This window comes from Engystomops pustulosus, chromosome 8 (assembly GCF_040894005.1).
Source record: "Engystomops pustulosus chromosome 8, aEngPut4.maternal, whole genome shotgun sequence".
NCBI classification, from domain to species: Eukaryota; Metazoa; Chordata; class Amphibia; order Anura; family Leptodactylidae; genus Engystomops; species Engystomops pustulosus.
The window spans coordinates 118889190-119033368 of NC_092418.1; the positions used below are offsets into that span (position 1 = coordinate 118889190).

The window sequence follows — 144179 nt, forward strand, 5'->3', positions numbered from 1 at the left end:
CAACTCTGTTAACTCTTTAATATCAAGAACATATCAAGAACATATAACCGGGGCACCTGAAATGCCAGCCTCGTTAGAGGGCATGTAGGTCCTCATCCCCTTCTAGAAAACCGCCAAGGAGGAGAACATGTACCCCTACATGTCTCTCCGACCCCCCACTAGAAGGGACATAGCCCTCTCAATCCCGTCCTGAAGACCGGATAGGAAGATGTCCAATCCTATATCCGTTAAGTGGACACCGTCAGGTAGCAACATACCACGATTGTCACCCTCCAACTCCCTGTGCCTGACCACAACACCCCCTCTCTCACGCACAAAGCGTGATACTTTAGTATTCAGCAATCTCCTGCTTCTTTCAATGCCTGCACCATCCCTGGCCCCTTCCCAGATTGCCCTGGGAATGATCTCCGACCACACTAGAACAAAACGTGAAAAGAAAGAAGAAAACCTTTCCAAATCAGATTGGATCAATGGGATCAATTCTCCCAAGCGTACGGTGCATAAATCATTACCCCCGAGATGCAAAACAAGTATTGATGGGGACTCTGAGTAGCGACTGATGTCCACCATTTCAGGCAAGGCTTGTAACCATCGCAGGCCCTTAATTCCACGCCATCGGACGTCCGCGTTGAAAAACCCGAGTGACCTTCCACCCGGCCGCACCATGGCCCGTTGCTCGGCCCAATAGATGAATGAGTGTCCCAGGATCCATATTGTTGGCCGAGAATCTAAAGAAAAGAGGGGAATGGGGTAGGGGATTTAGAAAGGAAAAACAAAATCAATTAATAAGCAAATCGGGGCGAATATAGCCAGCAAAGCATTCAGATTTCCACCGCCCAATCCTCTGAACTTCTGCGTCAGGAAGCCCCAATTCGCTTGCAGTAGTAGCTGCCCCTATTCTGAATGAGTGGGTGCCAAACTCACCCGGAGGGAGTCCGACGGCAGCCAGCGCTTTTTTGAAAATTATAGTAAATTGAAAGCGAGTGAGAGGAGAACCATCAGCATGCGCCAGAAATTGAAACCCACCCGCCCTTACAGTCAAATAACGTTCAACTGCGGCGACCGGGCATGCCAAACCTCCAACCGGACGCAGCGACACCCAACAGCCTCGCCCGAATACATCCGTTTTTGACCTACGTATCCTAAAGCGCAGACCCCCAGCTGATACAAAGACATCCTCAAACAGAAGCCCCCCCGATTTTGTCTTACTTGGAGGGACCAATTCGGATATTCGAAGGGCCCCAAAAAATGTTAGGACAAAGGCAGCATGGAATAAGGTGGCCTCAAAGGCATCCTGACACAAGGTTTCCAACTGAGGCAATAAGCGGATAAGAATAGAATAGGAAACCGGACGGCGGGACTCCCGCCGCACTGAATCCTTCTTCCAGCCTTTTATGACCTGCTTGATGAAGAAACTCTGAGTTACATCAGCCCACCTATAAAGCTTTAAGAAAAAGGCAACACCCGCTAACCGCCGTTGTGCGCACAAACCAGACAACCCTTGCTCCCTTAAACCTTCTAAATAACGCAATGTAACCTCCAAACGAGTTGCCCCTGTTGAAAAACCCGAGTCCCCAGCTACCTTGCACCACTCCCCCCATGCTTTACCGTGCGCTGCCCAGGTGGATGGGGCGACAGACGACCGGATCAAAGGGAAAAGTTGGCCTCCAGGGTGGACCACAGGGAGCCTGGGCATGGGGTCCCCTCCGCGTCCGCCAAAGGGCATAGCGCCCGAAATACCTGCCAATTAAAACGAGAAAGGGCATCAGCAACTCTGTTCTCAACCCCTGGTACATGCTTGGCTCTAAAAGAAATGTTAAACTGAAGACAACGTAGCACAAAACGATGCAATAAACATAGAACTGGGAGAGAGGATGACGAAAGCCCGTTCACCACCTGCACTACGCTCATATTGTCCGTCCAAAACACTACGGATTTGTTCGCTAGCCGGCCACCCCATAATTCCACAGCCACTACAATGGGAAAAAATTCTAAAAGCGTCAAGTTCGCACACCAACCCCGTTCCCGCCAATTCGGCGGCCAGCATTCAGCGCACCACGTGGAGCCTAGCAATACACCGAAACCCGAACCTCCCGCAGCGTCAGAGAACAACTGTAAGTCTGGGCTGGCTATTTCCGCCTCCCGCCAGCATGTCCGCCCATTATAATTTTCAAGAAAATTGTCCCATACTCGCAAATCTGCTCTGATTCCCTTAGTCAAGCGGATACGGTGATGTGGCGCGCGAACTCCGGCAGTAGCCAAGGAGAGCCTTCTTGAAAAAACCCGACCCATTGGCATAATGCGGCACGCAAAGACCAACGACCCCAACAATGATTGAATCTGCTGTAGAGAGGCTTTCTGCATTGTTAGGCAAGTTGCCAATGCCGAACGCAATTTAGCTAGCTTTTCGCAGGGTAGCCGAAACTCCATTGCCACTGAATCTATTTCAATTCCTAAGAAGGACAGAACAGTACATGGCCCTTCGGTCTTTTCAGCTGACAAAGGTACCCCAAAACGCTGCGCAATACGGCAAAAGGAAGTTAATAGGAATGAGCAATGACCTGATTCCCGGGGGCCTACAAATAAAAAGTCGTCCAAATAATGGGTTACCAGCGAGGAGGACGTATCCTGTCTGAGGACCCACTCCAAAAAAGTGCTAAAGACCTCAAAATAGTAACAGGAAATAGAACAGCCCATAGGCAAACACATGTCGTAGTAAAAATCGCCGTCCAGCTGGCAACCCAATAAATGAAAACAATCGGAATGTACTGGGAGGAGCCTGAAGGCAGACTCTAATATCAGATTTTGCCATCAGGGCCCCCTGGCCTGCTGTGCAAACAAGGCTGATAGCCTTATCAAAAGAGGCGTAAGACACGGACACTAAATCCTTACTAATACCATCATTCACCGAAGATCCTTTTGGATGGGACAGGTGATGTATGAGCCTGAACTTACCAGGCTCCTTCTTCGGCACAACCCCGAGGGGAGAAACCCGCAAATTAGGAAAAGGTAAATCCTGGAATGGTCCTGCCATTCTACCCAATACTACTTCCTTGGCTATCTTACCACGAGCGACATCTGGAAGCTCCAAAACTGATTTTAAATTCTTTGAAAAAACTGGAGAGTCACTTGGGAGAAATGGGATAAAGAAACCAAAGGAAAAACCTGTCCTAAGTAGGGCGGCTTCCGCCCTCTTGGGATACTGGGCGAGCCACGGCAGCATCTCTAATACGCGTACCGGAGTCCTCTGGCCTACCGACACTCTGAGGGCGGGGGGCCGTAATTGCCGGCCGGGAACAGCAGATGGAAGAATGTGCTCCCCCGCAATTGGAGCACTCATGTCTGAATTTACATGACCCGTAGAAACGACAGTGGCCCTCGTTATACATCCAGCATGTTCCCGACCTTCGGGCCGCCCCCGGCCCCAGGGAACCAAGCGGGGTTGAGAATGAGGAAGAGGAGGAGGCGGCTGCTGGAAAGGGTTTTGAACTCGACATAATTCTGAGCCATACATCCGTGGCTTTACTATCCCATCCAACCTCAGGCTTTTGAGCCAGCCGCCTCCTGAACTCCTCATCATACCTCCACCATGCAGTACCACCATGAGTCCGGAAAGCGTTAAAAATAACATCCAAATATACAAACAACTGAGGCGCCTTATCCGGCGACTTCTGTGTCAGGACGCAACCCAACACAGAAAAAGCCTGAATCCAATTGTGGAACGTTTTTGCCACTTTCGGCTTTTTCTCAACACCACGTTCAACACGCCTTTCCTTGTCAACTGTCACCGAATTCACAGACACCAAGGACCAGATATCCACATAATCATTGCGGTAAATCTTGTCCTTTGTGTCATCAGAAAGATGATAGCCCAGAGGAGAAACACCGCAAAAATAGTTATCTCTGAAAGCGGTTATTGACGGGGTAAACGTGGATGTGGATGCTTCAGCCGTGGGTTTTCCTTGAGTGGACAGCGACTGAGTGGCCGGAACCACCGCAGCCGGTGACCCCAGTAATGACCTGATAGATGATAACAAAGCAGCATCAGAACCCGACCCACCCCAAGCCTGCAAGCAGGCTGACTCACCAGTCGCCGGAGAAGGTACCACTGCTGACGTCTCTGCTGTGGAAGTTGTAGCCGAAGGTGCAGGCGCCATACCCCTGCGGGAGCGAACCGAACCAGTGGAACCGCGGCGGGACCTGCTCCCGCTATGTCGCCTCTTTGGAGATGGAGTCCTGGAGGAGTCTGAAGATGCGCGCCGGGAGGAGCGGGAAGACCCTGACCTGGACGATGACCGACCATCACGTGACCGGCGCCGCTTGCTTCTCCCAGAACGCGAGCGGGAAGCCGCCCGACGCCTGGAGGAGGCAGAGCGTCGGCTGGAACTGGAGCTGACCCTGGACAGCACAGAGGAAGCCCGGCGGGACCCTGGGGCTAGCACGTAACCAGGGCCAAGCTCCCCAGCCATCATGGGTGCCACTAGTGGGGCCGGAACTACTAGTGTCCGCGGATCAAGTGGCGCAAGATCAGATCCCAGGAGTTCTTCCTCTGAGACACCATCATCATGATCAGCCGTCCCTATAGCGGATGAAGGAGGGTGATTAAATACTAAAGCAGCTGGTCGCCTGGAAGGGGGGTTAACGGCCAAGGCCTGGGGCTGGGTGGGCAGTAGTGAACCAGCTGCCCTCAGGCCTGGCACATCAGCTAAGGCCGGGGGCGAGGAAGAAGCAGAGCCAGGGTGCACCCTATCACTAGCTGTGGTGCGAGAGGCTACACAGCTCATGCCGGCGCCGCGGGAACAGGAGGGGTTAACCCCTCGTTTCCCGGCGCCGGCGCTAGGTAAAGGCCGCCGGCCCCGGCCAGTCATATGAGCAGCCGGCACCGGAGTCGGGGGAACAAAGTCGGGAGACTCCCCTCTCCTAGTCGCGACCACCGGCCGCGGTGTTGCAGGGGGATCGCGCCTCCCGACCGGATCAGGAGGAGAGGCGCAGGACTGGGAGGTGGGCACTACAGGGGTACGCGCGGCTGCCTGCGCTGAGGGGGACAAGCGCTGCGGCGGCCGCGTTTGCCTACCAGAGCGGCGCACGTCCGGAGCGGGCGAAGTTGTCGCCGGGGGTGATCCAGCCTGGGCCTCCGCTAGTAAAGAGGCCAGCCAGGCAGAGCCCTCAGTGCGGAGTCGTTGCCGAACGGCGTCGTCAGAAGCCATGGTCCTCGCAGAAGAAGAAGATTTCCTGGAAGAGGGTGAGTGGGATCACCGGCCCTCTTTTAAAACCTAAACCCAACCCCCAGGTGTGGCTAATAATCGCCCAGCCCACAGTCACGTAGCCCACAGCCCGCCAAACAATTAACCCTTAAAGGGGATGCACTACCATTCACCTCTACTTGACCCCTGACTGCCTGCAGTCCCTAGCCCCACGGCTATACGCCTACGGGCTATCAACACTCTCCCTCACACGCCCTTCTTCACCACACTCCCCCTCACACGCCCTTCTTCACCACACTCCCCCTCACACGCCCTTCTTCACCACACTCCCCCTCACACGCCCTTCTTCACCACACGTCCCCTCACACGCCCTTCTTCACCACACTCCCCCTCACACGCCCTTCTTCACCACACTCCCCCTCACACGCCCTTCTTCACCACACTCCCCCTCACATGCCCTTCTTCACCACACTCCCCCTCACACGCCCTTCTTCACCACACTCCCCCTCACACGCCCTTCTTCACCACACTCCCCCCCCCACGCCCTTCTTCACCACACTCTCCCTCACATGCCCTTCTTCACCACACTCCCCCCCCACACGCCCTTCTTCACCACACTCCCCCTCACACGCCCTTCTTCACCACACTCCCCCTCACATGCCCTTCTTCACCACACCAGAATCCCCTAACTTGAATCATAACTCTTACTTTCTAATATTTTTTTTAGTTTACGTATATATATTGACGTATTCTTTGTTCTATTTTCTGTACATGACCTGAGGGCAGCCATCTTCCCTGAGCTGCTCTTACAGCATTAAGAGAATTGCTTTACAGCAGTCACATTGTGGCTCATTGTCCGAAGTTGGTCATTGACTTGTATGAAGAGAGGGCACAGCAGCAGATTGTGAGATCTCCAACACACTTTATTCATCAGGATATACAGTGCTAACAGACATTTCTATAGTAGATAGTTATGGGCATGCTCTGTGACCTGTGCAGGGACCGGGAATGGGACCATCACCTATAGATTCTTATGGGAGTGTTGTGGACAGGCGGGGGTGAAGCTGTGACCATCAGCCATAGACTTCAACAGACAAGTGTTGTGGGCATGCTCTGTGCAGGGAAAGGTAAGAGGGAAGCTGCGACCATCACCTATAGAATTCTATGAGGGAGTGTTGTGGGCATGCTCTGTGCAGGGAAGGAGATATGACCATCACCTATAGACTTCTATAAGAATGCGGGGAATGATTTAAGGAAAGCTGTGACTATCACCTATTTTTGATTCTCTATTTTCTGTCCTCAAGTTTGAGTTTCTTACAACTGAAGGTTTGTAACAGTTGAATCCTTTTTATAGTAGGACAAAATTCTAATCCTAGTTTGTTACAATGTATCAGTGCAGGTAAATGTATCAGTTTTGAGATCAGGGTGTTTATATTATGAGTACGGTCTACGCTGGATACAGATGCAACAAACCCTCAGCTGTGAATAGTAGGATTTTGTGAGTTGTGCACCAGGTATAGCATACAGGTAGCCCATAGTCTCCTGCTGTCATCTCCCAGAATGCACTTCTCCTACTATAAACAGATGTAAGGTTGGAGCTTCATCAGATCTGGTAGTGTTTGGAGGATATTAGCGGCAGTGACAGATTTGTTCATAGCTGTGAGTATTGGTGGTGCCATGGGGGACCTCCGCACAGTCACTCCTGGGTGTAGTGTTTGGCCTCGGAGACTTGTTTGCCATTGCTTGTTTCGATCGTCTTCACCAGGAGAACTTTCTTGGCGATCGGGGTGTTTCTTGGCGCAGAAGAAGTTTTCCCATCAAAGTTCAACATATTGGCTGCAGAAGTGACAGTATCACACATATAAATGGCTTAGATACAAAGGCTAAGAACACTGTATCACATGCATTGATATTAAGATCAAACAGAATAACATGGAAGGACAAGCACAGGAATATGAGGACACAATAGGATAAAATACTCACCCAACTTATCTATAGCGCTGACCTGAGAACTGGAGGGATGGTTCTGCAATCTGAAAGGAAACACCATCTTAGTGAGTGCAGCTCTGGAGTATAATACAGGATGTAACTCAGGATCAGTACAGGATAAGTAATGTCATGTATGTACACAGTGACTGCACCAGCAGCAGATAGTGAGTGCATCTCTGGAGCTCGTTACATCGTTAAGCTCTGTCTGTTGCTGTGAGAGGCTGTGTGCTGCTGCTGCTCTGAGCTCCAGGCAGGTTCCATCTCCACCTGGGGCCTGCTCTCTCCCTTCCCAGGGAGGGGGTGGGTTTCCAGGCATGAGCCAGAGCGGCAAGCCCCAGGCTCCTGCTTCCCGGTCTAGGCCGGCGGGGGGCAGGGGTAGCCAGCTACCGGCCAGCGCTATGGAGGACTCAGGGGTGAGACGTACCACCAGAAGTCGTAGTAATACGGCTCCTGCTCCCCCTGAGTCTAGTGTTAAGAAAAAGACCCAGAAGCTGGACGTCCATGATGGTGCGGGTGGGAGCGGTCCTTCCGGGGCTGGAGCCATGAAGCGGAGTGCTCACAGAGGTAAGGCTGACCATGCGGGGGGAGGCTGGGCGGTGCAGGGGCCCCGGGAGTCTTTGTCCACCTATGCCTCCCGGGTCCAGAGCCACCTCTGTGAGTACGAAGAGGCGACCAAGACCATCCGAAGGCTCCGGGAGGAGCTGCGTTGTGCCCGCGCCAGGGCGAACACAGCGCCAAAGAAACGCAAAATGGAAATAAATGGAGAGATTAATCGCCTGAAAGCTGAGATTGATAAATTGACAAAAAGAAAGACCTTTATTTGTGAGAACAGTGGGCCGTTTAAGGAAAAACTTATTAATGATGATAGATTTGCTCAAATGGCTGATAACAGAGAGCAAAGGCTGATGGGGTTGCAGCCTGTGAGCCAGGTGGAGGAGGAGGATGATGATGATGATAACGAGCAGCAGTTCCCACCTGGCGGCCTGCAGGAAGATCAGCAGGCCTCGTGCAGTGGGCCCCCTGCAGGACAGCCAGCAGTAACACCTCGCTCGGGGGAGGACAGTGACACCGGCAGCCAGGGAGGGGCGCTCATGGCGGAAATCCGGCTGCTCGAGTCCCCAGTGCGCATGGAGAACTTTTCTTTTGCTGATGAACTCCCAGAGGAAGCCGCTGGGGGGAGCAGCCGGAGGAAAAGTAAGAAGACCAGGCCAAAGCAGCAAGAAGAGGTACGTTTCATCTTTACCCCCCTCCCTGTACACCCCCCCGGGCAAAGCGCAGGGTCAGCTCACTGTGCAAGCCCTGCTACCCAAACCCCCCCGAGTTCTGCTGTGGACCCGGTGCAAAGGTGCAGGGAGATTACAGGTGTGACATCTGATGTGGCGATGGGCTCCGTCTCTGTTTGTGGTAACAGTGGGGGAGCAGGGGAGGCATCGGCCGCAAGGCCGGACAGTCAGGGCGGCTCGGATGTGGCGATACGATCAAAATCCAGTGCTGTGGTGCGTCCCCCGCTGGGAGGGGGGGATAGCCCGGCACTGGTGGCAGCTTCCGGTGCCTCGGCGCCTCTTCATGCTGTTGCCGCTGATCACTTAGTTGAGGGGCGGCGGCAGTGTGGAGGGGTTGCTGAGGCTGAGGGCTCCGGACCTCCCAGACAAAAAGTGTTATTCTGTGTTGGTGTTGGGGATAATGTGAATTCTACGGAAATTGGAGATCAGCGGCGCCTCACACCGGCTAAAGAACAGCGGCGAATGTTACCAAGTCCCAGGAGAAGTAAAATAACATCTGCTACCGATGATGCGGAGGGCACAAGTGTGACAAGAGTTGTGGTCCCCTCTGGGCGATGCTCTGCGGGGGGACCCCCGTCCCTTGTGCCCGAAGATGCGGAGGTGGTCATGTCCCCTGATGTTGTTGCTGGTCCAGCCAGTGTGAATGTTGTCAGTAATGTTGTGGTGGCTAGTGAGAATGGTGTCAGTAATGTTGTGGTGGCTGGTGTGAATGGTGTGAGTGGTGCAGAACCGTTACCAGTTATCGGGGTGAGTGATGGAGGGACTGATGGAGCGGCTGAAAGTAACATGGAGGTGGGTGGTGTTAATGTGGTGGGTACAGGGGTTGGTCCGGTTGCTCCCCCAGTGGCGGCCCCTATTAAGAGCTATGCCAGTGTCGCTGCTGGGGGAAGTAGGGGTCCATCATCCTCGTCTCTGGGCTCTGGGGACGGCTTTTTGCAACGGCACCTCCTGCGGGCCTTACAGAAAGGTGAAAGGACGATCAATGTAGCGGGGCAGGAGGTTGATTTGTCATTTTGGATAGAGAGGCACGGCCTGTCTGCCTTCCGAGAGCAAAGAGGCAGGGAGACACCATGGTCGCTCCCGACAACCGGGCCGGGTGCTAACCGTAGGAATGTGGTCCGTCTTCGGTGGCGTGGCAGTGATGTGTGTCCCCCACGGGCACGGGTAGTTGAGCTGCTGCTGAAGATGGACTTCAAGGCGGCTGACATCTTTGCCTTGATCCATCCCTATGGCACATCTGAGTTTGATGTCAGCTTTGTTCGGCCGGAGGGGCTTGAGCTCTTCTGGTCCAACTATGAGCTGAGATACAACGAGCCCGAGTGGCGGGACTTTGCTGTGCAAGCAGTGTCCCGCCAGAGCGAACTCAAGAAAGTGACCGTTCTTACCCGTAACGAATCACTATCTTGCTTTGACATCATGACCTGGATAAATCGTTATGGAGAGGTGCTAGGATTACCAGAAAAAAATCGTGACGAGTTTGGTATCTGGTCAGGGGCCTGGACCTTCATGGTGAAGTTGAGGCGTTCAGGTAACTCAGTCGCCCACATCCCTTCATCAGCCTTCCTGGGGAGGGATCGGATCCTGATCTTCTACCGGGGGCAGCCTAAGCTGTGTCACAGGTGCGGTGACCCCACACATTTCAGCGCAAACTGCACCGTGCAGAAGTGTGCGTTGTGTGGGGGTGTCGGCCATCTCGCTGCATCCTGTACAGGGCAGATTAGGTGTAACCTGTGTGGTGATCTCGGTCACCCATACAGTCGTTGTCCTCTTTCCTTCGCTAATGCGGGCTCAGCCTCAGCGGATGAAAGCCATGAGGCTGAATCTGCTGGGGAGGGGACTAGCAGAGGCGGAGGAATGGAGGGGCCAGGGAAGAAAGACAGGAAAAAGACGCCTGCCCAGCTAAGGCGTCTAGAGAAGCGTCAACAGGAGAGAGAGCGGGGGGAGTCTCGGGCTGCTGGGACAACCTCTGGCGCTCTCCTGGAGACCACACCTGTCGCTGAGGCCCCAGGGGATGATGTACTGGATGAGGAGGTCAGGAGGATTGAGAGAGAGGAAGGTGCCACGTCCTCAGATTCCTCCCATTATGAGAGTATGGACGAGGATAATAGGGCGTGGCTAGAGGAAAAGCGTAAGCGTGGCGCCAAAAAGAAGAAAAAGGGTAAAAAGAAGGGAGGTGTAAGATCTCCTCCCTCCCTGACTAAGGTACCCAAGGAAGGTGCAACCGACCCCCCGCTGCTCGAACTTTCAAATCGATTCCTGGCCCTGGATGGAGCCTCTCCTGCCGATGGAGGGGCTGAGGGTGAAGGGCCAGAGGTGGCGGAGGGGCCTGCAGGAGGTGCCGAGTCTCCCCCTGGGGAGTCAGGGTCCTCAGGAGGGGAGACTGGCCCAGAATCTGGAGACGAGGATGAGGGGGCAGGTCCTGGTTCTGCCCCTGAAGAATCAGAGGTGAGGGAGATGGACACCACAATATGTCTAAAAAGGGGGTGTTCATTTCCCGAGGGTGGTGGTAAGATGGGTAAAAAGAAAGCCGTCTAACTCAATCACTTATGATGGCGGCACCCACTCCGTTGACGCTGGCGTCCATTAATGTCGCCAGCATTAAGTCTGATGCGGCTAGATTTGCGGCCTTTGATTTTCTCGGCCGCGTTGAAGCCGACATTTTATTTTTGCAGGAGACCAGGCTGCCAGATTTGGCGGCCGTGTTTAAAGCTAAGAGGGAATGGAGACACGGGCCTTCCCATTGGTCTCTTGCGGCCGAGCCGTATAGCGGAGTGGCGGTCCTTTTTACCGCACCGGTAGAATGCCGACGAGTTATTGAGTTAGAAATGGGGAGGTGCCTGATCCTGGATGTCCTCATGAAGGGACAAGAACTTCGCCTAATTAACATCTATGGTCCCCAGTCCAAGTGGGACAGGAAGTGTCTCTTTATGAGGATCAAGCCCTACCTTTTTACAAGTCGGCAGGTGGTCTTTGGAGGGGACTTCAATGCTGTCACGAGGTCCCAGGATAGGGGAGGTTCCAGAGACAAGCTGACTTATGATAGCGTCGCTCTTAATAACATAGCTAGTGAGGCTCGCCTGGTGGATGTCCACATCCGGCACACCCCAGGCCACGCGGGGTTCACCTATTATAGGGGTAGCTGTAGGTCTAGAATAGACAGGTTTTATTTAAAGGAGGAAGCCATTTCTTCAGCAGTGTCCGTTGTTGAGGTGGAGTTCTCCGACCACTGTTTAATTTTGTTTTCTCTGAATGTTACAGAGACCCCCCGGATGGGAAGAGGCTACTGGAAGCTCAATTCGTCTCTCCTGGAAGAAGCGGAGATCAGACAATCCTTTGAGGACTTTCTTCAGAGCCAGGTACCATTGCTGGGCCTTTGTAGCAGTAAGTCAGAGTGGTGGGAGATGCTCAAGAAAAGGGTGGCGAGATTCTTCCGCCAGCTCTCGAGCCTCAGGAGCCTGGACAGGTACCGCCTGTATCAGGGCCTGAGGAGGAAACTCGAGCATCTCGTCTCGACTGGAGGTAGTCGTGATGACATCTCCAGAGTGAAATCCTTGCTGAAGAGGTGTCAGTACGATAGACACGCATCTTTGGTTTTTGAGAGGGATTACGGGAAATACCGCTCGCCCGACCCTTACAGAAACTGCAAGATGTCAGTGAATGGTAAAGTTGTCACGGGACTGGTTGACAGTACGGGATCCCTGAAAAGGTCCAGATCAGGGATTCTGGAGGTCGTCAGATCCTTCTACTCGCACCTCTTGGGCAGGAAGGATCTAGATCGGGATGTGATGTCGGCTTTCCTGGCTGAAACTGTCCCTGAGCCAGGAGTAGACCCCTCTCTTGATATTTTGACAGAGATGATCAGGGAAGAGGAAGTCAGCCTGGCGATTGAAGGGCTCGCCCTCAAGAAATCGCCAGGTCCAGATGGCTTAACATCTGAGTTTTATAAGACCTTTAAGGACGCCTTGGTTCCCCTCTTGACCGAGGTATATAATGAGTGTCTTTCCTCGGGCGCTCTGCCGAAGTCAATGAGGAGGTCTGCCCTGATCATTTTGTCAAAGGGTAAGGACCGATCTCGTGTTGAGAACTGGCGTCCCATAGCGCTTCTCAATACGGACAGAAAGGTTTTGGCAAAGGTGCTGTTTAATCGGCTGGTGCAGTTTGCACCCCGGCTCCTTTCGGGGACCCAGCACTGCTCTGTTCCAGGCCGCAGTACATTTAGTGCTGTGCTTTGTGTTCGGGAGGCAGTGGAGCAGGGCAGGGCTGGTAACTGGAAGGGGTACTTGCTGTCCTTGGATCAGGCAAAAGCATTTGATCGGGTTGACCACGAGTACCTCTGGTCTGTCCTTCTGAGGTATGGCCTGCCGGGGGAGTTTGTCAATTGGCTAAAGGTTTTGTACGCAGGGGCAGAGAGTTTCCCACTTGTGAACGGTTGGATTGGCCGCTCTTTTGAGGTTGGGTCTGGTGTTCGCCAGGGTTGTCCTCTGAGCCCACTTTTATACGTGTTCGCGATTGACCCATTCCTTAGGAGGGTTGATCGTGGGCCGTTGGTGGGAGTCGGGATGGATCGGGCAGCACCGGAAGCCACTCTTAGAGTGGTAGCGTATGCTGATGATGTCACCCTTTTCGTGTCCTCGGGAGGGGAGGCGCAATGGGTGATGTCAGAGGTTGACCGCTACTCAGAGGCTTCTGGGTCCAAGATCAACCGGGATAAGTGTGAGAGTCTCTGGCTGGGAGAGGGGGATCCAGGCTTTGATCTCCCGGACACTCTTCCAGGGCCCCAAGACTCTGCCAAAGTTCTCGGCATCGAATTCGGCCAGGGGGATTACCCCATGCAAAACTGGGACGGCAGGCTTAAGATCGCCGCTCAGAAGGTGGACCAGTGGAAGGGTTGGTCTTTGACCCTCAGGGAAAGGGTGAACCTGATTAAAACTTACCTGCTCCCGTTGCTGATTTATCTGGGCAGTGTGTGCATGTTGCCAGAACCCCTCTGGACTCGGGTCTACAGTCTGTTCTTCCAGCTGTTATGGGGGAATAGGCTGAACCTAATCAAGAGGGAGGTTACCTACCGCACGAGGAGACAAGGAGGGTTGTGTATGGTCAACCCTGTGGTGTTCCTAGTGAATACCTTTCTTAAGATCAATGTTGCAAACCTCTGGAAAGAGAGGGCTCCTCCGTGGGTATACTCCTGCAGGGGATGGTTTCGGCCTTTCTTCCAGGAATGGGAGACAGGAGGACAAGTGAAGGATCTCCGTACACCGCATGGGCATCTTCCGGCTTACGCTACCCCGGTTCTGAAGGTGATTCGCCGGTGGGGTCTGGGAATGTGGGAGATCAGGACCTCGTCGAGGAAAATCCTTGACAAAAGGGTTCTGTTGACCCATTTCCAGAAGCCTCTGGCCCTCAGGGATTGCCCAAGTCGGGATCTTGGGGTGGGTTTGAGTTTATTGAATTCCATCAGGATCCCCTTGAAGTTTTGGGACGTGACTTGGCGCTGCTTCCATGGAAAGCTGTGTGTGAGGGACAATCTGAAGTGTAGGAGCTCTGAGGAAAGGGGTTGTCCCCGGGAGGAGTGCGGTGGCCTGCTGGAGAGCATGGACCACTTCCTGCTTCAGTGCCCCTTTAACACAGAGGTGTACAGCCGGGTGGGCGCTTCCATCCATTGGCCCGGGTTGGCCGGTCTCTCCTATGCGGAGTGGGCCTATGGAGCATTCAGAGGCCTGGGTGGCCGGGACCGATGCACGTTATTCCTAGTCAGTCTAGCGGTCAGGTACCACACGTGGAACGCACGGTGCTTAGTTTCGACGCAGCGTAAAATCCTCCCGGTGGATGAGGTGGTTAGGAACATTCTGGGTGACCTGGTGAAGGTGCGCTCTCTGGAGTATGAGAGGCTGGGCACGGGGAGGGCCTCTCTCCTTTGGAGGGGGTTCTCCTTTAGTGTCCCTTAGTCTGTCATCTCCGCTCCTGGTGTTGGGCTGAAGCTGCACAGTAGATTTTTGTTTTGTGTTCTGAGGTTATAGAGATGTAGGGGCTTGCAGGCGCCGAACCTGGGCTTTATGTGGTTTGTATTTATGTTGTTCAGGTTTTATTTGTATTCTGTTTTCTTTATGTTATGTTGTAATCAGTGTATATATTGTATATAGTGGGGTTTGGGACATAGTGTTAGGTTGGGAGGGGGGTGATGGTGGTGGGATTTTGGGATTTATGAACTGACCTTGGACTCTATGACCCTGGGCACTGGTCTGGACTACTTAACGCAAACTTTGGACGTTAGACCAGTGTCTGGGGGGAAGGGGAGGGTGCGGGCGAGGGATCTAGTTTAGTGTAGTGTTATGTGTATTATGTGTTTGCTATTATATATTTATATTTATTAAAAAAAAAAAAAAAAATGGGTGTGGGATGTGATCTGTGTGGGGTGGTTTGTTATTAGAGGGTGTGGGGTGGGTTTATGTATATTTATAGTCATTTATGTTTATTTGTGGGTGTGGCTTGTCTTATTGTTTATTGGTTTGGTTGAGGATGTGACAATCGGTTGGGTGGGGGTTGTGATATTTGGTGTTTATTTATTTTTGGTGTATTTTAAATTATTGTTTTTGCTAGGAGTGAATGTGGCTGGACCAGCAGGTAAGACATTGTATATATTTTGTATATATTATATTTTATGTTTGGTTTGTATTGTTATGTTTTTTATTTTTATATAAAATAAAAGATCTACAGGATGTAACTCAGGATCAGTACAGGATAAGTAATGTCATGTATATACACAGTGACTGCACCAGCAGCAGAATAGTTCGTGCTGACTCATTTTGCTGTGAGCTACTGACGGGTGTGGTTGTGTGCTGCTGAGCTCCTGCACCACCTGGAGCAATCTCCATCCACCCAGGACTGCTCTCTCCTCCCCAGGGAGGGAGTGGGTTACTGGGATGAGTGAGCCAGGAAAGTCCCAGGCTCCTGTCTCCCGGACCAGGCCGGCGGGGGGCAGGAGAAGCCAGATACCGGCCAAAGCGGAGGGGGTAAGAAGATCTGCCCGGAGCCAAGGACGCAGCGATGTGACCTCGGCTGCCACCCCCAAGACCCAGGGAAGCCGCAAGGTCTCCGGAACACAAAAGATCAAGGCAAGTGACATCAGCCTAAGTGCTCCTCCTGGAAAGCTGGGTGTATGTGCGGGAAAGCTGGGTGGTTCAGCTGGAAAGCTGGGTGCTCACGGAGGTGTGGAAAAGGCATGGGGAGATCTAAAAACCCGGGAGTCTGCTACCATCTATGGCTCCCGGATTGCTGAGCACCTCCGTGAGTACGAGGAAGCCGGAAAAGCGCTGAGGAGGCTCCAGGAGGAGATAAGGGAGACCTTGGCCCTAGCGGGGGTGGCCACTAAGAAGAAGAAACCTGATCTTCTTATCACCATCAACAGGCTTAAAGCCGAGGTCACCGCTCTGGAGGAGAAGCGTCGGCTTATCCGTGACAACAGCGGTCCGTTCCGGGAAAAGCTGGAGAACGACATGAGGTTTGAAGAAATGCGCCAGGATAAGCTGAGAAAGCTGAAGGGGCTTGAGATCCAGGCGGATGATGGCGATGATGAGGAGGATGAGGAAGACCTGCCGTGTCCGTCTGGTGGCCTGCGCCAACACCAGCAGGCCTCGCACGACAGGCTGCCTGCGGAGCAAGCGCCATTACCATCAGGCTGCGGCTCTGCCAACCTGGAGGAGGAAAGTGATGGCAGCGGTCAGGGAGGGGCGCTAATGGCTCAAATACGTCAGCTTGAGTCCCCAGTTCACCTCCAGAACTTTTCCTTCGGCGATGATATGCCAGATGACGACCTAAAGAGAAAGAAGAGAGCCAAGAAGATCAAGGCGTCTCAGGAGGTGAATCTGGTGTTTCGTCCCCTCCCTGTTTCCTCCGGGCGGGCAGCAGTGCCAGCCTGTCGTGTAGGCCCCGTTACCCAGCCCAGCACGAATCCTGCAGTGGACTCGGTGCCAGGGTGCGGGGAGAGTGCAAAGCCACGTTCCATCATGGCGCAGAGCACCAGCCTTGTTTGTAGTAGCAAGGATGGTGCAGGGAAGGCATCGGCTGAAAGGCCGGACAGTGAGGGCGATCCAGCAGGTCCTGGTACTGTGCGCTGCCCCCCAGTGGGAGGGGGGGGTGGCCCGGTGCCAGAGACGGTGGCTCCTGTGGCCCCTAGCGCTGTGGCTGCATCTAGCTCCGGTGAGCAGCGGCAGTGTGATGGGGCTGCTGGGGCTTGTGGTGCAGCGCCTCCCAATCGTCCTGTGCAGCCTGTGGGAAAGGGCACAGGGAAAGTGTTATTTTGTATTGGTGCATCTGACCCTGGAGATGACCATAAGAGACTGTCCGGAGTTAATAAAGACAAGAGGCCTCTTGCATCCAGCGAGCAGCGAAAAACTACTGGACAACAAGGGGTTAATGCCAATGAGGCAGAGGGCAAAAGTAAGATCGGGGTTGGAGCTGCCTCTTCTCAGGCTGTATCAGCTATGGAGGTGGCTCTACCCCCAGTGTCCAGTGACGCCGAGGCAACCCCAGGTCCTCCTGGCCCAGCTGGTGTGAGTGATGCAAGGAAGCGAGGCAGTGATGCAAGGAAGCGAGGCAGTAATGTACATAGTGTGGTGAATGTGGGGGTGGTGAATGGTGATGGGGGGGATCCTGGTAGGAGTGCTGATCCATCTGCACCCCCAGTGGTGGCCGCTCCCATAAGGAGCTATGCGGGTGTCACCGCTGGGGCAAGTGGGGTTGACTCCTTGTCTCCTGGCTCTGGGAACAGCGTTTTGCAAAGGCGTCTTCTGGAGGCTCTCAGGAGAGGGGAAAAGTCAATCAATGTAGAGGGGAGAGAGGTTGATCTGTCCTTCTGGACAGACAGGCATGGCCTGGCAGCCTTCCAAGAGAAAAGGGGGGGAGAGACTGTATGGTCTTTACCCACAACCGGGCCCGGAGCTTCCCGTAGGAATGTGGTTCGTCTTCGCTGGAGGGGCAGTGACGCATGCCCACCCAGGTCAAGGGTGGTGGAGCTCCTCCTGAAGATGAACTTTAGGGCTAGTGACATCTTTGCCCTGATACATCCTTATGGTACTCCGGAGTTCGATGTCAGCTTTGTTCGGCCGGAGGGCTTAGAGCTCTTCTGGTCGAATTATGAGCTGGCAAAGAACGAGCCCGCATGGCGAGACTTTGCTGTGCAAGCAGTGTCTCGCCAAAACACAGTCAAGAAAGTGACCGTTTTGACCCGTAACGAGTCACTTTCTTGCATGGACATCATGACTTGGCTGAGTCGTTATGGCGAAGTAGTTCAGGTACCTCAGAAAAACCGCGATGAATTTGGCATTTGGTCTGGAGCCTGGACCTTCATGATGAAGTTGAAGTGTTCAGGCGGCACAGTCGCCCACATTCCTTCTTCAGCCTTTCTTGGACGGGACAGAATCCTGATTTTCTACCAGGGGCAGCCGAAGGTCTGTCACAGGTGCGGTGACCCCACACACTTTAGCGCCAGCTGCCAAGTGCAGAAGTGCGCTTTGTGTGGTGGGCTAGGTCATCTCGCTGCATCCTGTAAGGACATTAGGTGTAACCTGTGTGGTGAGCTCGGTCACCCTTTCAGCCGTTGTCCTCGCTCCTTTGCCAATGCGGTTGTGACCCCAGTGGAGGAGAGCCATGTGGTTGCTTCTGCTGGGGAAGGTACCAGCAGAGGTGGAGGAGCTGAGGGGCCTGTGAAGAAAAGCAAGAATAAGTCACCTTCTCAGTTGAGGCGGCTTGAAGCCAGACAAAAAGGGAGAGAACTGGGGAAGCCTCAGGTTGCTGGGGTGACCCTTGGTCCTTCCTCAGAGGCTGATCATGCTACTGAGGCCCTGAGGGATGATGAGTTGGATGAGGAGGTCAGGAGGATGGAGCGCGAGAAAGGTGCCATGTCCTCCACGTCCTCCCATTATGAGAGTATGGATGAGGATAACAGGATTTGGCTAGAAAATAAGCGCAAGCAGAAAAAGAAAAAGCGCGGCGTATCTAAGGTACCTAAGGAAGGGAAAACTTCCTCCCCTCTGGTTGAGCTTTCCAACCGGTTCCTCACCCTCGATGAGATCGCCTCCTCGGAAGGAGGGGCTGAGGGTGGGGTTCTGGAGGTGGCGGCGGAGCAGCCTGCAGGGGGCGCCGAGTCTCTATCCTCTGGGGATGCTGGGTCCTCAGAGTGGGAGACTGACTCAGAGTCAGGAGACAAGGACGAAGGAGAGGGTGGTCCGGGTGGGTCCTTGGGGGCCAGTAATAACATGGACACCTCAATTTCGTTAAAAAGAAGCTGCCCCAATTCTGAAGGTAAAAGGGAAAAGGGATCATCCTCAGAGGACAGTAGAGGGAAGGGAGGTAGTAAGAAAAAAGCCGTCTAACTCAATCACTCATGATGGCGGCACCCACTCCGTTGACGCTGGCGTCCATTAATGTCGCCAGCATTAAGTCTGATGCGGCTAGATTTGCGGCCTTTGATTTTCTCGGCCGCGTTGAAGCCGACATTTTATTTTTGCAGGAGACCAGGCTGCCAGATTTGGCGGCCGTGTTTAAAGCTAAGAGGGAATGGAGACACGGGCCTTCCTATTGGTCTCTTGCGGCCGAGCCGTATAGCGGAGTGGCGGTCCTTTTTACCGCACCGGTAGAATGCCGACGAGTTATTGAGTTAGAAATGGGGAGGTGCCTGATCCTGGATGTCCTCATGAAGGGACAAGAACTTCGTCTTATTAACATCTATGGTCCCCAGTCCAAGTGGGACAGGAAGTGTCTCTTTATGAGGATCAAGCCCTACCTTTTTACAAGTCGGCAGGTGGTCTTTGGAGGGGACTTCAATGCTGTCACGAGGTCCCAGGATAGGGGAGGTTCCAGAGACAAGCTGACTTATGATAGCGTCGCTCTTAATAGCATAGCCAGTGAGGCTCGCCTGGTGGATGTCCACATCCGGCACACCCCAGGCCACGCGGGGTTCACCTATTATAGGGGTAGCTGCAGGTCTAGAATAGACAGGTTTTATTTAAAGGAGGAAGCCATTTCTTCAGCAGTGTCCGTTGTTGAGGTGGAGTTCTCCGACCACTGTTTAATTTTGTTTTCTCTGAATGTTACAGAGACCCCCCGGATGGGAAGAGGCTACTGGAAGCTCAATTCGTCTCTCCTGGAAGAAGCGAAGATCAGACAATCCTTTGAGGACTTTCTTCAGAGCCAGGTACCATTGCTGGGCCTTTGTAGCAGTAAGTCAGAGTGGTGGGAGATGCTCAAGAAAAGGGTGGCGAGATTCTTCCGCCAGCTCTCGAGCCTCAGGAGCCTGGACAGGTACCGCCTGTATCAGGGCCTGAGGAGGAAACTCGAGCATCTCGTCTCGACTGGAGGTAGTCGTGAGGACATCTCCAGAGTGAAATCCTTGCTGAAGAGGTGTCAGTACGATAGACACGCATCTTTGGTTTTTGAGAGGGATTACGGGAAATACCGCTCGCCCGACCCTTACAGAAACTGCAAGATGTCAGTGAATGGTAAAGTTGTCACAGGACTGGTTGACAGTACGGGATCCCTGAAAAGGTCCAGATCAGGGATTCTGGAGGTCGTCAGATCCTTCTACTCGCACCTCTTGGGCAGGAAGGATCTAGATCGGGATGTGATGTCGGCTTTCCTGGCTGAAACTGTCCCTGAGCCAGGAGTAGACCCCTCTCTTGATGTTTTGACAGAGATGATCAGGGAAGAGGAAGTCAGCCTGGCGATTGAAGGGCTCGCCCTCAAGAAATCGCCAGGTCCGGATGGCTTAACATCTGAGTTTTATAAAACCTTTAAGGACGCCTTGGTTCCCCTCTTGACTGAGGTATTCAATGAGTGTCTTTCCTCGGGCGCTCTGCCGAAGTCAATGAGGAGGTCTGCCCTGATCATTCTGTCAAAGGGTAAGGACCGATCTCGTATTGAGAACTGGCGTCCCATAGCGCTTCTCAATACGGACAGAAAGGTTTTGGCAAAGGTGCTGTTTAATCGGCTGGTGCAGTTTGCGCCCCGGCTCCTTTCGGGGACCCAGCACTGCTCTGTTCCAGGCCGCAGTACATTTAGTGCTGTGCTTTGTGTTCGGGAGGCAGTGGAGCAGGGCAGGGCTGGTAACTGGAAGGGGTACTTGCTGTCCTTGGATCAGGCAAAAGCGTTTGATCGGGTTAACCACGAGTACCTCTGGTCTGTCCTTCTGAGGTATGGCCTGCCGGGGGAGTTTGTCAATTGGCTTAAGGTTTTGTACACAGGGGCAGAGAGTTTCCCGCTTGTGAACGGTTGGATTGGCCGCTCTTTTGAGGTTGGGTCTGGTGTTCGCCAGGGTTGTCCTCTGAGCCCACTTTTATACGTGTTCGCGATTGACCCATTCCTTAGGAGGGTTGATCGTGGGCCGTTGGTGGGAGTCGGGATGGACCAGGCGGCATCGGAAGCCACTCTAAGGGTGGTAGCGTATGCCGATGATGTCACCGTTTTTGTGTCCTCGAGAGGGGAGGCGCAATGGGTGATGTCAGAGGTTGACCGCTACTCAGAGGCTTCTGGGTCCAAGATCAACCGGGATAAGTGTGAGAGTCTCTGGCTGGGAGAGGGGGATCCAGGGTTTGATCTCCCGGACACTCTTCCAGGGCCCCAAGATTCTGCCAAAGTTCTCGGCATCGAATTTGGCCAGGGGGATTACCCCATGCAAAACTGGGATGGCAGGCTTAAGATCGCCGCTCAGAAGGTGGACCAGTGGAAGGGTTGGTCTTTGACCCTCAGGGAAAGGGTGAACTTGATTAAAACTTACCTGCTCCCATTGCTGATATATCTGGGCAGTGTGTGCATGTTGCCAGAACCCCTCTGGACTCGGGTCTACAGTCTGTTCTTCCAGCTGTTATGGGGGAATAGGCTGAACCTAATCAAGAGGGAGGTTACTTACCGCACGAGGAGACAAGGAGGGTTGTGTATGGTCAACCCTGTGGTGTTCCTAGTGAATACCTTTCTTAAGATCAATATCGCAAACCTCTGGAAAGAGAGGGCTCCTCCGTGGGTATACTCCTGCAGGGGATGGTTTTGGCCTTTCTTCCAGGAATGGGAGACAGGAGGGCGAGTGAAGGATCTTCGTACACCGCATGGGCATCTTCCGGCTTATGCTACCCCGGTTCTGAAGGTGATTCGCCGGTGGGGTCTGGGAATGTGGGAGATCAGGACCATGTCAAGGAAAGTCCTTGACAAAAGGGTTCTGTTGACCCATTTCCAGAAGCCTCTGGCCCTCAGGGATTGCCCAAGTCGGGATCTGGGGGTGGGTTTAGGTCTTTTGAATTCCATCAGGATCCCCTTGAAGTTTTGGGACTTGACTTGGCGCTGCTTCCATGGAAAGCTGTGTGTGAGGGACAATCTGAAGTGTAGGAGCTCTGAGGAAAGGGGTTGTCCCCGGGAGGAGTGCGGTGGCCTGCTGGAGAGCATGGACCACTTCCTGCTTCAGTGCCCCTTTAACACAGAGGTGTACAACCGGGTGGGCGCTTCCATCCATTGGCCCGGGTTGGCCGGTCTCTCCTATGCGGAGTGGGCCTATGGAGCATTCAGAGGCCTGGGTGCCCGGGACCGCTGCACGTTATTCCTAGTCAGTCTAGTGGTCAGGTACCACACGTGGAACGCACGGTGTTTAGTATCGACGCAGCGTAAAATCCTCCCGGTGGATGAGGTGGTTAGGAACATTCTGGGTGACCTGGTGAAGGTGCGCTCTCTGGAGTATGAGAGGCTGGGCACGGGGAGGGCCTCTCTCCTTTGGAGGGGGTTCTCCTTTAGTGTCCCTTAGTCTGTCATCTCCACTCCTGGTGTTGGGGCTGATGCTGCACAGTAGATTTTTGTTTTGTTTCTGAGCATGTAGTGATGTGGGGCTTGCAGGCGCCGAACCTGGGCTTTATGTGGTTTGGTTTTGTTATGTTGATTTGTTTAATGTATTTGTATCTTGTGTACAGTGTGTATTTATTTATAGTTATATGTAGTTATAGTTCTTGTGTATATAGGCTGGTTGGTTTTGGGGTGTTGGTGTTAGGGTGTTAGGTTGGGAGGGGGGTGGACGGGATTTGGACTATACGATCCTGGGCACTGGTCTGGACTATATAGCGCAAACTTTGGACGTTAGACCAGTGTCTGGGGGGAGGGTGATGGGCGTGGGATTTAGTTAGTTATATTTAATGTTTTTATTTCCTGTTTTATGTCTTTTTTTTGTTGTGTATTCTTTAGTTATTTATGGGAAAAAAAAAAAATATATATATATATATAAAAAAAAAATTATTAAAAAAAAAAAAAAATTAGGTGGTGGGACTGTGTGAGGGTTTTGGTTGTTCTCATGCTGAGTATGTGGTGAGTGTGTGTGGCTGGGCCAGGAGGTTTTGTAAGTTTATTTTCGATTATATTTGTTGTAATTATTTTGCCAGAAGTTATGGCTTCATTTATGTTTATTGTTGTTATGTTTTTCATTTTTATATAAAATAAAAGATTTACAGGATGTAACTCAGGATCAATACAGGATAAGTAATGTCATGTATGTACACAGTGACTGCACCAGCAGCAGAATAGTGAATGCAGCTCTGGAGTATAATACAGGATGTAGCTCAGGATCAGTACAGGATAAGTAATGTCATGTATGTACACAGTGACTGCACCAGCAGCAGAATAGTGAGTGCAGCTCTGGGATATAATACAGGATGTAACTCAGGATCAGTACAGGATAAGTAATGTCATGTATGTACACAGTGACTGCACCGGCAGCAGAATAGTGAGTACAGCTCTGGGGTATAATACAGGATGTAACTCAGGATCAGTACAGGATAAGTAATGTCATGTATGTACACAGTGACTGCACCAGCAGCAGAATAGTGAGTGCAGCTCTGGAGTATAATACAGGATGTAACTCAGGATCAGTACAGGATAAGTAATGTCATGTATGTACACAGTGACTGCACCAGCAGCAGAATAGTGAGTGCAGCTCTGGGGTATAATACAGGATGTAACTCAGGATCAGTTCAGGATAAGTAATGTCATGTATGTACACAGTGACTGCACCGGCAGCAGAATAGTGAGTATAGCTCTGGGGTATAATACAGGATGTAACTCAGGATCAGTACAGGATAAGTAATGTCATGTATATACACAGTGACTGCACCAGCAGCAGAATAGTGAGTGCAGCTCTGGGGTATAATACAGGATGTAACTCAGGATCAATACAGGATAAGTAATGTCATGTATGTACACAGTGACTGCACCAGCAGCAGAATAGTGAGTGCAGCTCTGGAGTATAATACAGGATGTAGCTCAGGATCAGTACAGGATAAGTAATGTCATGTATGTACACAGTGACTGCACCAGCAGCAGAATAGTGAGTGCAGCTCTGGAGTATAATACAGGATGTAACTCAGGATCAGTACAGGATAAGTAATGTCATGTATGTACACAGTGACTGCACCAGCAGCAGAATAGTGAGTGCAGCTCTGGGGTATAATACAGGATGTAACTCAGGATCAGTTCAGGATAAGTAATGTCATGTATGTACACAGTGACTGCACCGGCAGCAGAATAGTGAGTATAGCTCTGGGGTATAATACAGGATGTAACTCAGGATCAGTACAGGATAAGTAATGTCATGTATGTACACAGTGACTGCGCCAGCAGCAGAATAGTGAGTGCAGCTCTGGAGTATAATACAGGATGTAACTCAGGATCAGTACAGGATAAGTAATGTCATGTATGTACACAGTGACTGCACCAGCAGCAGAATAGTGAGTATAGCTCTGGGGTATAATACAGGATGTAACTCAGGATCAGTACAGGATAAGTAATGTCATGTATGTACACAGTGACTGCACCAGCAGCAGATAGTGAGTGCATCTCTGGAGCTCGTTACCTCGTTAAGCTCTGTCTGTTGCTGTGAGAGGCTGTGTGCTGCTGCTGCTCTGAGCTCCAGGAATAATCCACCTCCACCTGGGGCCTGCTCTCTCCCTTCCCAGGGAGGGGGTGGGTTTCCAGGCATGAGCCAGAGCGGCAAGCCCCAGGCTCCTGCTTCCCGGGCCAGGCCGGCGGGGGGCAGGGGTAGCCAGCTACCGGCCAGCGCTATGGAGGACTCAGGGGTGAGACGTTCCACCAGGAGTCGCAGCAGTGTGACTCCTACCCCCCCTGAGTCTAGTATTAAGAGAAAGACCCAGAAGCTGGACGTCCATGATGGTGCGGGTGAGAGCGGTCCTTCCGGGGCTGGAGCCATGAAGCGGAGTGCTCACAGAGGTAAGGCTGACCATGCGGGGGGAGGCTGGGCGGTGCAGGGGCCCCGGGAGTCTTTGTCCACCTATGCCTCCCGGGTCCAGAGCCACCTCTGTGAGTATGAAGAGGCAAGTAAGACCATCAGGAGGCTCCGGGAGGAGCTGCGATGTGCCCGCGCTAGGGCGAACACCGCGCCAAAGAAGCGCAAAATGGAAATAAATGGAGAGATTAATCGCCTGAAAGCTGAAATTGATAAGTTGACAAAAAGAAAGACCTTTATTTGTGAGAACAGTGGGCCGTTTAAGGAAAAACTTATTAATGATGATAGATTTGCTCAAATGGCTGATAACAGAGAGCAAAGGCTGAAGGGGTTGCAGCCTGTGAGCCAGGTGGAGGAGGATGATGATGATGATGATAACGAGCAGCAGTTCCCACCTGGTGGCCTGCAGGAAGATCAGCAGGCCTCGTGCAGTGGGCCCCCTGCAGGACAGCCAGCAGTAACACCTCGCTCGGGGGAGGACAGTGACACCGGCAGCCAGGGAGGGGCGCTCATGGCGGAGATCCGGCTGCTCGAGTCTCCAGTGCGCATGGAGAACTTTTCTTTTGGTGACGAACTCCCAGAGGAAGCCGCTGGGGGGAGCAGCCGGAGGAAGAGTAAGAAGACCAGGCCAAAGCAGCAAGAAGAGGTAAGATTCATCTTTACCCCCCTCCCTGTACACCCCCCCCCGGGCAAAGCGCAGGGTCAGCTCACTGTGCAAGCCCTGCTACCCAAACCCCCCCGAGTTCTGCTGTGGACCCGGTGCAAAGGTGCAGGGAGATTACAGGTGTGACATCTGATGTGGCGATGGGCTCCGTCTTTGTTTGTGGTGACAGTGGGGGGGCAGGGGAGGCATCGGCCGCAAGGCCGGACAGTCAGGGCGGCTTGGCAGTGGCGATAACATCAAAATCCAGTGCTGTGGTGCATCCCCCAGTGGGAGGGGGGGATAGCCCGGCACTGGTGGCAGCTTCTGGTGCCTCGGCGCCTCTTCATGCTGTTGCCGCTGATCACTTAGTTGAGGGGCGGCGGCAGTGTGGAGGGGTCGCTGAGGCTGAGGGCTCTGGACCTCCCAGACAAAAAGTGTTATTCTGTGTTGGTGTTGGGGATAATGTGAATTCTACGGAAATTGGAGATCAGCGGCGCCTCACACCGGCTAAAGAACAGCGGCGAATGTTACCAAGCCCCAGGAGAAGTACCGATGATGCGGAGGGCACAAGTGTGACAAGAGTTGTGGTCCCCTCTGGGCGATGCTCTGCGGGGGGGCCCCCGTCCCTTGTGCCCGAAGATGCGGAGGTGGTCATGTCCCCTGATGTTGGTGCTGGTCCAGCATCTGAGTTTGATGTCAGCTTTGTTCGGCCGTAGGGGCTTGAGCTCTTCTGGTCCAACTATGAGCTGAGATACAACGAGCCCGAGTGGCGGGACTTTGCTGTGCAAGCAGTGTCCCGCCAGAGCGAACTCAAGAAATTGACCGTTCTTACCCGTAACGAATCACTATCATGACCTGGATGAATCTTTATGGAGAGGTGCTAGGATTACCGGAAAAAAATCGTGACGAGTATGGTATCTGGTCAGGGGCCTGGACCTTCATGGTGAAGTTGAGGCGTTCAGGTAACTCAGTCGCCCACATCCCTTCATCAGCCTTCGTGGGGAGGGATCGGATCCTGATCTTCTACCGGGGGCAGCCTAAGCTGTGTCACAGGTGCGGTGACCCCAAACATTTCAGCGCAAACTGCACCGTGCAGAAGTGTGCGTTGTGTGGGGGTGTCGGCCATCTCGCTGCATCCTGTACAGGGCAGATTAGGTGTAACCTGTGTGGTGATCTCGGTCACCCGTACAGTCGTTGTCCTCTTTCCTTCGCTAATGCAGGCTCAACCTCAGCGGATGAGAGCCATGAGGCTGAATCTGCTGGGGAGGGGACTAGCAGAGGCGGAGGAATGGAGGGGCCAGGGAAGAAAGACAGGAAAAGGATGCCTGCCCAGCTAAGGCGTCTAGAGAAGCGTCAACAGGAGAGAGAGCGGAGGGAGTCTCGGGCTGCTGGGACAACCTCTGGCGCTGTCCTGGAGACCACACCTGTCGCTGAGGCCCCAGGGGATGATGTACTGGATGAGGAGGTCAGGAGGATCGAGAGAGAGGAAGGTGCCACGTCCTCAGACTCCTCCCATTATGAGAGTATGGACGAGGATAATAGGGCGTGGCTAGAGGAAAAGCGTAAGCGTGGCGCCAAAAAGAAGAAAAAGAGTAAAAAGAAGGGAGGTGTAAGATCTTCTCCCTCCCTGACTAAGGTACCCAAGGAAGGTGCAACCAACCCCCCGCTGGTCGAACTTTCAAATCGATTCCTGGCCCTGGATGGAGCCTCTCCTGCCGATGGAGGGGCTGAGGGTGAAGGGCCAGAGGTGGCGGAGGGGCCTGCAGGGGGTGCCGAGTCTCCCCCTGGGGAGTCGGGGTCCTCAGGAGGGGAGACTGGCCCAGAGTCTGGAGACAAGGATGAGGAGGCAGGTCCTGGATCTGCCCCTGAAGCATCAGAGGTGCGGGAGATGGACACCACAATATGTCTAAAAAGGGGGTGTTCATTTCCCGAGGGTGGTGGTAAGATGGGTAAAAAGAAAGCCGTTTAACTCAATCACTCATGATGGAGGCACCCACTCCGTTGACGCTGGTGTCCATTAATGTCGCCAGCATTAAGTCTGATGCGGCTAGATTTGCGGCCTTTGATTTTCTCGGCCGTGTTGAAGCCGACATTTTATTTTTGCAGGAGACCAGGCTGCCAGATTTGGCGGCCGTGTTTAAAGCTAAGAGGGAATGGAGACACGGACCTTCCTATTGGTCTCTTGCGGCCGAGCCGTATAGCGGAGTGGCGGTCCTTTTTACCGCACCGGTAGAATGCCGACGAGTTATTGAGTTAGAAATGGGGAGGTGCCTGATCCTGGATGTCCTCATGAAGGGACAAGAACTTCGTCTTATTAACATCTATGGTCCCCAGTCCAAGTGGGACAGGAAGTGTCTCTTTATGAGGATCAAGCCCTACCTTTTTACAAGTCGGCAGGTGGTCTTTGGAGGGGACTTCAATGCTGTCACGAGGTCCCAGGATAGGGGAGGTTACAGAGACAAGCTGACTTATGATAGCGTCGCTCTTAATAGCATAGCCAGTGAGGCTCGCCTGGTGGATGTCCACATCCGGCACACCCCAGGCCACGTGGGGTTCACCTATTATAGGGGTAGCTGCAGGTCTAGAATAGACAGGTTTTTATTTCAAGGAGGAAGCCATTTCTTCACCAGTTTCTGTTGTTGAGGTGGAGTTCTCCGATCACTGTCTAATTTTGTTTTCTCTGAATGTTACAGAGAACCCCCGGATGGGAAGAGGCTACTGGAAGCTCAATTCGTCTCTCCTGGAAGAAGCGAAGATCAGACAATCCTTTGAGGACTTTCTTCAGAGCCAGGTACCATTGCTGGGCCTTTGTAGCAGTAAGTCAGAGTGGTGGGAGATGCTCAAGAAAAGGGTGGCGAGATTCTTCCGCCAGCTCTCGAGCCTCAGGAGCCTGGACAGGTACCGCCTGTATCAGGGCCTGAGGAGGAAACTCGAGCATCTCGTCTCGACTGGAGGTAGTCGTGAGGACATCTCCAGAGTGAAATCCTTGCTGAAGAGGTGTCAGTACGATAGACACGCATCTTTGGTTTTTGAGAGGGATTATGGGAAATACCGCTCACCGGACCCTTACAGAAACTGCAAGATGTCAGTGAATGGTAAAGTTGGTAAAGTTGTAACAGGACTGGTTGACAGTACGGGATCCCTGAAAAGGTCCAGATCGGGGATCCTGGAGGTCGTCAGATCCTTCTACTCACACCTCTTGGGCAGGAAGGATCTAGATCGGGATGTTATGTCGGCTTTCCTGGCTGAAACTGTCCCTGAGCCAGGAGCAGACCCCTCTCTTGATGTTTTGACAGAGATGATCAGGGAAGAGGAAGTCAGCCTGGCGATTGAAGGGCTCGCCCTCAAGAAATCACCGGGTCCAGATGGCTTAACATCTGAGTTTTATAAGACCTTTAAGGACGCCTTGATTCCCCTCTTGAATGAGGTATTCAATGAGTGTCTTTCCTCGGGCTCTCTGCCGAAGTCAATGAGGAGGTCAGCCCTGATCATCCTGTCAAAGGGTAAGGACCGATCTCGTATTGAGAACTGGCGTCCCATAGCGCTTCTCAATACGGACAGAAAGGTTTTGGCAAAGGTGCTGTTTAATCGGCTGGTGCAGTTTGCGCCCCGGCTCCTTTCGGGGACCCAGCACTGCTCTGTTCCAGGCCGCAGTACATTTAGTGCTGTTCTTTGTGTTCGGGAGGCAGTGGAGCAGGGCAGGGCTGGTAACTGGAAGGGGTACTTGCTGTCCTTGGATCAGGCAAAAGCGTTTGATCGGGTTAACCACGAGTACCTCTGGTCTGTCCTTCTGAGGTATGGCCTGCCGGGGGAGTTTGTCAATTGGCTGAAAGTTTTGTACGCAGGGGCAGAGAGTTTCCCGCTTGTGAACGGTTGGATTGGCCGCTCTTTTGAGGTCGGGTCTGGTGTTCGCCAGGGTTGTCCTCTGAGCCCACTACCGTACATGTTCGCGATTGACCCATTCCTTAGGAGGGTTTTTCGTGGGCCGTTGGTGGGAGTCGGGATGGATCGGGCAGAACCGGAAGCCACTCTAAGGGTGGTAGCATACGCTGATGATGTCACCATTTTCGTGTCCTCGAGAGGGGAGGCGCAATGGGTGATGTCAGAGGTTGACCGCTACTCAGAGGCTTCTGGGTCCAAGATGAACCGGGATAAGTGTGAGAGTCTCTGGATGGGAGAGGGGGATCCAGGCTTTGATCTCCCGGACACTCTTCCAGGGCCCAAGACTCTGCCAAAGTTCTCGTCATCGAATTTGGCCAGGGGGATTACCCCATGCAAAACTGGGACGGCAGGCTTAAGATCGCCGCTCAGAAGGTGGACCAGTGGAATGGTTGGTCTTTGACCCTCAGAGAAAGGGTTAATCTGATCAAAACTTACCTGCTCCCGTTGCTGATTTACCTGGGCAGTGTGTGCATGTTGCCAGAACCCCTCTGGACTCGGGTCTACAGTCTGTTCTTCCTACTGTTATGGGGGAATAGGCTGAACCTTATCAAGAGGGAGGTTACTTACCACACGAGGAGACAAGGAGGGTTGTGTATGGTCAACCCTGTGGTATTCCTAGTGAATACCTTTCTTAAGATCAATGTAGCAAACCTCTGGAAAGAGAGGGCTCCTCCGTGGGTATACTCCTGCAGGGGATGGTTTAGGCCTTTCTTCCAGGAATGGGAGACAGGAGGACAAGTGAAGGATCTCCGTACACCGCATGGGCATCTTCCGGCTTACGCTACCCCGGTTCTGAAGGTGATTCGCCGGTGGGGTCTGGGAATGTGGGAGATCAGGACCATGTCGAGGAAACTCCTTGACAAAAGGGTTCTGTTGACCCATTTCCAGAAGCCTCTGGCCCTCAGGGATTGCCCAAGTCGGGATCTGGGGGTGGGTTTGAGTTTGTTGAATTCCATCAGGATCCCCTTGAAGTTTTGGGACGTGACTTGGCGCTGCTTCCATGGAAAGCTGTGTGTGAGGGACAATCTGAAGTGTAGGAGCTCTGAAGAAAGGGGTTGTCCCCGGGAGGAGTGTGGTGGCCTGCTGGAGAGCATGGACCACTTCCTGCTTCAGTGCCCCTATAACACAGAGGTGTACAACCGGGTGGGCGCTTCCATCCATTGGCCCGGGTTGGCCGGTCTCTCCTATGCGGAGTGGGCCTATGGAGCATTCAGAGGCCTGGGTGGCCGGGACCGCTGCACGTTATTCCTAGTCAGTCTAGTGGTCAGGTACCACACGTGGAACGCACGGTGTTTAGTATCGACGCAGCGTAAAATCCTCCCGGTGGATGAGGTGGTTAGGAACATTCTGGGTGACCTGGTGAAGGTGCGCTCTCTGGAGTATGAGAGGCTGGGCACGGGGAGGGCCTCTCTCCTTTGGAGGGGGTTCTCCTTTAGTGTTCCTTAGTCTGTCATCTCCTCTCCTGGTGTTGGGCTGATGCTGCACAGTAGATTTTTGTTTTGTGTTCTGAGCATGTAGTGATGTTGGGGCTGCAGGCGCCGAACCTGGGCTTTATTTGGTTTGTATTGATGTTGTTTAGATTTTATTTGTATTCTGTTTTCTTTATGTTATGTTGTAAATACTGTATATATTGTATATAGTGGGGTTTGGGACACAGCGTTAGGTTGGGAGGGGGGTGATGGTGGTGGGACTTATGAACTGACCTTGGACACTGGTCTGGACTACTTAACGCAAACTTTGGACGTTAGACCAGTGTCTGGGGGGAAGGGGTGGGTGCGGGCGAGGGATTTAGTTTAGTGTAGTGTTATGTGTATTCTGTGTTTGTTATTATATATATTTGAAAAAAAAAAAATGGGTGTGGGGTGGTTTGTTATTAGAGGGTGTGGGGTGGGTTTATGTATATTTATGGTCATTTTTGTTTATTTGTGGGTGTGGCTTGTGTTTGTTTATTGGTTTGGTTTAGGATGTAATAATCGGTTGGGTGGGGGTTGTGGTAATTGGTGTTTATTCATTTTGGTGTATTGTAAGTTATTGTTTTTGCTAGGTATGAATGGGGCTGGACCAGCAGGTAAGATATTGTATATATTGTATATTATGATTGGTTTGTGTTGTTTTTTTACTTTTATATAAAATAAAAGATCTACAGGATGTAACTCAGGATCTGTACAGGATAAGTAATGTCATGTATGTACACAGTGACTGCACCAGCAGCAGAATAGTGAGTGCAGCTCTGGAGTATAATACAGGATGTAACTCAGGATCAGTACAGGATAAGTAATGTCATGTATGTACAGTGACTGCACCAGCAGCAGAATAGTGAGTGCAGCTCTGGGGTATAATACAGGATGTAACTCAGGATCAGTACAGGATAAGTAATGTCATGTATGTACAGTGACTGCACCAGCAGCAGAATAGTGAGTGCAGCTCTGGGGTATAATACAGGATGTAACTCAGGATCAGTACAGGATAAGTAATGTCATGTATGTACACAGTGACTGCACCAGCAGCAGAATAGTGAGTGCAGCTCTGGGGTATAATACAGGATGTAACTCAGGATCAGTACAGGATAAGTAATGTCATGTATGTACACAGTGACTGCACCAGCAGCAGAATAGTGAGTGCAGCTCTGGAATATAATACAGGATGTAACTCAGGATCAGTACAGGATAAGTAATGTCATGTATGTACACAGCGACTGCACCAGGAGCAGAATAGTGAGTGCAGCTCTGGAGTATAATACAGGATGTAACTCAGGATCAGTACAGGATAAGTAATGTCATGTATGTACACAGTGACTGCACCAGCAGCAGAATAGTGAGTGCAGCTCTGGAGTATAATACAGGATGTAACTCAGGATCAGTACAGGATAAGTAATGTCATGTATGTACAGTGACTGCACCAGCAGCAGAATAGTGAGTGCAGCTCTGGGGTATAATACAGGATGTAACTCAGGATCAGTACAGGATAAGTAATGTCATGTATGTACACAGTGACTGCACCAGCAGCAGAATAGTGAGTGCAGCTCTGGGGTATAATACAGGATGTAACTCAGGATCAGTACAGGATAAGTAATGTCATGTATATACACAGTGACTGCACCAGCAGCAGAATAGTGAGTGCAGCTCTGGGGTATAATACAGGATGTAACTCAGGATCAGTACAGGATAAGTAATGTCATGTATGTACACAGTGACTGCACCAGCAGCAGAATAGTGAGTGCAGCTCTGGGGTATAATACAGGATGTAACTCAGGATCAGTACAGGATAAGTAATGTCATGTATGTACACAGTGACTGCACCAGCAGCAGAATAGTGAGTGCAGCTCTGGAGTATAATACAGGATGTAACTCAGGATCAGTACAGGATAAGTAATGTCATGTATGTACACAGTGACTGCACCAGCAGCAGAATAGTGAGTGCAGCTCTGGAGTATAATACTGGATGTAACACAGGATCAGTACAGGATAAGTAATGTCATGTATGTACACAGTGACTGCACCAGCAGCAGAATAGTGAGTGCAGCTCTGGGGTATAATACAGGATGTAACTCAGGATCAGTACAGGATAAGTAATGTCATGTATATACACAGTGACTGCACCAGCAGCAGAATAGTGAGTGCAGCTCTGGGGTATAATACAGGATGTAACTCAGGATCAGTACAGGATAAGTAATGTCATGTATGTACACAGTGACTGCACCAGCAGCAGAATAGTGAGTGCAGCTCTGGAGTGTAATACAGGATGTAACTCAGGATCAGTACAGGATAAGTAATGTCATGTATGTACACAGTGACTGCACCAGCAGAAGAATCTCAGAAACCCATCATGTTATATTGTATATAGTGGTGTTTGGGATATAGGGGCAGATTTACTTACCCGGCCCATTCGTGATCCAGCGCGCGTTCTCTGCGCTGGTTTCAGGTTCGGCCGGGATTTATTAAGGCAGTTCCTCCGACGTCCACCAGGTGGTGCTGTTGCGCTGAAGAGCATCGGAACGCGCTCAAGTTCACTGGCCCATTCCTAGTGAAGGTAAGTGCAAGCTCCGCGACACATTTTTTGTTTTAAATGCGGCGGTTTTTCCGAATCCGTCGGGTTTTCGTTCGGCCACGCCCCCCAATTTCCGTCGCGTGCATGCCAGCGCCGATGCGGCACAATCCGATCGCGTGCGGCAAAATCCCGGGGCAATTCAGGGGAAATCGGCGCAAATCGGAAATATTCGGGTAACACGTCGGGAAAACGCGAATCGGGCCCTTAGTAAATGACCCCCCAGAGTGTTAGGTTGGGAGGGGGGGTGATGGTGGAGGGAATTTGGAATTGATATTGGACACTGGATTGGACATTGGATTGGACAATGGTCTGGACTTTTTAATGCAAACTTTGGACATTAGACCAGTGTCTGAGGGAGGGAGTGGGCATGGGATTCAGTTTAGTGTAGGGTGCATTTTGTTTAATTAAAAAAAATTTAAAAAATTTAAAATGTGTTATTTCTGTGGGGTGGTTATTAGAGGGGGGGGGGGCGTTTATGTTCATTTATGTTAATAATATCTTATGTTAGGTGTGAATGAGGCAGGACCAGCAGGTGAGTTGTTGTAAATATTTTGTATATATTGTACATAATGTTTGTTTTCTGTTTTTGGTATGTTTTATATTATATATTTTAATAAAAGATCTACAGGATGTAACTCGGGATCCCAATGTGGAAATAAGTTATTCAGAACTATTACTAACAATATAAATGGTGTATAATGTGTTATGTGTCTTCTGCTATGGTGTTTTAATCTGAAGATATTTTTGCCTGGAATATGTTTCAGCTTTTTCTATTGTGCATTCAGAAGTAGAGCAATAGTTAGAACCAGAACTGTGCAGAACTTGTGCCACTCACCGGGTCTCCTCCCCCTCCAGCAGTTTTCGGTAGGTGGCGATCTCAATGTCAAGCGCCAGTTTGGTGTTCATCAGATCCTGGTATTCCTTCACTTTCCGGGCCATGTCTTGCTTTGCTCTCCTCAGGGCATCTTCCAGGTCCTGAGCGTGAGTCTTGGCGCTCTGGACGGCTTGTTCCCCGTTCTCCTCAGTGTGGGCGATGGTGTTCTCCAGGTTGGTTCTCTGAGAGTTAAAAATAAAAAAATAAGGATAAAAAAGTTTTGACAAAATTTCCCCGGCCAAGTAGGGAATTAGATGGAGGTCTCCAGTCTGGAGATCCAGGCCACATTTTGGGCATACTATTCATTAGGGGACATTTTTTAGGCCAGTATTTTGGCGGGCTAGCCCTGGAATAATGACAATTACTGGAGATTCTCAAGTAATTGTGATTAATTCAGGCTTACCGTATATACTCGAGTATAAGCCGACCCGAGTGTAAGCCGAGGCCCCAAATTTTACCACAAAATACTGGGAAAACCTATTGACTCGAGTATAAGCCGAGGGTGGGAAATGCATTGGTCACAGCCTCCCCAGTATATAGCCTGCCAGACCCTGCCCCAGTGTATATAGCCTGCCGCCGCTGCCGGACAGATCGCACAGAAGATATACAGGGGTCACGGGAAAGTTGAGTTTAGATATATTTATTTTTTTGACTCGAGTATAAGCCGAGTTTGGGTTTTTCAGCACATTTTTTGTGCTGAAAAACTAGGCTTATACTCGAGTATATAAGGTATATACCAAATGTCCCTCTTCATTGCACCCCCACGCCAAGAAGGCATGGTGGAGGTGTGAAGGGGATGTGGGTGGGGACCCAGAAGTGCAGCTGCCCAAAGGATACATACAGCCTCCAGAAGTATCTGCTGTGATGGGGGGAGGAGCTGATGGATAAAATGTGATGATGTCATTACTAATAGGGTCATGCCCTCTATCCATGTGTACTAATATGATGCAACGAAGGAGCCCCAGTGTACGTGTGGAAGAAATGGGTGCCGGCGCCCGCGGATGGACTGCTCTGGATATAGTTCCTTTAAAAGCGTATTTTATTCAATGTGCAACGCGTTTCGGCCCGGGAATTGGGCCTTCATCAGGCATAAAACATTGAATAAAATACGGTTTTAAAGGAACCATATCCAGAGCAGTCCATCCGTGAGCGCCGGCACCTCTTCATTGCATCAACACAGCGTCCTCTGAGCGTTTTTGGAACAGACGGCCATGAGGAAGGAGGAGCTGGCAGCCACTAAGGATAGATCTGCACAAGGCGCTTCTTTTGAGCACACTAATCACAATTTTTATGCATTTATAATTTTACCTGGCCTACTACACTAGGAGAGCGCCTAGTTTCTCCCCCGACATTTGCTCCCTTCTCGAGGACCTGCAATCTCGAGGGGATCCTATAGAGGGGCTCCATACTCTGCCCTCACCGAGATGGTAGATACGTCGCTGGTGATGATGGAACCGCCTGCTCCTAATTCTGAGCTCACCCGGTGCAGATGGCCACATCATCATCACTTGCCCTACCTCACCAGCATTGCTCCAGTGGAAGAAGATACAAAGAGGAAGACTAAGGTTAATGTTTTTTTTTAAATTGCCTTAAACTTTGGGGGCATTGTTACCATTGAGGGGCATTGATAATAAATAAAGGGGGGAGTCTAAGATGGCTAAACTGGGGAGGACAGTGAAGGCTAATGTAGGGGACACTGTGACTTGGCAACTGTGGGGCAGTTGTGAATTGGCTACTGTGAAGGACACTGTGACTTGGCTATTTTGAGGCAATGTGACTATTGGCCACTGTGGTGTACTGTGACAATTGGCTTCTTGGGGGGGGGGGGGGGGGGTCATGGTTACTATAATGACTACTCAGGGTCCACTATTACTGTATTGGCTATTGGCGCTGTTAGTATAGTGGCTAATGTGAGGTTCCTCTTACTATGTACCCCTGGGGTACGGGCATGGGGTACTGTGACTTGGCTACTTTGGGGCAATGTGACCATGGGCCACTGTGACACAATGGGGCTCATTTACTAAGGGCTCCACAGCTGCACTTTCGTCGGGTTTCCTGACTTTTTCAGCTTTGAAACGAATTCCGCTGCGATTTTGGCGCCGAGTTTCACGCGACAGAAATCGTGGGGCGTGGCCACCGGAAAACCTGATGGTTCAGAAAAAACACAGAATTTAAAAAACGAAGTGTGTCGCAAAATCAAGCACTTACATGCACCAGGGAGAAGATGGTGAACTCCGGGGACACCTGGTGGATATCGGGTGCATGACCTTAGTGAATCGCCAGAAGACCTGAATCCTCGTCGAAGAACGCGCCGCTGGATCGCGGCAGGACCGGGTAAGTAAATGAGCCCCAATGTGTCTTTGGGCTACTGTGGGTGGAACCATTACTCTATTGGCTACTGTTATGGTGCTTTGACTATATTGGCGGCACTGTTTTTATATTGGCTACTGTGGGGGCCCTGTTACTATATTGGCTACTGTGGTGGTGTTAGGTGGACGATATTGGTTACTGTGGTGACATATTTGTAATATCTGCAGGAGCAGCATGGGGGTGCATTTATAATCAACTAGGGGGTATACTCATGTGGGTACCCTAAGGGTAACGGTGAAGGCTACTGTGGGAGAACTTTTATTTGGCTACTATGTGTGGGTGTGGGGGGTTCTCTGTGACTTGGCTATTTTGGAGCAATTTTACCTTGGGCCACTGTGCAGCACTGTGACTATGGGCTACTGTGGGGGGCACCATTACTATACTGGCTACTGTTAGGGTGCTTTGAGTATAATGGCTACTGTAGGGGCACTGTTATGATATTGGCTACTGTGGGAGCACGGCTTGCTAAATTGGCTCCTAACTACTACAAGTAGTGCTACAAATCATGTAGGTGAGGCTCTTTGTAATTCATTTTAGATATACTGCAGATAGTCTGGAGAAGGCGCAGTTCTGCTCTGTTGAGCTGCAGCGACCGTGTATAGATAAGAATGTAAAGCAAATAAAGCAACTGGTGCTTAGACGTTAATAAGTACAAAGAGAGAAGCGTTCAGAAATGAGACACAGGAATAAGTCAATAAAATAAAGGGTACTTAGAGCTGTGATCATAATAAGCCTAAATTACCCCTCATACTGTGTAATGTGAGATCTTCATATACTTGTGACTTACTACACTGTGTACTCTCATTGCCTCTCTGGCCACAAGAGGGCGTAAACCATCATAAAACTATCTACTCCTACTGCATTCCTTGAACCACTTCTTTTTTTCTTGATATTAGAAAATTAAAGGTTATATTTTAAAAAATTTAACCAATTTGGTAAAATTGTGACAATTATGTAGTTAGCTTGGTTCTGGGGCTGTATCTATGTAGTTAGCTTGGTTCTGCGGCTGTATCTATGTAGTAAAATTGATTCTGGGGCTGTATGTATGTAGTAAGCTTAGTTTTGGTAATGTATCTATGTAGTCACCTTGATTCTGGGGCTGTGTGTATGTATTAAGCTTGGTTCTGGTGCTGTGTGTATGTAGTCAGCTTGGTTCTGGTGCTGTATGTATGTAATAAGCTTGGTTTTGGGGCTGTATGTATATATTAAGCTTGGTTCTGGTGCTGTATGTATGTATTAAGCTTGGTTCTGGTGCTGTATGTATGTAGTCAGCTTGGTTCTGGTGCTGTATCTATGGAGTAAGATTGATTCTGGGGCTGTATGTATGTAGTCAGCTTGGTTCTGGGCTGTATCTATGTAGTAAGCTTGGTTCTGGGGCTGTATGTATGTAGTCAGCTTGGTTCTGGGGCTGTATGTATGTAGTCAGCTTGGTTCTGGGGCTGTATGTATGTAGTCAGCTTGGTTCTGGGGCTGTATGTATGTAGTCAGCTTGGTTTTGGGGCTGTATGTATATATTAAGCTTGGTTCTGGTGCTGTATGTATGTAGTCAGCTTGGTTCTGGTGCTGTATCTATGTAGTCAGCTTGGTTTTGGGGCTGTATGTATATATTAAGCTTGGTTCTGGTGCTGTATGTATGTAGTCAGCTTGGTTCTGGTGCTGTATCTATGTAGTAAGATTGATTCTGGGGCTGTATGTATGTAGTCAGCTTGGTTCTGGGCTGTATCTATGTAGTAAGCTTGGTTCTGGGGCTGTATGTATGTAGTCAGCTTGGTTCTGGGGCTGTATGTATGTAGTCAGCTTGGTTCTGGGGCTGTATCTATGTAGTCAGCTTGGTTTTGCTAATGTATTTGTGTAGTAAACATGGCTCTGGTGCTATATCTGTGTAGGAAGCTTGGTTCTGTTCCTGTATCTGTATAATAATCTTGGTTCCGATGCTGTTGCTATGGTTTTGGTACTGTCTTCATGTCATACATTTAGTTATGTTCTAGTTCTATGTAACCAGATTTGTTGTATCAATGTTTTTATGCACTAAAAGAAACATCAATTAAAAACTCCAGACCACTGGGGAGATTTCACAGCCCAGGGCGAGGCATAATCTTAAACCCTAATACTGCTACCTGACATTGACATTACTGATTAGATATTGATAAGATGTGAAATTGGGCAAATGCCTTGTATGGTGACTTAGGCTTTGCCAGTGGAGGTGGGCACTATGGCTGGCATTGCCCACAGGGACTGCATCTGGTATTGCTGACATTATTGGGTTGGGATATAATATATACCACTGCAAGAGGTGTGGCTAAAAGCAAAAGTGGGTGGAGCTAACAGCAGCCTTGTACCTGATTTTTTAGGGCCTCATTGTCGTTGTTGACACGTTGTATCATCCGGTTTAGATCCACCACCTCGTTCTTCAGTGTCTTTAACTCATCGCTTGTCCGTTTACCCTGATTCACCAAGTCATCAATCTGTGAACAAAGCCGTAAGTGTAATACGGTCCCCACCAGTGCACTGAATCAGAACTGAACCACCAGCTCTTAAAGGGATCTGTCAGCAGCTGTGGCCATGCTGACTGCAGCCAGTGTTGTGTATGCTTCCTGAAGAGATGTGCAATTATACATATTCTGTATGTATTCTGTTGTTAGTAGCAGCAGAACTGTGAAATATGGAATATATTCCAAGATTGTAGCTTCTAAGGAGGTGTCCTCACACTGCTGTGCTCTTAGCTCTGCATGTTAAAGTGCTCCACAGTCCCTACCCTCTACATGTAGTGGCTGCTGTATTATATAGTCAATATACTGGTCAGATTTTACTTGTAGGGGAAGGGGCTATGGAGCAGATTTTTGCACAGAGCTAAGAGCACAGCAGTGTGAGGTCATTGTGAAGTATTGTTATGTTATTAATGAAAATGCTTTTATTTTATATGCTTGCTAAATGCTGAAACTAAGAAGATGCACAACTGTGGATGAAGACTGATAACAGTCTGATAACACAATCCTGCGCAGAGAAGAATGTGCGGCTCCCTGGGCTGATTTACTACCGATTCCAGGGAAAGAGACGTCTTTTGTTTCTGCAATGCCCATGTGATGATTTACTAACCAATGAACTATGGACATTACTTCTTATCTTTCACTAACCAAGCCCAGGTCCTGCCCCACTGAAAGTTATGTATAATCCTTTGTGAAGCAAATAAAGCATCTCACATCTGCCCTGGCATTACTGCTCCACACTGATTGAGATATTACACCATACTTTGTCTTGGTGTGGATTTCTTTGAGCTCACTCTGTGATTTTTATTAGTCATTAGAGAACCTGAGGTTGTGTGAACAAGGGCAGAACTTGACATCATCACTACAGTGCACACGAAGAAGCCACAAGCCTGGAATATGACTAACACGGACCTTTCCTAGCCCCGTCTGTAGTGTTACATGGTCAAATCTGTTGACAGAAACCCTTCAGTGCCTCCCTGATCCATATAGGAACCGACATAAATCCTCCCACAAGGTCCACAGATCCCTTTAAGAGCAGGTGGGGTTGGTTAGGAGGCAGGAGATAACAATACATTGGAGGAAATGTATTAATGCACGTGCACCAGAATTTTGGCTGATTTGCACCAAGAAATGTGTTGTGCAACATTTATGAAGGTTTTTAGTCCTTTTTTTTTTTGTCCCTTTTCCAACATTTCTGACTAAGAGCGTTTGGCCTCATGGGAAAATCCCCCCTTCATCTCCCACCTTGCTCTTGTACCAGTGCTCGGCCTCCTGGCGGCTCTTGTCTGCCATGCTCTGGTACTGCGCCCGGACATCATCCATGATGTGCTTCATCTCCAGGTCTCGGTTATTGTCCACCTCTACCTTCACGCTGTCGCTGTGCACCTGAGACTGCAGCTCCTGGATTTCCTACAGCAGCAACAAAAAGAAACATAAAAGACATTAAAAAGTTAGAAAATGATTTTTTTTTTTAGCTTTTAGGTTTACTGCGTTTTGGATTCTTTACTAAATACAAATTTATATTTCAGTTGCCCGGTAATTCCTCCTGTCGGGGTGTACACCTCCGGAATTAGTCACATTATTATTTGTCTTTACATGTTATTTGCCCATTTTTAAAGGAATCGATAAAGGTTACATTTTATTCCGTCACTTTTCCCTCCTTGTGGATTCTGCCTAAAATTATATTTACTTCTTAATGTGAATGTGCTTAAACTGGTTTGCAAGTGCAGTTTGGGGCGCGTCCTCACACTGCTGTACTCTGTGCCTTGAACTGCTCCAAAGCTCATCCTCTCAGTTCTGTGTGACTGCTGTAGTATTCAACCAGAAGCTCTCAAACTTTTACTCACAGGGGCTGGGGTGCAACTCAGAGAATAGAGCTCAGAGCACAGCAGTGTGAGTACAATCCTCCAGTGTACATAGAAGCCCCACTCATTTTGTTATGTCTTATCTCTTACCCTCATCATTGTCCCACCAGGGGCAGGCATTGAATTCCTATCTCACCTCCTTATACAGCTGCTTCAGAACCTCAATCTCATCGCTCAAACTTTCCAGCTTTGATTCATTGTCCACTTTGTGCAGGTAGGTGTCATCCAGGTCCTGGGGGGCAAAATTGAGTTAAATGTTATACTGAAGTAACGGGAAGATTGCATCAGACAGATGAAGGCGACTTTAATGCTGTTGGGGTGAACTGGGATTGATCTGTGACCAGCCATGTTACTATAGAGGGGGGGGGGGGGGGGTAATTTACATGAATCCATAGATACCAGGAGTTTGTAACATTTGGGAAAAAATCACTAGCAGTCCCACTTTCCACTATTGCCATAGGTATCAATGCATCCGCGCCCCCCATGTTCATGACCCTACAGTTCATGGCACAAACCTTCTTCGTCAGCACAAAATCATTTTCTAGTTGATTTCTTCTATTAATTTCATCCTCGTATCTGCAAGCGACATGGAAAATGGAAGACATAAACATACGGATGACCTGGACCCTATATACAGCATCAAAAAACAATGGGGGTTATTTACTAAGGGCCCGATTTGCGGTTTCCCGACATGTTACCCGAATATTTCTGATTTGCGGCGATTTTCCCTGTATTGCCCCGGGATTTTAGCGCACGGGATCGGATTGTGGCGCATCGGCGCTGGCATGCACGCGACGGAAATCGGGGGGCGTGGCCGAACGAAAACCCGACGGATTCGGAAAAACTGCCGCATTTAAAACAAAAAATGTGTCGCGGAGCTTGCACTTACCTTCACTCAGCCCAGCTCGGTGAACTCCAGTGCGTTCCGATGCTTTTCAGCGCAGCAGCGCCACCTGGTGGACGGTGGAGAAACTGCCTTAATAAATCCCGGCCAGACCCGAATCCAGCGCAGAGAACGCGCCGCTGGATCGCGAATGGACCGGGTAAGTAAATCTGCCCCATTGGGTTTATACCTCTTGGGACTTTGGAAATATTTTATTCAATTATTTCAGGGGAGAACAATGAAGATATGACACTGATACAATGTATAGTAGTGAGTGTACGGCTTGTATAACAGGGTAAATGTGCTGCCCTCAAAATGATATTACCACAATCCCCTCCAAGACGACCACTGCTGCGCTGTGTCTGATGGTGAAGATGCTGGACTGGCCAAACATGTCTCCAGACCTAAACCCTACGGAGCATCGATGGGACATCCTCAAATGGAGCGCAAGGTCTCTAATATCCTCTGTAATTGCCATCATAGATCATAGACGGGTTACTTACAGGATAGGTTCTGTAGATTTGTTCTTAAGTTGAATTTGTATGTAAGTCGAAACTGTATATTTTATAATTGTAACCCCAACTAAAATTTTTTTTGGTTTCTGTGCCATTTGGAAATCAAAAATGTTGGGTTGTCACAAGAACCAGGAGTAACAATAAAGAACAATTGTAGACACCAGTGATAACTGTTACAGCTGATTATTGTAGCCTTGGACTAACAAACAGTAAAATACCAACATCCAGAGGTCCGTTTGTAACTAGGGGTCAACTGTAAGTGGGGTGTTCTTAAGTAGGGGACCGCCTGTATATGTTATCTATTGCCTCTTGTTTCTAAAATCAACTTCTATAATTATGCTACTGAAACAGCGTTACCAGAGCCCCTCCGTGCTGTATCTTCACAGACTTTTACACTGTCTCCTGCTGTAATCTCACACAATGGGAGGGGGAGAGTGCTCCTGCACAGTGTAAAAGCTTGTGAATATACAACAAAGAAGGGCTTTGGTAACAGCCCCAGAGCCCTTCTGTGTTTTTGTTTGCCGGTTGAGACATTAACGGCCGCGTGTTGTGTTATTTTGAGAACACATCAGATTTACTGTTATACAGACTGTACATTGGCATCTTCAGTGTTGTCCCCTAAAAAGACAATAAAATGTTTTTAAAAAATGTGAGGGGCGAACTCACTTTTCTGAGATCCTGCATATTACATTATGTGATGGTTTGATTGTGTTCTATTTGGGTTTTGTTCAGTATGAGATTATTATAATTATTGTATTATACATTCACCATATGGCACTATAAAGGGTGCACTATATGGCAGTGTTATATGCAGAATATATGATGGTATAAATTACACAGATGCAATATAACTCCAAGCCAGGACCACCCACAGAGCTTGACCCAGCGGCCGTGGTGGGGTATATTGGGGATGTTGCCCCCTATTACCTGCTCTTGAGCTCCTCCACCACGGCCTGCATGTTGTGCAGCTCGCTCTGCAGCTTGTCCTTCTCGTGCAGGAGGCCATCAATCTGCTGCTTCAGGTGGTTGCCGGAGGTCACCGTGATCTGGTCAATGTTAGACTTGTAGGTGTCCTTCTGCTTCAGGAGCTGCAGTTGGGTCTTCAGGATCTTGTTCTGTCTTTCCAGGTCCCGCACCTGTCAGCAAGCAGAGTTGTTACTGTGGTGGACGCATCTGAATGTTCAGCTGTGTAATCTGCGTGCGCTATATAAAGAATTATTATTAGTCATCATTATAATCACATACAGCAAATTGGGCATCACCATTTACTGCAGGTTCAGACTACAAATAATTACTTTGTAGTCTGTAACCAAGGAGACACTATGCCTGCATGGGAGCTGTGGACTGAAAAAAGGAAATTTCCTTTATACTTTCAGTGCAAATGAGAAATAAAACTGGTAATAGTAATGGAGACAATGAGGCAGATTTACTTACCCGGCCCATTCGTGATCCAGCGGCGCGTTCTCTGCGGTGGATTCGGGTCCGGCCGGGATTTATTATGGTAGTTCCTCTGCCGTCCACCAGGTGGCGGTGCTGCGCTGAAGAGCATCGGAACGCGCTGGAGTTCACCGAGCCGGGCCAAGTGAAGGTAAGTGCAAGCTCCGCGACAAATTATTTTTAAAAAAATGCGGTGGTATTTCCGAATCCGTCGGGTTTTCGTTCGACCACGCTCCCCGATTTCCATCGCGTGCATGCCAGCGCCGATGCGCCACAATCCTATCGCGTGCGCCAAAATCCCGAAGCAATTCAGGGGAAATTGGCGCAAATCGGAAATATTCGGGTAACACGTCGGGAAAACGCGAAACCGCCCCTTAGTAAATGACCCCCAATGGGCCTAATTTACTTACCCGGTCCAGTCGCGATCCCGCGGCGCGTTCTCCAACGTGGATTCGGGTTTTGCTGGGATTCACTAAGGTCATGTGCCCGATATCCAGCATGTGTCGCTGCTGCGCCGAGGTCCGCCGGAGTTCACCTGCTTCTTCCCGATGCATGTGAGTGCTGATCTTGTGACACACACATTTTGTTTTTTAAATTCCACGGTTTTTCCGAATCCGTCGGGTTGTCCGATAGCCAGGCCCCCGATTTCTGTTGCATGAAAGCCGGCGCAATAGCCTCGGCGGAATTCGGCGCAAAACCGAAAAATTCAGGAAACCCGACGAAAGTGCGGCCAAGGAGCCCTTAGTTAATGAGCCCCAGTCTCTCTTATCCTTATAGAAAAGACCTTGAAGTTGTAGGGGGGCTGATATTTGTAGTTCAGGAAATGACAGTGCACACATTGAGGCACATTTACTTGCCCGGTCCAGTCGCGATCCAGCGGCGGATTCCCCGACGTTGATTCGGGTTGTTCCAGGATTCACTAGGTCCGTGCACCGATATCCACTAGGTGTCGCTGCTGTGCCGAGGTCCGCCAGAGTTCACCTTCTATTTCTTGGTGCAGGTAAGTGCGTGTCAAGCGACACTTGCCACGCCCCCGATTTCCGTCGCATGCAACCCGGCGCCAAAATCCGATCGTGTGCGCCAAAATCCCAGCAGAATTGAGCGCAAATCAGAAATCGTCGGGATACTCCACAGAATTGCGTGATTCGGGCCCTTAGTAAATGACCCCCATTATATTGTATTATGTTATATAACATGACAATAAGTCTTGTTATGTCATATAGATACATTACTTTCTGTTCTATAGAATCATACTAATCTATATTATGTTATATTATTATTATCTTTTCGGGGAAGATACATTATAACAAAATATTTGAAAAAAACCCTCTTCTATTCTGCTCTCTGTCAGTGATGGCTCTGTGATGGGGGCTCCTGGTCCATTTGGACTGGAAGTGATGATGTCATATGTATTGTGTACACATAACCACTGAGCCAGGTTGTGGTGTGTATGAATGGCATGTGACATTGGTAGCCAGGGACCGGCTCAGTGCTCACATGCACAATGGATATATCATCGCCATTTCCAATTTGAAGCCATAAACCCTCTTTTTTATTCGAGTTAGTATAATAACTTTCCACTAGAGCAGTGGTGGCGAACCTATGGCACGGGTGCCAGAGGCGGCACTCAGAGCCCTTTCTGTGGGCACTCGTGCCATCACCCGAGCACCAGACTCAAATAATCTTCCTGCAGTTCCAAGCAACATAAAAGATGCTGCTTCCAGTCATATATTAAAGTGATACTTACTTGTTACTTCGCTACTTGGGACTGTAGGAAGAGGGAGAATGAAAAGACAGGGCTGAATTATCTTTGCTGGCCCCACGATTCTCTGTGTGCAGAGGGACACTGGAAAGAAGCTAAAATAATGCAAATTTTCCATCTTGTCCTCAGGAGGCCAATATGATCGAAAGTTGTTGAAGAACAGAGAGCAATAAGTTACTGCTTTGATTTTTTGTTGGCACCTTGCGATAAATAAGGGGGGATTTGGGTTGCAGTTTGGGCACTCGGCCGCCAAGAGGTTCGCCATCACTGCACTAGAGGGTGAATAGAAACTTTAAGGTGAAACCAAATGTAATTACTGGATATTATATGGATGTAAATAGTAGAAGCTGAAAAAAAAAACTAAACAACGTAAGAAAACCTTTTCATTTATTTATTTTTACTGTCTTTACTCCAGGCAAATCATAACAAATTCCCGAGAAAGTTATTCGCTTTGACTGCAAAAATCCCAACATGATGCTACTTTCTAGGGCAGTGGTGGCGAACCTACGGCACGGGTGCCAGAGGCGGCACTCAGAGCCCTTTCTGTGGGCACCCGGGCCATCGCCCCAGCGCACCAGACAGAACTCAAAGAATCTTCCTGCAGTTCCAAGGAACTTAAAAGATGCGGCTTTCAGTCATATATTGATACTTATTTCGCTACTTGGGACTCTAGGAAGAGGGAGAATGAGTAGATGGGGCCGAATTATCTTTGGAGGACCTCCTGCTGGCCCCACGATTCTCTGTGTACAGAGGGAAACTGGAAAGAAGCTAAAATGATGCAAATTTTCCATCTTTCTACTGTGTTGCTGCCCTCAGGAGGCCAATATGATTGAAAGTTGTTGAAGAACAGGGAGCAATAAGTTACTGCTTTAACTTTTGGATGGCACCTCGCGATAAATGAGGGGGGTTTGGGTTGCAGTTTGGGCACTCGGCTGCTAAAAGGTTCGCCATCACTGCTCTAGGGTGACACTGAGGATGCGGAAACCTGTCACAGATCTAGTGCAAAAAGAAACGCCGGATGGTTTATAATGCACAGATGCACAATGTATAATATAATAATGTTAACACCTTTAAGATCATTTATCTCGTAGATTAATCACAATTAAAAATTTATCATCACAAAGCCAGAATGTATTAAATCCTTATTTTTGGGTATGGGCGAATTTACTGAAATGGATTCTCTTCCCCCTCCCATTTGGCTTTGTGCAGAGGAGACAAATGTTACTAATCTTGCACAAATAAAAGTGTAGAAAAAAAAGCAGTAACAAAAAATGTGGTGACAGAAAAAAAGAAGACAAAAGAGATCCACCAGTGTGTTATTACCAGTGTTATTACCGCTGGTGGCCACCAGGTGGTGCTGGTTACATGGCTATGACACAGGGAGGGAGCTCTGGCGCCTGTGTGTCACCATCTCATCTTCTAGTAATAGAAAAAGCTTGAGGATAGACACACATATATATATATAGAATACTTTGCGGATGAGATATATGACATTACATAATGACCTATTATTTTAATCAAGATTTTCTGAAGAGTTTTTGCAGATAAATAGTTTGGACTGTTCTGTATGATGGACTACTAAGTGTGTACTACTACTCCTATCCTGTATGTGTGTATATATATGTATAATATATATATGGGCTTAGCACAGTACTACTACTCCTATCCTGTATATATGGGCACAGCACAGTACTACTACTCCTATTCTGTATATATGGGCACAGCACAGTACTACTACTCCTATCCTCTATATATGGGCACAGCACAGTACTACTACTCCTATCCTGTATATATGGGCACAGTACTACTACTCCTATCCTGTATATATGGGCACAGCACAGTAATAATACTCTTATCCTGTATATATGAGCACAGCACAGTACTACTACTCCTATCCTGTATATATGGGCACCGCACAGTACTACTACTCCTATCCTGTATATATGGACACAGCACAGTACTACTACTCCTATCTTGTATATATGGGCACAGCACAGTACTACTACTCCTATCCTGTATATATGGACACAGCACAGTACTACTACTCCTATCCTGTATATATGGGCACAGCACAGTACTTCTACTCCTATCCTGTATATATGGGCACAGCACAGTACTGCTACTCCTATCCTGTACATATGGGCACAGCACAGTACTGCTACTCCTATCCTGTATATATGGGCACAGCACAGTACTACTACTCCTATCCTGTATATATGGGCACAGCACAGTACTGCTACTCCTATCCTGTACATATGGGCACAGCACAGTACTGCTACTCCTATCCTGTATATATGGGCACAGCACAGTACTACTACTCCTATCCTGTATATATGGGCACAGCACAGTACTACTACTCCTATCCTGTAAATATGGGCACAGCACAGTACTACTACTCCTATCCTGTATATATGAGCACAGGACAGTACTACTACTCCTATCCTGTATATATGGGCACAGCACAGTACTACTACTCCTATCCTGTATATATGGGCACAGCACAGTACTACTACTCCTATCCTGTATATATGGGCACAGCACAGTACTACTACTCCTATCCTGTATATATGAGCACAGGACAGTACTACTACTCCTATCCTGTATATATGGACACAACACAGTACTACTACTCCTATCCTGTATATATGGACACAACACAGTACTACTACTCCTATCCTGTATATATGGGCACAACACAGGACTCCAGTTCGGACCCCCTGGGCCCCGGCTCCCCTGCACACAGGCTCCTGCTGCTGAGGCCGGTTCTCATGGCACTGCGCCCATCTCTATACCTGCCCCATGAGAACTGCCCTGACATTGTCCATGACCACGAAGGGCAAACAGTGTGTGGCGGCTGTGCCCGGGGGGGGGGGGGGGGGGGTGTGGGGCCTAATACCAGTAGGGAGGATCCTGCCTCAGGGATTACACCGCCCGTGTTTACAGAGGCCATGGCACAATGAGCTGGTAATGACACCAGATCCGGCCATTATTCTCCGGCATTGATTTTCCCACCATCCTGTGTGTCCCCTGCCCAGGATTACATGCGGGTCACACGGGATCTTACCACATCAGCGTGTGTCAGGCTCTGCCAACGGGCTTATCTGCTACCTGGGAAGGGACCATTTTATGCGATTTTAAAGATCTCCACTTGCTGTCAATGAATGGAAGCTATTTTATGTTTACACCCAAAAGGCTTCAAATATTTTATTACGTGTAATTTATCACAGATGAGGATACATTTGTATCAGAGCAGATGATCCTCCGGGCCCCCGACAGATACTGATCCTCCCTCCACTGATACATTGTAACATTGATCAGAAACAGGGAGAGATATGTGCTGCTCACAGAGGATTGTCTGCACTGAATGCAACTGTAACAAACCCTCAGCTGAGGCATAGTAAGGCTCAGATACATGTCATATGTCTTCATTATTTTCATTACCAGCCATCACCCATCTCTAAGATAGTCCCACGACTTGTACACCTCGTACATTTCAGACATGTTTTGCACCAGGGACATATCTGCACATCTTTGTGAACGCTGTTTCCTTCTTTCTACAATTCCTAAACAGACCCCCAATCCAAGAAAGACAACCACCGAGTCCAATTTTTATTTTTGGCATCCAAATTTTTTTTGATTCTTTTATAAAGAGGGTGGATTTTTTTTTTACCTAACAAATGATTCAAGGGCATCAGGATGAAGGACTGTATGCAGGCTCCATGGGTGTTAATGGAGCCCCTCAGGCTCATTTGCATATAGTCTTTCATCCTGGTGGTAGATGCCCTTTAAAGGACACCTGTCATCAGGTCTGTGTCACTTGTCCTGTCACCTCTACCTGTTGGAGCAGCTCACAAGGATCCCATCCCAGACATTATCTAGTTATTTCATACATTAATCATTGTAAAATCATCTATTCTTTATCATGTAAATGAGGCTGGTCACATGGTCAGAGGCAGTGATGTCACCCCTGTTCCCCCTCCCCTCTCCTCCCCCTGCTCATGTCTGTGTGTAATGTATAGTAAAGCATTGCTAGTGTGTGTGCTGCATCTGCTGACATGCTGCATCCTCCTAATACACAGAGACACAGACTTCAGCTAAACATGAATCTGACATGGCTGCATCCTGGAGCTGTTGTATCCCTCCTATACACACACACACATGCACACACAGGCCGCAGGGGGCGCCAGCACCAGGAAGCACATCATTATACAGCCCCACATCATTATACAGGCTGTCAGTCATGCACTGGGGGTGTGGCTGTACCTCCCACTCATGAATAAGCTGGACAGCTTGAATATGCTAATGCTTCGTTAGACATTTCACAGGTCATTTGCATACAGCTTTAGGACCTCATTGCTTAGGTTTACAGGCATGTAGAGGGACAATGAAGGGATAGAGGCAATGCACTCTAATGGCAGTTTATGAAAATATATTTAGTTTAGGGGTTATTTTGCATGACGGGTTCTCTTTAAGTCATGCAGTGCTGAAGTCACCACTAGGGGGTGCTCACTGCATCTGTATCTACTCTATGCATACATTTGACTGCATTGTGCTCCCCCTAGTGGCTGCTACTGCAATTGCTATCACTATAGAAGTAGTGTTCTGCAAAATTCACCAGTGATTGACACTACTCCTACACTTCACTACACTTCTGCTGAATATTGCAGTCGGCTAAAGGACCAAAGTGATTTTCCTCGAAAAATGCCTCTAATTCTCCAACCATTTATTGTGCATAGCTCCACTGTAGACCCACTTGCAGCAGAACCTCAGCTCATTGTCATGTCCAATGCACTTAGGGCTCATTCACACAGAAAGGTAAAAGATCTCAGATTTGCAGCTCTGGGATATTCAGGGCATTTTGTCCTCATCCCAAAGGACAATTGCATGTGAAGAAAACTGAATTTCAGTAAAATAGAAAGTTTTGCATAAATTCTATGTTCACCATTTTCAAGATTTTAAGATCTCTGATTGCTGTAAAGGAACCATTGTCCTGTACATATCAGGAAAAATGTACTAAAAAACTCTCACTTGAACACCTACAAGAGTCAGTGGGGCTCATTTACTAACGGTCCGTTGGACGCATTTTCCTCGGATTTCCCCGGGATTTTGGCGCACGTGATCGGATTTTGGTGCATCGGCGCTGGCTTGCACGCAACAGAAATTGCGGGGTGGGCCATCGGGCGCAAGATCAAGCACTCACATGCAACAGGAAGAAGAAGGTGAACTCCTGTGGACCTCAGCTTGGAAGCGACGGATGCGGGAACATGGGCGCACGAGCTTAGTGAATTGCGGCAGACCCGAATCCTCGCCAGACAACGCAACATGAGATCGTGACGGAACGGGTAAGTAAATGTGCCCCAATAACTGCTGTGCTCCTGTACCTCGTGTCTCAATCCTCCCTCCCAAATAGATTGCGAGCCCTGAGGGCGCGGTCACACGTTCCTCTAGTGTTGCGTTCATAACGCGATGCTAGCGCACAGGGGGCGGAGCTCGGCGCAATCACATATGCGTTTCCAGGAAACTCATTCGATCTGGTTATCATGGGCAGAGTCCTCCCTGATCTTTGTAGTTTTGTATTTTGTCCTTGTCTGAATGTATGGAAATCCCGTATCGCTTGTACAGCGCCATAGAATCAATGCAGATAATAATAATAATAATAATCTATCAGTGGGGACAACGTTCTGTGATCTGAGTCCGTAGCAGCAAATTTCTCCCACCGTGGACTGAATCATTGAAGCAGATTCTCAGGAGATAACATTGGATTATTCAGAGCAGATACAATCTGTAGCAAATATCACATCCTGTTTTTGTAGGCTTTGTTTTATTAAAACCAGTGGTTTAAAATGTAATGTAACTATTCACTTAGAGCAAGCAGAGATCTTCAAAATTGGGATAAACTGAAGCTTTATATTAGATTAGAAAAAGCCAAAACTTTTCAATGTACAATGACGACTCGTTAGATACATAAAACCATAAGACACATTGCCAGGTAGTATGTGCGGAGTAAGACCCCCATGAGCCCTTGGGGTGTATGAATATTAAGGCCCCTACAAGTCTGGGGTCACTTCCTACATCTGCTACTAGAATCAGCTTTTGGGGAATGGAGGATGAGGCCCTTCTGCTGCTCTCAATCTGAGGTTTCAGGACCTCTGAAGGACCTTCAGAGGTCCTGTAATGGCTCTTGTGTACATTTGTATTAAGAGTATGCACAGATTTATGAGGATTTCATAGGTTCAGGTCCTTCTCCATAAAAATTTTGGGGTGGTTTGGGTGGCCATGGGCCACTAATGCCTACCAGACAATATCATCATTGATTGGATTAGATACACCAGCTAAGTATATAGTATCACACAGGATAGGATTAGATACACAGCTCAGCAGACAGTATCATATATTATAGGATTAGATACACAGCTCAGCAGACCGTATCACACAGGAGAGGATTAGATACACAGCTCAGCAGACCGTATCACACAGGAGAGGATTAGAAACACATATCAGTAGACTGTATTACACATTACAAATTTGGTTACAGCAGCTTAGTAGTATTAACATAAGGCAGGCTTTGATACATCATACAGTATCACATGATCATGGATTGAGAAAACAGCTAAGTAGCAGAATCACATGATAGTCTTAGATAGATCAAGGCAACAAACAGTATCATGCATAACAAGTTTAGATACCAGGAGGTATCACACATGATAGATTTAGGAGTGGTTTTGTGCGTGTTCCTGGATGGGGTTAAAAATTGGGGTTAAAAATTGTACTGTAAATTGGTATAGAAGATGTATAGAGTTCAGCAGACAGTATCACACAGGAATGGATTAGATACACAGCTCAGCAGAGAGTAAAACACATGGCAAGATTAGATACACAGCTCAGCAGAGAGTATCACACAGGATAGGATTAGATACACAGCTCAGCAGACAGTATCACACAGGAGAGGATTAGATACACAGCTCAGCAGACAGTATCACACATAGGATTAGATACACAGCTCAGCAGGCAGTATCACACAGGATAGGATTAGATACACAGCTCAGCAGGCAGTATCACACAGGATAGGATTAGATACACAGCTCAGCAGGCAGTATCACACAGGATAGGATTAGATACACAGCTCAGCAGACAGTATCACACAGGATAGGATTAGATACACAGCTCAGCAGACAGTATCACACAGGATAGGATTAGATACACAGCTCAGCAGACAGTATCACACAGGGGAGGATTAGATACACAGCTCAGCAGACAGTATCGCACAGGATAGGATTAGATACACAGCTCAGCAGACAGTATCACACAGGATAGGATTAGATACACAGCTCATCAGACAGTATCACACAGGATAGGATTAGATACACAGCTCAGCAGACAGTATCACACAGGAGAGGATTAAATACACAGCTCAGCAGACTGTATCACACATGATAGTATTAGATACACAGCTCAGCAGACAGTATCACACAGGATAGGATTAGATACACAGCTCAGCAAACAGTATCACACTGGATAGGATTAGATACACAGCTCAGCAGACAGTATCACACTGGATAGGATTAGATACACAACTCAGCAGACAGTATCACACAGGATAGGATTAGATAAACAGCTCAGCAGACAGTATCACACAGGAGGGGATTAGATACACAGCTCAGCAGACAGTATCACACAGGAGAGGATTAGATACACAGCTCAGCAGACAGTATCACACAGGAGAGGATTAGATACACAGCTCAGCAGACAGTATCACACGTGATAGATCTATATTCTGACAGCGTCACACATAATAGACTCAAACACAGTAACTTATAAATATTGGGGGTAATTTATTAAACATTTTGCGCCTGTTTTTTGTTGGACAATCCCAGGATTTTTATTTTGTGCCTCTTCTGAGTCTGCGCTACAAAAACCTCAGGTTTCCAAAACTCCTTTTTTTGTCTCTCAATTTGGGCGCAGCTTTTGTTTCACTTGTAGTTTCCCAGGTTCCCTATTTCCGTGCACATCTACATGTGATATCATAGGGCAGAACTCCGTGCTACAGACCCTGTGCCACAATGTAACAGATGATCCCATTAGCTACGCAATGGGGAGCATTGGATAGTATTGGATACATCAGTGTATCCTCATGTATCCTCCGCTCTTACACATTGTAGGGCCGGTGATATGGGGCAGATTTGCATCACCTCTATTACTCTCCATAGTCAGAAATGGCTGATAACAGGGAACAATACTCACCATTCAACCATTCAGCACATACAAGAAGCTCTGCAGGTTTCACTCACCTTATCTATAAAGTTGACAAACTGATTGTTGAGCCCCTTGATTTGCTCCTTCTCCTCGTTCCTCAGTTGGTGCAGTTTGGGGTCCACCTCCAGGTTGGGGAGTGAGGATAGAAGGAAGGTGCTGGACCCTGGGGTCACCCTGGACAGGTTCATGCCACTTATGGCTCGCTGCATCCCTGGCTGGTAGCCATTGCTTTTTCGGAAGACGCTAGGCCTCCCTGAGAGCGAGCCGTGGGACCTGCTGCTGAACCCCCGGTTGGTGGCATAGTGGCTGTTGTACAGACTCATGGTGTCCTGGGACCAACTTTGTCAAAGAAGTGGAAATTTTACACTGAGAGGACGACTCCTCGGAGACCTGTTGGCTTTTCCTTCTAGTTTGTTGACACATTATTTGAATGAACCTTCCTCCTTGGGTTGGTCATGGCTCCAGTCCAGACCCATCCCCAGATGCCACCACCTTGTCAGCAAACAATTCACTCCTCTCTACATAGACTTTACTACAACCCAACATGAGATGAAGTCCCCAATAAGTTCACCACTTACTCCTTACTTACTGTCTTTAAAAGGAACCTGTCAGCAGGTGCCATCATGTTAGGTATTGTCCCTGGAGATCAGATTTACCAAAATATGGAAGACTTCAGTATTTTTCACAGCTCCATAAACTTCTATGGGAAGGCAAAGGCTGCAAATAGGAACAAGAAAACATTGCAGATGGGACACAGATACCGACCTGTAAAAAACCATCAGTGACCATGACTGAATAACATTGAGATGAATTTATTGTGCATGTCGCCTCATACTGGTGCTGGGTGTGCAGGAGAGATCATGTGTACGTTGCTTTTGTATCTACTTTTGACTATGACAGCGCCAATCCTTGGATGTGTGACCCCAGCCTTACTATGTGGGGTGTTGTCTTGTACAGTCCCCTCCCCCTCATTAATATTACTGTACACATCACCTGTATACATGTCCGCCCAGCCTCAGCTGTGATCAGACCTGACGGCACGCCTCAGCTGCAGCAAGTATCCATGCAAATCCCGGCTGAGCACCTTCTGTGAAACTCTGAAGCCTGGCTGCCGACTCAAAGTCATCTCAACGACTTCTCCAATACCGGCCAGAACCTGAAGGCATCCTATACCTTCCACTTCTTCTTACTTTCTCCTGCATCTTACCTTCACAATGTCCTTCCAGGTGTCCTCAGGTGCCCCAAGCTGGCGCAGTAGCTCATCAAGCCAGATAGGCTCTGGGGATTTTAGGACATCAGCCTCCAGACTCCAGTCCTTGCGTTCTGGGTTGGATCTATCAGCCATACGATCCGTTATGGAGTCATCTCTTCCTTCCTTGCGCTCAGGGATAGACAATTTCATACAGAATAACCATCAGGAGGTCATGCAGGAGCTGAATGAACGTCTTGCCGGCTATCTCCAGCGTGTCCGTGGTCTGGAAGAGGAGAATCGTAAACTGCAAGAAGAGATCGAAGATGTATCTGCAAGGAAGAACCCCGCTCCTCGAGATTGGGAGGTCCACCAGGCTCCTCTGCAGCAACTGCGAAAGCAGGTGAGACCCTTCAAAATGTGGTCTAGCCACAGACTAAAAGAAGCTGGAGATTCCTGGACCTTGGTGCAAAGCAGTCCCAGCTCATGCCTGATGTGCCAAGGACCACCAGATACTGTATCATATCGTGACGACAAATTAGCATATAATCAAATCGGTAAAAGACCATCTCATTGACAAGACCCTTCAGTTCCTCTATATATCCTGCATACTGACCATCTTTTTTATGTACATTTTTGGCGAATATTTAGCATGGGTGCAACGGGAGACTTGTAATAATGGTCACAGAATAGGGAATAAGTAATTGCTGGTGGTCCGACCCCTGGGAACCCCTGTAAATATGAAGCTCAGGAGCGCAGGCTGGACCGGTTCTTCATTTACTTCTATGGGGCATCTATCTCCTGCTGCCCCATAGAAATAAATGGTCCAGCGTGAACCCCTGTGTCTAGTTAATGAAGATCCTAGTGATTGAGCCCCAGTGCTCCTACTCCTATCCCCTATCCTGTCTTGTGTATCACGGCCTCTTTAAATGCCAATGTTTAATCTTGATACATTGGGGGACATTTACTTAAAGTGTCGGTGTCTGCATTGGCTTTGTTACCGACCTGCTCTCGGAAAGAAGACACACATTTAATATTGTAGAGCTGTGCAGAGACGTTTCTGGCGCCGAGACCATTTTCTGTCCCCGAGACCATTTTCTGTCCCTGGGACCAAAATCTGTCCCAAGCACCAGAAATGTGTCCAACAGTCCCTGATAGACCAGTTTTCTTTTGGTCTACTTTCCGCCAGTTTACAGCGCCCAAAAATGGCTGTGACACATATTAATTCTGTCTGAGTTTCCACTCCGCCAAAGCCACGCCCCTTTTCGGAGAAGAGTCGGAGCAGGCGGAAAAAGTCATTTTTTCTGTCCCCGACAGCTAATAAATAGGTAGGAGAGCAGAACATGTGGTGAGAGCGCCACAAAACTGGCGGAAACACCATAGTAAATGTCCCCCATTGTGTCACTGCAATAAGCTTCAGCAGGGTGGGCAATGGCAACATTCACCCTGACCCCCCTGTCCCGCAGTGTGGTGAATCTTTATGTGTTATATGATGGCAGTGTCTATTAGATCTGATCACATTCATATCCTGTGTAACTTCATCAGGGGTCTTATATTATCACCATCGCTGCAGTCAGGTGTTACCACTGCTCTGTCTGCCTACAATGTGCAGTCTGTAGTATGATAGGAGAAGGGAATGCAGAGAATGCAGGTGTAGTAGGGGATAAGACACAACTGAGAACCTGTCTGTGGTTCATAGCCCCATTTCTATAATGTATAGTGAGCCCAAATATTATAAAACATAAACCAAATAATAGCAGCATACTGTGTACAAGTGATAGCTATGCTCAAATACCCTACAGAGCCCAAAAAATATGATCATACAAACCCTAAATTGTAGGACCAGACAGTGCCCAAATAATAGGGTCATACAGTTCCCAAATAATAGGGTCATTCAGTGCACAAACAATGGTATCATACAATGCCCATCTTATAGGTTTATTCAGTGCCCAAATAATAGTGTCAAACAGTACCAAAAGTATAGGATCATGCAGTGCCCAAATTATATGATTATACATTGCCGAAATAATAGGGTCCTTAGGTGCCAAACATTTACCAATACCAAACAGTGATCAGATAATATTACCTTACAAGGCATGCATGGAGTGTCAGCTGCCAGGTTTCTGTTTTAGTATTAACCATAATACTTTGTTTTTTGGGTTGTTCCTTAAGGTGGAAGATCTAAATATGGACAACGCAAAACTCCTCCTGCAAATCGACAACGCCAGGCTGGCGGCGGATGACTTTAAAGTAAAGTGAGTGGTGTGTTTCTAATTGTCCCCACTGTGTCCAGCAGCAGAGAGAATGAGATGACGGTTATACATGAAATGTATCTATATTAATGTAATATTCTGCTAATATTTATCACATCAACCAAAGGTTAGAGGCAGAGCAAATTATCTGTGACGGGGTGCACAAGGACACGCAGGGGCTCCGCAAGATGATAGACGACACCAATTTCCTAAGAATGAAACTGGAGTCTGAGGTAGAGACCCTGAGAGAAGAGCTGGCAAACCTTCATAGGGATCACAGGGAGGTGAGTGTGTTGTTATGTCTGCCCCCTATGTACAAGAATATAACTACTATAATACTGCCCCCTATGTACAGGAATATAACTACTATAATACTGCCCCCTATGTACAAGAATATAACTACTATAATACTGCCTCCTATGTACAAGAATATAACTACTATAATACTGCCCCCTATGTACAGGAATAGAACTACTATAATACTGCCCCCCATGTACAGGAATATAACTACTATAATACTGCCCCCTATGTACAAGAATATAACTACTATAATACTGCCCCCTATGTACAGGAATATAACTACTATAATACTGTCACCTATGTACAGGAATATAACTAGTATAATACTGCCCCCTATGTACAGGAATATAACTACTATAATACTGCCCCCTATGTACAAGAATATAACTACTATAATACTGCCCCCTATGTACAAGAATATAACTACTATAATACTGCCCCCTATGTACAAGAATAAAACTACTATAATTCTGCCCCCTATGTACAAGAATATAACTCCTATAATACTGCCCCCTATGTACAGGAATATAACTACTATAATACTGCCCCCTATGTACAAGAATATAACTACTATAATACTGCCCCCTATGTACAGGAATATAACTACTATAATACTGCCTCCTATGTACAAGAATATAACTACTATAATACTGCCCCCTATGTACAAGAATATAACTACTATAATACTGCCCCCTATGTACAGGAATATAACTACTATAATACTGCCCCCTATGTACAGGAATATAACTACTATAATACTGCTCCCTATGTACAGGAATATAACTACTATAATACTGCCCCCTATGTACAGGAATATAACTACTATAATACTGCCCCCTATGTACAAGAATATAACTACTATAATACTGCCCCCTATGTACAGGAATATAACTACTATAATACTGCCTCCTATGTACAAGAATATAACTACTATAATACTGCCCCCTATGTACAAGAATATAACTACTATAATACTGCCCCCTATGTACAGGAATATAACTACTATAATACTGCCCCCTATGTACAAGAATATAACTACTATAATACTGCCCTCTATGTACAGGAATATAACTACTATAATACTGCCCTCTATGTACAGGAATATAACTACTATAATACTGCCCCCTATGTACAGGAATATAACTATTATAATACTGCCCCCTATGTACAGGAATATAACTATTATAATACTGCCCCCTATGTACAAGAATATAACTACTATAATACTGCCCTCTATGTACAGGAATATAACTACTATAATACTGCCCCCTATGTACAGGAATATAACTATTATAATACTGCCCCCTATGTACAAGAATATAACTACTATAATACTGCCCCCTATGTACAAGAATATAACTACTATAATACTGCCCCCCATGTACAGGAATATAACTACTATAATACTGCCCCCTATGTACAGGAATATAAGTACTATAATACTGCCCCCTATGTACAGGAATATAACTACTATAATACTGCCCTCTATGTACAGGAATATAACTACTATAATACTGTCCCCTATGTACAAAAATATAACTACTATAATACTGCCCCCTATGTACAGGAATATAACTACTATAATACTGCCCTCTATGTACAGGAATATAACTACTATAATACTGCCCCCTATGTACAGGAATATAACTATTATAATACTGCCCCCTATGTACAGGAATATAACTACTATAATACTGCCCCCTATGTACAGGGATATAACTACTATAATACTGCCCTCTATGTACAGGAATATAACTACTATAATACTGCCCCCTATGTACAGGAATATAACTATTATAATACTGCCCTCTATGTACAGGAATATAACTACTATAATACTGTCCCCTATGTACAAAAATATAACTACTATAATACTGCCCCCTATGTACAGGAATATAACTACTATAATACTGCCCTCTATGTACAGGAATATAACTACTATAATATTGTCCCCTATGTACAAAAATATAACTACTATAATACTGCCCCCTATGTACAGGAATATAACTACTATAATACTGCCCTCTATGTACAGGAATATAACTACTATAATACTGCCCCCTATGTACAGGAATATAACTACTATAATACTGCCCCCTATGTACAGGGATATAACTACTATAATACTGCCCTCTATGTACAAGAATATAACTACTATAATACTGCCCTCTATGTACAGGAATATAACTACTATAATACTGCCCCCTATGTACAAGAATATAACTACTATAATACTGCCTCCTATGTACAGGAATATAACTACTATAATACTGCCCCCTATGTACAGGAATATAACTACTATAATACTGCCCCCAATGTACAAGAATATAACTACTATAATACTGTCCCCTATGTACAAAAATATAACTACTATAATACTGCCCCCTATGTACAGGAATATAACTACTATAATACTGCCCCCTATGTACAGGAATATAACTACTATAATACTGCCCCCTATGTACAAGAATATAACTACTATAATACTGCCTCCTATGTACAGGAATATAACTACTATAATACTGCCCCCTATGTACAGGAATATAACTACTATAATACTGCCCCCTATGTACAAGAATATAACTACTATAATACTGTCCCCTATGTACAAAAATATAACTACTATAATACTGCCCCCTATGTACAGGAATATAACTACTATAATACTGCCCCCTATGTACAGGAATATAACTACTGTAATACTGCCCCCTATGTACAAGAATATAACTACTATAATACTGCCTCCTATGTACAGGAATATAACTACTATAATACTGCCCCCTATGTACAGGAATATAACTACTATAATACTGCCCCCTATGTACAAGAATATAACTACTATAATACTGTCCCCTATGTACAAAAATATAACTACTATAATACTGCCCCCTATGTACAGGAATATAACTACTATAATACTGCCCCCTATGTACAGGAATATAACTACTATAATACTGCCCCCTATGTACAAGAATATAACTACTATAATACTGCCCACTATGTACAGGAATATAACTACCATAACACTGCCCCCTATGTACAGGAATATAACTACTATAATACTGCCCCCTATGTACAGGAATATAACTACTATAATCATGGCCGGCGCCAGCACCCGGCTTACCCGGGCAAGTGCCGGGGCCCCAGAGGTCCCAGAGGGGCCCACGGCACAAACTGGCAACATAAGTAAACTCAATTACATCGGCATACTTGTTGCCGACGTAATTGAGATAAGCGCTGCACTCACACTGCCGGCGCGGCTGACAGGGGGCGGCACCGCAAGCGGACCCACACAAAACATAATAGCATTGGCGAGGCAGATGTATTTCTGCCGCGGAGCTTCTAATACTGGACGGTACCGACGTGATGACGTAACGCCGCCAGCGTCCCTGCTGCTGCACAGTAGACGCTGCTGTCACTCGGAAGATGTAGCAGATGAAGCGAGCTGCCCTTGAGGTAAGTTAGCGTTTATTATTTTTTTCTGGCCACCAATAATGTGTATTTTATTAATTAATGGAGCCTGTGTCTGTGTAGGGGTGGGGGGTATATTAATTCATGGGGTGCGGGTGGTATATTAATTAATTGAGCCTGGAGTGGGGGGTGTATATAAATTAATGGAGCCTAGGGGAGGTGTATATTAATTAATGGAGCCTGGGGGGGGGGGGTATATTAATTAATGGAGCCTGGGGGGGATGTATATTAATTAATGGAGCCTGGGGGGATGTATATTAATTAATGGAGCCTGGGGGGATGTATATTAATTAATGGAGCCTGGGGGGATGTATATTAATTAATGGAGCCTGGGGGGATGTATATTAATTAATGGAGCCTGGGGGATGTATATTAATTAATGGAGCCTGGGGGGATGTATATTAATTAATGGTGCCTGGGGGGATGTATATTAATTAATGGAGCCTGGAGGGATGTATATTAATTAATGGAGCCTGGGGGGGATGTATATTAATTAATGGAGCCTGGGGGGGGGGGGGATATTAATTAATGGAGCCTGGGGGATGTATATTAATTAATGGAGCCTGGGGGATGTATATTAATTAATGGAGCCTGGGGGGATGTATATTAATTAATGGTGCCTGGGGGGATGTATATTAATTAATGGAGCCTGGAGGGATGTATATTAATTAATGGAGCCTGGGGGGGATGTATATTAATTAATGGAGCCTGGGGGGGGGGGGGGATATTAATTAATGGAGCCTGGGGGATGTATATTAATTAATGGAGCCTGGGGGGATGTATATTAATTAATGGAGCCTGGGGGGATGTATATTAATTAATGGAGCCTGGGGGGGATGTAAATTAATTAATGGAGCCTGGGGGGGGGTATATTAATTAATGGAGCCTGGGGGGATGTATATTAATTAATGGAGCCTGGGGGGATGTATATTAATTAATGGAGCCTGGGGGGATGTATATTAATTAATGGAGCCTGGAGGGTATATTAATTACTGTATTCTGGCTGGGGGGGGGATGTATATTAATTAATGGAGCCTGGGGGGTTGTATATTAATGGAGCCTGGGGGGTTGTATATTAACGGAGCATGGGGGGCTGTATATTAATGGAGCATGGGGGGCTGTATATTAATTAATGGAGCCTGGGGGATGTATATTAATTAATGGAGCCTGGGGGGGATGTATATTAATTAATAGAGCCTGGAGGGTATATTAATTACTGTATTCTGGCTGGGGGGGTGGGTGTGTATTAATTAATGGAGCCTGGGGGGCTGTATATTAACGGAGCATGGGGGGCTGTATATTAATATTGGTATCTGAAGGTTCTACGTTTCTAATGCCACCACATGAGTTCACTGCTAAGGGGCCCAGTGAGGCGCTGTCGCCCAGGGGCCCACTGAAACCTGGAGCCGGCCCTGACTATAATACTGCTCCCTATGTACAAGAATATAACTACTATAATACTGCCCCCTATGTACAGGAATATAACTACTATAATACTGCCCCCTATGTACAGGAATATAACTACTATAATACTGCCCCCTATGTACAGGAATATAACTACTATAATACTGCCCCCTATGTACAGGAATATAACTACTATAATACTGCCCGCTATGTACAAGACTATAACTACTATAATAATGCCCCCTATGTACAGGAATATAACTACTATAATACCGCCCCCTATGTACAAGAATATAACTACTATAATACTGCCCCCTATGTACAAGAATATAACTACTATAATACTGCCCCCTATGTACAAGAATATAACTACTATAATACTGCCCCCTATGTAAAAGAATATAACTACTATAATACTGCCCCTATGTACAGGAATATAACTACTATAATACTGCCCCCTATGTACAAGAATATAACTACTATAATACTGCCCCCTATGTACAGGAATATAACTACTATAATACTGCCCCCTATGTACAGGAATATAACTACTATAATACTGCCCCCTATGTACAAGAATATAACTACTATAATACTGCCCCCTATGTACAGGAATATAACTACTATAATACTGCCCCCTATGTACAGGAATATAACTACTATAATACTGCTCCCTATGTACAAGAATATAACTACTATAATACTGCCCACTATGTACAGGAATATAACTACTATAATACTGCTCCCTATGTACAAGAATATAACTACTATAATACTGCCCCCTATGTACAGGAATATAACTACTATAATACTGCCCCCTATGTACAGGAATATAACTACTATAATACTGCCCCCTATGTACAGGAATATAACTACTATAATACTGCCCCCTATGTACAGGAATATAACTACTATAATACTGCCCCCTATGTACAGGAATATAACTACTATAATACTGCCCCCTATGTACAGGAATATAACTACTATAATACTGCCCCCTATGTACAGGAATATAACTACTATAATACTGCCCCCTATGTACAAGAATATAACTACTATAATACTGCCCCTATGTACAAGAATATAACTACTATAATACTGCCCCCTATGTACAGGAATATAACTACTATAATACTGCCCCCTATGTACAAGAATATAACTACTATAATACTGCCTCCTATGTACAGGAATATAACTACTATAATACTGCCCCCTATGTTCAGGAATATAACTACTATAATACTGCTCCCTATGTACAAGAATATAACTACTATAATACTGCTCCCTATGTACAGGAATATAACTACTATAATACTGCCCCCTATGTACAGGAATATAACTACTATAATACTGCCCCCTATGTACAAGAATATAACTACTATAATACTGCCCCTATGTACAAGAATATAACTACTATAATACTGCCCCCTATGTACAGGAATATAACTACTATAATACTGCTCCCTATGTACAGGAATATAACTACTATAATACTGCCCCCTATGTACAGGAATATAACTACTATAATACTGCCCCCTATGTACAAGAATATAACTACTATAATACTGCCCCCTATGTACAGGAATATAACTACTATAATACTGCCCCCTATGTACAGGAATATAACTACTATAATACTGCCCCCTATGTACAAGAATATAACTACTATAATACTGCCCCCTATGTACAAGAATATAACTACTATAATACTGCCCCCTATGTACAAGAATATAACTACTATAATACTGCCTCCTAGAGGTGAGGTTGTGTGTGGTGTGAGCTCTTGACCCTCCTCATGTCTGGAGCTAGCCCAGGGCGGGGCCACCCTGGGTGGGGAGATTCCCCAGGCAAGGCCCAGGCTTCCAGGCCTACATCGGGAGTGAACTCCCACAAACTTTCTACAAGGGATGCAAATCCCAAAGTGATTTGTAATGAAGATTGTGGACATGATGTTGTTGTTGTGAAGAAAGAGAAAGATTTGAACGTGAATACTGCAGTGAAAGCAGCAAGTCCCATGACCAGCCAGCGTGGAGGAACACAGGTGATGCAGCAGAGTGTGAGATCAGCAGCAGGTGCACAGCCCCCCACTCCTGCACCAAGACAGAGGAGAACGTCCCTGGAGAGACAGACCCTGCAAGAAAACCTGCAGCAGAGGGATGTGGTGTCCAGCATGGCCGCTACAGGCCGCACCAGGTCAGCAGTAAAGCCGCAGACTGTTACCATGAGCACTGCACAGTGTGAACAGGCCCCTGCCAGTGCAAGCCACAAGCCTGGGAAGGAGACAGGTGCACCCAAACCATCTGGAGCTGCACCCCGACCAGCACAGCAGGGGAAGGAGACCGCACGGGCACCGGAGCTGCAGATGGCAGAGGAGATACCGACCCTGGTAAGGAGGATGGGGGAGCTGACTAACCACAAGAAAATGCTGCAAATGCAAATTGACTGTATGTATTCACTTAGAACTGCGCACCCTGAAAGCAGCACCCTGTATAACACTAAGCTGCAGGGACTCGGCATAGAGCTGGCACAGGTGGTCAGGGATATGGACTGTGTCCTGGAGAGGATGGGACCCCTTGCTGAGTCATACAGGAACCAAGAGCGCTTCTCCCAGCAGAGGCAGAGCTGTGACTCTGGGCCCCGGGCCCCTACAGCACAAGCAGGACCTGTCCCCCCACATGTTGCACAGATTATCAAGCCTGCGAGCTTCTCATTCCAGAAGGGACAGACACAAGATCAGCCACAGACCCCCGCAGCGGTCCCAGAGCAGGTGCATGGACCTGTAGTACCACAAGTCCCAGCAGTGTTTGTTGATGGTGGACTTTCATCTATGTGTCTTGGTGATGCGGTGACCCAGGAGAACTCTAATGTGCTTGAGACTGGGGACACTGTTTGACATTCTGCTGTAACTGAGGGGTCGGGGGACAGAGGGGACTCTCAGTCTATCTGGGAGGTACAGCCACCGGAGGATAACATAGAGGTGGATGGGGGGCAGGGGGTGGTGCAGAATGATGCTTGTGACTTCCCCCCTTTAACATCGAGCCCCCTAGTAGAGTCAGGTCCCTCTAGATCAGATCCTCCACCCAGTAATCAGAGTGGGCCCCATCAGGAACCTCCCAGAAATGCCTGGAGCCGCGGCGCTCCCTCTTTCACCTCCGGCGCACACTACACAGGGCAGGCATTTAAGAGGAGGAACGTGGTGCGCTTGAAGATCAGAGGCGCAAAGGAAGATCTCCCAGATAGGAGGTTTGTGGTGCGGGATCTCCTGTGCCGCCAGATGGGGTTCACACCTGATGATATCCTGGCGGTCATCAACCTTCCAGACAGACAGGGCTATGATGTCAGCTTTAAGCTTATGTCCAGTCTGGATAGGTTCTGGGATAAACTCCCCCGGTTCAGGGACACTGATGGCTGGTGTAAGTTTGTGTTTGTCCCCATATCCAGGCCAGGTACCGTGGCGCTGAATATTATATTCTGGAACGAGTCGGTTCCTCCCCAGGATATTCTGGTGTGGCTCAGGCGTCATTGTGATCTGCTGTCAGACCTGACTAAGAACCGAGACGCCGACGGTATCTGGACTGGAGGGTGGAAGGTTCTGGTGAAGCTGAGGCAATACAACAACATTACCCTGCACCTCCCCAACTCCTTCTATATAGGTAGAGAAAAGGGTGTCTGCTTCTATCCCGGGCAGCCACGAAAGTGCTTTAGGTGTGGTAGGATTGGTCACGTGGCCAAAGTATGTACGGTAGTTAAATGCAACCTGTGCGGGGAGATCGGCCATCTCAGTGCCACCTGTGAGACGGTCAAGTGTAACCTTTGCGGAGAGATTGGGCACCCGCACAAGGATTGCCCGGAGGCCTGGCATAACATCGCCAGGGACTTTTCTGATGATGAGATGGTGCAGGAGGCAGATGCCTTAGAGGAGGAGGCCTTGGTGTTGGGGGAAATTCTGACCAGGCGGGAGGTACAGGGGTCAGGTGATGCGGAACCCCAGCAGTCAGACAGTGCTCAGGGGAGTGTGAAGGTTGTAACTCAACACCAACCTCAGGCCGCCACCTCTGTAGTACCCACTGAATATGAGGAGGTGAAAAAGAATAAAAGGAAGAAAAAAGACAAATCCTCCCGTAGGCCTGAGGAGTATAGTGCGGAGCCTAAGACCAGGAGGAAGTCCAGTGGTGATGCCGGGGTCATGGTCCTCTCCAACAGGTTTGATGCTCTGTCAGAGTCAGATGGGGACTTTGAAAAAGAGCTAGAAAGAATTGATAATGAGTGTGAGGTGGACACAGGGGATCCTCCAACTAAGAAGAAGCCCCCTCCTGTAGATACCGCTGAGGATTCAGACATGGAGACAGGTGGAAGACAGGAGGACTTTGACTCTGACTCATGATGATGGGGCTCACTGCTCTGCCTTTTCTGGTTATAATGGCTGGATTCTCTCTAAAAGTTGCTTCTAGCAACGTTAACAGCATTAAAGTAAGAAGGACCAGACACGCTGTGTATGACCACCTGAGATATCTGGACGCTGATGTCATCTTCCTGCAGGAGACCCGTCTGACCACCTTAGGGCATCTCCGTGAGGCTGAGCGTGAGTGGCGGTCTGGTCCTTCTTACTGGTCACTGGCTGTGGAGCCGTACGCCGGGGTCGCCATACTGTTTAACACCACAGACGTGACGGTGCACAGGCTGACGGAGGTCGCTATGGGGAGGTGCCTGGTGCTAGAAGTGACCATCCATGGTAGGCGGCTCCGGCTGATCAACATCTATGGCCCACAGACAGTGACAGAGAGAATCCAGCTGTTTAATGACCTGAAGCAATATCTTTTTACCTCTATCCCTGTTGTAATGGCGGGCGACTTTAATGTTACTTTGACATCGGGTGACAGGTCCTCGGGCAGAGCAGTGGTCAGAGACTCAAAAGTACTACAGAACATCGTATCACAGGCCGATCTATGTGATGTGTTCACCCTGGGTGGTAGGACACCTAAGTACACGTACTCCTGTGCTGACAGACATAGCAGGATCGATATGGCTTTTGTCAGTCCCTCAGAGAATGTAAGTGGGATGAGCGAGAGAGTTGTCCCATATTCTGACCATCTGGCCTTATTGTTTTGTATGGGAGCCTCTAACTGCTCGGACATTGGTCGGGGGTTATGGAGGCTTAATTCTAGCATCCTGGATGATGTCTGTGTCCAGAACTGTGTCCACTCCCTTTTTCAGGACCAGCTCCAGAGAGTAGACTTCTATGACAACATATCTGACTGGTGGGAGAACGTCAAGGAGGAGATCCGGTCCCTCTTAAAGAGACTGTCAGTGAAGAAGGGTAAGAGCAAGTACAGCCAGTATCTCAAGCGGCGGAAAGAATTGGAGTCACTGTATTCGGCGGGAGGGGGGGACAAACATAAAATTGACCGACTGAAATCTGAAATAAAGCAGTATCAGTACAGTCGCTACACGTCCCTGGTTATCGAGCGCGACTATGGAAAACTGGGCGTTCCTGATCCGTATGAAAATTGCCGGGAACGTGTGGCCAAGAAATCGATCACAGGTCTCACTGACTCCCAGGGAGTTTTGCAGGAATCTCGGGAGGGTATCCTGGGGGTGGTGAGATCGTACTATGCTGAATTATTTCAGAAGAAGGTTTTGGATAAAGAGAAAATGGCTCAATTCTTGGAGGCAACTCCAGGTCCTGACACTAAAGATTTGGACTTTTCTCCTTTGACAGCAGGAATAACAGAGGAGGAGGTTAAAGAGGCCATTGATAAGTTGCATCTGAAGAAGGCACCAGGTCCAGATGGGATAACATGTGAATTCTATAAGAAGTTCAGAGACCTCTTAGCCCCGATCCTTGTGGATGTGTTTACTAACTGTCTAGAGAATCACCTGATGCCTCCATCCATGAGAGTGTCCTCCCTTATCCTGCTGTCTAAAGGTAAAGAGCCTAGTGACATCAAGAACTGGAGGCCGATCGCCCTCTTGAATGTCGACAGGAAGATTCTGGCAAAAATTCTGTTTTCTAGATTAGTCTGTTTGTCCCCGGCACTGTTGGCAGGCTCTCAGTACGGCACAGTAAAAGGGCGGAACATCTCTGGAGCAGTTATCTCCATAAGAGAGATGTTTGAGAGATGTAAAGCCCTGAGGTGTGGGAGATATGTTGTAGGTCTGGACCAGGCTAAAGCCTTTGACAGGGTTGATCACGATTATCTATGGGCCACTTTGTCAAAGTACGGTATTCCGGGACAATTTATAGATTGGCTGAGAACTTTATATAGAGAGGCGAAGAGCTTTCCTCTGATCAATGGTTGGCAGGGGGACACTTTTGAAGTAGAGGCCGGGGTGAGACAGGGCTGCCCCCTGAGTCCACTGCTGTATGTGTTTGCCATAGACTTGTTTCTGCGATCACTGCAGCGGTGCGATTTTCAGGGGGTGCCGGTCCCCCATTGCTTGCCTTTGAAGGTAGTCGCCTACGCGGATGATGTGACTGTGGTGATATCTGAACCTCGTGAGGTGGAGATGTTGTCTGCAGCCATCAGAAGTTACTCAGAGGCCTCCGGGTCTCTGGTCAACCTAGAGAAGAGTCAGGCTTTCTGGACATTGGATACTGCTCCTGGCTTTGATCTGCCACAGTTCGCCAAGGCCTCCACCCATATTAAAATCCTTGGGGTTAAATTCGGGAGGGAAGATAATGCCAAACTAAATTGGGAAGAGAAGTTGGAAGCCGGAAATGCAAAGGTTCAGCGATGGAAGAACTGGAGGCTGACCTATAGAGAAAGGGTTACTCTGCTGAAGACTTACCTGGTCCCTGTCTTCCTCTACGTCTCTGTCGTCTTTCCTTTGCCAGAATCTTTCTCCGCTAGGCTCTTTAGCCTGTTCTTCCAGCTTTTATGGGGGAACAGGTTGAACCCAGTAAAAAGAGGGATCACCTACCTGCAGAGGAGAGAGGGTGGGCTGGATATGTTAAATCCAAGGGTTTTCTTTGACTCCATGTTTCTGAAAGTCAATTTTGGTTGCCTGGACTCAAACAATGGTCTCCTGTGGGTAAGTAGTGTCAGGGACTGGATATTGCCTTTTGCAGAGTCTTGGGTGCGAGGCGGCAGTCTCAAGAGGGGCCGATGGACTCCTGGCTTCCTCCCCCAGTATCTGGAGTATGGTCTCAGGTGCATGAAAAAGTGGAGGCTAGACAAGATATTTTTGGAGAGTAGGACCAGGAAGGCGCTGTATACTAATATCTGTAGGACCTTCTATACTGTTCAGCCAGCTCTGAGGGACTGCACAACGGCCACCCTGCAGGAGAGTCTGAAGCTCCTCAAGAGTCCGAGACTTCCCGCAAAGTTCTATGACATCGCCTGGTTATCTTTGCATGGGAAGCTCTTTGTCAGAGGAAATTTAAAGTTTCTGAGTGTCACTGACCGTTTGTGCCCCTTAGGATGTCAGCTGGAGGAGACTATGGAGCACTTTACCACCGAGTGCCAGGGAGGGAGGTGGATATGGCAGGAGGTGTCCCGCAGGCTTAGGATACCAAGTCTACAGTCTCTCAAATACCCAGAGATAATCTATGGTATGACTTCACAAGTAACCGGCATCGACAGGGGGACCATGTATCTGATCATCACCGTTCTCAAATATTACCACTGGCACACCAGGACCAGAGTGTCTGCGCACAGCGAGTCCTTCCAGCCTATGACCGCTGTAACCCAAATACTATCAGAGCTGAGGTGGATACGATCCATAGAGATTAGCAAAAAGGGTAATTATGTTGAGTTATGGAGGAACATATATCTGGGGTAATTGATCATGTCATGTAATTTCCTAATTTCCCTTCTTACCAGTGATGGATTTTGTTTAAGTTAATATTATCATCAATTTATTATATTCTGATATGTATGATTTCTGTTAAATAATTGTTTGATCATTCTGATGAGAATGTATTGTTATATATATTTTTTTTTGTCTGTTTTTACTAATAAAAATTGCCCCCTATGTACAAGAATATAACTACTATAATATTGCCCCCTATGTACAAGAATATAACTACTATAATACCGTCCCCTATGTACAAGAATATAACTACTATAATACTGCCCCCTATGTACAGGAATATAACTACTATAATACTGCCCCCTATGTACAGGAATATAACTACTATAATACTGCCCCCTATGTACAGGAATATAACTACTATAATACTGCCCCCTATGTACAGGAATATAACTACTATAATACTGCCCCCTATGTACAGGAATATAACTACTATAATACTGCCCCTATGTACAAGAATATAACTACTATAATACTGCCCCCTATGTACAGGAATATAACTACTATAATACTGCCCCCAATGTACAAGAATATAACTACTATAATACTGCCCTCTATGTACAAGAATATAGCTACTATAATACTGCCCCCTATGTACAGGAATATAACTACTATAATACTGCCCCCTATGTACAAGAATATAACTACTATAATACTGCCCCCTATGTACAGGAATATAACTACTATAATACTGCCCCCTATGTTCAGGAATATAACTACTATAATACTGCTCCCTATGTACAAGAATATAACTACTATAATACTGCTCCCTATGTACAGGAATATAACTACTATAATACTGCCCCCTATGTACAGGAATATAACTACTATAATACTGCCCCCTATGTACAGGAATATAACTACTATAATACTGCCCCCTATGTACAAGAATGTAACTACTATAATACTGCCCCTATGTACAAGATTATAACTACTATAATACTGCTCCCTATGTACAGGAATATAACTACTATAATACTGCCCCCTATGTACAGGAATATAACTACTATAATACTGCCCCCTATGTACAAGAATATAACTACTATAATACTGCCCCCTATGTACAAGAATATAACTACTATAATACTGCCCCCTATGTACAAGAATATAACTACTATAATACTGCCCCTATGTACAGGAATATAACTACTATAATACTGCCCCCTATGTACAAGAATATAACTACTATAATACTGCCCCCTATGTACAGGAATATAACTACTATAATACTGCCTCCTATGTAAAGGAATATAACTACTATAATACTGCCCCCTATGTACAAGAATGTAACTACTATAATACTGCCCCTATGTACAAGAATATAACTACTATAATACTGCCCCCTATGTACAGGAATATAACTACTATAATACTGCTCCCTATGTACAGGAATATAACTACTATAATACTGCCCCCTATGTACAGGAATATAACTACTATAATACTGCCCCCTATGTACAAGAATATAACTACTATAATACTGCCCCCTATGTACAAGAATATAACTACTATAATACTGCCCCCTATGTACAAGAATATAACTACTATAATACTGCCCCTATGTACAGGAATATAACTACTATAATACTGCCCCCTATGTACAAGAATATAACTACTATAATACTGCCCCCTATGTACAGGAATATAACTACTATAATACTGCCTCCTATGTAAAGGAATATAACTACTATAATACTGCCCCCTATGTACAAGAATATAACTACTATAATACTGCCTCCTATGTACAAGAATATAACTACAATAATACTGCCTCCTATGGAAAAGGAATATAACTACTATAATACTGCCCCCTATGTACAGGAATATAACTACTATAATACTGCCCCCTATGTACAGGGATATAACTACAATAATACTGCCCCCTATGTACAGGAATATAACTACTATAATACTGCCCCTAAGTACAGGAATATAACTATTATAATACTGCCCCCTATGTACAGGAATATAACTACTATAATACTGCCCCCTATGTACAAGAATATAACTACTATAATACTGCCCCCTATGTACAAGAATATAACTACTATAATACTGCCCCTATGTACAAGAATATAACTACTATAATACTGCCCCTATGTACAAGAATATAACTACTATAATACTGCCCCTATGTACAAGAATATAACTACTATAATACTGTCCCCTATGTACAAGAATATAACTACTATAATACTGCACCCTATGTACAAGAATATAACTACTATAATACTGCTCCCTACGTACAAGAATATAACTACTATAATACTGCCCCTATGTACAAGAATATAACTACTATAATACTGCCCCCTATGTACAGGAATATATCTACTATAATACTGCCCCTATGTACAAGAATATAACTACTATAATACTGCCCCTATGTACAAGAATATAACTACTATAATACTGCCCCCTATGTACAGGAATTTAACTACTATAATACTGCCCCCTATGTACAGGGATATAACTACTATAATATTGCCCCCTATGTACAAGAATATAACTACTATAATACCGTCCCCTATGTACAAGAATATAACTACTATAATACTGCCCCCTATGTACAGGAATATAACTACTATAATACTGCCCCCTATGTACAGGAATATAACTACTATAATACTGCCCCCTATGTACAGGAATATAACTACTATAATACTGCCCCCTATGTACAGGGATATAACTACTATAATATTGCCCCCTATGTACAAGAATATAACTACTATAATACCGTCCCCTATGTACAAGAATATAACTACTATAATACTGCCCCCTATGTACAGGAATATAACTACTATAATACTGCCCCCTATGTACAAGAATATAACTACTATAATACTGCCCCTATGTACAAGAATATAACTACTATAATACTGCCCCCTATGTACAGGAATATATCTACTATAATACTGCCCCTATGTACAAGAATATAACTACTATAATACTGCCCCTATGTACAAGAATATAACTACTATAATACTGCCCCCTATGTACAGGAATATAACTACTATAATACTGCCCCCTATGTACAGGGATATAACTACTATAATATTGCCCCCTATGTACAAGAATATAACTACTATAATACCGTCCCCTATGTACAAGAATATAACTACTATAATACTGCCCCCTATTTACAGGAATATAACTACTATAATACTGCCCCCTATGTACAGGAATATAACTACTATAATACTGCCCCCTATGTACAAGAATATAACTACTATAATACTGCCCCCTATGTACAGGAATATAACTACTATAATACTGCCCCCTATGTACAGGAATATAACTACTATAATACTGCCCCCTATGTACAAGAATATAACTACTATAATACTGCCCCTATGTACAAGAATATAACTACTATAATACTGCTCCCTATGTACAAGAATATAACTACTATAATACTGCCCCCTATGTACAGGAATATAACTACTATAATACTGCCCCCTATGTACAGGAATATAACTACTATAATACTGCCCCCTATGTACAAGAATATAACTACTATAATACTGCCCCTATGTACAAGAATATAACTACTATAATACTGCCCCTATGTACAAGAATATAACTACTATAATACTGCCCCCTATGTACAGGGATATAACTACTATAATACTGCCCCCTATGTACAAGAATATAACTACTATAATACTGCCCCCTGTGTACAAGAATATAACTACTATAATACTGCCCCCTGTGTACAAGAATATAACTACTATAATACTGCCCCCTATGTACAAGAATATAACTACTATAATACTGCTCCCTATGTACAAGAATATAACTACTATAATACTGCCCCCTATGTACAAGGATATAACTACTATAATACTGCCCCCTATGTACAGGAATATAACTACTATAATACTGCCCCCTATGTACAAGAATATAACTACTATAACACTGCCCCTATGTACAAGAATATAACTACTATAATACTGCCTCCTATGTACAGGAATATAACTACTATAATACTGCTCCCCTATGTACAGGAATATAACTACTATAATACTGCCCCCTATGTACAAGAATATAACTACTATAATACTGCCCCCCTATGTACAAGAATATAACTACTATAATACTGCCCCCTATGTACAAGAATATAACTACTATAATACTGCCCCCTATGTACAAGAATATAACTACTATAATACTGCCCCCTATGTACAAGAATATAACTACTATAACACTGCCCCTATGTACAAGAATATAACTACTATAATACTGCCCCCTATGTACAAGAATATAACTACTATAATACTGCCCCCTATGTACAAGAATATAACTACTATAATACTGCCCCCTATGTACAGGAATATAACTACTATAATACTGCCCCCTATGTACAGGAATATAACTACTATAATACTGCCCCTATGTACAGGAATATAACTACTATAATACTGCCCCCTATGTACAGGAATATAACTACTATAATACTGCCCCCTATGTACAGGAATATAACTACTATATTACTGCTTTGTTTTTAACGGATATCTACTATGACATTACCTGAGGGTAGATGATTACTACTCCCTTCCCCGTCCCCAGGTGCTGTAATCTTCTTTAAGTGTATTTCAAAATGGACGCATTTAGTAGAAAAAAGTTTTTAAAATATGCAAATGAGGCCTGAGGGGCTCTGCAGAGCACCTCTTGGCTCCGCCGCTAAGTAATATATTCATGTTCCTCGGCCCGGCTGGAAGGCCTACACACATTGTTCAGAGCGGTGACGTCCCCAGTTTTCGCTCTGCGATTCTCACGCCGTGTGCGATTCTCGCTTTCCCTCTCTTCTTTCTCTCTGTGGGCAGCGCAGCGGATAATATGATTGTGCATAGCACATGAATTGCAGGAGAAGAACACTGTGTAGTTGGTGGCTTTTAGGCCGGGGGTGTGGGGGGTGCGAATAAATTACTTAGCAGTGGAGCCAAGAAGTGCTCTGCAGAGCCCCTCAGCTTCATTTGCATGTTTTAAAAAGCTTTTTTTCTAGTAAACGGGGCTGTTCCAGTACATACTAAAAGAAGACGACAGCAGATGGGGACAAGACAGGGAGGTAAGTAGTAAGAATCTACCATCAGGTCACTGATGTCCTTTAAAGGGAATCTACCACAAGGATGAAGTACTGTATGCAAATGAGCCTGAGGGGCTCCAGGCTCCATAGATGTTACTTGACCCTGGAGCCCCTGAGGCTCATTTTCATCCATTCCTTCACCCTGGTGGTAGGTTCCCTTTAAGTCACTGATGGCTGCATTATCTATCGGTGTCTGGAGCAGGAAGGGTTACTGCAGCTTGTGATGAGTCTCTCCCCTCTGTGAGTGGAGTTCTGTTTGTTTAGCAGGCGCGCTCCTCATCCGGGATCAGCCATGTACATTCTGTGTGTTTGGTTTGCTTTATATATATATAGTGCGGTGTTTCCTGAATACAAAGCACAATATCTATATTTACATAATAAGTTGAGTAACTTGACAAATACTTGTCTTGAGTTTACAGCGAATTCCATCTTATCTCACACTCCAGTCACATCCAGATCTGCATTCACAATTCCATCTTATCTCACACTCCAGTCACATCCAGATCTGCATTCACAATTCCATCTTATATCACACTCCAGTCACATCCAGATCTGCATTCACAATTCCATCTTATATCACACTCCAGTCACATCCAGATCTGCATTCACAATTCCATCTTATATCACACTCCAGTCACATCCAGATCTGCATTCACAATTCCATCTTATCTCACACTCTAGTCACATCCAGATCTGCATTCACAATTCCATCTTATATCACACTCCAGTCACATCCAGATCTGCATTCACAATTCCATCTTATCTCACACTCTAGTCACATCCAGATCTGCATTCACAATTCCATCTTATATCACACTCCAGTCACATCCAGATCTGCATTCACAATTCCATCTTATCTCACACTCTAGTCACATCCAGATCTGCATTCACAATTCCATCTTATATCACACTCCAGTCACATCCAGATCTGCATTCACAATTCCATCTTATCTCACACTCTAGTCACATCCAGATCTGCATTCACAATTCCATCTTATATCACACTCCAGTCACATCCAGATCTGCATTCACAATTCCATCTTATATCACACTCCAGTCACATCCAGATCTGCATTCACAATTCCATCTTATATCACACTCCAGTCACATCCAGATCTGCATTCACAATTCCATCTTATATCACACTCCAGTCACATCCAGATCTGCATTCACAATTCCATCTTATATCACACTCCAGTCACATCCAGATCTGCATTCACAATTCCATCTTATATCACACTCCAGTCACATCCAGATCTGCATTCACAATTCCATCTTATCTCACACTCTAGTCACATCCAGATCTGCATTCACAATTCCATCTTATATCACACTCCAGTCACATCCAGATCTGCATTCACAATTCCATCTTATCTCACACTCCAGTCACATCCAGATCTGCATTCACAATTCCATCTTATCTCACACTCCTGTCACATCCAGATCTGCATTCACAATTCCATCTTATCTCACACTCCAGTCACATCCAGATCTGCATTCACAATTCCATCTTATCTCACACTCCAGTCACATCCAGATCTGCATTCACAATTCCATCTTATCTCACACTCCAGTCACATCCAGATCTGCATTCACAATTCCATCTTATCTCACACTCCTGTCACATCCAGATCTGCATTCACAATTCCATCTTATCTCACACTCCAGTCACATCCAGATCTGCATTCACAATTCTTCTGGACGCTTCTGGAGTTCTGCTCTAAAGGCTCCTGCCCATGATGCTAGATCTGCCCCCTAGTGGTGGTTATAACCTCTCAAGCCTTATCTCTATCATAGGAAGTAGCGGCCCTGCAGGCTCTCATAGCCAATAATAACATGAAGATTGAGGTGGACGCCCCCAAGAAGCCCGACTTAAATGAAAGCATTGCCCAGATCCGCAACCAATATGAGAAAATGGCCGAGCAGAACCGGGCACAAGCGGAGAACGACTACAAGAACAAGGCAAGAGACCTGATAATGCGACAGCTACCTGTGACAAAATATAACTTTCCGATGAAGAAACTGTAACAAAAATGTAATCATGTCCCAGGAGAGATTTGTTTGCTGTTAGTAGCAGCAGGACTGTGAAAGTGGGATTTATATTTCAGGATTGTAGCTTTTCAAAGTGCACTGGGGGTGTGTCCTCACACTGCTGTGCTCCTAACTCTGAGTTGCCCTTTTTAAAATCCCCTTCCTATACTCTGAGAAAGATGTGTAGAAGACAAGTCACTCAGTCGCTCAGATCAGGAGGGTAAGGCTGTGCAGAGATGAAGGAGCACAGCAGTGTGAGGACAGGCCCTTATTAGATGCTACAATACTGTAATATAAAGCATATTTACCTCCTCTGCTTTGCACCTTTCCTCTTCTTCTTAGCTCTGCTTCTGTTACTCTTGCCTCCACCTATAGGAAACTCATTGTGTGACCCCAAAAATGTTTATACCTTGTAAGTGCTTGATCTTGCGCCACAATCCGATCGGGTGCGCCAAAATCCCAGGGCAATTAGGTGCAAAAAGGAAATATTCGGGAAACCTGACGTAATCGCGGTCCGCAGACCCTTAGTAAATGTGCCCCATTTCTCGGAGAGAGGAGAGAGATGTTTGTGAAGCCTCGATGACCCAACGTTAGTTCCATAGTTTCTAAAAATGGGTTTATTTTTAAGAAGAATATCAGCCCCTTCAATCCAGAATTTGTAAGGGCCCCTCAATGTTGTCCAATGTATACTATGAGAATTTAATGTCCTGTGTTGGTGAAAAGTGGGCAAAAAATACCGAAGGAGCACCAAAGAGCTCTGACCCTAACATGACAATGCATTAATTTTGTAAGAAGGTAAAATTTCTCGGTCCCAGGCTGGGATAAGGTTTACAGATGGGATATAAAAAGAGAGCAACACTCGGTGTATTGGTTCAGAATTTTTTTTTTTTTTAAACAAGTTTATTGAACACAATACATACACACATAGATAATGAGCATCAGATGGAGTAAAACCAATTAAAATTGTACAAAAGACACATCAAAAATACACAGGTGGACAGCACCTAATAACTAATGTCCACGTACAACCACAAGTAACAACGTCAAGTAAAAGAAGTTACAAAGTGCTGTACGCAATAGACTTCTCTGTCCTGGAAAATTATACAAAGTGATAAATGCAAAACAAGGGTAAACACACAGTCATAACAAGGGGAACCCCTAGCAATGTAAAGTCAGATGCAATATAAGTAATAGAGGATGAGGCTCCCTAATGCCAGAGCCAGGAGCACAGACACCAGATACAAAACACCAGAATCATGGGATGGGACAGGAGACAAGTACTGTCTCAGGCTCGTGGCTGGAGGCTCCCCACGCGTTACGTTTCAGTCATGTGACTTCCTCAGGGGTAATGTAAGGTTTACAGATGGAGGAGAGAGATGCGACTGCATATCTATGAGGCCAGGGTGGCCAAGTGATAGGAGTTGGTAAAACAAAAACCTGCGGCAAACTACTAAAAATTTCATCATAATAAAACTGGTCTAAAAACTGGACAATTTAAGAAATATTTTCTTGTTCCAGTTCGATGCCCTTTCCCAGGAGACAAATGTGAACACAAAAGCGCTGGAGCAGGCCAAGAATGAGGTGGCCGACCTCCGACGCCAGCTGCAGTCTTTGGAGATGGAACGTCAAACCCTACAAAAGACGGTGAGCAGAACCTTGGGGTGTCGGATGAGACACAAGGGGGGTTATTTCTCATTAGGCGGCTCCTTGGGACAGTTCTATGTCTATTTTTGGAGCCTCGCTACCCATCTGATTCATTTGAGAGTTTTTGGCCTTTCAATAAATATTCTTATGGTTATCTTTCTGTCTGGGATTTTTTTTTTCAAAAAGTCGTGAAAAAAGTCTCAAAATGCATAAAAAGTCCCAGTCTATATACCAGTAGGAGAGTGGTGTAACATTGAGATTTTTTGCAAAAGTCCCAAGTCAGAATCTGGTTTTGCACGGATTGCACTTTTACACCAGATTAATGAAGAGGCGGAAGTAACCTCAATGCCACTGTTTTGAGACAGTTTTTTTCGCTATAAAAGCCCCGAAAACCAATTATAAGTAACCCCCAATGACTCCCCAGGTACTTCATGATCTCTCATGTGACCTCTCTCACAGGTGGATTCCTTAGATCACGTCCTGAAGGACACAGAGGATCACTATGGATCCAACTTAATGGAGCTGAACCGACACCTGACTCGGCTCCAGGATGAGCTGGCTGCCTGTCGTTCTGACATAGAAAGACAAGTCCGGGAGTACGACGCCCTCCTAAACCTGAAGTCAAAGCTGGAGAATGAGATCCACGCCTACCGTACCCTGCTGGAGGGGGCCACTGACAAGTAAAGACCACACAATACACCTATCCGAAATGATGTTTCCATTCTTATCATTTGACATATATATGTTTGAGAGCAGCATGGGTGCTCTGACCCCCTATGACTACACCCCCCATACACAGCGAGCTGCCATGTCCTGTGTGTCCTGACACCTTTCTATCATAGCCAGCAGTGGTCAGGGGTCAGCATGGGTGCTCTGACCCCCTATGACTACACCCCCCATACACAGCGAGCTACCATGTCCTGTGTGTCCTGACACCTTTCTATCATAGCCAGCAGTGGTCAGGGGTCAGCATGGGCGCTATGACCTCTCTGTGACTACACCCCCCATACACAGCGAGCTGCCATGTCCTGTGTGTCCTGACACCTTTCTATCATAGCCAGCAGTGGTCAGGGGTCAGCATGGGCGCTCTGACCCCTCTGTGACTACACCCCCCATACACAGCGAGCTGCCATGTCCTGTGTGTCCTGACACCTTTCTATCATAGCCAGCAGTGGTCAGGGGTCAGCATGGGTGCTCTGACCCCCTATGACTACACCCCCCATACACAGCGAGCTACCATGTCCTGTGTGTCCTGACACCTTTCTATCATAGCCAGCAGTGGTCAGGGGTCAGCATGGGTGCTCTGACCCCTCTGTGACTACACCCCCCATACACAGCGAGCTGCCATGTCCTGTGTGTCCTGACACCTTTCTATCATAGCCAGCAGTGGTCAGGGGTCAGAATGGGTGCTCTGACCCCCTATGACTACACCCCCCATACACAGCGAGCTACCATGTCCTGTGTGTCCTGACACCTTTCTATCATAGCCAGCAGTGGTCAGGGGTCAGCATGGGTGCTCTGACCCCTCTGTGACTACACCCCCCATACACAGGGAGCTGCCATGTCCTGTGTGTCCTGACACCTTTCTATCATAGCCAGCAGTGGTCAGGGGTCAGCATGGGCGCTCTGACCTATCTGTGACTACACCCCCTATACACAGCGAGCTGCCATGTCCTGTGTGTCCTGACACCTTTCTATCATAGCCAGCAGTGGTCAGGGGTCAGAATGGGTGCTCTGACCCCCTATGACTACACCCCCCATACACAGCGAGCTACCATGTCCTGTGTGTCCTGACACCTTTCTATCATAGCCAGCAGTGGTCAGGGGTCAGCATGGGTGCTCTGACCCCCTATGACTACACCCCCCATACACAGCGAGCTGCCATGTCCTGTGTGTTCTGACACCTTTCTATCATAGCCAGCAGTGGTCAGGGGTCAGCATGGGTGCTCTGACCCCCTATGACTACACCCCCCATACACAGCGAGCTGCCATGTCCTGTGTGTCCTGACACCTTTCTATCATAGCCAGCAGTGGTCAGGGGTCAGCATGGGTGCTCTGACCCCTCTGTGACTACACCCCCCATACACAGCGAGCTGCCATGTCCTGTGTGTCCTGACACCTTTCTATCATAGCCAGCAGTGGTCAGGGGTCAGCATGGGTGCTCTGACCACTCTGTGACTACACCCCCCCATACACGGCGAGCTGCCATGTCCTGTGTCCTGACACCTTTCTATCATAGCCAGCAGTGGTCAGGGGTCAGCATGGGCTCTCTGACCCCTCTGTGACTACACCCCCCATACACAACGAGCTGCCATGTCCTGTGTGTCCTGACACCTTTCTATCATAGCCAGCAGTGGTCAGGGGTCAGCATGGGTGCTCTGACCCCTCTGTGACTACACCCCCCATACACAGCGAGCTGCCATGTCCTGTGTGTCCTGACACCTTTCTATCATATCCAGCAGTGGTCAGGGGTCAGCATGGGTGCTCTGACCTCTCTGTGACTACACCCCCCATACACAGCGAGCGGCCATGTCCTGTGTGTCCTGACACCTTTCTATCATAGCCAGCAGTGGTCAGGGGTCAGCATGGGTGCTCTGACCCCTCTGTGACTACACCCCCCATACACAACGAGCTGCCATGTCCTGTGTGTCCTGACACCTTTCTATCATAGCCAGCAGTGGTCAGGGGTCAGCATGGGTGCTCTGACCCCTCTGTGACTACACCCCCCATACACAGCGAGCTGCCATGTCCTGTGTGTCCTGACACCTTTCTATCATATCCAGCAGTGGTCAGGGGTCAGCATGGGCGCTCTGAGCCCTCTGTGACTACACCCCCATACACAGCGAGCTGCCATGTCCTGTGTCCTGACACCTTTCTATCATGGCCAGCAGTGGTCAGGGGTCAGCATGGATGCTCTGACCCCTCTGTGACTACACCCCCATACACAGTGAGCTGCCGTGTCCTGTGTCCTGACACCTTTCTATCATAGGCAGCAGTGGTCAGGGGTCAGCATGGGCGCTCTGACCTCTCTGTGACTACACCCCCCATACACAGCGAGCTGCCATGTCCTGTGTCCTGACACCTTTCTATCATAGCCAGCAGTGGTCAGGGGTCAGCATGGGCGCTCTGACCTCTCTGTGACTACACCCCCCATACACAGCGAGCGGCCATGTCCTGTGTGTCCTGACACCTTTCTATCATAGCCAGCAGTGGTCAGGGGTCAGCATGGGCGCTCTGACCCCTCTGTGACTACACCCCCCCATACACAGCGACCTGCCATGTCCTGTGTCCTGACACCTTTCTATCATAGCCAGCAGTGGTCAGGGGTCAGCATGGGTGCTCTGACCCCCTATGACTACACCCCCCATACACAGCGAGCTACCATGTCCTGTGTGTCCTGACACCTTTCTATCATAGCCAGCAGTGGTCAGGGGTCAGCATGGGTGCTCTGACCCCTCTGTGACTACACCCCCCATACACAGCGAGCTGCCATGTCCTGTGTGTCCTGACACCTTTCTATCATAGCCAGCAGTGGTCAGGGGTCAGCATGGGTGCTCTGACCCCCTATGACTACACCCCCATACACAGCGAGCTGCCATGTCCTGTGTCCTGACACCTTTCTATCATAGCCAGCAGTGGTCAGGGGTCAGCATGGGTGCGCTGACCCCCTATGACTACACCCCCCATACACAGCGAGCTGCCATGTCCTGTGTGTCCTGACACCTTTCTATCATAGCCAGCAGTGGTCAGAGGTCAGCATGGGTGCTCTGACCCCCTATGACTACACCCCCCATACACAGCGAGCTGCCATGTCCTGTGTGTCCTGACACCTTTCTATCATAGCCAGCAGTGGTCAGGGGTCAGCATGGGTGCTCTGACCCCTCTGTGACTACACCCCCCATACACAGCGAGCTGCCATGTCCTGTGTGTCCTGACACCTTTCTATCATAGCCAGCAGTGGTCAGGGGTCAGCATGGGTGCTCTGACCCCTCTGTGACTACACCCCCCATACACAACGAGCTGCCATGTCCTGTGTGTCCTGACACCTTTCTATCATAGCCAGCAGTGGTCAGGGGTCAGCATGGGTGCTCTGACCCCTCTGTGACTACACCCCCCATACACAGCGAGCTGCCATGTCCTGTGTGTCCTGACACCTTTCTATCATAGCCAGCAGTGGTCAGGGGTCAGCATGGATGCTCTGACCCCTCTGTGACTACACCCCCATACACAGTGAGCTGCCGTGTCCTGACACCTTTCTATCATAGGCAGCAGTGGTCAGGGGTCAGCATGGGTGCTCTGACCTCTCTGTGACTACACCCCCCATACACAGCGAGCTGCCATTTCCTGTGTCCTGACACCTTTCTATCATAGCCAGCAGTGGTCAGGGGTCAGCATGGGTGCTCTGACCTCTCTGTGACTACACCCCCCATACACAGCGAGCGGCCATGTCCTGTGTGTCCTGACACCTTTCTATCATAGCCAGCAGTGGTCAGGGGTCAGCATGGGCGCTCTGACCCCTCTGTGACTACACCCCCCATACACAGCGAGCTGCCATGTCCTGTGTCCTGACACCTTTCTATCATAGCCAGCAGTGGTCAGCATGGGTGCTCTGACCTCTCTGTGACTACACCCCCCATACACAGCGAGCTGCCATGTCCTGTGTCCTGACACCTTTCTATCATGGCCAGCAGTGGTCAGGGGTCAGCATGGGCGCTCTGACCCCTCTGTGACTACACCCCCCATACACAGCGAGCTGCCATGTCCTGTGTGTCCTGACACCTTTCTATCGTAGTCAGCAGTGGTCAGGGGTCAGCATGGGCGCTCTGACCTCTCTGTGACTATACCTCCATACACAGCGAGCTGCCATGTCCTGTGTCCTGACACCTTTCTATCATAGCCAGCAGTGGTCAGGGGTCAGCATGGGCGCTCTGACCCCTCTGTGACTACACCCCCCATACACAGCGAGCTGCTATGTCCTGTGTGTCCTGACACCTTTCTATCATAGCCAGCAGTGGTCAGGCGTCAGCATGGGCGCTCTGACCCCTCTATGACTACACCCCAATACACAGTGAGCTGCCATGTCCTGTGTGTCCTGACACCTTTCTATCATAGCCAGCAGTGGTCAGGGGTCAGCATGGGTGCTCTGACCCCTTTGTGACTACACCCCCATACACAGCGAGCTGCCATTTCCTGTGTGTCCTGACACCTTTCTATCATAGCCAGCAGTGGTCAGGGGTCAGCATGGGCGCTCTGACCCCTCTGTGACTACACCCCAATACACAGTGAGCTGCCATGTCCTGTGTGTCCTAACACCTTTCTATCATAGCCAGCAGTGGTCAGGGGTCAGCATGGGCGCTCTGACCCCTCTGTGACTACACCCCCCATACACAGCGAGCTGCCATGTCCTGTGTGTCCTGACACCTTTCTATTAAAGCCAGCAGTGGTCAGGGGTCAGCATGGGTGCTCTGACCCCTCTGTGACTACACCCCCATACACAGTGAGCTGCCATGTCCTGTGTGTCCTAACACCTTTCTATCATAGCCAGCAGTGGTCAGGGGTCAGCATGGGCGCTCTGACCTCTCTGTGACTACACCCCCCATACACAGCGAGCTGCTATGTCCTGTGTGTCCTGACACCTTTCTATCATAGCCAGCAGTGGTCAGCATGGGTGCTCTGACCTCTCTGTGACTACACCCCCCATACACACGAGCTGCCATGTCCTGTGTGTCCTGACACCTTTCTATCATAGCCAGCAGTGGTCAGGGGTCAGCATGGGTGCTCTGACCCCTCTGTGACTACACCCCCATACACAGCGAGCTGCCATGTCCTGTGTGTCCTGACACCTTTCTATCATAGCCAGCAGTGGTCAGTGGTCAGCATGGGTGCTCTGACCCCTCTGTGACTACACCCCCCATACACAGCGAGCTGCCATGTCCTGTGTGTCCTGACACCTTTCTATTATAGCCAGCAGTGGTCAGGGGTCAGCATGGGCGCTCTGACCCCTCTGTGACTACACCCCCCATACACAGCGAGCTGCCATGTCCTGTGTGTCCTGACACCTTTCTATGATAGCCAGCAGTGGTCAGGGGTCAGCATGGGCGTTCTGACCCCTCTGTGACTACACCCCCCATACACAGCGAGCTGCCATGTCCTGTGTGTCCTGACACCTTTCTATCATAGCCAGCAGTGGTCAGGGGTCAGCATGGGTGCTCTGACCCCTCTGTGACTACACCCCCCATACACAGCGAGCTGCCATGTCCTGTGTGTCCTGACACCTTTCTATCATAGCCAGCAGTGGTCAGGGGTCAGCATGGATGCTCTGACCCCTCTGTGACTACACCCCTATACACAGCGAGCTGCCATGTCCTGTGTCCTGACACCTTTCTATCATAGCCAGCAGTGGTGAGGGGTCAGCATGGGCGCTCTGACCCCTCTGTGACTACACCCCCCATAGACAGCGAGCTGCCATGTCCTGTGTGTCCTGACACCTTTCTATCATAGCCAGCAGTGGTCAGGGGTCAGCATGGATGCTCTGACCCCTCTGTGACTACACCCCTATACACAGCGAGCTGCCATGTCCTGTGTCCTGACACCTTTCTATCATAGCCAGCAGTGGTGAGGGGTCAGCATGGGCGCTCTGACCCCTCTGTGACTACACCCCCCATACACAGCGAGCTGCCATGTCCTGTGTGTCCTGACACCTTTCTATTATAGCCAGCAGTGGTCAGGGGTCAGCATGGGTGCTCTGACCCCTCTGTGACTACACCCCCCATACACAGCGAGCTGCCATGTCCTGTGTGTCCTGACACCTTTCTATCATAGCCAGCAGTGGTCAGGGGTCAGCATGGATGCTCTGACCCCTCTGTGACTACACCCTTATACACAGCAAGCTGCCATGTCCTGTGTCCTGACACCTTTCTATCATAGCCAGCAGTGGTGAGGGGTCAGCATGGGCGCTCTGACCCCTCTGTGACTACACCCCCCATACACAGCGAGCTGCCATGTCCTGTGTGTCCTGACACCTTTCTATTATAGCCAGCAGTGGTCAGGGGTCAGCATGGGCGATCTGACCTCTCTGTGACTACACCCCCATACACAGCGAGCTGCCATGTGCTTTTTGTCCTGACACCTTTCTATCATAGCCAGTAGTGGTCAGGGGTCAGCATGGTTGCTCTGACCCCTCTGTGACTACACCCCCCATACACAGCGAGCTGCCATGTCCTGTGTGTCCTGACACCTTTCTATCATAGCCAGCAGTGGTCAGGGGTCAGCATGGGTGCTCTGACCCCTCTGTGACTACACCCCCCATACACAGCGAGCTGCCATGTCCTGTGTGTCCTGACACCTTTCTATCATAGCCAGCAGTCGTCAGGGGTCAGCATGGGTGCTCTGACCTCTCTGTGACCACACCCCCCATACACAGCGAGCTGCCATGTCCTGTGTGTCCTGACACCTTTCTATCATAGCCAGCAGTGGTCAGGGGTCAGCATGGATGCTCTGACCCCTCTGTGACTACACCCCCCATACACAGCGAGCTGCCATGTCCTGTGTCCTGACACCTTTCTATCATAGGCAGCAGTGGTCAGGGGTCAGCATGGGCGCTCTGACCTCTCTGTGACTACACCCCCCATACACAGCGAGCTGCCATGTCCTGTGTCCTGACACCTTTCTATCATAGCCAGCAGTGGTCAAGGGTCAGCATGGGTGCTCTGACCTCTCTGTGACTACACCCCGAAATACACAGCGAGCGGCCATGTCCTGTGTGTCCTGACACCTTTCTATCATAGCCAGCAGTGGTCAGGGGTCAGCATGGGTGCTCTGACCTATCTGTGACTACACCCCCCATAGACAGCAAGCTGCCATGTCCTGTGTCCTGACACCTTTCTATCATAGCCAGCAGTGGTCAGGGGTCAGCATGGGCGCTCTGACCCCTCTGTGACTACACCCCCCATACACAGCGAGCTGCCATGTCCTGTGTCCTGACACCTTTCTATCATAGCCAGCAGTGGTCAGCATGGGTGCTCTGACCTCTCTGTGACTACACCCCCCATACACAGCAAGCTGCCATGTCCTGTGTGTCCTGACACCTTTCTATCATAGCCAGCAGTGGTCAGGGGTCAGCATGGGTGCTCTGACCCCTCTGTGACTACACCCCCCCATACACAGCGAGCTTCCATGTCCTGTGTGTCCTGACACCTTTCTATCATAGCCAGCAGTGGTCAGGGGTCAGCATGGGTGCTCTGACCCCTCTGTGACTACACCCCCCATACACAGCGAGCTGCCATGTCCTGTGTGTCCTGACACCCTTCTATTATAGCCAGCAGTGGTCAGGGGTCAGCATGGGCGCTCTGACCTCTCTGTGACTACACCCCCATACACAGTGAGCTGCCGTGTCCTGTGTGTCCTGACACCTTTCTATCATAGCCAGCAGTGGCCAGGGGTCAGCATGGGCGCTCTGACCCCTCTGTGACTACACCCCCCCCCCCCATACACAGCAAGCTGCCATGTCCTGTGTGTCCTGACACCTTTCTATCATAGCCAGCAGTGGTCAGGGGTCAGCATGGGTGCTCTGACCCCTCTGTGACTACACCCCCCCATACACAGCGAGCTGCCATGTCCTGTGTGTCCTGACACCTTTCTATCATAGCCAGCAGTGGTCAGGGGTCAGCATGGGCGCTCTGACCCCTCTGTGACTACACCCCCCATACACAGCGAGCTGCCATGTCCTGTGTGTCCTGACACCTTTCTATCATAGCCAGCAGTGGTCAGGGGTCAGCATGGGCGCTCTGACCCCTCTGTGACAACATCCCCCATACACAGGGAGCTGCCATGTCCTGTGTGTCCTGACACCTTTCTATCATAGCCAGCAGTGGTCAGGGGTCAGCATGGGCGCTCTGACCCCTCTGTGACTACTCCCCCCATACACAGCGAGCTGCCATGTCCTGTGTGTCCTGACACCTTTCTATCATAGCCAGCAGTGGTCAGGGGTCAGCATGGGCGCTCTGACCCCTCTGTGACTACACCCCCATACACACGAGCTGCCATGTCCTGTGTATCCTGACACCTTTCTATCATAGCCAGCAGTGGTCAGGGGTCAGCATGGGGCTCTGACCCCTCTGTGACTACACCCCCATACACAGCGAGCTGCCATGTCCTGTGTCCTGACACCTTTCTATCATAGCCAGCAGTGGTCAGGGGTCAGCATGGGCGCTCTGACCTCTCTGTGACTACACCCCCTATACACAGCGAGCTGCCATGTCCTGTGTGTCCTGACACCTTTCTATCATAGCCAGCAGTGGTCATCATGGGCGCTCTGACCTCTCTGTGACTACACCCCCTATACACAGCGAGCGGCCATGTCCTGTGTGTCCCGACACCTTTCTATCATAGCTAGCAGTGGTCAGGGGTCAGCATGGGGCTCTGACCCCTCTTTGACTACACCCCCATACACAGCGAGCTGCCATGTGCTGCTACTTGTGTGACTAGTAATTATTTTTTATATGCTGATGGCTCTGATTAAAGAAAAAAGACATCAGTCTTCTTTAGAAAATACTAGGTTTTCTTTTACCCAAGTGTATTATTTACATGCGTACACGTCAGTCATGTTCTATAATATTCTAAATGATCCCTCTGAAGCTTTGTAGAAGTGGCACAGGCGCATACAGTGGCTGCTGCAGCTTAAAATGAGTTTTCTATCTGACCCCAAGTACACAGCAGATTATCCTGAACAGTCAGGAGGCCGGTGCAGACTTGTAACCCCCCCAAAAAAATTCTGATCTCTCAGAATATCCAGAGACTGCTTTGCCAGTTTTTTCTAATTTTTTTTCTATTTTTTTCAGGAATGGCCCAGAGTCACAGTCGAAAGGGGGTAAGTGAACATTAGGTAAGAGGAAAAAAAATCTTCTCAAATTATAAATCAGAATATCCGTTAGTAATTTCCTGTTTATATTGAAAATCTCTTTGTAATGCTAGAGATTTCCTTATGTACAAGGATTTAAGCCTTTTTGCTGCCTGAGGCAAAAATGTAACTGCCACCCCCAAAACCGTTCTCTATACCCTGATCCCCTGCTATTATATACAGCCCCCCATAGTACTTTTATATACAGCCCCCATAGTACTAATATATACAGCCCCCCATAGTACTAATGTATACAGCCCCCATAGTACTAATATATACAGCCCCCCATAGTACTAATATATACAGCCCCCATAGTACTAATATATACAGCCCCCCATAGTACTAATATATACAGCCCCCATAGTACTAATATATACAGTCCCCCATAGTACTAATATATACAGCCCCCCATAGTACATATATATAGAGCCCCCCATAGTACTAATATATACAACCCCCCATAATACTTATATATACAGCCCCCCACAGTACATATATATACAGCCCCCCATATTACTAATATATACAGCCCCCCATAATACTTATATATACAGCCTCCCATAGTACTAATATATACAGCCCCCATAGTACTAATATATACAGCCCCCATAGTACTAATATATACAGCCCCCATAGTACTAATATATACAGCCTCCCATAGTACTAATATATACAGCCCCCCATAGTACTAATGTATACAGCCCCCCATAGTACTAATATATACAGCCCCCCATAGAACTGATATATACAGCCCCATATAGTACTAATATATACAGCCTACCATAGTACTAATATATACAGCCCCCCATAGTACTAATATATACAGCCCCCATAGAACTGATATATACAGCCCCCCATAGTACTAATGTATACAGCCCCCCATAGTACTAGTATATACAGCCCCCCATAGTACTAATATATACAGCCCTCCATAGAACTGATATATACAGCCCCATATAGTACTAATATATACAGCCCCCCATAGTACTAATATATACAGCCCCCCATAGAACTGATATATACAGCCCCCCATAGTACTAATATATACAGCCCCCCATAGTACTAATATATACAGCCTCCCATAGAACTAATATATACAGCCTCCCATATTACTAATATATACAGCCCCCCATAGTACTAATATATACAGCCCCCATAGTACTAATAAATACAGGCCCCATAGTACTAATATATACAGCCCCCCATAGTACTAATATATACAGCCCCCCATAGTACTAATATATACAGCCCCCATAGTACTAATATATACAGCCCCCCATAGAACTAATATATACAGCCCCCTATTGTACTAATATATACAGCCCCCCCATAGTACTAATATATACAGCCCCCCATAGTAATATTTACAGCCCCCATAGTACTAATATATAGAGCCCCCCATAGTACTAATATACACAGCCCCCATAGTACTAATATATACAGCCTCCCATAGAACTAATATATGCAGCCCCTCATAGTACTAATATATACAGCGCCCATAGTACTAATAAATACAGGTCCCATAGTACTAATATATACAGCCCCCCATAGTACTAATATATACAACCCCCATACAGCCCCATATAGTACTAATATATACAGCCCCCCATAGTACTAATATATACAGCCCCCCATAGTACTAATATTTACAGCACCCATAGTACTAATATATACAGCCTCCCATAGTACTAATATATACAGCCCCCCCATAGTACTAATATTTACATCACCCATAGTACTAATATATACAGCCCCTCATAGTACTAATATATACAGCCCCCCCATATTACTAATATATACAGCCCCTCATAGTACTAATATATACAGCCCCCCCATATTACTAATATATACAGCCCCCCATAGTACTAATATATACAGCCCCCCATAGTACTAATATATACAGCCTCCATAGTACTAATATATAGAGCCTCACATAGTACTAATATATACAGCCCCCATAGTACTAATTTATACAGCCCCCAGAGTACTAATATATACAGCCCCCCCATAGTACTAATATATACAGCCCCCGCATAGTTCTAATATATACAGCCCCCATAGTACTAATATATACAGCCCCCATAGTACTAATATATACAGCCCCCATAGTACTAATATATAGAGCCTCACATAGTACTTATATATACAGCCCCCCATAGTACTAATATATACAGCTCCCCATAGAACTGATATATGCAGCCTCCTATATTACTAATATATACAGCCCCCCATAGTACTAATATATACAACCCCCATACAGCCCCATATAGTACTAATATATACAGCCCCCCATAGTACTAATATATACAGCCCCCCATAGTACTAATATTTACAGCCCCCATAGTACTAATATATAGAGCCCCCCATAGTACTAATATATACAGCACCCATAGTACTAATATATACAGCCTCCCATAGAACTAATATATACAGCCCTCCATAGAACTAATATATACAGCTCCCCATAGAACTGATATATGCAGCCTCCTATATTACTAATATATACAGCCCCCCATAGTATTAATATATACAACCCCCATACAGCCCCATATAGTACTAATATATACAGCCCCCCATAGAACTAATATATACAGCCCCCCATAGTACTAATATTTACAGCCCCCATAGTACTAATATATAGAGCCCCCCATAGTACTAATATATACAGCACCCATAGTACTAATATATACAGCCCCCCATAGTACTAATATTTACAGCCCCCATAGTACTAATATATAGAGCCCCCCATAGTACTAATATATACAGCACCCATAGTACTAATATATACAGCCCCTCATAGTACTAATATATACAGCACCCATAGTACTAATATATACAGCCCCTCATAGTACTAATATATACAGCCCCCATAGTACTAATATAAACAGCCCCCCATAGTACTAATATATACAGCCTCACATAGTACTAATATATACAGCCCCACATAGTACTTATATATACAGCCCCCCATAGTACTAATATATACAGCCACCCATAGTACTAATATATACAGCCCCACATAGTACTTATATATACAGCCCCCTAAAGTAAATATATATACAGCCCCCCATAGTACATGTAAACAGCCCCCCATAATACTTATATATACAGCCCCCCATAGTACTAATATATACAGCCCCCCATAGAACTGCTATATACAGCCTCCCATAGTACTAATATATACAGTCCCCCATAGTACTAATATGTACAGCCCCCATACAGCCCCATATAGTACTAATATATACAGCCCCTCATAGTACTAATATATACAGCCCCCATAGTACTAATATTTACAGCCCCCATAGTACTAATATATAGAGCCCCCCATAGTACTAATATACACAGCCCCCATAGTACTAATATATACAGCCTCCCATAGTACTAATATATACAGCCTCCCATATTACTAATATATACAGCCCCTCATAGTACTAATATATACAGCCCCCATAGTAACAATAAATACAGGCCCCATAGTACTAATATATACAGCCCCCCATAGTACTATTATATACAGCCCCCATAGTACATGTATACAGCCCCCCATAATACTTATATATACAGCCCCCCATAGTACTAATATATACAGCTCCCCATAGAACTGATATATACAGCCTCCTATATTACTAATATATACAGCCCCCCCATAGTACTAATATATACAACCCCCATATAGCCCCATATAGTACTAATATATACAGCCCCCATAGTACTAATATATACAGCCCCCCATAGTACTAATATTTACAGCCCCCATAGTACTAATATATAGAGCCCCCCCATAGTACTAATATATACAGCACCCATAGTACTAATATATACAGCCTCCCATAGAACTAATATATACAGCCTCCCATATTACTAATATATACAGCCCCTCATAGTACTAATATATACAGCCCCCATAGTACTAATATATACAGCCCCCCATAGTACTAATATATACAGCCTCCCATAGTACTAATATATACAGCCCCACATAGTACTTATATATACAGCCCCCCATAGTACTAATATATACAGCCACCCATAGTACTAATATATACAGCCCCACATAGTACTTATATATACAGCCCCCTAAAGTAAATATATATACAGTCCCCCATAGTACATGTAAACAGCCCCCCATAATACTTATATATACAGCCCCCCATAGTACTAATATATACAGCTCCCCATAGAACTGATATATACAGCCTCCTATATTACTAATATATACAGCCCCCCATAGTACTAATATATACAGCCCCCCATAGAACTGCTATATACAGCCTCCCATAGTACTAATATATACAGTCCCCCATAGTACTAATATGTACAGCCCCCATACAGCCCCATATAGTACTAATATATACAGCCCCCATAGTACTAATATATACAGCCCCCATAGTACTAATATTTACAGCCCCCATAGTACTAATATATAGAGCCCCCCATAGTACTAATATACACAGCCCCCATAGTACTAATATATACAGCCTCCCATAGTACTAATATATACAGCTCCCCGTAGTACTAATATATACAGCCTCCCATAGTACTAATATATACAGCCCCCATAGTACTAATATATAGAGCCCCCCATAGTACTAATATACACAGCCCCCATAGTACTAATGTATACAGCCTCCCATATTACTAATATATACAGCCCCTCATAGTACTAATAAATACAGGCCCCATAGTACTAATATATACAGCCCCCCATAGTACTATTATATACAGTCCCCCATAGTACTAATATATACAGCCCCACATAGTACTTATATATACAGCCCCCATAGTACTAATATATACAGCCTCCCATAGTACTAATATATACAGCCCCACATAGTACTTAAATATACAGCCCCCCATAGTACTTATATATACAGCCCCCCATAGTACTAATATATACAGCCCCTCATAGTACTAATATATACAGTCCCCCATAGTACTAATATATACAGCCCCCATACAGCCCAATATAGTACTAATATATACAGCCCCCCATAGTACTAATATATACAGCCCCCCATAGTACTAATATTTACAGCCCCCATAGTACTAATATATAGAGCCCCCCATAGTACTAATATACACAGCCCCCATAGTGCTAATATATACAGCCCCCCATAGTACATATATATACAGTCCCCCATAGTACTAATATATACAGCCTCCCATAGAACTAATATATACAGCCTCCCATATTACTAATATATACAGCCCCTCATAGTACTAATATATACAGCCCCCCATAGTACTAATATATACAGCCCCCATAGTACTAATATATACAGCCCCCATAGTACTAATATATACAGCCCCCCATAGTACTAATATATACAGCCCCCCATAGTACTAATATATACAGCCCCACATATTACTTATATATACAGCCCCCTACAGTACATATATATACAGCCCCCCATAGTACATGTATACAGCCCCCCATAATACTTATATATACAGCCCCCCATAGTACTAATATATACAGCCCCTCATAGTACTAATATATACAGCCCCCCATAGTACTAATATATACAGCCCCATAGTACTAATATATACAGCCCCTCATAGTACTAATATATACAGCCCCCCATAGTACTAATATATACAGCCCCCATAGTACTAATATATACAGCCCCTCATAGTACTAATATATACAGCCCCCCATAGTACTAATATATACAGCCCCCATAGTACTAATATATACAGCCTCCCATAGTACTAATATATATACAGCCCCACATAGTACTAATATATACAGCCTCCCATAGTACTAATATATACAGCCTCCCATAGTACTAATATACACAGCCCCCATAGTGCTAATATATACAGCCCCCCATAGTACATATATATACAGTCCCCCATAGTACTAATATATACAGCCTCCCATAGAACTAATATATACAGCCTCCCATATTACTAATATATACAGCCCCTCATAGTACTAATATATACAGCCCCCCATAGTACTAATATATACAGCCCCCATAGTACTAATATATACAGCCCCCATAGTACTAATATATACAGCCCCCCATAGTACTAATATATACAGCCCCCCATAGTACTAATATATACAGCCCCACATATTACTTATATATACAGCCCCCTACAGTACATATATATACAGCCCCCCATAGTACATGTATACAGCCCCCCATAATACTTATATATACAGCCCCCCATAGTACTAAAATATACAGCTCCCCATAGAACTTATATATACAGCCTCCTATATTACTAATATATACAGCCCCTCATAGTACTAATATATACAGCCCCCTATAGAACTGATATATACAGCCTCCCATAGTACTAATATATACAGTCCCCCATAGTACTAATATATACAGCCCCCATACAGCCCCATATAGTACTAATATATACAGTCCCCCATAGTACTAATATACACAGCCCCCATAGTGCTAATATATACAGCCTCCCATAGAACTAATATATACAGCCTCCCATATTACTAATATATACAGCCCCTCATAGTACTAATATATACAGCCCCCCATAGTACTAATATATACAGCCCCTCATAGTACTAATATATACAGCCCCCCATAGTACTAATATATACAGCCCCATAGTACTAATATATACAGCCCCTCATAGTACTAATATATACAGCCCCCCATAGTACTAATATATACAGCCCCCATAGTACTAATATATACAGCCCCTCATAGTACTAATATATACAGCCCCCCATAGTACTAATATATACAGCCCCCATAGTACTAATATATACAGCCTCCCATAGTACTAATATATACAGCCCCACATAGTACTAATATATACAGCCTCCCATAGTACTAATATATACAGCCTCCCATAGTACTAATATATACAGCCCCTCATAGTACTAATATATACAGCCCCACATAGTTCTTATATATACAGCCCCCCATAGTACTAATGTATACAGCCCCACATAGTACTTATATATACAGCCCCACATAGTACTAATATATACAGCCTCCCATAGTACTTATATATACAGCCCCCCATAGTACTAATGTTTACAGCCCCACATAGTACTAATATATACAGCCCCACATATTACTAATATATACAGCCTCCCATAGTACTAATATATACAGCCCCACATAGTACTAATATATACAGCCTCCCATAGTACTTATATATACAGCCCCCCATAGTACTAATGTATACAGCCCCACATAGTACTAATATATACAGCCACCCATAGTACTAATATACACAGCCCCATAGTACTAATATATACAGCCCCTCATAGTACTAATATATACAGCCACCCATAGTACTCATATATACAGCCACCCATAGTACTAATATATACAGCCCCACATAGTACTTATATATACAGCCCCCTATAGTACATATATATACAGCCCCCCATAGTACATGTATACAGCCCCCCATAATACTTATATATACAGCCCCCCATAGTACTAATATATACAGCTCCCCATAGAACTGATATATACAGCCTCCTATATTACTAATATATACAGCCCCCCATAGTACTAATATATACAGCCCCCATAGTACTAATATATACAGCCCCCCATTGAACTGATATATACAGCCTCCCATAGTACTAATATTTACAGCTTCCCATAGGCTGCTTATGTATATGGCTGAAAAGTGGCCACAATGCGGCACATTTTTTATGCTGTTTGCGCCAGTTTTTCGGCAGCCGTTTTTGTTCTTGTCCACATCCTGTGACCTATTAGTGAATTAGTCTCTCAATTTAAGTGCAGATTTTCTTCTCCAACACTTCTCCTGTACCTCTAATTTTCTGGTGCAATTTGTCTCGCACATTTGGACCCACAAAATAAGTAAACCAAGTTCCCCTTGATGAATGTAGAGAGTCACGTCAAAATATTAAGCCGTCTTGAGAATCTAAAATCACAGTGTATAAACCTGCACAATCTGTGCGCCAAAAAAATGGACCCTTATAAATGAGCCCCAATGTGCTGAGGACCCAAGTTTCATCTCATAAATTACATTCCCTCGTGGAATCTCTCTCCTATTTTTATTCTTTTGGTAATATGTAAATCTGCAGTGAAAATATCGCCGCCCCAGTGCCCAACTAAAGAATTACACCTTACCAATACACACAGGGAAGAATAGGAGATCGCAACGGCTGCTTAGCCTGAATATCTGTAACATATGTATCCAGTCCAGGGAATCTACCAAATCTATATATACAGCCTCCCATAGTACTAATATATACAGCTCCCCATAGTACTAATATATACAGCCTCCCATAGTACTAATATATACAGCCCCCATAGTACTAATATATAGAGCCCCCCATAGTACTAATATACACAGCCCCCATAGTACTAATGTATACAGCCTCCCATATTACTAATATATACAGCCCCTCATAGTACTAATAAATACAGGCCCCATAGTACTAATATATACAGCCCCCCATAGTACTATTATATACAGTCCCCCATAGTACTAATATATACAGCCCCACATAGTACTTATATATACAGCCCCCATAGTACTAATATATACAGCCTCCCATAGTACTAATATATACAGCCCCACATAGTACTTAAATATACAGCCCCCCATAGTACTTATATATACAGCCCCCCATAGTACTAATATATACAGCCCCTCATAGTACTAATATATACAGTCCCCCATAGTACTAATATATACAGCCCCCATACAGCCCAATATAGTACTAATATATACAGCCCCCCATAGTACTAATATATACAGCCCCCCATAGTACTAATATTTACAGCCCCCATAGTACTAATATATAGAGCCCCCCATAGTACTAATATACACAGCCCCCATAGTGCTAATATATACAGCCCCCCATAGTACATATATATACAGTCCCCCATAGTACTAATATATACAGCCTCCCATAGAACTAATATATACAGCCTCCCATATTACTAATATATACAGCCCCTCATAGTACTAATATATACAGCCCCCCATAGTACAGCCCCCTACAGTACATATATATACAGCCCCCCATAGTACATGTATACAGCCCCCCATAATACTTATATATACAGCCCCCCATAGTACTAATATATACAGCCCCTCATAGTACTAATATATACAGCCCCCCATAGTACTAATATATACAGCCCCATAGTACTAATATATACAGCCCCTCATAGTACTAATATATACAGCCCCCCATAGTACTAATATATACAGCCCCCATAGTACTAATATATACAGCCCCTCATAGTACTAATATATACAGCCCCCCATAGTACTAATATATACAGCCCCCATAGTACTAATATATACAGCCTCCCATAGTACTAATATATATACAGCCCCACATAGTACTAATATATACAGCCTCCCATAGTACTAATATATACAGCCTCCCATAGTACTAATATACACAGCCCCCATAGTGCTAATATATACAGCCCCCCATAGTACATATATATACAGTCCCCCATAGTACTAATATATACAGCCTCCCATAGAACTAATATATACAGCCTCCCATATTACTAATATATACAGCCCCTCATAGTACTAATATATACAGCCCCCCATAGTACTAATATATACAGCCCCCATAGTACTAATATATACAGCCCCCATAGTACTAATATATACAGCCCCCCATAGTACTAATATATACAGCCCCCCATAGTACTAATATATACAGCCCCACATATTACTTATATATACAGCCCCCTACAGTACATATATATACAGCCCCCCATAGTACATGTATACAGCCCCCCATAATACTTATATATACAGCCCCCCATAGTACTAAAATATACAGCTCCCCATAGAACTTATATATACAGCCTCCTATATTACTAATATATACAGCCCCTCATAGTACTAATATATACAGCCCCCTATAGAACTGATATATACAGCCTCCCATAGTACTAATATATACAGTCCCCCATAGTACTAATATATACAGCCCCCATACAGCCCCATATAGTACTAATATATACAGTCCCCCATAGTACTAATATACACAGCCCCCATAGTGCTAATATATACAGCCTCCCATAGAACTAATATATACAGCCTCCCATATTACTAATATATACAGCCCCTCATAGTACTAATATATACAGCCCCCCATAGTACTAATATATACAGCCCCTCATAGTACTAATATATACAGCCCCCCATAGTACTAATATATACAGCCCCATAGTACTAATATATACAGGCCCTCATAGTACTAATATATACAGCCCCCCATAGTACTAATATATACAGCCCCCATAGTACTAATATATACAGCCCCTCATAGTACTAATATATACAGCCCCCCATAGTACTAATATATACAGCCCCCATAGTACTAATATATACAGCCTCCCATAGTACTAATATATACAGCCCCACATAGTACTAATATATACAGCCTCCCATAGTACTAATATATACAGCCTCCCATAGTACTAATATATACAGCCCCTCATAGTACTAATATATACAGCCCCACATAGTTCTTATATATACAGCCCCCCATAGTACTAATGTATACAGCCCCACATAGTACTTATATATACAGCCCCACATAGTACTAATATATACAGCCTCCCATAGTACTTATATATACAGCCCCCCATAGTACTAATGTTTACAGCCCCACATAGTACTAATATATACAGCCCCACATATTACTAATATATACAGCCTCCCATAGTACTAATATATACAGCCCCACATAGTACTAATATATACAGCCTCCCATAGTACTTATATATACAGCCCCCCATAGTACTAATGTATACAGCCCCACATAGTACTAATATATACAGCCACCCATAGTACTAATATACACAGCCCCATAGTACTAATATATACAGCCCCTCATAGTACTAATATATACAGCCACCCATAGTACTCATATATACAGCCACCCATAGTACTAATATATACAGCCCCACATAGTACTTATATATACAGCCCCCTATAGTACATATATATACAGCCCCCCATAGTACATGTATACAGCCCCCCATAATACTTATATATACAGCCCCCCATAGTACTAATATATACAGCTCCCCATAGAACTGATATATACAGCCTCCTATATTACTAATATATACAGCCCCCCATAGTACTAATATATACAGCCCCCATAGTACTAATATATACAGCCCCCCATTGAACTGATATATACAGCCTCCCATAGTACTAATATTTACAGCTTCCCATAGGCTGCTTATGTATATGGCTGAAAAGTGGCCACAATGCGGCACATTTTTTATGCTGTTTGCGCCAGTTTTTCGGCAGCCGTTTTTGTTCTTGTCCACATCCTGTGACCTATTAGTGAATTAGTCTCTCAATTTAAGTGCAGATTTTCTTCTCCAACACTTCTCCTGTACCTCTAATTTTCTGGTGCAATTTGTCTCGCACATTTGGACCCACAAAATAAGTAAACCAAGTTCCCCTTGATGAATGTAGAGAGTCACGTCAAAATATTAAGCCGTCTTGAGAATCTAAAATCACAGTGTATAAACCTGCACAATCTGTGCGCCAAAAAAATGGACCCTTATAAATGAGCCCCAATGTGCTGAGGACCCAAGTTTCATCTCATAAATTACATTCCCTCGTGGAATCTCTCTCCTATTTTTATTCTTTTGGTAATATGTAAATCTGCAGTGAAAATATCGCCGCCCCAGTGCCCAACTAAAGAATTACACCTTACCAATACACACAGGGAAGAATAGGAGATCGCAACGGCTGCTTAGCCTGAATATCTGTAACATATGTATCCAGTCCAGGGAATCTACCAAATCTATATATACAGCCTCCCATAGTACTAATATATACAGCTCCCCATAGTACTAATATATACAGCCTCCCATAGTACTAATATATACAGCCCCCATAGTACTAATATATAGAGCCCCCCATAGTACTAATATACACAGCCCCCATAGTACTAATGTATACAGCCTCCCATATTACTAATATATACAGCCCCTCATAGTACTAATAAATACAGGCCCCATAGTACTAATATATACAGCCCCCCATAGTACTATTATATACAGTCCCCCATAGTACTAATATATACAGCCCCACATAGTACTTATATATACAGCCCCCATAGTACTAATATATACAGCCTCCCATAGTACTAATATATACAGCCCCACATAGTACTTAAATATACAGCCCCCCATAGTACTTATATATACAGCCCCCCATAGTACTAATATATACAGCCCCTCATAGTACTAATATATACAGTCCCCCATAGTACTAATATATACAGCCCCCATACAGCCCAATATAGTACTAATATATACAGCCCCCCATAGTACTAATATATACAGCCCCCCATAGTACTAATATTTACAGCCCCCATAGTACTAATATATAGAGCCCCCCATAGTACTAATATACACAGCCCCCATAGTGCTAATATATACAGCCCCCCATAGTACATATATATACAGTCCCCCATAGTACTAATATATACAGCCTCCCATAGAACTAATATATACAGCCTCCCATATTACTAATATATACAGCCCCTCATAGTACTAATATATACAGCCCCCCATAGTACTAATATATACAGCCCCCATAGTACTAATATATACAGCCCCCATAGTACTAATATATACAGCCCCCCATAGTACTAATATATACAGCCCCCCATAGTACTAATATATACAGCCCCACATATTACTTATATATACAGCCCCCTACAGTACATATATATACAGCCCCCCATAGTACATGTATACAGCCCCCCATAATACTTATATATACAGCCCCCCATAGTACTAATATATACAGCCCCTCATAGTACTAATATATACAGCCCCCCATAGTACTAATATATACAGCCCCATAGTACTAATATATACAGCCCCTCATAGTACTAATATATACAGCCCCCCATAGTACTAATATATACAGCCCCCATAGTACTAATATATACAGCCCCTCATAGTACTAATATATACAGCCCCCCATAGTACTAATATATACAGCCCCCATAGTACTAATATATACAGCCTCCCATAGTACTAATATATATACAGCCCCACATAGTACTAATATATACAGCCTCCCATAGTACTAATATATACAGCCTCCCATAGTGCTAATATACACAGCCCCCATAGTGCTAATATATACAGCCCCCCATAGTACATATATATACAGTCCCCCATAGTACTAATATATACAGCCTCCCATAGAACTAATATATACAGCCTCCCATATTACTAATATATACAGCCCCTCATAGTACTAATATATACAGCCCCCCATAGTACTAATATATACAGCCCCCATAGTACTAATATATACAGCCCCCATAGTACTAATATATACAGCCCCCCATAGTACTAATATATACAGCCCCCCATAGTACTAATATATACAGCCTCCCATAGTACTAATATATACAGCCCCACATATTACTTATATATACAGCCCCCTACAGTACATGTATACAGCCCCCCATAATACTTATATATACAGCCCCCCATAGTACTAATATATACAGCTCCCCATAGAACTTATATATACAGCCTCCTATATTACTAATATATACAGCCCCTCATAGTACTAATATATACAGCCCCCTATAGAACTGATATATACAGCCTCCCATAGTACTAATATATACAGTCCCCCATAGTACTAATATATACAGCCCCCATACAGCCCCATATAGTACTAATATATACAGTCCCCCATAGTACTAATATACACAGCCCCCCATAGTACTAATATTTACAGCCCCCATAGTACTAATATATACAGTCCCCCATAGTACTAATATATACAGCCCCCATACAGCCCCATATAGTACTAATATATACAGTCCCCCATAGTACTAATATACACAGCCCCCCATAGTACTAATATTTACAGCCCCCATAGTACTAATATTTACAGCCCCCATAGTGCTAATATATACAGCCTCCCATAGAACTAATATATACAGCCTCCCATATTACTAATATATACAGCCCCTCATAGTACTAATATATACAGCCCCCCATAGTACTAATATATACAGCCCCTCATAGTACTAATATATACAGCCCCCCATAGTACTAATATATACAGCCCCATAGTACTAATATATACAGCCCCATAGTACTAATATATACAGCCCCTCATAGTACTAATATATACAGCCCCCCATAGTACTAATATATACAGCCCCCATAGTACTAATATATACAGCCCCTCATAGTACTAATATATACAGCCCCCCATAGTACTAATATATACAGCCCCCATAGTACTAATATATACAGCCTCCCATAGTACTAATATATACAGCCCCACATAGTACTAATATATACAGCCTCCCATAGTACTAATATATACAGCCTCCCATAGTACTAATTTATACAGCCCCTCATAGTACTAATATATACAGCCCCACATAGTTCTTATATATACAGCCCCCCATAGTACTAATGTATACAGCCCCACATAGTACTTATATATACAGCCCCACATAGTACTAATATATACAGCCTCCCATAGTACTTATATATACAGCCCCCCATAGTACTAATGTTTACAGCCCCACATAGTACTAATATATACAGCCCCACATATTACTAATATATACAGCCTCCCATAGTACTAATATATACAGCCCCACATAGTACTAATATATACAGCCTCCCATAGTACTTATATATACAGCCCCCCATAGTACTAATGTATACAGCCCCACATAGTACTAATATATACAGCCACCCATAGTACTAATATACACAGCCCCATAGTACTAATATATACAGCCCCTCATAGTACTAATATATACAGCCACCCATAGTACTCATATATACAGCCACCCATAGTACTAATATATACAGCCCCACATAGTACTTATATATACAGCCCCCTATAGTACATATATATACAGCCCCCCATAGTACATGTATACAGCCCCCCATAATACTTATATATACAGCCCCCCATAGTACTAATATATACAGCTCCCCATAGAACTGATATATACAGCCTCCTATATTACTAATATATACAGCCCCCCATAGTACTAATATATACAGCCCCCATAGTACTAATATATACAGCCCCCCATTGAACTGATATATACAGCCCCCCATAGTACTAATATATACAGCCCCCATAGTACTAATATATACAGCCCCTCATAGTACTAATATATACAGCCCCCCATAGTACTAATATATACAGCCCCCATAGTACTAATATATACAGCCTCCCATAGTACTAATATATACAGCCCCACATAGTACTAATATATACAGCCTCCCATAGTACTAATATATACAGCCTCCCATAGTACTAATATATACAGCCCCTCATAGTACTAATATATACAGCCCCACATAGTTCTTATATATACAGCCCCCCATAGTACTAATGTATACAGCCCCACATAGTACTTATATATACAGCCCCACATAGTACTAATATATACAGCCTCCCATAGTACTTATATATACAGCCCCCCATAGTACTAATGTTTACAGCCCCACATAGTACTAATATATACAGCCCCACATATTACTAATATATACAGCCTCCCATAGTACTAATATATACAGCCCCACATAGTACTAATATATACAGCCTCCCATAGTACTTATATATACAGCCCCCCATAGTACTAATGTATACACACCCAAATAGTACTAATATATACAGCCACCCATAGTACTAATATACACAGCCCCATAGTACTAATATATACAGCCCCTCATAGTACTAATATATACAGCCACCCATAGTACTCATATATACAGCCACCCATAGTACTAATATATACAGCCCCACATAGTACTTATATATACAGCCCCCTATAGTACATGTATACAGCCCCCCATAATACTTATATATACAGCCCCCCATAGTACTAATATATACAGCTCCCCATAGAACTGATATATACAGCCTCCTATATTACTAATATATACAGCCCCCCATAGTACTAATATATACAGCCCCCATAGTACTAATATATACAGCCCCCCATTGAACTGATATATACAGCCTCCCATAGTACTAATATTTACAGCTTCCCATAGGCTGCTTATGTATATGGCTGAAAAGTGGCCACAATGCGGCACATTTTTTATGCTATTTGCGCCAGTTTTTCGGCAGCCGTTTTTGTTCTTGTCCACATCCTGTGACCTATTAGTGAATTAGTCTCTCAATTTAAGTGCAGATTTTCTTCTCCAACACTTCTCCTGTACCTTTAATTTTCTGGTGCAATTTGTCTCGCACATTTGGACCCACAAAATAAGTAAACCAAGTTCCCCTTGATGAATGTAGAGAGTCACGTCAAAATATTAAGCCGTCTTGAGAATCTAAAATCACAGTGTATAAACCTGCACAATCTGTGCGCCAAAAAAATGGACCCTTATAAATGAGCCCCAATGTGCTGAGGACCCAAGTTTCATCTCATAAATTACATTCCCTCGTGGAATCTCTCTCCTATTTTTATTCTTTTGGTAATATGTAAATCTGCAGTGAAAATATCGCCGCCCCAGTGCCCAACTAAAGAATTACACCTTACCAATACACACAGGGAAGAATAGGAGATCGCAACGGCTGCTTAGCCTGAATATCTGTAACATATGTATCCAGTCCAGGGAATCTACCAAATCTAGATCTGTTTGTTACAATGTATTAGTGCAGGTAAAATATATTTGTCTGAAAGTTGATTTCCAACATGTGGCGAAAAAGGGAATTTACTTAATTTGGGATTGTTCTATAGTATTTTGTATATAGGTTACTATTTGGCACGTGCATCAAAATTTGATCTAAAATTTGATAATCCCGAAACTTCCAGGAATGTTGATCTAATCTAATCTAGAATTTTGCACTAATTACAGATCTTTACACCTTCCAATCTCTATGAACATTTATAAATCCTGGACATTTCATAATCTGGGTTATTTTCAGAAATGACACATATCCCCAATTCATATGGTAGGGGACAAGTGTCTGATTTCTGGTAGTTTGGGCTGTTCGGTAGCTCATTGATCATGACAACAGGTGTCTGCATGAATCATTGTGATTGGAGCAGATGTGCGCATGCGCAGCCAAGACTCCATGTACTGCCATGATACAGCAATCCCCTGGAAGTGAATAGAGCAGCAGCCATGTGTAGGATTTTGTAAGAGGCACAGGTAGGACCCCATTGGTCAGGTTTCTTGTGGTCCCCAGATGTCAGTGCCCCAAGTCCTCTCCCCATACAGAGTTTAGAGATCTGTGTCTTTAGTTGGAAAACCTCTCTAAGTACTGGATACACAACTGAAAGGGATCATTGATGAATTTCCATTCCTCTACAGCACCAAACACTATACAGAAGGTGACCGTCACCCAGCACGAGATTGTGGATGGCAAAGTGGTCTCTACAGCATCTGAAGAAACCATCAAATAAGATGGCGGCGGCGGTCGGAGATGGCGAGATCCCTTTTCCACCTGGGCCACGGAATAAAGTTTTTAAAAATTATCTTCTTTTTGTGCTGTTTTTTTGTCATATAATAATAAACTGACGTCTTTATGTCCTGGTGAACAATCGTCACAAGGAAAATTCCGCAGCAAGTTCATTCCATGATGTAATCGTGAATGACCCCCAAAATAAAGGAATGGCTACCAAACTGAAGAGGGGACAAAAGGCGGGACTTGTCCTGTGGCTGGCACACACAGTCAGGTGACTGGTATACACTGATTTGGGGGCAACTGAATCTGATACTGGGGCATCAGTCATCGACACATCTGGGTACCTGTGACTGGCACAATAACAGATAGTTATTAGGGTACAAGCTGATACATGCTGTATTGGTAGTATCTATGACGGGCATGTGCTGTTTTGAGGGAAACTATGGCTGGTATATGCTGTTTTGAGGGTAACAGTGGTTGGCACCTGCCTCTTGGAAGGTATCTGTGGCTGGCATGTGCTGTTATGAGGGCATCTGAGGCTGGCACATACGGTTTTGATAGTATCTCTGGTGGGTACATACTGCTATGATGGTACCTGCCTCCTTGGACGGTAACTGTGACTGGTACATGGATGTATGGGCTATATGTGGTTCTGGTCAGTGTGGACACTATGGGGGTAATTTACTAAGGGCCCGATTCGCGTTTTCCCGACTTGTTACCCGAATATTTCCGATTTGCGGCGATTTCCCCTGAATTGCCCCAGGATTTTGGCGCACGTGATCGGATTGTGGCGCATCGATGCTGGCATGCACGCGACGGAAATCGGGGGGCGTGGTCGAACGAAAACCCGACTGATTCGGAAAAACCGGTGCATTTAAAACAAAAAATGTGTCACGACGCTTGCACTTACCTTCACTAGGAATAGGCCGGTGAACTTGAGCGCGTTCCGATGCTTTTCAGCGCAGAGGAACTGCCTTAATAAATCCCGGCCGGACTCGAATCCACCGCAGAGAATCCTGGATCGCGAATGGACCGGGTAAGTAAATCTGCCCCTATGTAGCAGTCTGGCATTTGTATACATCTGTGTACACTGCTGTGATATAGACAGCGCCCCCTGGGGATAGGTATGGGAGCTGCACTCCTGCTCGGCCCCTGCTCCGGTGTTTGCTTCATGTTCCAACAGATGAAACTATGTAACATTACAGAGGGGAAGAAAAATTGTTACAGAAAACTTTCCCTAGACTTTATTTCTGATATCACATATTAACCCTTCTCATACTGGATGCACAGAGCGCAGGAATCATGAAATAATTATAGATCATATCAGCTGTAACCACTTTCTTAAGACCTTACTTCAAAAGGGATTTTCTTATATCCCAAAAACGGGTAAAAAAAAAAAAAGTTCTTTATCCAGCCAATCAGGAGGTCATGGGGCCGGCTGATTGACTGCACTAGTCCCATGACTGCAACACAGAACAGAGGTCCACAATTCCGAAACCAGAAGCTGCCCAAATTAATGGGAAACCCTTTACCAAAGGGTTAATTCCTTTCTGCGTTTTGGTTTAAAAAAAACGGATTGTAACTTTTAAAATCATTTTATAGCCATCTGTTTTTTTTAAATTCTACTACCTATGGAAGGTCTAACAAAAGATGTAAAAATGGATATTAACAGACGCCGTTACAAGTCCATCGAAAAATACCAGATCCGTTATTCACCGTTTTCATCAGATGAGACCTGACCCCGACCTGTGGCCACACATCCCATTAAGAATATATAAAATGTAATTCACAATAAATGCTCATACTGTAGGACAACCCTCCATTAATCTAACTACATTGTCAAAGTTCTTGGCTGGGAGTAGTAGTCTCCTGTCGCTTTAACCCCTTCCTGCCGAGGCCCTTTTTCATTTTTGCATTGTAATTTGTCACTCCCCACCTTCAAAAATCTATAACTTTTTTATTTTTCCATGTACAGAGCTGTGTGACGGTTTCTTTTCTGCGTAACAAATTGCCCTCCATAGTGACGGTATTTAGTATTCCATGTCGTGTACTGGAAAGCGGGAAAAAAATTCCAAATACGGTGAAATTGGTGAAAAAAACGCATTTGCGCTGTTTTCTTGTGGGCTTGGATTTTATGAATTTCACTGTGCGCCCCAAATGACAGGTCTACTTTATTCTTTGGGTCGATGCGATCACGGAGATAACACATTTTTATAGGTTTTATCATTTTTTCATACATTTACAAGAAATGTTTTTATTTTTTCCATCTTCTGGCGCTAATAACTTTTTCATACTTCAGTGCATGTGTGGTGTCATTTCATGTTTTCAATGCTACCATTCTTAGGACGGTACGACCCTTTAATCACATCAGTGAAAGAACTTTATTATATTTTGATAGATCGGGCGTTTTTGGATGCAGCGATACCTAATGTGTTTATGATTTTAACTTTTTATTTATATTTATATCAGTTCTAGGGAAAGGGGGGTGATTTGTATTTTTTTTTTACTTTTTTTATTTTTACTATTTTTCAGACCCCCTAGGGCAGTGATGGCAAACCTTTTAGAGACCGAGTGCCAAAACTTCAACAAAGACCCGCTTATTTATCGCAAAGTGCCAACCCAGAAATGTAATTTGTGATTTATACTCCCTTCTCCATCACAGTTTTCATTCATATCAGCACCAGAGGCACCAATATAGCAGAAAATAGTCCCAGGTACAGCTGTCACTTTAAAATACCTCTTTGCACAGCAAGTCCTGGGCTGTCTGGAACTGCAGGAAGATACCTGGAGTCATCTCTGGTGATGGCCTGAGTGCCCACAGAAAGGGCTCCGAGTGCCACCTCTGTCACCCGTGCCATAGGTTAGCCATCACTGCCCTAAGGTACTTGATTGATCCTACCATATACTACCATATTCCCCCCTGATGATGTTACGGGGAGCCACGATACTCGCCAAGATGGCGGTGTCCATGCGCCGCCATTTTTTTTAAGGTGCTGGCTTAAATCCCTCTGATAAGGGTGTGCTCCAGCCATTGCAAGTTAGGCCCTATCCACATTATAGGGACAACTTTGCTTATCGTGTTGGTATTGGTGATTATGGGGCAGCATGGTGGCTCAGTGGTTAGCACTACAGCCTTGCAGCACTGTGGTCCTGTGTTCCAGTTCCATCCAGATCAATATCTGCAAAGAGTTTGCATGTTCTCCTTTCCTCCCACAGTTCAAAACATATTGGTAGGTTGATTAGATTGTCAGCCCCATGGGGACAGGGAACAAGCTCTGTGCGGCGAAAATCTGCATTGCGAAATCTGTGAGCACTATATAAATAAAAAAAGAAGAAAGAATTAGACCCCCATGGATCTCGAGAACGATATGCTCTGGAGACGGAAAGAGCAGCCAGCTGCGCATGTGTCAGCTGCTTTGGCGCTGATGAAGGTTGCTGGGAGATGCTCTTGGCTGGCGCATGCGTGACTGGCGACTCCGGACATCTTGAGTGCACCGGACCCCCGTTCTGGAGACCAATGGGGGTTTCATGGACCCCACTGATCAGCAAGTTAGGTCCTATCCTATGGAATTACTATGGCTGGAGAACCCCTTTCACCTTCTTGTTACCATTGCAGTTTATGCCAGACATCTCCATCACAGACTCTGTAGACATTCCGTGATGCAGAGTTACAATGTAGCAGCGAGCACAAGTAGCTCCCAGTGAGGAGGTGGGAAGGTCTGATATCAGATCTTTGCTATAATTAGACTTTATTCCCACATAACAAGGGGTGAGCAAATATCATCTTGGATATCACTGACCACAGGAATGTGCAGAATATCTCATCCGGCCCCAGCCCCCAGACCGCAAGGCTTTATATTAGAAGGGTGTGGGCAAGGGAGAAACATAAAACAGCACAATATTACGGTTTTATTTCATCCTGGACAGACCGGTTTTTATAAAACCTGCAAATATTTAAAGGTCCCAACCAGGTCAATCAACATATAATGGGAATTTCTAGAACTCCTTAATCTTCACACCTCAAGTCCTTCCCTGATTCCAGATAAGAAAAGTGAAGAAGAATCACGTGTCTGTTGCTCGGGGGGAATTAGATGAATACAGGGTCTATTCTACCTATATGCTCAAAGAAAAAAATCCATTCTTGGAATCGACTCTTTGAAGGGGAATTAAAAGGACGATGATGTGGAGGTGCTGCACATTGATGCGCTGGTGGCCTGTGAGATGGATGTAGTGCAGCACAGCAGGGAGCTAAAAGGCCCCAGACTCAGCTAAAAATGAGTGCTATTGAAACGGAAAAGGTGGGGGGGTGGGGGGTGGGACTGGGACTCTGGGGCCTGTGGCGCTTCTTGTTGATGGTGGCTTTGACTGTACCGCTACTCTAATCCTGGACTTCAACACTTGCTCAGAACTTCTACATCTATGCATGAGAACAGCGCTTATAATGTTATGCTACTAGTACTCGTAGTCTGTATATATGGGCACAGCACAGTACTGTGCCCCAAGGGGCTGTGCCCCGAAACGTCACCTGATGGGCTTGGCACTGCCCTGCTTGATGGAGTAGCTGTATGTTTCAGTCTGAAGTCCCATATCTGACACCGGAGAAATGGACTGCAATATGCTGCTCAAGGGTGAATACTTATAAGTGGTTATTGTACCATTGAAAAACACCTGTATTGTGTGGAAATTCAATGATACAAAGAAGAAATTTGTCTTGAAAACTATCTTCGTGTGTGAACAAAGCTTAATTCTTTTATGTAATGTTTGTTCTTACGACTTTTTAAAAGAAAAGTTGCAAAAAGTCTCCAAAAGTCGCAAAAGTCGCTCATTTGTACACCTGGTCAGGGGCAGCCGTAGATTTGTGCATGCAGCATCATAGACAGAAATAGCACTTGTAGTGCAGTTTCTGACTCTCTAAGTAAATGAGCCCCAGTGTGTCGATCACTATTGTCACTATATCTAACATTTGGGTTCTCACTAGTGGGATATTGTGGTCTGTGATAAAACATGTGCAGTAAGCATAGAGTATTTTGCTGTGGGACCTGGAATGACATCATTGACAGGTCCTGCACAGGACACTTTAGCAGAAATACATCTGCTACAGGAATGCCAGTTAAAGGACCTGTGATGATGTCAATGGATTCTCCATTATACATTCACCAGCCAACATTGGGGGTCATTTACTAAGGGCCCGAACCGCGTTTTACCGGCGGGTTACGCAAATTTTTCCATTTTGCGCCGATTTTCCCTGTATTGCCCCGGGAAACTCCATAGAAACTCCATTGTATGAGCCTCACTACACAACAGACTGGAAAGAAGTGTCTGTGGGGAGGATCATGCAGCTGCTGCAGAACATCTTTATAAAAATATTTAAATGTGCATACTGTTATTTATCTTTTCATTGCTGCTTATTTTTAAGTTTGGCTCAAATGAAAACTGCAGCATCACAGATCACAAGCTCACAAGACAAATATTATTGTAGCTGGATGGCTGCTGGGATGACTGGATTAGAGCTGCTAGAAGGGTTAGGATTGTGGTACAGACTGTGGGGCACGTTTACTAAGGTGCTTGTGCCAGTTTTCTGTCGGGCTTTGCACGTTCTTTTCAGAGCAAACTGTTTGCACATTTATTTAAGAAGTGTCCGCTCCACATTTGTGTTGCACGTGGCCCTTTTGTGGCACTGGTTTTAGTAAGTGTGCCCCTGTGTGTGTTGTAAGGAGGTTCTTCCTGAAACAACTCCAGCTCTCAGGGAAGTCACCAGATTACACACCCATCAATATTGGGGACAGGCTTAGGTGGTCTAGGTAGGTGACATCATGCTGGAGACTCGCTGGTCACAGGAATAAAAAAAGGATAAAATATGAAGATGCTCGGGTGAGCAAGAGATCAAATATATAGAGCAAAGCGCAGAAGTGAGTCACTTATAACCTGTAATCATCCATAACAACCTCCCGAGAGAAGAATCATGGCGCCGCCGCTCTATCTGCCAGTTTTAGGGTTTTATGGCTCTTATTTCCTTCTTATTTACTCATAGTTGCAGGACACTCATAAACTCTTATTAGTGTCTGTGAGAGAGACACAAAGTCCTGGAGCACTGATTGATGGCGCAGGTAAAGCAGCGCATACACAGTACATATGTGGTGGCAGGGGCGAACTGAGACCCCCATGGGCCCTGGGCAAGTCTGCAATCACTTCCTACATCTGGTACTAGTATCAAGCTTCTTGGGTAATGGAGGATGTGTCCCTCCTGCCTCCTTTCAATCTACGGTTTCAGGACCTTTGGAGGACCTTCAAAGGTCCTGAAATGTCTCCTGTGTACATGTGTATAGAGAGCAGGAACAGATATACAAGGATTTCATGGGTGAAGGTCCTTCTCAGTTTAACATTTGGTGGGTGGTTTGGGTGGCCATGGGTGCCCTAGAAGGCTTAGGGTCTGGGGTAATGTCTGGGGGGGCACTGTATGGTAGAGCACTATAGGGGGCTATATAGAGGGGAGGCCCTGTATAGCTGAGCTCTGTATACAGTTAGATATCTGTTTTGGAGGAACAGAAAGGGTAAGGTACAGCAGAGAAGGAGCAATGTACGGAGAGGGGCAGTATAAGGGGGGGGGGGGCTGCTGTATATTGGAAGTGTAAAAAGGTGTGGCAGTAACAGGGAAAATTGCTTCAGGCATTGCCCCCCTCCTGGGCAATGGGGGGGGGGGCAATATTGTGGGGGTTAGTACTGATGGCCACGCTCCTTCCCGGATTGGTTTCATTGCGGCACAAGTGCAATGATACGTGCACGGTAGATACATTGTATTGACCCGCAAGGAAAGCAGTGCACAGGCGTCTGCTGTAGAAGAGAAGGGGCTGCAGAGAGGGAGACACCGAATGAAGGGGGAGCATGAGAGGAGAACATAAGCAGGAGAGGAGGCGAACATGGGGGGGGGGGGGACATGAGGGGGGTTGTGTGAGGAGAGGGGAAAACATGGGGGGCTGTGTGATGATGTACCCCCACATGACAGAAGCAGATTTTCGCTGCTGAAATGATAAACATGTTAGTTGTTCCCGTGTCCCATTTCCCAATCTATCAAAACCTATAAATAATTATCCCGTTCGGGGAACTTTGTAACTGAAACAAGGCTGATTCACCATTTTTGTCACCATTTTGCCAAATTGGATAAAAAGCGATAAAAAGGTTGTGCAGCCTCCAGAATGGTAGCGATATAAAAATGACAACTCGCCCCACAAATATAATAACACCTTATTCAGGCCGGTACATAGAAGTATGGAGCCGATATGGATTCCAGAATATGGCAAAACAGCTATTTTTTTTTTTCAAAAGATTTTTATTTTGTTGTAAAGTTATCATAATATAGCTCCGGAACGTATGACCCAGATTTCTATAGTTTGCCTCAGGCAGCAAAGCAGCTAGGTGAACCCTTGGGCAGGGGGTCTGGTGTGGGATACATTGGTGGCAGAGCTGTATGGATATGGGTGGAGGCTGCTGTATGATAAGGGAGTGCTGTATAAAAGGGGGTACCATATATAAATGTATGAGAGGGCACTGCATGTACATGAATGTATGAATGAGAATGTATAGGGGGAGCATTCTATAGCAGGGGCGCTGTGCTCCCACTGGCAAAATGTTAGATATGTTCATAATGTCTATGTGTACATGAATGTGTACGGTGCCATCTAGTGGTCAATGTTGCTAATTACATAAGTTCTGTTGTTTTCCCCACCCATTTAGTATTTTCAGGGGATTGCGGGGATGTAGTAGGGCAGAGTATTAAATAGTTCATATCTGGCGCTGAACCCCGTAACAGAAAAACACCCAAATATCGACCAGTTTGTTTTTTTTGCCATTTTGCAACACATAAAAATGTAAACAAAAAGTGATTAAAATTTCATACAGTCCCCAAAATGATTGCAATGAAAACCTCAGCTCTTCTCACACAAAAAGTCACCTGACACGGCTCTGTAAAGCGAAGTATGGAAAAGTTATGAGAGTCACAGAATGATGGGTTTTTTTCATATAAAAGGTTTAAAAACCTAATAAAACGAAATAAATTTGGTATATTTGGGTACCCAAAAAAATAAAGGGTAGGTGTGATTTAACGTGCACAGCGAAGAATGAAGCGCATAAATCTGCTTTCTCCTCAATTTCACTGCATTTGGAATTTTTTCCCACTACACGGCATGGAATATAAAACACTCCCAACACTTTGTTATGCAGAAAACAAGACCTCATACACGTCTGTACATGGAACAATCCAAAAAGTTATGGGTTTTTAAAGGTGAGGAGCTAAAAACAGAAACATAAAATGAAAAAAGTCAGAAAAATGCTTCGAAAAATATTCGACTTTTTTAACATCGTAATAAAACAAAAGGAAGCGTATAAATTAATGGTAACACAAAGCAGAGATGTGGTAAATGTTATTCTTACTAGCAGAATTAGTTACTATCTGTAGCATTTACCATTTTGAAAATGGTACATTTTTTTTTTAATTTTTTTGCCAGATTTGACTTTTTTCATAATCTAATGCAAAACATATCAGCTAAAGTTTTTTCAGTAATTTGAAGTACAACAAGTCATAAGAAAACAATTGAAAAACGGGAAAGCATTCTAAAGTTATCAGTGGATGAAGTGACACATGACTGTCCATGAGCAATCGCCCTGCCAGAACCTTCTCATTCTCTTTATGATTCTATTTATGAATATAAGATAAAGGTCCTGGCAGGGCGATTGTTCATGGACAGATACAGATCACCTGACCCTCCATCTGCATCCATTTTATGGACAGAAAAGTCTGGCCGATGAGGTAAATGACAAGAGGCAATGTCCACAAGAAAAGAGAAATTGATGGCGGTACCCGTTTTCGGGTTTCCGGGTCTATCAAAGATCTTCCATTCAGGACACAGTCCTGGATTAGTGCGGAGCGTGAAAGTGGTGCTCAGCTCTATAGAAAAGCAATACAAAATCGCACTGACCGAATTAAAAAAGAAAATAGCTGTATATACAGCGCCAAAGCCGTCAGGGATGGGAGCGGGTGTGGGGGTTTGATTTGAATTTAGAACCTGCACAGTCCATGTCCCATAAAGACACAGAGCCTCTATCCACTAAGCTACAGGCATAGAGGCTACCAATTAAGTGATTTTTGGTAACTAAGAGCTGGTAACTGCTACTGTTACACTGTGACACAGACTTAATACACTGATATATAGAGAGGGATCTTCTCAGAGATCATTATTGTAATTATTGAGACAATTATTATTATTATTTTTATTATTATTATGGAGATGATTATTATTATTTTTACTATTATTAATAATCGTCTCCATAATAATAATAAAAATAATAATAATGAAAATAATAATAATAATAATTGTCTCAATAATAATAAAAATAAGAAAAGTTATAATAACAAAAATTGTCTCAATAATTACAATAATAATAGTAATAATAAATAATATCCTGTGATAATAGTACAATGGCTGTGAGGAGTGGGGGGGGGGGGGACTGGACTGCGGGGTGGGGAGGGGGAGGGGGGATAGCTGGCTGTGACCGGCTAGGGGGGGGTTGGTTCATATGTTATGTTAAGTCAGTTGTGGCAGATATTTTGCTGGCTTATTGTCTTATGTCATTGTATACCAATGGTGTAAATGTATGTACTATCTATGTGTAACTTGTTGTTTATAAAATATACAAATTGTTAATAAAATTTGATTCGTGGATCAATTTGTGGATGCGTCTCATTAGGGCACCTAGGATTGAGCAGTCCTTTCGGGAATCCCCAGGGAGCTTCAGCACTCCCCTTGCACGGTCCTGTTCAGCAACATCCCCTGGCAAAGTAATGAAGGGGGTCTGTAAGTTCGGGAGCGATTGTAGGTACTGCCATGAATGTTCGGGATGCAGTGGAGCCCGTAGTTTGTCCCGCTGCTTCCGAAGGGCAAAATGAAAGCAGGGGGAGGTTGAGCAGAGGAGGGGCGCATCCGGGAAGGTGTCAAGGATGCTTCTGTACCTTGCAGAGTATCCAAAAAGGGAGGCGGCGACCATGTTGGTGGGTGGTTTTCGAGAGAGGTTTCAGATAACTAGTGTTAGAGGTGGTGGTGGGTGAGCCACAGAATTTGGCTTCTGTGTTAGCTCAACCACTTGTAGTTGGGGAAAGTTGGGTAGGGAAGTTGCGTAAGGTCAAATGGCAGGGCCTTTCTTGGTTCCCCCCATTCCTGGGTTGCAGGTACCACCTTTGGAGATGGTTCACAAGAAAGAATAAATTTAGGCTCATACATCATTTGTCTTGCCTGGCGGGGTTTTCTCTTAATGACAGTTTTGTGTTCGACTTGTGTTCCGTATCTTACACGTTATTCGATGCTGCGTTTGCAGGATTTGCAGGTATGGTCAGGGAATGTTGATGGCCAAAACGGATGTGGAGGCAGCATTTCCACTGCTGCCTGTTCACCCAGACAATTTTTGCTTATTTGGTTGTAAATAAGAGGGCCAGCACTATGTCGAACTGTGTCTGCTGATGGGCTGCTCTATTTCATGTTCTTATTTTGAAATGCTTAGTTCGTTTGTAGAGTGGGTGGTCCATAGGAAGGCACAGGTAGAATCCCTGTTGCATCTCAATGATTTCCTGTTAGTCTGTCCGCCGGGGACATGGGTGTGTGCGTTATTGATGCAGGAGATGGAAAACGTTGCGGGTTTGTTTGGCAATCCATTGGCCCTTTAGAAGACGGAGGGGCCTCAGACAGTTATTAAGTTTTTGGGGTAAGTGATCGACTCAAATCTGATGGAATGTCATTTGACGGAGGACAAGCTGGTGGAGATGAGGGAGGCAGTGGCTAGGGCCTGCAAATTGCGCAAAATACGCTTGCGGGATCTGCACTCACTGTTTGGGCGGTTGAATTTCACCTGTTGGATTATTCTGATGGGGCGAATTTTTTGTAGACGTCTGGCGATGGCTGGAGTATGGAGGCCGTATAACTTTGTTACCTTTGGGTTTGATTTGTGGGAGAATTTGAAGGACTGGGATGAGTTCTTGAGGGAGGTCAGGAGGTCAGTGATGCAGGGGGAAGCAGTGTCTAGCTTAAATGTTAATTTTATGACTGTGCATGTTCCTGGTGTAAATAATGTAATAGCGGATGCCATTTCTCAATTCCAGAGGGAGCTGTTTTTGGGAAGTGGCCCCTGGAGCAGACCTGCTCGGGAAAGTATGTCCGGATACCTTTGTCAACTGGTCTAAAGGCGGGGTGGTCTCTTATCCATAGGTCGGTGAGCGTAGAAACTTGGGAGGCTTACTCTGTGGTCTGGGGTGAATGGTGAAAAAATGTATTGAAAGTTTTGGGACAGACGTCCGAATCGTCAGACTGGGAATCAGTGTTGTTATCCTGGTTGGGGGCTGCATTTAACAAAGGTAAGTATGCATCAGTGGTGGCTAGGGGGCTGGCGGTGGAAGCATTCTGGTTTAAATTAAGGGGGTTACGTGATAGTACAAAGTCCTTTACAGTGCATCAGGCAGTGAAGGGGTTTCGTAGGTTGATGGTGGTTAGGGGCACCCACAGTCCAATATTATTTGAGTTGCTGGTGCAGTTGGTTGGGGAATTGGGGGGACTATGCTGGTCGGCTTACGAGGTGATGCATTTTAGTTTAGCTTTATCTTTGGCTTTTTTTGGGGCATTCAGAATATCAGAATTGCTAGCGTCTAATAGAAAGGTCTCTGGGGGATTGTTGGTAGGGGATGTAGAGGAGCCAGGAGAGGTGTTATTGTATCGGTTGAGGCAGTCAAAATGGATCAGGTAGGCTGGGGAGTGCTGGTGAGGCTGGCACAATGTCCTGAAGCTGTAGTGTGTCCTGTTCTTTGTTTTAGGGAGTTCATATACATCCGGCCGGGGGCGGATGGCCCACTGTTGCACTCCACTGATGGCCAGTTTTTATCTTGGTTCCAGTTCATCCAGGTCTTTAGGAAAGCTTTTGCCTAGTTGGGTCTGGGAGCCAGGGAATATTGGTCCCATTCCTTTAGGATTCGGGTGGCCACAGAGGCGGCTCACTGGGGTCTGCGTTTGGAATTGGATAGGTTCCGGTTATACATTTGCCCACATTTGCTGGTTTAGGGAGTAGCGGTTGATTTTGGAGGATTGTTATGTATTGTTTTTTTCTGATGGTTAATTATTCATTATTTGTTGTCTAGGTGGTCCTCAGTGCTTGATCTGGATTGTCGGCCACTCCTTTGTCTATTGGGGAGCAGGGAGGGCATCAGAGTGCTCGGCTGGTCGGCAATTGGGTTTTTGCAGAACAGATGTGTAGGTCAGCTGGATGGGAGTGAGGGGCCTGATGTGGTCCAAGCTCCTTCCAGAGGTAAATTACTATGCTGGGCTGGATCGCCCACCAGATCTATCAGTAACTCATTTAGAGGGCAATAAAATGGGGGTTCAGGCATCTTGGTCCTTGCCACGGGACATTAAGCTTTACTTGTTAAGGTTGTTGACTTCGTTTCCAGAGTTGCTGATTGTTTTGTCAAACATGGTGTCTAGGGCAAGGTGAAGGCAAACTCGGTCTGTGGCCAGCATAAACAAAGCAAGGGTCAAGGTTAACAAAGTGGTGGGCCGCTTTGTTTCCAGGAATGGGGACATTGTGGTTTGGCAGCTGGAAATGAAGATGGGAGTACAGTCGTATCGGAGGGATGATGGCATACATTTGACTGATGTAGGGTCAGGAAGGTATAGAGAAGGCTTGGACGGTGTGGCGGGACAACCGTGTGTGAGGTCATCCTGCACGGTGTCTTGGCAGTGTGAGGAGGATTTCTCGGGGGCAAAGGGAGGCTTAAGAGGAGCGGACTGGTGTGGTGTGGAGCTGGCTAGGCTGTGCTTGTAAAGGCATCTGGGGTAGTGAAGCCCATGGACCACCGCAGACGATGACACAAGCTGATACCTAGGACCATAATCTAAGTGGCAACCGGTTTTCACCATAGCCCGCTGCAAAGTGGGTTGGTCTTGCTGCAGCGTGGTACCACCAGGTCGTTCCACATGTACGACGTACAAAGTCGGCAGGCAAACTTGTGTTCGTGGACCGGCAGGAGGTCAAGGCAGGCGCCAAAGGTTCGGGGTCAGAGACGGAGTAGGAGGTCAGGGCTGGCAGTGGAGGAGCGAAATCGGGAACAGGAACAGGAGTTCACCATCTTCCTCCCGGACCGCCTCCCCCCCCCCCCCGATTTGTGTCGCCTGAAAGCTAATGCGATTGCGACACAATCTGATCGCGTGCGACACAATTGCCTTCTAAATACCGGTCCCTGCACTATCCCCAAAAACGTGGGAAAACCCAACAGAAATGCGGACCCTTAGTAAATAATCCCCAATATTTGGTTGTCTAATAGACACCATAAATTGCCTCAAAAAACGTGTCAAAAAACCTCCAATATTGTGGCGCCAACACATCATATTAAGGCGTAGCAGAGGAAAAAGACAAATACATTTACAATGTGCTGAGTAAGCAAATCTGAGACATCAGGTCTCCACCAACGTTACGTTGTACCACAGATTGTGCAGGAGATGGTGGATGCATTAGTCCAGGTTTCGGAGGAGATCCCTCAGGGGACCATCTGCAGCCTCATCAGGAGAATGCCTAGGCATTGTAGGGAGGTTAAATAGACACATGGAGGCTATACACAATAATGAGCCTCATTGGTGTCATACAAGGGGGTTTGGGAGAGTCTCTTGTGGCTAAAGTCTGTGGACTCCCTGGACCACCGTGGGGAATGATGGTACTAGCCGCAACCCGGGACCAGGGTCTTTGCCAGAGCCAGCTGCAAAGCGTCGGGGTGCCACAGGTCGTTCCACGGGTGCGACTAGGACCGCGTTAGCAGCCGAGGTAGGGAAGCAGGAAACAGGGAAGACAGGACCACCACAGGAATACAGGACCACCTCAGGAATACAGGACAGCCACAGGAACACAGGACCGCCACAGGAACACGGTACCGCCACAGACACACGGAAATGCCACAGGAACACGGGAATGCCACAGGAACACAGGAATGCCACAGGAACATGGGAAACATGGAGGTGTCTGGAAACACACAGGAAACACGGAGGCATCTGGAAACGCACTGGAGGAACACAGGAGGCTTTCAATTCAGTGGAATGACTTGAAGATCTGGCAGTGAGTGAAGGGAGGTGCCGGATTATAATGGCGCTCCGCATTAGCCAGTGCCAATTAGAGAGTGGGAGCCAGGACAAGGAAGACTGGGAGCGGGGAGAGGTGAGTGCAGGTCCGGGGACAGGGCACAGTACATAGCGGAGCACGGGTGTACCCACCATTCACGCCATCCATGACACAGGTCCGGGCTGGGGGAGCCACATGGCAGCGGCACACAGGTGCACCTGTGATCCGAGACATGGATCGCAGGGTCAACCGTGACAGTTGGGAGCATGCTGAGGAATTGTAGAGAGGTCATACAGGCACATGGAGCACACACACAATATTGAACCTCATCAGGAGCATGCCTAGGCATTGTAGGGAGGTCATACAAGCACATGGAGGCCTCACACAATACTAAGCCTCATGAGCAGCATCCAAAGGCATTGTACGGAGGTCATACAGGCACGTGGAGCCCACACATAATACTGAGCCTCATCAGGAGCATGCTGAAGAGTTTGTATGGAGGTCATACTGGCATGTGGAGTCCACTCACAATACTGACCCTCATCAGGAGCATGCCGAGGTGTTGTAGGGAGATCATACAGGCATGTGGAGCAAACACACAATACTGAGCCTCATCAGGAGCATGCCTAGGCATTGTAGGGAGGTCATACAAGCAAGTGGAGGCCACACACAATACTGAGCCTCATCAGGAGCATGGTGAGGTGTTGTAGGGAGGTCATACAGGCACATGGAGCCCACACACAATACTGAGCCTCATCAGGAGCATGCTGAGGCGTTGTAGGGAGGTCATACAGGCATGTGGAGCCCACACACAAAACTGACCTTCATCAGGTGAATGCCGAGACATTGCAGGGAGGTCATAAAGGCACATTGAGCCCACACCCTAAACTGAGCCTCATTTTGAAATGTTTCACGGACTTTACATCAAAGTTTGATCATCCTGTAGTGCTTTTCCACTTCAATTTCGTGTGTGACTGCAAATCCAGGCCTCCATTGGTTCATTGCCATTGGTGATTTTTTGTGATTTTATCGTCAACACATTCATCTTTGTACAGAAGAAAATATTCAATGAAAATATTTAATTGATTCAGATCTAGGATGTGCTATTTGAGCGTTTCCTTTTCTTTGATTGGTGTATATACAGGGATTTTAGATTTGGATGTAAGGTGTTAATGAACTGGTGAACAACCGAAAAGGTTCCTAATTGTTCCCACATTCATAAAGGTGAAATAGAATTTGGCCATTCAGCTTTTACCTCTATTACCTTTATTTGTGTGCCAAAAAATGGTGGGGAACCTAAAAGGTCAGGAAAAGTGTCGGAATTACTTAAGCGACCAGAAAATAAAGCCGTGAGTCTTCCTCTAATTCTTATTGAAGTTTATTGGTTAATTTAGTTGATACAATTCCACATCAAACGCAATAACAAATGTATATGCTCAATATGAGTATGGCTTCTCCCTTAGTGGCTTCTCTCATATGTAAAAAGTTGTTAATCAAAGTAAAACATTTGTCACATTTTCTCATGAAATCATTATTTCCAGCATGTACAGCAGTAGCCAGGAACAAATCTCTGAAATTACTCCAGAAAGAAGTGTTTACCACCTTAAGGCATTACATCCAAAAGGGTTAAAGTAGCTTCTTCCCGATGTGAATTTTCTCATGGGCAACAAGATTTGATTTATAAGCAAAACATTTGCCACATTCTGAACATGAAAATGGCTTCTCCCCTGTGTGAATTATTTGATGCTTTAGAAGATCTGATTTCCGAGCAAAACATTTGCCACATTCTGAACATGAAAATGGCTTCTCCCTGTCGTGAATTTTTTCATGTTCAACAAGATATGATTTCTTACGAAAACATTTTCCACATTCTGGACATGAAAATGGCTTCTCCCCTGTGTGAATTCTCTCATGAACAACAAGACTTGTTTTCTGAGCAAAACATTTCCCACATTCTGAACATGAAAACGGCTTCTCCCCTGTGTGAATTCTCTCATGTTCAACAAGCTTTGATTTTTGGATGAAACATTTCCCACATTCTGGACATGAAAACGGCTTCTCCCTGGTGTGAAATTTTTCATGTTCAACAAGATATAATTTCTGACGAAAACATTTTCCACATTCTGGACATGAAAACGGCTTCTCCCCTGTGTGAATTCTCTCATGTACAAAAAGACTTGATTTATGAGCAAAACATTTTCCACATTCTGAACATGAAAACGGCTTCTCCCCTGTGTGAATTCTCTCATGTACCACAAGACTTGATTTATAAGCAAAACATTTTCCACATTCTGGACATGAAAACGGCTTCTCCCCTGTGTGAATTCTCTCATGTTCAACAAGACTTGATTTTTTGATGAACCATTTTCCACATTCTGAACATGAAAATGGCTTCTCCCCTGTGTGAAATTTCTCATGTACAACAAGATGTGATTTCTGACGAAAACATTTTCCACATTCGGGACATGAAAACGGCTTCTCCCCTGTGTGAATTCTCTCATGTTCAACAACATGTGATTTATTACTAAAACATTTTCCACATTCTGTACATGAAAACGGCTTCTCCCCTGTGTGAATTTTCTGATGTGCAAGGAGATTGTATTTCAAAGTAAAACATTTGCCAAATTGAAAGCTGGTGGAAGCTCTTAGATGCTCGGTTGTTCCTTGGTGGCTTCTTTTTTGACTATTAGTCTGTGATGTAGTAGAACAGATGCCCAGTGTATTAGGATCAGATGATAGATTGTTGCAATGAAGGTCTGAGGGTAAATACATTCTGATGTTGGGTTCTTTATATGTATCTCGTGTGATCCCACAATCATCAGCTTTAATATCTGAAGATATCAGATGTTCCTCTGAGCTCCTGGTAATGTCATCTGTTGGGAATAACAGGATAATTAATAACGAAGTTTATAAAACCTGTAGTGATATAAATATGTATTACATTTCTATATAAATGTTTCAATTGTCTCATCTCACAACACAAAAGTAGCCATCACATTGGGGGGTGGGTGTATCTTTTCTTGTAACTTTCTCTTATAATTGCGACTTCTTTGGGTGCATTTGACTATTTGCTGCAAAATTTGTGACTTTTCAACTGGCCTAGCAAAGGTAACGGCAGGTGCACGAAAGTTGGAAACTCTTGACCACGCTGGAGTGTGAACGTGCTTCCTTCTTGTTTTCTTCATTTATAATACACGCTGATACAACTGTTTAAGTGAACTGATTAAAGCAAAAAGGAAGCAGGTTCATTCTCCAGAGAGGTCAAGTGCGCTGAACTTCTCGTCTTTTCTGCTACAGAGTATTTCAGCGTTTCGCCTGATACATCTTTAGAATCCAGATGTGGACATGGAAAATCGCAAGTTTGATGCAAATTACTCCAGTCACGAGAAAGCAGAAGTTTGACGGAACTTTCCTGACATATCACCCTCTATGATCAAACAAACCCAAAATCAGGAGAAAACAGAAAAAGACATAGACAAATGTTTAGACTTAAAATGAATGAGCCTTTTTTGTACACACTGAAAACTTTATATTTCTATATCCCTGCACCCCCATACCTGTATATCCCTGCACCCCCACAGCTCTATATCCCTGCACCGCAATTTACCTGTGTCACTAAACTTCTACATTCTCTGCATTCCTCCTCCATTATACCTCTACATACCTGCACCCTTATATACCTATATATCCCTGAACCCCTAATTCCATGTACCCCTATACCTCTTCTTTCCTCCTCCCTTACACCTCCGCCTGCCTATATCTCTACACCGGCACCCTGACATCACTTTTAATGACTTCCATTGTTCAAATTAAGAACCTGCACATAAAACCACATCAAAACTGATTACAATGTAGTTGAGATTCATTTTTACCTACAATATGTGAATGCACAATGAAAAGCATATGATCAGTAAAAAGCTCCACAAGTTTTTCAATGTTTACATGCAGAAGACATGGGGGAGATTTATCTTTTCTCTTTCTAGTTTTTGTCTAGTTTTTTTAGTCTAATTTGTTGACTCTCCTTGTGTTATATTGTAACTGTGCCTGTTAGTCTAACATTGCTTCCTGGTGTGGAAGATGCAGCTTAAAAAATTCAGACAGCAATTTTGTTCATTTGTCCACATTTTCACATCTTTCGATGATTGTAAATAAAGCATTTTAGATCCAAACTGTTTTTTTTACTTAATTTTTCCATTGTTGTATGAAATGATTTTTTTTTACACTTTTTAAATTCTAAAACTAGAAGTAAGGTGAAGCTGGACAGGTCAGTGCTATCTAGCGCTTGACACCTTTTTGCAATTTTTTAAAAAGTCCTAGTTTGGCGAATATATCTAGATTTAGTCTAAACTTCTGGATTTGTAAGACAAATACAACAAATCCATTGAAAAGCAGTGCCCTACAAGTTTAGTTGCAAATATGGATTAGTCGAAAAAAAGGTTTTTGGTTTTAACATTTTGACGAAAGTTAGTGAAGCTTTTCAGTTGAAACGCGTGTGAACGGCTATGACCCCTCCCACCACGGGAGCGATATAACGGTGTATCAAAAGACATATATCAAGCAAAACAAACCAAAAAAGTGTGCATAATGAATAATGCTGCCAAACCATCTCTAATCTTTTTTTTTTTAATATGGAATAACATAGTGGAATATGCAACATTGTAATGAATTTATGCAGAAATATGTTTACATCCATTACTTGTACACTACACATTTATACACATTATATCATAGATAAATGTTACACATTCTAAGGACATACACATATTTTACACATATAAACCTTCCATGCGTATGGAACTTAAAGGTTCATGTACATATGCCAAATACCAGGCTCTTGAAGACATTTTGGGGAAGTGGATATAGGTAGACAGAAGGGGACAGAGGAGAAATCAGTTCTAGGAAGCAATGAAGGCTGTCAGTACTCACCATTCTGAGGGTCCCTGGCACCAACGTCATGTCCTCCTTCCCAGGCTCCATCCTTTGCACATACCTGGACCTGCTCACTCTCCATTCTGTGACTGCTTCTGAGTTTAAGCTCCTCCAGTAAGATCTTCCACAAAGATGTTCTCACCATGTGAGTTGTACTTGGGTCTCTTATACTACATGGTCTGCCCCCTCTTGTCTCAACAACCTCCCCCATGTAAATGAAGGGTGTTGGTCCCACTTCCTTATCAGCCAGGCTGATTGTTTATGACACTCTGATTGTGCTCCTTTGTTATGGGTTTATCATCCCTTCACACCAAGAAAGGAGACCAGGATGTGTCTTTCTGGTGAAACTAGAAAACTTCATTTGCAATCCTTTACTAGGACAATTGTCCCTGTGTGATTCCCCACTGATTCCACATCCTGAACAATAGGAAATGCAAATCCATGCAGACAAGGCGTCTCCAATGACAATGTGACTGCCATGTCCAGGAAATGGCTTCATGGAGCAGAAGAATATCATACAATAAAGTGATATTTATGTTAGAAGACTTTGCTATGACAAGTGAATATAGACATCAACATCCCATGTATTATAATTTATATTTACCATTCTACTGCACCTAATCAAAATATTGCATACAATTATTAAGATCCAAGATAAATTCGGAGAAAATGGAGATTGTACAGAGGATATATTGGGAAGATATATAAATGCCTTTGTACCTATTTTGTGACATACCTTTATTTTGAATTTTGCATATGTTTTGTCTAATTTGGTGGCACCACAAAAAGCTTGTTGTTTTCCTGACCATCTTATCATATTACCAACTTGTTGTGTGTCTGGTCTGTGTTTTCCAATAGGTTTACCTCATTTATACATATCATAGATATAAAAGCAGGTCTAAGAACTTGCAGCTTATTCAGACACAGGCATCAGGTGTGTAATTAAATTACATGTATAACTAAATAACAATAATGATCATTGCAAGAAAATATATACAATATTGTATCAAAGTATAAAATGTTGGAAAAAGACACAAGTCCAACCTCTAAAAATTAAACAAATCTTTTTTCCCCATAACCCTGAAACATTTTTGCTCTTCAGTAAGGCATCCAGGTCTATGGTGATGGTAGAGCCAATTCTTCTCTAGGTGTAGAGGATGCCCCCTGTCTATGGTGATGGTAGAACTCCCTCTCCTCTAGGTGTAGGGGATTCTCCCTGTCTATGGTGATGGTAGAACCTCCTCTCCTCTAGGTGTAGAGGATGCCCCCTGTCTATGGTGATGGTAGAACCCCCTCTCCTCTAGGTGTAGATGATGCCCCCTGTCTATGGTGATGGTAGAACCTCCTCTCCTCTAGGTGTAGAGGATGTCCCCTGTCTATGGTGATGGTAGAACCTCCTTTCCTCTAGGTGTAGAGGATGCCCCCTGTCTATGGTGATGGTAGAATCTCCTCTCCTCTAGGTGTAGATGATGCCCCCTGTCTATGGTAATGATAGAGCCTCCTCTCCTCTAGGTGTAGAGGATGCCCCCTGTCTATGGTGATGGTAGAACCTCCTCTCCTCTAGGTGTAGAGGATGCCCCATGTCTATGGTGATGGTAGAACCTCCTCTCCTCTAGGTGTAGAGGATGCCCCCTATCTATGGTGATGATAGAGCCCCCTCTCCTCTAGGTGTAAAGGATGCCCCTGTCTATGGTGATAGTAGAACCTCCTCTCCTCTAGGTGTAGAGGATGCCCTCTGTCTATGGTGATGGTAGAACCTCCTCTCCTCTAGGTGTAGAGGATGCCCCCTGTCTATGGTGATGGTAGATCCTCCTCTCCTCTAGGTGTAGAGGATGCCCCCTGTCTATGGTGATGGTAGAACCTCCTCTCCTCTAGGTGTAGAGGATGCCCCCTGTCTATGGTGATGGTAGAGCCTCCTCTCCTCTCGGTGTAGAGGATGTCCCCTGTCTATGGTGATGATAGAACTCCGTCTCCTCTAGGTGTATTGGATGCCCCCTGTCTATGGTGATGATAGAACCCCCTCTCCTCTAGGTGTAGAGGATGCCCCTTATCTATGGTGATGATAGAGCCCCCTCTCCTCTAGGTGTAAAGGATGCCCCCTGTCTATGGTGATGATAGAACCTCCTCTCCTCTAGGTGTAGAGGATGTCTCTTCTCTATGGTGATGGTAGAACCTCCTCTCCTCTAGGTGTAGAGGATGTCTCTTCTCTATGGTGATGGTAGAACCTCCTCTCCTCTAGGTGTAGAGGATGTTCCCTATCTATGGTGATGGTAGAACAACCTAACCTCTTTGTGTAGAGGATGTCCCCGGTCTATGGGGATGGTAGAACCGCCTCTCCTCTAGGTGTAGAGGATGTCCCGTGTCCATGGTGATGGTAGAACCATCTGCTGTAGGTGTAGAGGATGCTCCCTGTCTATGGCATTGGTAGAACCGCCTCTACTCTAGGTGAAGAGGATGCTACCTTGTCCTGGCCGTAGGCTTGGAGAGATCCTTGTATTGCCTGTTCAGGTATTTGTACAATGTAATGAGGTCTCCCATCAGTCGTCTTTCTTCTAAACTGATTAATCCAAAATTCTGTAATCGGTCATTGTATTCCAGTCCCCCCATTCCCATAATAATCTTGATTGCTATCTTCTGCACCCGTTCCAGTTCTCCTATGTCCTTTTATACACTGATATCCAAAAAGTCTACACAATATTCCATGTGTGGTCTGACCAGTGATTTGTATAAAGGAAAAACTATGTCCTAATTGTATATGCTTTATCAGCAGTTGCCTGGCTCTGGTCACTAAAATTAAGTATTTCACCCAACAATACCAAGTAATTGACTGTTTAGAACATAATTGTACTTTTTTCCATTTTCCATTTTCGATAATTGTTTCTATGGCCCAAGTGCATAACTTTACATTTATCTACATTAAAACTCATCAGCCATTTCTCTGCCCTTTCCTTCAGCTTCTACAAATCCCTCTGTAATATTATACTATCAGCCTCAGTATTAATTATTATACAGAGCTTAGTATAATTTGAAAATATTAACATTTGACGGTGTAAACCCTCTACAAGGTCATTAATAAAAAATATTAAAAAGAAGGGGCCCCATCACTGACCACCGTGGCCCCCACTGGTAACGTCAACCCAATCTGAGAATGTGCCATTAATGACGACCCTCTGTTTTTTCTCACTATGCCAATTACTAACCCAAATACACAGTTTTTCCCCTAGTCCCAGCAGTTTTATTGTTTGTACCAACCTTTTATGCCGCAATGTATCAAATGCCTTGGAAAAGTCCTGATACATAACATCTAGAGATGATCGAGCACTAAAATGCTCGAGTGCTCATTACTCGATTCAAACTTTTTCCGATGCTCTAGTGCTCGTTTCGAATAACGAACCCCATTGAAGTCATTGGGAGACTCGAGCATTTTTCAAGGGGACCAAGGCTCTGCACAGGGAAGCTTGGCCAAACACCTGGAAACCCCAGAAAATGATGGAAACACCATGGAAATGGACAGGAAACAGCAGGGGCAGTATGCATGGATGCTTCTGAGGCTGCCTAATTGCACCATTATGCCAAAATGCTGGACGAGTAGAGGCTGCTATGGAGACAATTAAATTTGGATAGTGCCTGTATGTGGCAGTCCAAAAAAGTTTTCAAAACAGAGGACCGGGTAGGTGGCCCTCCAGAAAAATCAAATATATAGAGTACCTGTATGTGGCAGACCTTGACAAAGACACTACCGTGTCGAAACGCGTCGGTCTGTGACGCTAGCTGTATGTTCCTGACGATGGTTTTACCCCTTGGATAATAAAAGAAGTTATTTTACTACCTATCGCTGTGTGCTTGACTCGAAGCTGATTGTTTTGTGAATCTACACCTGTATGGGGCACTCCCAAAACATTTGCAATACTGAGGACCATGAATGTGGCCCTCCATAAAAATGTAATACATACAGTACTATAGGTAGAGCCAGTTGGCCCTGGCAAAAAATAGCCAGTTTCCACTGCTTTAGTGTACAAAGAGGAGGAGAAAGAGGAGAAGGAGGAGAATGAGGAGGAGGAGTGCATACATGAGAATTATTCAGGTTGAGCTGCTTTCACCTGGTGGAGAATGGAAATAATGAGAAATCCATGCTTGATTCATCTTGATAAGCATCAGCCTGTCAGCGCTGTCGGTCGACATGCGTGTACGCTTATCGGTGATGATGCCACCAGCTGCACTGAAATCCCGCTCTGACAACACGCTAGCGGCAGGGCAGGCAAGAACCTCCAAGGCGTACAGCGCCAGTTCGTGCCACATGTCCAGCTTTGAAACCCTGTAGTTGTAGGGAGCTGTGTGATCATTTAGGACGATGGTATGGTCAGCTACGTACTCCCTCACCATCTTTCTGTAAAGATCAGCCCTACTCTGCCGAGACTGGGGACAGGTGACAGTGTCTTGCTGGGGTGACATAAAACTGGCAAAAGCCTTGTAAAGCGTACCCCTGCCAGTGCTGGACAAGCTGCCTGCTCGCCTTCTCTCCCTCGCTACTTGTCCCGCAGAAGTACGCCCTCTACCGCTAGCGCTGTCAGAAGGGAAATACTGTTTCAGCTTGTGCACCAGGGCCTGCTGGTATTCATGCATTCTCACACTCCTTTCCTTTCCAGGGATGAGAGTGGAAAGATTTTGCTTGTACCTTGGGTCCAGGAGAGTGAATACCTAGTAATCGTTGCTGGAAAAAATTCTTCGAACGTGAGGGTCACAGGATAGGCAGCCTAGCATGAAATTTGCCATACGTGCCAGAGTACCAACGCGCAAGAATTCACTCCGCTCACTGGCCTGACTGCCCATTTCCTCCTCCTCCAACTCCTCCAACTCCTCTTCTTCTGCCTATACACGCTGAACAGTGAAGGACTGAACAATGGTCCCCTCTTCTGTCTCGCCAACATTCTCCTCTTCTTCCTCCTCATCCTCCTCCACCTCCTCCGATATGCGCTGAGAAACAGACCTGAGGGTGCTTTGGCTATCAACAAGGGAATCTTCTTCCCCCATCTCTGGTGACGAGCGCAAAGAGAGTTTTTCAACAGGCCAAGCAGCGGGAAGGTGAGGCTCATGATGGCGGCATCGCCACTGACCATCTGTGTTGACTCCTCAAAGTTACTCAGCACCTGACAGATATCAGACATCCACGTCCACTCCTCATTGTAGACTTGAGGAAGCTGACTGACCTGACTAGCAGTTCTGGTGGAATTTTTTTTCTGTAGTCTATATTCTATTTTTAAAAGGCAGAAATGTGCACTTGGGCCCTATTAGTGCTATTTTTGCCCCTTTTTTTGCCCAGCCTGAGGTCTTAAAGAGTGTGTAGATTTCTATGCATAGTATATTATTTTTAATTTTAACTTTTCTACTTCAAGTGTTTGCATTAAGGTATACCTTTTAATTGAATGAATATCCCGTGAATATTTGTGAAAAGTTAAAAATAAACATTTTTTACTCATACATCTACAGCTACAGTGTGGATTGGTGCTTGGTGCTACTTTCTGTCCAGTTCTGGTGGAAGTTGACATCTGGCAGTCTACAATCGCTCTGCGCTGCTGGTAAACTCTGGATAACATGGTTAATGTTGAATTCCACCTCGTGGGCACGTCGCACAACAGTCGGTGAGCGGGCAGTTGGAGGCGGCGCTGCATTGCCCTGAGAGTGGCAGCATCTGTGGTCGACTTTCTGAAATGCGCACAGATGCGGTGCACCTTCGTGAGCAAATCAGACAGATTGGGGTATGTCTTGAGGAACCGCTGAACTATCAGAATGAACACATTGCCCAGGCATGGCACATGTGTCAGTCTGACGAGTTGCAGAGCCGCCAACATGTTACGGCTGTTGTCACACACAACCATGCCTGGCTTCAGGTTCACCGGTGCAAGCCACAGATTGCTCTGCGTCATGATGCCTTGTAATAGCTCTTGGGCGGTGTGCCTTTTATCGCCTAGGTTCAGCAGTTTGAGCACCGCCTGCTGTCGCTTAGCGACGGCACTGCTGCTGTGCCTAGAGCTACCGACTGATGCCGCCATGCCCACGGATGGTAATTCGGAGGAGGAGGTGGAGGAGGCATAGTAGACCTGAGAGACCGTGACCGAGGTAGGCCCCGCAATCCTCGGCGTCGGCAGTATATGAGCGGCCCCAGGTTCAGACTCGGTCCCAGCCTCCACCAAGTTAACCCAATGTGCCATCAGCGATATATAGTGGCCCTGCCCGGCAGCACTCGTCCACATGTCCGTGGTTAGTTGGATCTTGTCAGAAATGTCGTTGGTCAGGGTATGGATGATGTTGTCTGACACGTGCTGGTGCAGGGCTGGGACGGCACATCGGGAAAAGTAGTGGCGCCTGGGGACCGAATACCGAGGGGCGGCCGCCGCCATGAGGTTGCGAAAGGCCTCGGTCTCTATCGGCCAATAGGGCAGCATCTCCAGGCTCAGTAATTTGGAGATCTGGATGTCGAGGGCTTGGGTGTGTGGGTGTGTGGAACTGTATTTCCTCTTGTGCTCTAGCGTCTGGGGTATAGACAGCGGAACGCTGCATATGGAGACATTGGTGGACACTGTGGAGGATCGTGGAGGCGAAGGTGTGGTTTTTGAGTGGGAGGTGTTTGTGTCGGGGTCCTGGGCAGGGGGCTGACTAGCAGAGGCAGCGAATGACACAGGGGAAGTCGCAGTGGTGGACCCAGCCAGAGGTGAACGGCCTTGGTTCCATTGAGTGGGGTGTTTAGCACTCAAATGCCTGCGCATACTGATGGTGGTTAAGCTAGTAGTGGTGGAACCCCTGCTGATCCTGGTTTGGCACAGGTTGCACACCACAGTCCGTCAGTCATCTGCTGTTTCTTTAAAGAACCGCCAGACTTGAAAAAATATAGCCCTTGCCACGGGAGCTTCACTACATGAAACATTTGGCGCTGATGCACCAGCTCTGGCCCTGCCTCTCCGTCTGGTCCCACCACTGCCTCTTCCAACCTGTTCTGGTATAGGACCCGCCTCCGTCTCAAAAGCACTGTCTTCACCTGGCCTATCAACCCAGCTTGGGTCTGTCACCTCATCATCCTCCGATCCCTCAGTCTGCTGCCCCCTCAGACTTCCTGTCCTGACAACAACTTCACCACTGTCTGACAACAGTGTCTCCTCATCGTCCGACACCTCTTTACACACTTCTTCCACTACGTCAACAATGACATCATCACCCACAGACTGCGACCATTGGAAAACCTGGGCATAGGGAAAGAGCTCAGCAGCAACCTGAGAAGTGGTTTGTGACTCTTGGAAGGGTCCAGAAAACAGTTCCTCAGAGTATGCCGGATCAAATTCCAAATTTTCCTGGGAGGGGGCAGACTGGGGGGAAGGAGGTTCAGGTGGAGGAGCTGGAGGAGTGCTCACTTGAGTAACGTGGGTGGACTGCGTGGAAGACTGACTGGTGGACAAATGACTTGAAGCATTGTCTGCAATCCACGACATCACCTGTTTGCACTGTTGTGGCCTCAACAGTGCTCAACCACGAGTCCCAGTAAGTTGAGATATGAAGCTAGGGAGTGTAGGTCTGCGGCGTTCCCCTGCTCCCTCATCAGCAGGTATTGTCTCTGCCCAGTGGCCCAGGACCACGGCCTCTGACCCCTGCAGTAATTGGATGCCCACGCCCATGCCCTCATCCCCGTCCTCTACCTTTAGCCCTCGGTTTCAACATTTTCCCAATAACAGTCTACAAAAAAACTGTATTAGATTACGCCACACGTGATGTACAGTACGCTTCACCGGCAGAGAGAATGTGGATTGGGATTTCTGGAGTCTAGCTTGCTAAACAGTAGCAGGCACAACCGTTCAACTACAGTAGACAAAATTTGATTGCTATAACAGAGATTTCCCACCCCCAAAAAAATTAAAAGAGAAAAAACATTTTTTGTCTTTTCTTTTTTTTTAACTTTTTTTTGTTTTTTTTTTTACTTTTTTATGAACAAAACACGCAGAAGCAATCAGAAAGCAAACTGAAATGCGGATTGCTGAATGTCCCGGTACTAATGTGAACGAAAAACCGTATTAGATTACGCCACACGTGATGTACAGTACGCTTCACCGGCAGAGAGAATGTGGATTGGGATTTCTGGAGACCAGCTGCTAAACAGTAGCAGGCAGACTAAGCTAGATGAAATTGCATTTGTACCACTGACAACACACAAAAGGATTTTGTGCTGTGACTTTCACTTTTGAAAAAAAAAAAAATTGGCAGACTCTGCCTAATTCTATCAAACCCCCAATAAATTGTCCCACTTAGCTGTTTAAAATGGATATGTGTGTCACTAATCCATCAAGTCTCCCTGCAAATTCGTCACAATATGGTACTAGCTGCACTACTAGTGCCAGCAAGCCCAGCCACAAGCAAATAAAAAAAATATATATATAACGTTATTGTAGCCCTAAGAAGGGCTGTTGGGTTCTTGTAGAATCACTCCTGCCTAACACTATTCTAATAGAACACCCTAACGCTTTCCCTGACCAGCAGCAGCTCTCTCCCTAGCGGCATCCAGACACAGAATGATGCGAGCAGCGCGGGCAGGGGCTAGTCTATTCCAGGGTCACCTGATCTGGCCAGCCAACCACTGCTATCGACGTGTAAGGGTACCACGTCATGCTGGGTGGAGTGCAGAGTCTCCTGGCTTGTGATTGGCTCTGTTTCTGGCCGCCAAAAATTTTCTCTAGCTGGCGAAATACTCGTCCAAGCACCGAGCAGTTGCGAGTACGCTAATGCTCGAACGAGCATCAAGCTCGGTCCAGTATGATCGCTCATCTCTAACCACCCAGAGAGTTTGTTAACATTTTATCTTGTAGTATAGGGGGAATTTTAACCCCTTGTCACTGATGGGCGTTTTCCATATTATTTTCTATTTATCGCTACCCACTTTCAAAAATCAATAACTTTTTTATTTTTCCGTGTACAGAGCTGTATGAGGGCTTATTTTCTGCGTAACAAATTGTACTTCCTAGTTACGGTATTTTATATTCCATGATGTGTACTGGGAAGTGAAAATACAATTTGAATTGCTGTAAAAAGGACAAGAAACCACATTTGCACCATTTTCTTGCGGGCTCTCTTTTACGCCTATATCTGTAATATATTCTTTGGTTCCATATGATCACAGAGATACTAAATTTACGTAGGTGTTATTATTAGGTTTTATTAGGTGTTAGTAGATTTTACCAAAAATTAAAACTTGTTGTACCAAATAAATGATTACTTTTACCATATTCTGACTCCAATAACTTTTTCATGCTTAGGAGTACGGAGTCGGCTAAAATGTCTTTTAATCCGGGATGGGCTAATGTTTTTATTGCTAAGATTTTCGGGGCATTGCGATTTTTACAATAAGCATTTCTACATTTTTGTAGATTGGGAATTTTAGGATGCGGTGATACGAAATATGTTGTGTTTTTTTTTAATTTTTCCACTTTTTTTTATTATTTATTGTTTTATATGTGTTAGGGGCTTTTGATACATTTTAATAATTTTTATTTTTATTTTATGTGGTTTTTTTGCATTTTTTTTCTTTCAATACTATCATATGACCTAGTGATCATGTGATCACTGGTTCATACTAATGCACTGCAATAACCATGTTTTGAATTACATTAGAAGTGTCAGCCGATGCATCAACATAGGGGTTGGATTGAGCAGGCATGATGTGCCTACGGCAGACCTGGGGACCTTCATTAGGTCCCGGCTGCCCGGATTTGAGGCCAGGAGGAGAAGGAGGGAACCCTACGCAGGTACATAGATCCCGAAGTCAGTGCATTGACTGCGGGATAGAACAGGTTAACAGCCGGATCGGAACTGACATATGAACCTATTTTGAACAATTGTGTCTTCTTTAAACAGAAATCCCACAGTAAGAATACAATGTCCTTACTAAGGTAAAACATCAGCTGCTCCTTTATCCGAAGCTCCTCCACATTTTTCTCTCCTTTTCTGATTGTGTTATATATTTGTACAAGTTCTGTCATTTAATGTGAAGTTTATTGGTTAATACATTTCATACAATTCATCATCAAACTCAATTACAAATGCAGATGTTTGATATAAATATGGCTTCTCCGCTTGTGGCTTCTCTCATATGTAAAAATTTGTTCATCAAAGTAAAACGTTTGTCAGATTCTAAGCATTAAAGGTGATGAGTGTAAACAGTTGTCTACAGGGGGAGGAGGAGAGAAAGGATGTGGGAGGTGATGGTCTGAGGAGGAGTGAGGAGCGATGCTAAGGGAGGAGAGATGCAATTATGCAGATGACCATTTACATTTAAAGTGACCCCCCCCCCCACCCCCTGGGACTCAGAAAAGGATTAACAAAACTAAACAGAGGATTAACTAAAGGATTGTAAAGAAGTAAAACTGTTTAAAACAAAAAATTATTATATTGAGCATTACCAGCATCACCACTTCTGGAAAATGCCCTTCATGAAGACAGTTTCCGTATAAGATGCTTACTTTCTTGTATGAATATTCTGATGTTTGTACAGTTGTGATTTCTGAGCAAAACATTTGCCACAATGTGAACAAGAAAACGGTTTCTCCCCTGTGTGAATTCTCTGATGTACGACAAGGGCTGATTTTCCAATGAAACATTTGCCACATTCTGAACATGAAAACGGCTTCTCCCCTGTGTGAATTCTCTGATGTAATTTAAGTAAAGAATTATATGGAAAAAATGTATCGCATTCTGAACATGAAAACGGCTTCTCCCCTGTGTGAATTCTCTCATGTACAACAAGATGTGATTTCCTACTAAAACATTTCCCACATTCTAAGCATGAAAATGGCTTCTCCCCTGTATGAAATCTCTCATGTAACACAAGATCTGATTTATGAATAAAACATTTGCCACATTCTGAACATGAAAACAGCTTATCTCCTGTGTGAGTTCTCTCATGTAAAACAAGATCTGATTTATGAATAAAACATTTGGCACATTCTGAACATGAAAACGGCCTCTCCCCTGTGTGAATTCTCTCATGTTTAAGAAGACCAAATTTATTAGTAAAACATTTTCCACATTCTGAGCATGAAAATGGCTTCTCTCCTGTGTGAATTCTCGCATGTCTAACAAGCTTTGTTCTTTGAATAAAACATTTTCCACATTCTGAACATGAAAATGGCTTCTCCCCTGTGTGAATTATTTTATGTTTAACAAGATATGACTTTTGAATGAAACATTTTCCACATTCTGAGCATGAAAATGGCTTCTCCCCTGTGTGAATTCTCTCATGTATAACAAGACTTGATTTTTGAATAAAACATTTGGCACATTCTAAACATGAAAATGGCATCTCCCCTGTGTGAATTCTCATATGTGCAAGGAGCTTGGATTTAGAAGGAAAACATTTGCCACATTCACAACATGAAAGAGTCTTCTCCTTAGTGGTATCTCCAGGAGGTCCAGCCCGTCTTCGGTGACTTCTTATCTGACTTTTAGAATGTGACATATCAGAATAAATGCCCAATGTAATAGGATCAGATGATAGATTGTTGTGGTGAAGGTCTGAGGGTGAATCCTTCTGCTGTTGGGTTCTTTATTTGTATCTTGTGTGATCCCACAATCATGAGCTTTAATATCGGAAGATATCAGATGTGCCTCAGAGCCACAAGTAACGTCATCTGCCGGGAATAACAGGATAATTAATTACAAAGTTAATAACATTTTAAAATATATACATATTTATAAAAATGTCTACATACATTGCTAAATTGTCTTATTGCTTATCATTTATGATTTCATTTTCAGATATTTGCCACATTCTGAACACAAAAACAGCTTCTCTCCTGTGTGAATTCTCATTAAAACTCACCAACAAAATGTGCCACTCCAGAGTTTCTCAATGTGGTGCCTGATATTTCTATTTCTATTTCCAAATGTGGACATATGGAAATCCACAAATCTGAGGCAAATCACAGAAAAAAGTCACAAATATTTCCCAAATGTACTCCAGTGCCGAGTTGACTCAGGCAGAAGAGTTTGCAGAAGAGATTGCAACCTTTGTACATCTTTAAAAATTAAACACTGACTCAGCTGCCTGATATAACAAAAGTAGACACACAAATTTCCAGATTAAAGATGACTGACCCTTTTTTGTTCATATCTCATGCTTTATGTTCCTACATCTCTGCACCTCTACACCTGTACATTACTATTCCCTACCATATCTGCACCTTTACATTCCTGCACCCTATACCTCTATATTCCTGCCCCCCTAATTACCTGTACCACTACCTTTCTGCATCCCTGCACAGCATACCTCTGCATCCTTACTCCATTATACCTATACATAACTGCACCCCTATATAGCTGCACCCCTATATATTTATATCCCTGCACCCCTATCCCTTCGATTTCTGCATCCCCACACCTCTATATCCCTCCTCCCTCATACATCTGCCTGCCTATACCTCTACATCCCTGCACCCCTATACCTCTACATCCCTGCACCGCTATACCTCTACATTCCTGCACCGCTATACCTCTACATTCCTGCACCTCTATACCTCTACATCCCTGCACCCCTATACCTCTACATCCCTGCCCCCCTATACCTCTACATCCCATACACCCCTATACCTCTACATCCCTGCACCCCTATACCTCTACGTCCCTGCACCCCTGTACCTCTACATCCCTGCATCCGTATACCTCTACATCCCTGCACCCCTATACCTCTACATCCCTGCACCCCTGTACCTCTATATTCCTTCACCCCTATACCTCTACATCCCTGCACCCCTAAACCTCTACATCCCTGCACCCCTATACCTCTACATCCCTGCACCCCTATACCTCTACATCCCCGCACCTCTATACCTCTACATCCCTGCACCCCTATACCTCTACATCCCTGCACCCCTATACCTCTACATCCCTGCACCCCTATACCTCTATATTCCTGCACCCCTATACCTCCACATTGTTGTTAATGACTTTCATCGGTTAATTTAAGAAAATGCACCTAAAACCACATCAGAACGGATCACAATGCAGTTGAGATGCATTTAACTACAAAATGTGAACACACAATGAAAAGCAGATGTTCAGTAACAATCGCCACATGTTTTCCATAGAGTATTATTCAGGTGTTGTGCAAGTGTTTTTCAAAGGGCACATGTCAATCAAAATGCTTCCAAACCAACCCTAATAGGATAGATACATATTACACATTTACATATCTACCACTTGGGTGAAGTGGATATAGGCAGAAAGAATGGGACAGAGTTCTAGGAGGCAATGGCTTTCAGTACTCACCATTCTGGGGGTCCTTGGCACCAGCGTCATGTCCTCCTTCCCAGGCTCCCTCCTCTGCACATATCTGGACCTGTTCTCTCTCCATTCTGTGTCTGAGTCTCTCAGTCTAAGCTCCTCCAGTAAGATCTTCCACCAAGAAGTTCTCCTCATGTGAGTTGTGCTTGGGTCTCTTATATCGCTTGGTCTTCCCCCTTTTGTCCCAACAACCTCCCCCATGTAAATGAAGGGTGTTGGTCCCACTTCCTTATCAGCCAGGCTGATGGTTTATGGCACTTTGATTGTTCTCCTTTGTTATGGGTTTATCATCCCTTCACACCACAGAAAGACCAGGATGTGTCTTTCTGATAAAACTAGATAACTTCATTTACAAATCTTTACCATGTGAAATACCTCTTTGTGATTCCCTACTGATTCCACATCCTGAACAATAGGGAATGCAAATCCACGCAGACAAGGCGTCTCCAATGACCATGTGACTGCCCTGTCCTGGAAATGGCTTCATGGAGCAGAAGAATATCATAATTTACAAGGTTTTACACCACAAAAAGTTAGTTTTTTGCTCTATCATATAAGGTCCTATTGTGTGTATTGCCTCTGTTTCCTCGGTCACCATTTATTTACATCATAGACCTATATTTTTGGCACATTTTGTAACTCAGGTTTACACAAGGCAAAGCAGGTCTAATAACTTGCACAACTCATTGAGACACATGTTTCAGGTGTGTAACTAAATTACATGTATAACTAAATAACAATAATAATGATAATTCTAATAAATAAAAACATTGGGGCTCATTTACTAAGGGTTCCGCGGCTGCACTTTCGTCGGGTTTCCCGAATCTTTCCGTTTTGCGCCGAATTCCGCTGGGATTCGGATTTCGGACAACTTGATGGATTCGGAAAAAACACAGAATTTAACCCCTTAACGCTCTGCGCCGTAGCTCTACGGCACAGAGGGGCAGGGTATGTATGAAGAGGGCTCATGGGCTAAGTCCTCTTAATGCAAGGGTGCGGGTTGTTGCCTATTGCAGCAAACCCCCGACGCTAATAACCGCGGTCGGTGCTTGCAGTGATTGCGGCTATTAACCTTTCCGTTGCTGCCGGCAAAGGACATCTTTATTCCGATCGTCGCTCCCCCGAACGATCGGTTGCCATGGTAGCCTCGGGTCTTCATTTCACCCGAGGCTAAATGGCATCTGCAGATTCGTTACAATGAGCTGGTGGCTCATTGTAATGAATGACCTGCAAAAATGCCATATATTGCAATACAGAAGTATTGCAGTATATGGTAGGAAAAACTTTTTTTTTCACTATTTCTTAGACCATCTAGGGAACAATAACCCTAGATGGTCTAAGAAATAGTGAAAAAAAAAAGTAAAAAAAATAAATAAATAAAATATTAAAAATTCTAATCACCCCCCCTTTCCCTAGAACTGATATAAAACATAATAAACAGTAAAAATCACAGACACATTAGGTATCGCCGCGTCCCAAAATGCCCGATCTATCAAAATATTAAAACGGTTACGGCCGGTGGTGACCTCCAAGACTGGAAATGGCACCCAAATTTCTGAAATGCGACTTTTACACCTTTTTACATCACATAAAAAATGGAATAAAAAGGGATCATAATGTCGCACAGACCTCAAAATGGTAGCAATGAAAACGTCGGCTCATTTGCAAAAAAATTATGCAGCGAAGTATGAAAAAGTTATTAGCGTCAGAAAATGGCAAAAAAATTTGTCTTTCTTGTACACATTAGTTTAATTTTTGAAAATGTATTAAATCGCAATAAAACCTTTATAAATTTGACATCACCGCGATTGCACCGAACCAAAGAATAAAGCTGATGTGTTACTTTGAGCGCACAGTCAAAGTCGTAAAAACGGAGCCCTCAAGAACGTGATGCATGTGCGGGTTTTTTTTCCCCACATTTGAGATTTTTTTCCAGCTTCGCAGTACACGGCATGTTAAAATAAATAACATTACAGGAAATTAAATTTGTTACGCACAAAATAAGCCCTCACACAGGTCTGTACACGTAGAAATGAAAAAGTTATGGATTTTTCAAGTTGGAGAGCGAGAAATGAGCGGAAAAACCATGCGTTCTTAAGGGGTTAAAAAACCAAAAGTGTCGCAAGATCAAGCACTTACATGCATCATGAAGAAGAAGGTGAACTCCAGCGGACCTCAGTGCAGCAGTGACACCTACTGGATATCGGGCGCACAAGGTTAGTGAATCCAAGCAGAACCCGAATCCTCGTCGGAAAACACGCCACAGAATCCGACTGGACCGGGTAAGTAAATGAGCCCTATTGTCATTGATTTCTACAACATATTGTGGCAGATTTACTTACCTGGTCCAGTCGCAATCCAGCGGCACATTCTCCGATGCTGATTCAGGTTCTGCCGGGATTCATTAAGGTCATGCGCCCGATGTCCAGTAGGTGTCGCTGCTGCGCTGAAGTCCGCCGGAATTCACCTTCTCCGTCTCGGTGTATGTAAGTGCTATTTTTGCGACACAAATTTTTTAAAATTCTGCAGGTTTTCCGAATCCGTCGGGTTTTCCTACAGCCACGCCCCTGATTTCTGTCACGTGAAAGCCAGCGCTAATGCGCCACAATCCGATCGCGTGCGCCGAATTCCCGGGGCATTTCGCTGCAAGTCGGAAAAATTAGGGAAACCCAGCAGAAAAACGCGATTCGGACCCTTAGTAAATGAGCCCCATTGTGGTGCAAAAGTAACTGATTAATAGATGTGTTTTGGTCTCTAGACTTGCTGAGTGATTTCTCACATTGTTGGAGTATCCGGGGCAGCAGCCCGGCCCAATACATCCAGAACATCAGGTGGCAGGTAGCTTATTCTTTTAGAAGTATCTGATTATGTACATGTGGCTATAATATCGCTATTAGAGATGAGCGAACATGCTCGTCCGAGCTTGATGCTCGGTCGAGCATTAGGGTACTCGAAACTGCTCGTTACTCGGACGAATACTTCGCCCGCTCGAGAAAATGGCAGCTCCCGCCGTTTTGCTTTTTGGCGGCCAGAAACAGAGCCAATCACAAGCCAGGAGACTCTGCACTCCACCCAGCATGACGTGGTACCCTTACACGTCGATAGCAGTGGTTGGCTGGCCAGATCAGGTGACCCTGGGATAGACTAGCCGCTGGCCGCGCTGCTCGGATCATTCTGTCTCTGGATGCCGCTAGGGAGAGAGCTGCTGCTGGTCAGGGAAAGCGTTAGGGTGTTCTATTAGCTTACTGTTAGGCAGGAGTGATTCTCAAAGAACCCAACAGCCCTTCTTAGGGCTACAATAACGTTCTACTTTTTTTATTTTAATTTGCATCTATTACCATTTTGTGAGGAATTAGCAGGGGGACTTGCTACCGTTGTGTTTAGCTCTTAGTGGCACACATATCCATAGCAAAGACCGAAGTGGGAAAATTCAGTAGGGGTTGGATTTCTATTAGGCAATAACTCAGTGTCATCTCATCTGGCATAGTAGTGTGCTTCCTTTGATACTTGGCTAGAAAATAGCCATAGGAGAATACAAACAGCTTCTTGAAGCCTACAGTAGCGTTCTATATATTTGATTTCTGGTTGATCTGCTGGTGGCTGTAGTTTCTGCAGTGCATGTACTTGCCAATTCTGAGCAATTTGTAGTGAGACTTGCGACCGCTGTGTTCTGCGCTTAGTGGCGCACATATCCATAGCAAAGGCCGAAGTGGGAAAATTCAGTAGGGGTTGGATTTCTATTAGGCAATAACTCAGTGTCATCTCATCTGGCATAGTAGTGTGCTTCCTTTGATACTTGGCTAGAAAATAGCCATAGGAGAATACAAACAGCTTCTTGAAGCCTACAGTAGCGTTCTATATATTTGATTTCTGGTTGATCTGCTGGTGGCTGTAGTTTCTGCAGTGCATGTACTTGCCAATTCTGAGCAATTTGTAGTGAGACTTGCGACCGCTGTGTTCTGCGCTTAGTGGCGCACATATCCATAGCAAAGGCCGAAGTGGGAAAATTCAGTAGGGGTTGGATTTCTATTAGGCAATAACTCAGTGTCATCTCATCTGGCATAGTAGTGTGCTTCCTTTGATACTTGGCTAGAAAATAGCCATAGGAGAATACAAACAGCTTCTTGAAGCCTACAGTAGCGTTCTATATATTTGATTTCTGGTTGATCTGCTGGTGGCTGTAGTTTCTGCAGTGCATGTACTTGCCAATTCTGAGCAATTTGTAGTGAGACTTGCGACCGCTGTGTTCTGCGCTTAGTGGCGCACATATCCATAGCAAAGGCCGAAGTGGCAAAATTCAGTAGGGGTTGGATTTCTATTAGGCAATAACTCAGTGTCATCTCATCTGGCATAGTAGTGTGCTTCCTTTGATACTTGGCTAGAAAATAGCCATAGGAGAATACAAACAGCTTCTTGAAGCCTACAGTAGCGTTCTATATATTTGATTTCTGGTTGATCTGCTGGTGGCTGTAGTTTCTGCAGTGCATGTACTTGCCAATTCTGAGCAATTTGTAGTGAGACTTGCGACCGCTGTGTTCTGCGCTTAGTGGCGCACATATCCATAGCAAAGGCCGAAGTGGGAAAATTCAGTAGGGGTTGGATTTCTATTAGGCAATAACTCAGTGTCATCTCATCTGGCATAGTAGTGTGCTTCCTTTGATACTTGGCTAGAAAATAGCCATAGGAGAATACAAACAGCTTCTTGAAGCCTACAGTAGCGTTCTATATATTTGATTTCTGGTTGATCTGCTGGTGGCTGTAGTTTCTGCAGTGCATGTACTTGCCAATTCTGAGCAATTTGTAGTGAGACTTGCGACCGCTGTGTTCTGCGCTTAGTGGCGCACATATCCATAGCAAAGGCCGAAGTGGGAAAATTCAGTAGGGGTTGGATTTCTATTAGGCAATAACTCAGTGTCATCTCATCTGGCATAGTAGTGTGCTTCCTTTGATACTTGGCTAGAAAATAGCCATAGGAGAATACAAACAGCTTCTTGAAGCCTACAGTAGCGTTCTATATATTTGATTTCTGGTTGATCTGCTGGTGGCTGTAGTTTCTGCAGTGCATGTACTTGCCAATTCTGAGCAATTTGTAGTGAGACTTGCGACCGCTGTGTTCTGCGCTTAGTGGCGCACATATCCATAGCAAAGGCCGAAGTGGCAAAATTCAGTAGGGGTTGGATTTCTATTAGGCACTAACTCAGTGTCATCTCATCTGGCATAGTAGTGTGCTTCCTTTGATACTTGGCTAGAAAATAGCCATAGCAATAGGATAGGATTGTTTGGTTTTAAAAACTCAAAAAAAAACAAAAAACACAAAAAAAAAAAAAAACACAAAAAAACACAAAAAAAAACAAAAAGAAGTAAAAAAAAAAGTTATAACTCTCATTTTAAAAATGTTTAACCCGAGGGCTAGGGGTAGAGGACGAGGGCGGGGACGTGGGCGTCCAACTACTGCAGGGGTCAGAGGCCGTGGTCCTGGGCGGGGTGAGACAC

At 45.8% G+C, this 144179-nt stretch overlaps 4 protein-coding genes across 5 annotated transcripts; 1 reads left to right on the forward strand and 3 right to left on the reverse strand.

Annotated features, from left to right (window-relative positions):
• Positions 1-6106: 6106 nt before the first annotated feature.
• LOC140075960 (keratin, type II cytoskeletal 8-like) lies at positions 6107-54224 on the reverse strand. The gene is made up of 9 exons (XM_072122417.1): positions 53850-54224; positions 43290-43498; positions 41480-41540; positions 41101-41196; positions 40345-40509; positions 38953-39078; positions 34205-34425; positions 7188-7237; positions 6107-7040 (listed from the first exon to the last, which is right to left on the reverse strand). The coding sequence occupies exons 1-9, from the start codon at positions 54135-54137 to the stop codon at positions 6901-6903; spliced, it is 1356 nt and encodes a 451-aa protein (XP_071978518.1). The 5' UTR covers positions 54138-54224; the 3' UTR covers positions 6107-6900.
• Positions 54225-54818: 594 nt separating this feature from the next.
• Positions 54819-106377, forward strand: LOC140075961 (keratin, type I cytoskeletal 18-like). Of its 2 annotated transcripts, none has more exons than XM_072122419.1 (8): positions 54819-55406; positions 57176-57258; positions 57383-57539; positions 77123-77287; positions 78875-79000; positions 79460-79680; positions 88840-88883; positions 106214-106377. In XM_072122419.1, exons 1-7 carry the CDS (start codon positions 55029-55031, stop codon positions 88874-88876), a joined length of 1167 nt encoding a protein of 388 aa, XP_071978520.1. In that variant the 5' UTR covers positions 54819-55028; the 3' UTR covers positions 88877-88883; positions 106214-106377. The 2 variants fall into 2 exon arrangements, with proteins under 2 accessions (XP_071978520.1, XP_071978519.1); XM_072122418.1 differs by having other exon boundaries at positions 88840-88868.
• A 15692-nt stretch (positions 106378-122069) lies between these two features.
• LOC140076171 (uncharacterized) lies at positions 122070-125517 on the reverse strand. The gene is made up of 3 exons (XM_072122682.1): positions 125370-125517; positions 123095-123316; positions 122070-122944 (listed from the first exon to the last, which is right to left on the reverse strand). The coding sequence occupies exons 1-3, from the start codon at positions 125515-125517 to the stop codon at positions 122070-122072; spliced, it is 1245 nt and encodes a 414-aa protein (XP_071978783.1).
• A 10290-nt stretch (positions 125518-135807) lies between these two features.
• LOC140075974 (uncharacterized) lies at positions 135808-136870 on the reverse strand. The gene has a single exon (XM_072122456.1). The coding sequence runs from the start codon at positions 136861-136863 to the stop codon at positions 135865-135867; it is 999 nt and encodes a 332-aa protein (XP_071978557.1). The 5' UTR covers positions 136864-136870; the 3' UTR covers positions 135808-135864.
• Between the last annotated feature and the right edge of the window lie 7309 nt (positions 136871-144179).

What these genes read in the sequence shown, in the direction of transcription:
- LOC140075961 (XM_072122418.1), top strand. Translation starts at nt 55,029, where the DNA reads ATGTCCTTCCAGGTGTCCTCAGGTGCCCCAAGCTGGCGCAGTAGCTCA. An exon ending in GTCAAACCCTACAAAAGACG is followed by an intron (nt 79,001 to 79,459) that starts GTGAGCAGAACC and finishes CCTCTCTCACAG; the next exon opens with GTGGATTCCTTAGATCACGT. An exon ending in CTGGAGGGGGCCACTGACAA is followed by an intron (nt 79,681 to 88,839) that starts GTAAAGACCACA and finishes TATTTTTTTCAG; the next exon opens with GAATGGCCCAGAGTCACAGT.
- LOC140076171 (XM_072122682.1), bottom strand. Translation starts at nt 125,517, where the DNA reads ATGGTGAGAACATCTTTGTGGAAGATCTTACTGGAGGAGCTTAAACTC. An exon ending in TGCCAGGGACCCTCAGAATG is followed by an intron (nt 123,317 to 125,369) that starts GTGAGTACTGAC and finishes TATTCCCAACAG; the next exon opens with ATGACATTACCAGGAGCTCA. An exon ending in CCACCAAGGAACAACCGAGC is followed by an intron (nt 122,945 to 123,094) that starts ATCTAAGAGCTT and finishes ATGTTGTTGAAC; the next exon opens with ATGAGAGAATTCACACAGGG.
- LOC140075974 (XM_072122456.1), bottom strand. Translation starts at nt 136,863, where the DNA reads ATGTCACATTCTAAAAGTCAGATAAGAAGTCACCGAAGACGGGCTGGA.
- LOC140075960 (XM_072122417.1), bottom strand. Translation starts at nt 54,137, where the DNA reads ATGAGTCTGTACAACAGCCACTATGCCACCAACCGGGGGTTCAGCAGC. An exon ending in GTGGAGGAGCTCAAGAGCAG is followed by an intron (nt 41,541 to 43,289) that starts GTAATAGGGGGC and finishes TGTCGCTTGCAG; the next exon opens with ATACGAGGATGAAATTAATA. An exon ending in CAGCGCTATAGATAAGTTGG is followed by an intron (nt 7,041 to 7,187) that starts GTGAGTATTTTA and finishes TCACTTCTGCAG; the next exon opens with CCAATATGTTGAACTTTGAT.